Genomic DNA, 144,179 nt, shown 5'->3' with positions numbered 1-144,179 from the left:
CAGCCGCATAGCACAGAGAGATCAGCTCGGTGCTTTGTGACCGCCTGGATGGGTGGGATAGGGAGGGTGGGAGGGAGACACAAAAGGGAGGGGATATGGGAACATATGTATATGTATAACTGATTAAATTTGTTATAAAGCAAAATAAAAAAAATTAATCCCTGTGATGATGGCAACATTGGAATAAAGTTGTGAATATGAAGAGAAAAAAAAAAAGAAGATACAACACATAGAGAAAGGAGAACAAAATGAATAGAAGAGATAAACGAAAAGAACGCCCAAATGGCAGTTAATTGACAAGTAGGCAAAAGCTTGCCATTCACATTACCCATAGGTGGGAGGACTTATGCTGGGGCTGGCTCTGCATGTCTGCCCTGGTGCATGAGAGAGTGGCATCTATAGAAGGAATAAGGGAATGGGCTGTTTCCTCTGCTCAGAGACCAGGTGCAGGGAAGAGGAGGTGACAGAGATGACTCACACTGTCACTTATTGGGGCACACAGTTTCCTGGCCATTAAATAGGGTTCTAGGCAAACCTGTTCAGGGGTAGCTGCCCCCAACCAAAGGATATGATGCCAAAGAAAACAAAGGTTATGAAAACCACCAGAGGGCTTGCCCACACAAATTGCAGTCTGTGCAACCACCCCCAGAAGCCTCTTCAACCTCTACCTGAACCTGGACCCTGCTTTTCCCCTTGGGCAGAGTTATGCATTCCTCTGGGGGCTTGCAGAATAGGTCCTCCTCAGCTCAGCTCTGTGGTGCTGCCTCCCCCATCAAGACTTTAGGAACTGGAGTGAGGGATGTGTTCATTAACTAGATGGGGGGAAGTCCTTTCACAATATATGTGTAATTCATCACAATGTACATTGTAAGAATCTTACAGTTTTGTATTTCAATTACACTTCAATAAAGCTAACATAAAATCAGCAACAACAACTTTAGAAACTGGAGGCAACCTTTCAACACCTGAAATAAATAACCTAAAGTGCGTAGCATGTTCCACTGATCTGCATTCTGAGTGCCAAAACCAGAAAAACAAGTCTCATTTCTACAGTGCATGGGATTTCAGTGATTAAACCACACGTGCTGAGATGCATATCATTTATTTAGTTTTACTGTATATTGCAGTTACTCATATTATTTCCCAACTGATATAAAAATATTTCCATATTTTAATAACTAGTGCAGTCAAACCAGTGAACCTACAGATGATCAGTCTCAACTGCAGACTTTTATCTCCATTCCAGGATAGGCCTGCGTAGCCCAGAGGATAAGCCAGAAGATCACCTGTCCATTCCTAAGGCTTTGTCAAGTCCCATCTAAACATCAACACGTGGAATTCACCCACCTCACCCCTTCCAATGTCCCTTCAGAAATAAAGGTCAGGGCGTTGTTTCTGCTGCTGTGTAACAAGTCATCCCCAAACTTATGACTTAAAACAAATTTATTATTGCCTCCAATGGTTCTCAGGGTTGATGGGTCTCAGCAGGATAGTTCTCATTTGGGGTCCTTCATGGGGTTGCAGTAGAATGTCAGCTGGGGATGATCATCGAAGACTTGACTGGGTGGGACATCAAAAATGGCTTCTTCACCCACATGTCTATTTCCTGGCTGGGGATGCCTGGACCACTGGAGGTTGTCCAGGCATTTCTCTCCCCACATGGCCTCTACACATGGCTAGCTCAGGCTTCCTACAGAATGATGGACTCAGGTCAATGGCTGGTTTACCTCAGAATGAGCCTTCCAAGAGACAAGGCGTAAGGCTTCTTCGGACCTAGTTTAGAAGCCACATCGTGTAACTTCTGCCATATCCTCCTGGTTACAGGCAAGTTGCAGGTTAGCCAGGTTTAAGGTGAGAGGATGATACAAGACTCTGAATCCTGGGAAGCACAATTCATTGGGGGCCATCTTTTGGAGACTATGTACCATGGGCCTTGATATTCAAGGAGTGAATGGTAGTGAGGAAAAGTACCTGGGTAAGACCAGACATTAGCAAAACCTACCCACTTTGCTTAAATATGTATTTACTTGTGTGATCATGTGTTTGATTAATTCTCTCCAGACCAGGGGTTGGCAAACTTTTTGTGTAATGGTAAATATTTTGCACCAGATAGTAAATATTTTAGGCTTTGGGATCCAAGCAGTCTCTACTGAGTTCTGCCCTTCTAGAGTGAAAGCAGCCAGAAACAATATGTAAATGAATGGGTATGACTGTCAAAATAAAACTTTATTTATGAACACTAAAATTAGAATTTCTTGTAATTTCCGTGTATCACAAATTACTGCATTTCTTTTGAATTTTTTTTTTAACCATTGAGAAATGCAAAAAACATTCTTAGCTTGCAAGCAGAACAGAAACGAGCAGCAGGCCAGATTTGGCCCATGGGCTATATTTTGCCAACCTTTGATCTAGACTAAGGTAGGGACCGTGTCTGCCTTAACCACCCTTATAAACCCTGCATTTAGTATGTCATAGCAGTGCTCAGTAAATATGTATTGAATGAATGAATAGTTGATTTATAAACAAATTCAAAAACCCTGAAATAAGAATTTCTCTGAAAAGCCTTTAGTGTTCACCTCGACATCAATCTCCTCCACTTAAAACCTAGGTCAAAAATTACATTTGAGGCTTTACTGACATTTTTCTGGAAATATAGCAGTATCAGTACACCCAAGTCTCATTTACCCATGCTGAATGTGTCCAGAGTACCTGGAATAATTGCAGATTTCAATACTAAAGAGTGATGGAGGTTTATTGCCTTCTTAGTTTCCCAGAGTGATGCAAGAACAGGCTATGAATCAGTGGCATTATAACTCCTCGGCCACACTTGGCTATTTAAGTGCTGGCGATGTGACACCATAGAATCCTAGAACCACCAAGAGTTGTCCTGGAGACTTTCGGCCACATCTTTTCATTTTCCAACTATCCCACTGGACAACCCTGAATGGATGCCCTAACCACAGGACATGGTGCCAAACCAATGGTCTTCCCCTTTTGCATTCCAACCAGCTCTTCCTCCTGACTTTCTTATTTCTATTAAGGACACCATCAGTCTTCAATCCCTGAGGCTCAAAACTTTGGAATTGCCTTTTTCCTCTCCCTCTCCCTCTGTTATCCCCTCTTCTCATTGCTGCAGGCCCAATTCTGATGCTATTAATTTTTTTTAATAAATTTATTTTTTTAATTTTTATTTATTTTTGGCTGTGTTGGGTCTTCGTTGCTGTTCGCAGGCTTTCTCTAGTTGTGGCTTGCAGGCTCTAGGTGCGTGGGCTTCAGTAGTTGTGGCACATGGGCTTAGTTGCTCTGCAGCATGTGGGATCTTCCCAGACCAGGGTTCAAACCCATGTCCCCTGCGTTGCCAGGTGGATTGTTAACCACTTCACTACCAGGGAAGCCCTGATGCTATTAATTCTTGTCTAGACTCTAGACTGATGTAATCTCCTAACCATTCTCTCTCCATACCCAATCCCCCACCTTTTGCCTCTCCCACTTCCAACGCAGCCTATAGATCCTAAACCAGGAGTAACTCTCAAATGGCACTTAATAGTTCCTGCCTTGTTTTATAATCAGTTGAGTAGGCATTTTCTTAAAGTATAAATCTGATCATGTCACTTGCCTGTTCTAAAATCTTTAATGGTTGCCCACTGCCAACAAAATTAGACAACTTCCTTGGCCTAACATTCAAGGACTTCTAACCTAACTTTCTAACCTCATCCCTCATATAAAGCCTACAGTTTTGGCAAAGTAAGAGTGGAAGAGGCTGCTTATCTCCCAATATTTATTCTTACCTTTTGCCTTAGAAACAGCCCTCTTATTTTTTTTATATGGGCACAGGGCTACTACATTTGCCAGCTTGCTTGCCATTAGACATATCCATTTGACAAAGTTCTGGCAAGTGGGATGTAAGCAGAAATGTTGTGTGCATCATATGGGAAGTACCCTTAAATGGTAGGGAGTTTGCCCTTTTTCATTTCTTCCATACAGTTAGGCAGAATGTAGATATGATGGCTGGAACTTGGGTTACCCTCTTGGACTGTAAGATAGGAACCACATACTAAGGATGGCAGCACAACACGGTAGAAAGAGCTCGGGTCTTTGGTGCTCAGAGTCATCCAAACAACCCTGAACTCTCAACATTTGGACTCCTTTACATGAGAGAAAAATAAACTTCTATCTTGCTTAAGCCACAGTTATTTTGTTGTCTGTTCTTTTGCTTTGTTTTATCATTTGCAGGCACACCTAACCATGAGGATTACCAGGGGTTACCTCTCGTTCTCTCAGAACATGGCACTCCTACCTCCAGGCCTCTCTGTTCCCAGTGTTCCCTCTGCTCACTGTACCCACCTCTTTTTGTTCCCATCCCCCTCTGCTACACATATCTCTGCCTTTGCAGTCTACCCATGTCCAGGTCCATCTCCATCTCTAGGAGCACTCTTCTAAACCTCCAGTCATTAGATTCTCCCACTCCTTAGATTCCTCCAGCACTTTTAATTCCCTTCTGCAGTGTCTTCCCTCACAGTGGTCATCTCTAAACTAATCTTACCCCAGCACCCTCCTCTTCTACGTGAGGGCAGATAGCCACATTCGCAGGCTAGGTGTTTGTCGAGACACATTTTGGGTGTTGCTCCATCTCACAGAGACTCTCCCTCCTTTGAGAACTGCCACTGCCCCACACCCACTCCCATGGCCACCACCATCTTGTCTTACTCTGTGACTGCCCATGGCTCTGACTGATGGACACCTTTCTCCTAGCTGACCTAGTCAGAGTCTCTCTTCTGAGAAATGGAAGTAGAATTCCAAGGCAGCATGTAACCTTGAGAGCTGTGGGCAGCCATATTTTACCACAGAGCCTGGAGAAGTGGTAAATGTCAGTCTGCAGTATGATAAAAAGATGGATGAGAGACAGAGAGAGGTTGTGATGACCTTCCAGTTGCTTGGCCCAACCCTTCCAGAGGTCAGGATGCATTCTGGCACTTGAATTCTATGAGATACCTTTGATTTTTATAACTTGTCCACATTTTTTTTTTTTTTTTTTGCGGTATGCGGGCCTCTCACTGTTGTGGCCTCTCCCGTTGCGGAGCACAGGCTCCGGATGCGCAGGCCCAGCGGCCATGGCTCACGGGCCCAGCCGCTCCGTGGCATGTGGGATCCTCCCGGACCGGGGCACGAACCCTTGTCCCCTGCATCGGCAGGTGGACTCCCAACCACCGCGCCACCAGGGAAGCCTTCCACTTTTAATTTAAGCTAATTCTAGCTAGATTTTGTTCCTTAAAATAAAAAGGTCAATATGTATCTGTGGAATTTTATTTCACTGACCTGATAGATGGTCACAGATTGTTTAGTGACAAAGTGAGGGAGCTCTTCAGCTATAGCAATTTGGTGGAACAATGACATGGGTTAAGAATTTCACACACTTCTTTTTCTTTTGCCCTTGTCCCAAATTGTGTCCTCTTTTGGCTTTCTGTGATATTTGTTGTCTGTGGCACTCACTTGACATTTATCATTTTCTGCCATATTTGGTCAGTCTCCACGTATAAATCTAGCTCATAAACCATAGTGGAGCATGGCTCTACCTTACTTATCCTCCTTCCCAAAAAGTTGAATGAATCCATTGGTATGTTAGCTTTTCTGCATTTGCATTGGGAATAGCCTGAACTATCACAGACCAGTTTTTGTTGTGCTAATTAGGTTAATACCATGATTGAGTTTATTTATAATTCAATGTAGTAGAAAACTGAAGTCCACAGATGGCAAAGAAAGAGAGAAAATGTTATACTTTCTTTACCACCTAAAAATCCTGACCTGAGAAAGAAGGAAAAACTAGAAGTGAGAATGTTGAAGAAAAATAAATTTCAATAACTGATTAACTTTAAGCTTTAATGTGAAATTCTCTCTCAAGTGTGCTGTGCAGTGGAACACGTATTCTTCTGTTTTCTGTGTTCAGCAGACAGCTGGAAACCCACACAGGATGCCAAAACTATGTGACCTACATTTGCAGCTAGACGGCCTTTGCTAAAATGAAATCTAAGATTTAGAATCTTTTAGTTTAAATTTCTTTGGGAGTATTATGTGTCCTGGATAATGGGGTAACGGATGCATTCCTTTTTTTTTTTTTTTTTTTTTTTTTGCTTCCAGGTTTTTAAAACCATGCTAATCTGTCTCTGCATTATTTAAAAACAAAAATAAAAACAAAACACAAAAACTCTCACAGCGGCTTTTTCAGGTACCAAATATTAATCTATTAAAACTTTAACCGTATTTCTGCATTTTTGGAATTAAGGTAAAATCTGAAATAAACCAAACTTTTGGCATTCTGATTTACATTTGCTTCTTGTTAGTGTGGATGAAATAAATAAAGCTAAATCATTAACACTGCAGTCAGATTCATTTTCTGCTCATGCAAAAGGTTTGTGAGTACACTTTCGGAAGTTAAAAGCAAATGTTTTAAGGAATACACTACATTCCCATGGGATTCCCTAAATGAACCAACACAGATCTGGCAACTAACTCCTCAAAGTGGGCATAGAGTTCGTTTTGATAATTGTGGTCATGTTGGAGGTTGACAGAAGGTATTTTTCTCTGAGGTTTGGTCCTTGAGAGATTTCTCTTAAAAGTCAAGATCTGTTCTGAACCAAAGTGTTTACATCCTCTGACTCTCAATCCACAAATTGAACAAATTTAGCCTAAACCTGAAGTGACCACATAACCTTGCAGCCTTTGGTGTCAGCTCACTGTAAAATTTTTATTTTCTCAAAGATTTAGATGAAATTAACGAGCCATTTCCACATTTCCATGGCGTCACTTCTGTCTGGAATGTCTTTTCCACTCTTCTTTATTATTCCTTCCCTGCTCCCCCCATTCAACTGATCTGCTGAAATCTGTCTCAAAGGTCATTTATTTGGGAAGTCTTCACCAAGCCACCCAAATTAATTATTCTCCCCTTCGTGACACCCACCGCTCTGCTTTCATGTCTGCAGCTCTTACAAATCACACTGGTAAATGATTCTGTTCCCTTTCCCAATGGGCTGCCCCTCCCTAACTCCCTCTTCCAATATATGACCTCCTTTTGGGATGTGGCCCTATTTTACTCACCTTTGCATCATTAGTACCCAGCCTAGTCTAACAGAGTTGCAGAATAAAAGTGAATTAGTTGCTTTGCTATATCAATCACGCACTCTCTCTCCTATATCTCCCCTGGCTCTTTTTCCTATGCCTATAAACATGCTCATGTGTCTTTAAAAACAAACCGTAGTAAATTATTTTAATTCTTTGAATGAATAAGAATCCATGGGTCCACAGTGACAAGAATGAATAAGAAATTTAAAAAATGGAGAAGGGAAAGTTCTTACTTAGACTATGAAGCCAGTTAATGAATGTAGAAGGAATGATGAATTTAGAAAATTAGCATCTTGCAACCAATATAACAATAATTGAGTCAGGAAATCACCAACAGATGCTATAGCTGGGGTAAAAAAATTGAAGAAAAACGAGACATTGGGCTTTCCTGGTGACACAGTGGTTGAGAATCTGCCTCCTAATGCAGGGGATACGGGTTCGAGCCCTGGTCTGGGAAGACCCCACATGCCGCGGAGCAGCTAGGCCCGTGAGCCACAACTACTGAGCCTGCGCATTTGGAGCCTGTGCTCTACAACAAGAGATGCTGCGATGGTGAGAGGCCCGCGCACCGCGATGAAGAGTGGCCCCCGCTTGCCACAACTAGAGAAAGCCCTCGCACAGAAATGAAGGCCCAACACAGCCAAAAAAGAAAAAGAAAAACGAGACATTTGCATAGTCTCAAAATATCGCCCAGAAGATTCTTATTAGTTACAAGAATTACAAGAGAAAAACAGTAAGTTTACAGTGAAGAAATCTAGCAAATACCATCACATTGACCAAATGATTGAATCGGCCAAATGATTGAAAAGTACTAGGACCAATCAACAACATACACCTCCAGATATAATGCACTGAGAAAGACACAGCATCATTTCTACAGAATTCCTGCCATAAAAGCATTACCAGAATATATTCAGGAGGAAACATAGACTGAGCCAAATCAAGAGACATCCTACAAAATAACTGGCCTATTCTCTCCAAAAATGCAAATTCTTCATGAAGTATGAAGAAAGACTGATGAACTATTCCAGATTAAAGGAGGCTAAGAGACATGACAACTAAATGCAACACATGAGCTGTGATTTTCTTTTGCAGTAGAGGACATTATTAGAACAATTGTCGAAATCTAAATAAGGCCTATAGATTAAGCAATAATACTGCATCCACATTAATTTCCTGATTTTGATCGTTGTGTTGTAGTTAGGTAAAAGAATATCCTTGTTTTTTAGTAAATACACTGAAGAATGAGATGTAAAGTAGCACCATGTCTGTGATTCACTCCCAATCAGTTCAATAAAAAATATAATGAGAGGGAGGAAGAGAGAGAGAGAGAGAGAGAGAGAGAGCAAATGTGTAAAATGTGATAAAATATTAACATTTAGGAAACATAGGTGAGGAGGATACAGGAATTATTTGCACTATTGGAAATTCTCTGAAGCCTAAAATTCTGTCCAATATAAAGTTAAAAAAAAAAAAAAGCAACAAACTAACAACCACAGCAAGCCAGCCAAACTTTGCTTCATTTCTGGTCCTCCGATCAATGTTCTAGAAGGAGGTATCTGGCAGTGTCTGCACTTCTCATTGATTCTTGCCCATGGCAATCCGTTAACCTTATCCATTATCCAACTGAAATGACCTTGATTTACTCTACAATGATCTCAGTGCTACCAAATCCAATAACATTTTTGTCTTCTTCCACTTTTCTTCTTCTCTGCAGCGTTTTATTCTCTACACTTTATTTCCAGAAGTTTAAGTCCTTAAGCTTAAACACAGCTTATGATCTCTTCCTCACCTAACGTTGTAGCTTCCTTCCTACCGTTCTCCACAAGGATTCTTCTTTATCATTATTTGAAGTGTAATACCATTTATGTGTGGCTCTTTTTGTATATTTTAGTTTTAGTTTACTCTCGTCTTCAATTAGCAAAATCAAACTCATCTACCAATTGTCAGTGCACATAACACCTCCTTTGAGAAGTCTTCTCTGAATGCCATGTTGAATTTTGATGGTACTTATACCCTGTGATTCCTCTCCATAACACTTTGCATCATGTAATATTGTTGTCAGTTTACTTATCTTTCTCCCCACTGTAAAATCCTGAAGGACAGAAACCATAGCTCCTTCATCTTAATAATCTCAATACCTAGTACAGTTCCTGACACAAAGTAAGTGCTCAATGTGCAGAGGATGAATAACTGATTGACAGAAGTGACATGCTGAATCTGAAAAGAGAATCTGCGTTTTTATTCCTAGACCTCAAAGAACAAAATTCATTCTAAATCAGAATGTTGTAGTAAGAAGAAAGCATTAGTTGTGTGTGTGTGTGTTTTTTTAAGTAGGCATATTTCATAGTTATGGCTATTTAGTACACTGAGACTGTAATGCCATTTGTGGAACTACTGTCAGGCTCCTATAATAACAGACCAAAATGAGAGAGTAAAAGCTTTCTAAACAGACTTTGCTTGATTTACAGGCCTTCTCAAGCTTAATGCCAATTATATTTCTTTTTACACTCTCGTTTCCTAGAGTTTTCCATTTTGTAGAGAAAATGAAGTTTGGCAGAGGACATAAAATTTGTCCATTAATCTTATAGCAGTTTCAAAATGATGCTTAAATAGTGTCTTTATTCTTCTGATATAATATTTGGTCAAATTGTTGAAACAAAATGAAACTCTGGAAGAGTTTCACAGAGAAACTACTTATTTTTGTCCCTCATAAGGATTCATCCCAGAGACCAGCATTCATAATATCTTCTCCCAAGTATAAAATAATTTTTAAAAACCCTAAAATATAGCTTAAATCTAAAACCATGAAGTCGAAGTAAAGATAACACTTTAAGCCTTGATGAAGCTTATACCAGGTGATATCTTACAGAATAACAAATTTGATGTTCCCGTTCTTTTTTAACAGTAACAAAATCGTTACTTTTTTTTTTTTTATGGTCATGAGGAAAGGCACATTCAGAGCTAAAATCGGCCTGGAGCCTAGTTTCATTGGGTTGGAGTTAGTTTCCTTCTGTACTTTTGCTTCCTCAGTTACCTTAAGGAAAACATGGCTTCAGCTCAGTGTGGTTTTGTGTTGTTTGGATTTGGATAGGCATTCTGGATGAACAATAAACTATAAAAGCACATAAAAATCTCGGCACACTGGGAGGGAAGAGAATTGCTAAAAATGCAAGGGTTTTTCTCAAAGAAGAGAAAAATTTAAACTCACACCCCAAGTTTAAAGTCAAATGTCACTCTTGTGCAACACTCTACACATAGAGATTCAATATTTAGTGATGGTGTTGATTTAGAATACACACAGATTCCAAGCTTATAAAACTGGAAGTGTAATAGAGCCATCTTTCTTGCACCACAAGAGTACAAGAAGGAGAAAAGATGACAACAGGACCAGTGTGGAAAATTAAGTATTTGAAAACTAACTTTAAAAGGAGAGTACAAAAAACATAGGAGAACACTTTGTGTCCTTGGAGTAGGCAAAATTTCTTAAACAGGACAGAAAAATTGTGCTGAGCATAAAAGAAAGATGGATAAATTAGACTTTATTAAAATATAGAACTTCTGTTTATAGAACAAGATATAGAACTTCTGGAAGTATCATTAACATAAAGAACTTGAATCTAGAACATTTAAAAAGACAAAGAAAAAACAACCTCCTACAAATCAAGAAGAAAGAAAACAGAAAACTCAGTATAAACACTGGTTATTGACTTCACAAAGATATCCAAATGGCCAATAAACATATGAAATGGTGTTCAACCTCACAAGTCATCAGGAAATTAAAATTGTTAGTTCAACTTCAAAGATAAGTATTTCTGTGTTTGCTCATGTGTATAACTAAGCCTCTGAAGATGTGGTAGTAGATCTTTTTACTGTTTCTATTTTACTTCATTCTTAACTTCATAGAGAAGAATAAAATGGATTCCAAGGTACTAAGGCTCTATCCCGAGTAACAATGAATGAGTCTTGAGAACAGATCTAAGATGGTCATCAACGGACATGGATTTCACTGAGGAAATAGTCCTCTGGTCTCTCTTTTACATGCATTAGTTTCAAAATAACCATATCTCAATCACATCAAACATCTAGATGAATATACTATCTCAAACCATTCTCTTTAAAGTGAAAAGCAAAAAAATAAACAAATAAAAGCAAATCTTTAAAGTCTAAAAAGACAAATGATTAATCCAAATTCCAATAACAAATAAGAAACTTTAGAATTTAATTATTCAATTATAATTTGATCTTTCATTCAAATAAATAATCATTCCTTGAGCATCTACTACCTACCAGGCACCATGCCAAGGATATAAACAGGTGTGATATTTTCAAGTAACTAACTTGGATGAGAACAAATGCAATTTATTTTTGGCTAACTGGATTCAGCTTCTGTCTGTCTGATGGCATGTTCCTTAATTTAGTCATCTCCAGATAAAATCAGTTGTTTCAAGCTCTACTTCCAGATTTTCCCTTTCCCTCTTTTTCTTCTCCAGGTCATGAGGTTCTGATTTCTCATGAACTAACATAGCTGGTATAGTGGGAGGAGGAAGAGGGATCTGATTGGCAGCCACTCTCTACTCTGTGCTAGCATCTGCCAAGATGACTAATCAATTGCTTGGTTTCTCAGGCATGGCCACACTTCCATCTGGCATTAATAAGACAAGTTATGTCTTCAGTGAACACTCTGTTGGGTCCTCCTCATCCGGGTGTTACAAGCCTGTCAATCACTTGCATGATCCTCTTGGAGCAGAAGAACTTTCAGAAGCTCTCTTATGCCTTTGGAGGCAGTCTTAAGCCTCTCAGTGAACACATACTATGATGAACATTTCTACTTTATTGGTACCACACTGTGGTAAATTGGATTATTTTTCCCAATTGCTCTTTCCCACCCCTTGGGTGTGGTGGGGCCATGTTTGGTGACTCGTCCAGAGGAAGATCAGTGTTCAGAAGAAGAAATTCAGTGAAGTCCATGGTAGGGGTGGAAACCCCTTTATTAGTAAAGCAAAACAATACCCCAGTGAGTTCTCTCAGAGAACTGTATTAGGTACATGTATGTAAGGAATTCATTGGAATCCAAAGGAAAATGGTAAAGTCTATCAGGAGAGAGGAGTAATTGAAAAGTTTCATGGAAAATATGATTCCAAAATAAAATTTTAAAGGTGAGCATCAATCCCTCGGTGATGAGTTAGGATAAAGACATTCTGGATAGAAGAAGAAATATGAGCAAAATCTGAGGGCTTTGTCCTAGATACATCCAATTTTGAAAGAAATGTATTAAAATCTCCTATTATAATTTTTATTGTTTTCATTGAATTCCCAATGGATTTTCCTTTATTTATTTTTTAGGTTGTTTGGTGCATATGAGTTTATAAGTATTTTAAATTCTTCATAGATTGTGACTTTTATCATGGTATAATTTGCATCTTTGTCCTATTTAGCACTTTTAACCTTAAATTCCAGCTTGTCTGATTTTAATATTATCCTTGTACTTTCTTGCTTTCCTTTTTATCTTTTCTGGGTTTTTTTCTTTTCTTTCCTTTTCTTTCGCAATTGCCTGGTACTTCTTCCCCTAGTCCTTTATTTTCATCCTTCATTGTAAGTGATTCTCTTATAATCAGTACATCACTGAGTTTTGTTTTAGCCCTAATTTAATAGTCTCTGTATTTTATGGGAGAATTAGGTTTATTGCCCATGTACTGTCATCACTAATGTAATTGATTTTATTCCTTCTATCTTATATTTATTTTATATTATCTCCTTTCCTTTTTCTCCTGTTTTTCTGATTTGATCACATTGTTTTTCATTACGTTTTTTCCCTGGGGAGTTCACAATATTTTTCTACTCCATTTAATTCCTACTTCTTTTATCCTTTTCTCATCATTACTCACCTAATTCTTTTATTATTTGAAAACAAAATACGCTTTTCACCAACACGATACACTGTTTCCTCATTGATAAATTCTCTTTCCCTTCTGTTTCTCTTCTGCTTCAGTAGAATATGACTTTTAGAATATTTTTACTTCCCTCTTATGCCCTCCTATTCCCAGTTCCTAGGTTTTTATCAGACACCTTAGCACATTAAATCTTGGAATGCATTTGAATTTCACCTGAAGTGTGTCATTGAAGAGTTTTAATCATGGGACTGAAATGGTCAAATTTGTATTTTTAAAAGAGCACTGTGGGGCTTCCCTGGTGGTGCAGTGGTTGAGAGTCTGCCTGCTGATGCAGGGGACACGGGTTCGTGCCCCCGCCCCGGAAGATCCCACATGCCGCGGAGAGGCTGGGCCCGTGAGCCATGGCTGCTGAGCCTGCACGTCTGGAGCCTGTGCTTCACAACGGGAGAGGCCACAACAGTGAGAGGCCCACGTACCACACACACAAAAAAAAAGACCACTGTGGCTTCAGTGGAGAAGCTGAGATAAGAGAGATATATTTTATAGCTCACATTGTCAGATCATCCATATGCAGAGTATGCACTCAATAATAAATGATGCAAGCATGAATGAGTTATGTGCAAAAATACGGATATTGTTTCCAGTGGCAGGCATGTTTTTATATTTTGTGCTTTACAAATATTCTCTCATAAACTTCATAAAGAAGTAGTAGATAACACAGAAGGAACTGGTAGAAATTCAGATGATGGTGTGATCATGAACTGAGGAACTTAATTTTCTGATCCTTATCTTTAACTCTAGAATGCCATCAGCTTAGCTCTAGAGCAAAGAGAAATTAGAGTAGTCAGGGGGAAAAGCACTAGCCTAGAAGTCTAAGGATACCAAAGAGATTTAAATGAAATGTCTGATTTTACTTCTATTTCCTGCAATTTTTGCTCTGTGTTCATGGGATATGTGCATATATATCCTATGCTATATTTAAGGGAACCATGAGTTATATTTTCTTCATAAAAAGAGTCACAACGTCTCAAGATAATTCTAATTATCTCAAAGGATAGTAATGATAGTAATAGTATCTAATGTGTATTGGGTGATTACCATACACCCAACGTTATTCTAAGTGCTTTATATGAATGTTGTCAAATTGATTGAGGAGCCTCAAAACACAAGCATTTCAATTCAAGCTAAGTAAAAAATACACTGTGCCTAATCTTTGTTGGAATCTAGCCTAATACATGTTTCAGAATATGGAAAATACTATTTACATTATTATGACATTGCTCAGAAAATGAAACAATAGGGAAATAATTAAGTAAAATATGGCCTATCCACTTGATAAAATATTAGTTATACATGTTAAATGATCATACAACTCATCATACTTTTTTGTGATTATCTCTTTAATGCCTAACTGCCCTTATAGAATGTAACCAACCTATAATGTCTGTTTTCTCCCCTACCATATTCTTGGTGGCTGCACAGTGTCTTTACATGATTGGTACTCAATTAAGGATTGTTAAATTATTACATGAGCCATATAGGTATATGAAAAGTGCTTGTAACAAAAAGGTAATAAAACCTAGGGAAAAGGTCACAATATTGAGTTTACAACTACATAAAATAGGCCTGGAGTAGGAAAAAGAGTAGGAATAGAATACTTAAGATGATAATGTCCCTGTAGGGGCGGGATTATGGAATTTACTTTCTCCTATTTACACAATACTAAGATGGTAACAGGAATCTAAATTCAGCTTTTCTAGTGTATAAATTGAGGCTGAGAGCAATACCTGTTAAGTGCTCATATATCCTCATGAAGGTTCCAAACCATGTGTGTACGACTTCTAGGCTCTTCTGCCTCAGTCTCAAAGGTAAGAGTGAGGAGAAGGTTAGTAAAGAAGTATTTTAGGAGAGATTTGTCAGAGGGCTGTGCTTTCCCCAGCCACCTTCAAAGGAGAAGGGGATTTAAGAATACCTCTCAGGGGGCTTGATGTGGGTCCATGAGGTTTGAAGGGCATAGACCCACAACCCCTTTTCACTTAAATTTAAGTCTGAAGTGAGGACTGTGAGCACAGAGGGCTACAGTAGAAGTAGTCTACACTTCCAGAGTGTGTCAAGGCAAAAATTCCTGGAGCTTCACATGGAGAAGAGTGGCCACCACAACAGGTAGCCCAGTATGGTCTGTCCTGGGATGACCTCATCTCCGAACCTGTGAGAAGTGTACTGCCAGAAGCAGAAACTGTGAGTCACTGTACTGTGCCCCTCCATGTAAGATACGGTGGTTCTGGAGGGTAAGCCATAGGCAACCAGGAAGGGTATAGTGGAAGGCTCTGAGAGACGAAGGTCACCAAAGGACCCCAACACAGAAAACCATCACTTAGACCTCTGCCACACAGAGCCAGATAACTCAGAGCAAAAAGAGAAAAGAGGACCCCTGTGTCCTCCATTCCTCGGCAGGGATTCAACCATGGATCAGGTGAAGGTATTGGCAGCAGAGGCAAAGCTTTAGATTGCATGAGACATGGGAGATTTTGATCTAGATGAAGCTGGACTTTTTAATACCTGAGAATAGCACTGTTTATTAACATGTGGAAGTGACTGGAAAAATTGACGGTGTCTGCCTTAGGTATCTTTGAGTGATGGAAAAAGAAGAGCAAGTAGAGCAGTTTTAGAATATTGTGGTGTAAGAAAATAAAGCTGTTTCACAGGCCATTCCACAGACCCCACTCATTCATTAAATTGGCTCTACTGAGCAAAAGAGAAAACTATGCTTTATGCCTTTTAATTGTGTGTGCGTGCACGCACGTGTACATGTATATGTATACATTGTGCGGAGTTGTGTTTCCTACAGAAAAACACAAAAGTAAGTAACAGGCATCTTGATTGTAAGGAAAAGAAGGAGGAAGGAGGTTTATGGTAAATTATGGTATAAAAGTGAAGGGAATAAAGAAAACATTCCAGTTGCCAAGTATTTATTTATCTTCCTGTGCTAGGACTCTTTGTTTGCCTCTCCAGACCCACTGTCTACTATCTCTTCCCCGTTCTGTGTCCCAGGAGGCTGACTTCTTGGACAGTTTCACTCAGCCCCTGGTCTTGGTAGATTCATCCAGTTAGAGGCAATAATAGTAGGTCAATGTGTGGGAGGAGACAGATACTGGAGTATTTATTTCCTGCCCCACACTCCCAAGCCTCTGCCAGTCCAAGGATGTAGGCAGTGATTGCATTCCCCTAGGTTCCTCCAGGCTCCTTCCTTTACGTCCTCAGCTTCTCTTAGATGGTTCCTTCTCAAGGACTCGGTTTGCACTCTGTTCCAGTGATAGCACGCCCCTTCCCCTTCAGGCTTAGGGAGGATGTGGATTCCTGCTAATTCCTGGGTGCCTCACCATCCCCTGCTGGAGTTGTTTTACCCAGCCCACATCTCTGTAAAGAGAATTTTGTTAAAATCTATCCTTAAGCCTCTTGAGTGGACCTTCTTGTTCTTTCTGGGAATCTAAATAAAATAGTACCTATCCTCAAGATCTCTTACTATTATTCAAGAGAAGAAACAAGATAATTTCCTTTAAAGAACTAACTTGAAATAAGCGAACAAGTTTACTGATGTGCCTGACATGATAGTACGCACTAGGGTGGAGGGGTGCATGAGCAGCAGAGGTCCCTGTTAGTATAACAATGAGCTTGGAATCAGAAGACCTGGGTTTGGGTCTCAGCTCCAACATTTACTGACAAAGTAATTACCAAGGAAAAATAATTCCTACCCTAATTGTTTCATAGGATTGCTAGAGGAAGAAAAGAACATGTTGTACATGAGAGTTCTTTGCACATCAGGCATCAGGCATCAGCATCTTGTCAGGGCTTTACAAGGATATGACCACAGTTCATTGGCTTCCGTTGTTCCCTAGCAGAGAGGGAAGCTAATTCTTAGTGGAGAGCACTCGAAATGTGGGTGAAATAATGGTCACGGGAAAATGTTCACATCACGGACGTTTGTCTAGGAAGGGTCAGGAAGGGATTAAAAAGAGCGGGAGAAAGAATTGTGACTTGGATTTCCTGAGGCTCCAGCCTTTAAACAGACACTGCTACAACCTCACCCTGTAGAGACACTCACCCTCATTTCTAAAACCAACAGACTCTGCAGTAGCTCTGCCGTTGCCATCTTTCTTCCAGCATTTGAATGATTTCTTGCTTTTCCAGATTGCCCACCATTTCCAGACCTCATGTAAGCCACAAGATACAAAATTATCTGATGTAGATACCACGCATGTATGCATTTTGTGGACTGTAGGAAACCACTTAGACAGATGGTTCAGACAGAGAGACCTTCAGAAGCACGCTGCCTGCTGGGGCTGTGCCACTGCCATTCACATGCTGTCCGCTATTCTAAAGTTCCAAAGACACTGTCACCTGCCTCCTTCAACCATGAGGGATGGCAGAGACCAGATGGGGTGATGGTCTCTGAACATATTTACTATGAGAAGTTTTAAACATGTACATCATTTTAAACCACTCAGAAAATTTTAAATGCTTGTGGTTGAGCGGCTATTAATTTTCCATTGTGATAAACTCAACTGGTTTTATCGCATGCCTCAATATTTAAGGATCTCGAGGATTAATACATGCCAGCAAGGAGTGGGCTTTTTTTTTTAAATAGATCTTTATTGGAGTATAACTGCGTCACAATACCGTGTTAGTTTCTGTTGCACAACAAAATGAATCAGCCATATTCATACACATGTCCCCATATCCCCTCCCTCTTGAGCCTCCCTCCCACTCTCCCTATCCCACCCCTCTAGGTGGTCACAATGCACCGAGCCTCTAGGTGGTCACAAAGCACCGAGCCGATCTCCCTGTGCTATGCGGCTGCTTACCACCAGCCAACTATTTTACATTCGGTAGTGTATATATGTTGCTGCTACTCTCACTTCGCCCCAGCTTCCCCCTCCCGCCCCGTGTCATCAAGTCCATTCTCTACGTCTACCTCTTTTTTTTTTTTTTCTTAGATTCCATATATATGCGTTAGCATACGGTATTTGTTTTTCTCTTTCTGACTTACTTCACTCTCTATGACAGACTCTAGGTCCATCCACCTCACTACAAATAACTCAATTTCTTTTCTTTTTTATGGCTAATATTCCATTGTATATATGTGCCACATCTTCTTTATCCATTCATCTGTCGATGGACATTTAGGTTGGTTCCATGTCCTGGCTATTGTAAATAGTGCTGCAATGAACATTGTGGTGCATGTCTCCTTTTGAATTATGGTTTTCTCAGGGTATACATCCAGTAGTGGGATTATAGTTTTGATTTGCATTTCTCTAATAATTAGTGATGTTGAGCATCTTTTCATGTGCCTCTTGGCCATCTGTATGTCTTCCTTACTGAAATGTCTATTTACGTCTTCTGCCCATTTTTTAACTGGATTGTTTGTTTTTTTGATATTGAGCTCCATGAACTGTTTGTATATTTTGGAGATTAATCCTTTGTCTGTTGTTTCACTTGCAAATATTTTCTCCCATTCTCAGGGTTGTCTTTTTGTCTCATTTATGATTTCCTTTGCTGTGCAAAAGCTTTTAAGTTTAATTAAATTCCATTTGTTTATTTTTGTTTTTATTTCTGTTACTCTAGGAGGTGGGTCAAAAGAGATCATTAATTTGCCCTTTAATTTTTAATCCATGTGGTTCTTAAGAAAGAAATTTAATATATTGATTTGAAATTTTGTTTCAATGAAAAATTAGCTCTCTCCGGGCTAAAATTAAACATCAGTGAATTTATTGAGTCACAGCGAAGGACCGAAATTTCCGTTATATGGGTGGTGGTGTGTCATTAAGAAGCCTCCTGCAAAGTGGAAAAAGATGCTCTTGCAATGCAGGGTGAGTGAAATGCTTCTAGAATGGAGTGAACTTTATTGAAGGGCTGCATTGAGCATGCATACTTAAATAATGAGGAAAATAAATAATAAGGTTATTTTGTAAAATAAGAGTGACTGAAGAAGACAGGTAAAATACCACCACCACCCATTTCTTTTCATTTGGTACTTCTTTCTCTTCTCAGATCTCTCTAAGAGCTCCAATTTTTAGGTCATAAGTCAAACCCAATTAAACTTTAGATAACTTATCCAAATTATATGCCATTTCTTTAAGTGAAATCTGTTCATTTATTTAACAAACATGTATCCACCACCTTCAACATAGTATTCAATGAGGTACCACATAAGAAAAATTGAGAAAGTAATTTTTACAGGATTGACTCTTGTGTACAGGTTTGAATCAATGAGTCTGGGGTTGCTTCCTTTGTTAAAATACCCTGCCTTTTAAAAAAAAGTGTCACTTGAAACTGAATCTTCTAAGACATTTGTTTACACCTCTTAAGAATGTCAGATAATTTACCCCTCTCTTCTTTCACTTGGGCTGCATATGCTTAGATCTGTGTTTGTTATCTTTATCAGGAACAGAATGTAATCTTTAGAATTATCTTCTGAGAGGGAGGGACACAACAGTCACCCTCCCCCAGCAAAGAAACTGATATTAGAAATAACAAATACTGAATCAAATCTGTCACTCCAATTCCTTCCTAAGATTAGTCATTGGATTCATTTCCCCCCCCCCCCTTTTTTTTTTTTCTGAGCATAATCCAATTACTAAATGGTTTAGGGAAAAAAATCCTAATGAAGTAAGAGGAAGTTAAAGGGGAAGGAAAATTAGACTTTGAAGTACAACCCTAAAGACTGATTTTATGTTTTCTGTTTCTTTGCAAGCCTGATGTTTTTGCGTAATTTAATTGGCTCATTTCTCATTTTTTGTCATCTCTTTCTTGTTGCCTAGCCGAGGGGCAGAACGCTGTGCCTTACATCATTGTTTTAGCCTCTATCAAAGGCCTTATTATGCACACCCCATCGTAAGTAATATCAAAATCCATAATCCTTACCTTCAACTGAGTTAAATATAATTGGACTTAAAACAACCAATTATGTCCTCAATTCGGCTGGTGTGTAAGGTGCAGAATGTAATTTCCCTGGAGGCAGTGGCAACACCCTGACTCTATAAAGTACTTTTAAAGGAATTTTATCATTGTTCCTGTTCCCTGCCACGCCTGTCTCCCACTGCACCTCCCCAGGCACAGATTCCATTCATGATGTTACCCACCCGGTCCCCAGAACACCCCACCTCCTCCCCTACAGTGCTTTTGTTCCTTTCTTGCTCTGTAGACAGAATGTCTTTCTGCCCTCCCTGTAATTCTCCAGCTGAAATCCCACTCATCCTTCCAAGCCCAGCTCAGCTGTTACATCCGTCTTAAAATCTCCCCCATCCCCAGAATTATTCCTCCCTCTTTTTTTGCTCCTATAACACAAAGCATCTCACATTGGGCCTGATTTTAGAGATGTTCGTGGTCTCTTCTGTTTCATTTTTTAAATTGTAAATTCTTGAAGGGCAGGAATTTAGAAATTTGTGTTTAGATCTCTTTAGCCCCTCTCATGTTGCCTTTGGCCTGGGACGCATTCCATAATTGTTTTTAGTGAACGAACAATCAACCCGTCTGCATACTACAGATCCATCATGGTTCTCTTAAGTTCAGAATCCTTGCTGAATAGAATATGTTTTTCCTTCTCCCCTCAAAATTACGGATAAGACTTTTTTTTCCTGCTCACGTTAATAGGAAAATATAAAGGCTGGTGCAGAGGGAGAAGCTAATGTTGGCTTTTTTTTTTTCTTGTAGCAAATGCATGTCTAGAAAACCATTTTCCTCTAATCATTGCAATGATCATGTAATGTACTCTGGTAAACACTGCTGTCTGATGTGAGCCTTTCCTGATGTAGTCAGCTCCAGCCGAGGTGTTCATTAAACTGTGCACCATGCTGGGAGCTGTACTTTGCATGTGCTATGACCAGGAGTCTGAATCTTTATCGGCACGTATAGGATGGTTTCAGAGTAGTGGTATTTTCCACCTCCTTAATTATTGAATGTGAAGGTAATTAACATATGTTTATTGGATTGGTAATTTCTTTTCATTCGGTATTCAAGAAGGAGTCTCTTAGAGGATGCCCAGACCACGTGTGAACTCAGGCTCCAAAATGGAAATGTTGTAGACATCAAGGCATTAAATCAAAGAATGTGCCTCTCCCATCCTGATCTTTGGAAGAAACTATTAACGTGCACAGACATGCATACACGCAGACACACACACACAAAATAACTGATTTTTAGAATGCTTTATCAGTTGAGCTAATCTAAAAACAGAGCAGAACATTTGGTTTTTACATGTATTGCCCTGATCACCAAACTAGATTGCTCTACAATGAAAGGCACGTTTCCCTCTGAACCAGTTTGAGAGATGTCCCAGTTATAAAACATTTGCAATAAGCGCCAAGCTCCCAGCCACTCTTTTCAGACGCCTCAGACTCTCCTGTGGCAGTGGGCTGAGTTACCTCCAACTCTAGCTGTTAAATTTTCAGATGAACTTCGGATCACACTCTCAAGAATGGATCCAGTGACTTTTTTGGTTCTTCCCCAACAAGATGTGCCCCACGTGGAAGCCAGCTTGTGCTGCTCCCCATTCCCCAGAAGATGGTCTGTGGGTTGTGCTACAGCCACCCTGTGACACAGCAGAACACTGCAGACGTTTCCCTGCAAGCTTGAGACTCCACTGTGTCCAAAAATAACTAGACAGGCCAGGTTTGGATCTAGGAAACTTTTTAGCTCATAGACATATTTAATAATGGAAACACTGGTCTGAAATTTCCTACAGAGACCTCTGCTTTGGAAATGGTTTTATTTATACATAGCTACAAAAATACCATTTCTGAAATAGTTATGTGGGGCTGAGTATTTAATATTTTTGTGATTTCTGGAGAAGTTCTTTCAACTGGTAAAATCAAAAGCTCTTCTGTTTTTCCTCAACAGCTACCTCAGTAAGTGTAAACAAGGCTACAGAAAGCAAGTAAAACAGAGCCCATTCGTCTGCTTACGACTTGGCGCTTCATTGATAAGAACTTTTTTTCCCCAGAAAATCCGGGCACATTTTGTTCTGTTTTACACCATCCTATATTTAAACATGCAAAAATAGTTGTGGACATTTTTGATCAGTTAATGCTTAACAATGCTGTGTATATTGTCATTATGCGGCTTAAAATAAATTTTGTAATTCCCAAGGAGTTTTGAATTCCCTGGAAAACCGTGCAAAATTGTTTAAATATCATTAAATCCAAAAACTACTCTTTTTAATCAGCCAAATGTGCATCACTCCACCTTTTTTTTTTTCGCTTTCTAACACGACTTTAATTGACTCAGCTCTCAGGTCTGCTGTCAATGTCCCTTGTTGGATGCAAAAAAAAAAAGAGGTTTCTTCCTACTGCAAAGACAGGAGGTATTTGAGACCAAACCAGGGGAAGCAGTATGAGATCTTTATTACGTTCCAGGCTGGCGCTGAAAACAAACAAGACCCAGCCCTTTATGACCTCAGAGGAGAAAAGGATTTGGACTTTAAAGTTGTGGCATTGAGGTGCTGGCTCCGCTACTCTTGGTACAAACCTTAAATCACTTAATTTCACAAAGTCTTTATTTTCTCATCTGTAAAATGGGGCAATTCATTCTTGCTTTCCTACCACCAAGATCGTTGACAGAATCAAGTGATGTATCTTATACATACAAGTGCTTTGTAAACTATGAAGGATCAAAGAAACAGAAAACATTACTTGAAAAAAAGACAAATGAAATGTTTTCAACTAAACCTATTATGATTTTCTTTAGATGATGGAATATATTATCTTTTATTTTCCTAATTATTTTTGTAATTGCTATTAAGAGGCTGTCTCAGCAGAAGAAGGCTATTCTGTCTACCCTCTAACTTTCTGATAGTTAGACAGAGGAAACTACTCTGTGTCCAGAAAGTTTTGGTCAAAAGGGTTATGAAAACACAAAATGACTGAACACATATTCTATTAGGCCTTTGACATGCAGCATAAGGAAGTTATACCAGTAATTCAGTACTTCCAGCCGTTGGATGTCTCTGGATTAGTGAGAGTAACATTCTCCTGACAAGCAGATGCTCAACATGTATAACGGCCCTCAAATCAATAGAATTTTATTTCTTGCTCATGCGAAGACTGAAACAGGTGTCCCTAGGTAAGGGCTGTTCTCCAAGCAGTGTTTGAAGCACCAGGCTCCTTCCATCTTCTGGCTCCACCATCTTCATTCAACACAGCGTTCCCAAGGTTGATATGTTTGTGTTGAGCCAAAGCAGAAAGGGAAGAAAAGCGTGAGAAAACTCACGGGCTCCTTCGCCTTCAACCTGGAAGTGATGTATCACTCTGTTTACACTTCACTGGCAAGAACAAGTCCTGCGGTCTCACCTGGTTGGAACAGGAGCTAGGAATTATAGTCCCTGGGTGCACAGACACAACTTTGTGATATGGAAGGGAGCGTTAATTAGGGGTGACAATTTGTTTGCAATCTCTGCCACCCTATCACTTACACAACAAGCCTAAAGAATGTCAAGAATCTCAGAACTAGAGGGCACCCTGGAAGCTATCTCCCTCAGCATTTCTCAAACTTTTTTGACGGTGACATACAGAATAAAATAAATTTTACATCATAACCCAGTACACCACACGTGTGTGTGTATCTGAAACAAAAGTTACATAAAATAATACTTTTTCCTCCTATGCATGATGCAGATACTTTCTACTCTTTGATTTTAATGTTTTTTTATCACTACTTTTGACACATAACTTGATTTCTCAGCCTAATAGTGGATTGTGACCCACTAGATCTAGCTCATCACTTTAGAAATGACACACATGAAGCTCTGAGGAATTAAGTGATATAGTGGAGGTCATAGGTAGTTGGCAGCCACTTTGTGCTCACACTTGTGAGCATTAGTCATTAGCCCAGGGATTATTTTTTTAAAACAGTATACACTTACTGGTTTAAATTTTAGATACAAGCGTCTTTGCTGGAAAATTTGAATGTATTTGAAGTAGACAAGTGCTTACCTGCAAGTTATTATTGAATAATATATTATTCTCTAAATCTACATATTTTTAAAATTTGAAGATGACTGCCTATAGAAATATCAGCTGTAGTTTATAAATATTTAGGTATTTTGAATCTTGAGTGAGTTGAAAAACAAGGATTCAATTTTGCTTTCTCTTTTATGCATCTGTCTAAATACTGAACTCAATTTTCTCTCAAAAATATTTAAATTCTAGGGCTTCCCTGGTGGCGCAGTGGTTGAGAGTCCACCTGCCGATGCAGAGGACACGGGTTCGTGCCCCGGTCTGGGAGGATCCCACATGCCGCGGAGCGGCTGGGCCCGTGAGCCATGGCCGTTTATCCTGTGCGTCCGGAGCCTGTGCGTCCGGAGCCTGTGCTCCGCAACGGGAGAGGCCACAACAGTGAGAGGCCCACATACCGCAAAAAAAAAAAAATTTAAATTCTAAAAACGTCTTGCCTCAGAAATTCTAAGTTTACTTCTGAAACTCCACTCTTCAAAGAAAAAAAATCCTTCTGAGCACACAGGTATGCAAAACTTTAAAATGATATGTGCATTTCTTTCTTGTTTCACAATGTTATTTTCTAATTATAGGGTCACCTGGAAAGTTGAACTGAAGAGTAACCTTTGGAGACAGAATAGGACTATCCTCATCAGACACACAGCCTCTTGATCTTGAAGGAAGAATGATCATTAAGAAGCAAAAACAATCTCTGAAATGAACACACCCTCTTTAAATTCACTTGTATTTTTATTTTTCTTACATTCTATGCAAGGTTTATGATGTTCTTATGATCTCTTGCCAACTCTTTTGATTAACAAGATTGTGTGGGGGAAAAGTGCTTTTTTGAACACACATCATACATTTTCCTCAAAGAATTGTACTGCACAGGGTAATTAATGTTATAAATAGCGAATGTTTATCATACGAGGAAGCTGCTAGGTGTGGGATCCAGCTGGCTAGGTGAGTGTTTACTCAACTGAGAAATTCACACTGTAGGTACAATAGCATTGTAATGCTACATGGGTGGGATGGAAGGGGGAAATGAAACAACTCTAGGAGAAGAGATTCCCATCACTTTCTCCAAGTTACCAGGAATTGGCTTATGATCCTGGAATTTGACATCATTTTCTGGTAGCATCAGTGTGGTATCAAGTGGACGTGTTCCAATCCTGACTCTTCTCCTTACTATCTAGGTGACTTTGGGCAATTTGTTTAACCTCTCCGAATCCTCCATTAATTCTGTAAAACAGGAGTACCTACGTTATAGGATTTTATGGAGATTAAATGAGATAATGCATGTAAAGTACTTGGGGAAATGTCTGGTATATGGAAAATGTACAGCGAATACTATTGTTAAATTAAATTTTAGGACCCAAGAAGGAATTTAACAAATAACTGAGAGGCTTTTTTTTTTAATCACTCATGAGCAGATCCCTTTAGGTTAGAGAAGCATTATTATTCTTATAAAACTTCATATTTATTTAGAAAGGCCTCTATAGACTGAATTTGGCCCTCTTCAAAATTTAATGGAAAGACCCTTTACTGGCATCATGTGGCAAAATAATACAACAGATTAATAGATATTTAGAGAGGAAAAAGAGGCATCATCAGTGTGATGTAGGAAGCTATAGATCATATTCCAGATTGTCATTCATTGAAAGGAGCCTGCCTGTTCTCTCTTGATCACTTGTCCACCCAGAATCCTTGACAAGGAATTCTTTGGGGATTTTGTAGATTTCAGCATGACATACTTCAACAGATTCACAACCCCTGGTCTGGTGACTTGATGCAGTTAACGGTAAATCTCCTTACATTGTTAACAAATCCAGAGAACTAAAGGACACTAAATAAGTTTCACGTGATCTAGCTTATCTCTCAGGTCATCTTTCAAGGTTGAGAATTAAGACAATTATCTAGATAATCCACAAGTCACCTTGGTCTCCGGGAAGGAAATCAGGGCTTTTCTCAACATGATTTCCCTGTCCTCATCTGGCTGATGAAATCCAGGTTTTTTCCTGACTCCTAAGCTATTTAAATCTTAAAGACGCGGGAATTTCTGAACTTCAAAAATTATTTTCTATTTAAATGCATTACTTATTTTGAGAGAAGATTTCACCTGTATTAAAATGTGATCTTTTCTGCCTTGGGGGGAACTTTCTTTTTTACTCTAAGGACAAAATAATAGCAATTCTATATTTGTTGGTAACTTTTAATTCCTGCATTATATAACATTGGATTGCCCCCATGAAAATACTTTATTTCAAAGGCAATTTCACAGGAAATGCCAGCTTAACTCTTTGGCAATTACTACACTACGGCTTTAACGGTTTTGTTCACTGCTGCATCCCAGCACCTAGAACTGTGCCCAGCACATGCTTGGTACAAATAAATATTAGTTGAATATAATAATAATTCATTAAATCAACCTTAGACATATAATTATATCCCAAACCATAGTTTTAAAATAAGTCTTTTATAAGATCATATGGAATCAAAATAGAAATATTGATTATTACTCATTAAAATGAGACAATTAGAATACCTTTATTGAATGTCACGCATTTTTCAAGAGTCAGTAGTATATTATTGAACTGAAAAATCAGCCAAACTCTTTTACAAAAATAAATCTTTGATTCTTAAAGTTCAAAGTAAAAAGCATCAGACACTATAAATTCTTTTGATCAACTGAAACTATTCCTCTGTTCCAGGAACTGCTCCAAAGAACAGAATTTTCTTGTTTGCAATTTTCAGCTGGCAGATGAGAAACGCATGAAGCTTTATCCAAATGGAAAACTCAGTGATTCTTGGTAAAGTAGAGGGAAAGAAAAAAAACCTTTCAGCTCTTAGAATTTGTCACTGGGAAGAATATTAGGTGATGCAACTTATTTCTTTGAGCAGGAACAGGCACAGACCGACTGACTCCTAATTTTCACATTTAACTGCACTCTGATCACAATTATCCTTCCTCGCCATTCTCCGGGTCTCCTACAGCGCATAGCTACCCACACCCACACACTCACATCTGGGGATTTTCTAGGGATTTCTTGATGAGATTGCAGGATTCTCTCCCACCTATGACCTCAGCCAGACTTGTTCAGCCTAGGATTCATGGAGAGGTGAGGCAAAGGTAGCTTTTGTGACACTCCTTCTGGGTCAGCTTTCCCCTCACCCCCCTGCCTTCAAGTTACATGGGAAAGCGCATATTGCTGATGATTGCAGAGGCCCTCCTGGGAGGAAAAGCAGTGTTTACACAATTATTACTGAGCTGGATTCCAAACTCTTTATTGTTTTAGTTGCCTGTTTTAAATCACACAGAGATGATTAGGAAGTACTCTGGAAACCAACTGAAAAAGAAAAGTGACATGGACTGTTGCAGTGGTTCCCAGACTCTGGGGTCTCATGGACCAGTAATATGTCAAAAATAAGTTGGGAAACCAAGAGACAGTGGCCAACTTTTATTGCCCATGTAAGACATTAAAACAATAATACAGTGTCTTATTATCCACAACCACTAGGTTTTCCTAAAAGGAGCAACACTAATAACAAAAAAGCAGGAAGAATGTAACCTTGGAATAAAGGACTATTCTTCCTAAGAAAGGATGGCTGGTAGCCTTAAACAACAAAGAGAGAGGGAGAGAGAGAGAACACTGTCAGGGGCTCCCATGGTCTCCTCAGCCGCCTCTTATTTGTTCTTTATCAACACCACCCCTTCTGTGCTTGGCTTCTGACCACATCCATCAGCAGCCTTCTTCAGAGGACTGCCCTTGGGCTTCTGGAATTTCTTTGGGTTCATGTACAGAAAACCAGAAGTGCCTGGGCATGCCTGACTGCTTCTTGAGTGTGAAAGCCTAGATCCCTTCCTTAGAGGTGGACAACATCTGAGGGGTAATTTCCATATGATCAGGCTGAGGCTGGGCTTGCCTCTGAGGTCATGGCCCTGCTTGGCTTCCCTCCCCTCCCATCCTGCTTCCTGTGCTCCGTTCCTGCTTTCTCCTGGGAGCCATTCCTTAATATTTCACTTGCATGTAAACCCTCAGGGTAGCTTCTGAGGAACTTGACACTTGGGTAAACATTTCTTCCCAGATCAGCGTCAGCATGTTCATGGCCTCTGAGGGAACCTCCAGAGACTAGACTTGGATGAGAGGAACTGGGTTCAAGTCCAAGCTTCACCACCAACCAGATGTTTGCTCTCGGCCAAGTCCCCCAACCCTCAGCTTTTCCAGTTTCCACTCATGCTACATGATGGCTAGAGGGAGGATATGGAATGAGGGTGAAGTTGGGACCAATTCCACAAACGCAAGTAAGGAAAAAATGTGTTTTTTTTAATCTCCTAGAGCTGATTCAGTCTCTCTTATAAGCCCCTGTCCCACTGTATAAGGAGGACGATATGAAATTCCAACCTAGTCAACACTGTCTCATCCAATCATTTAAATATTTAGGCTCTTTAGATAAATCAGTCTTTATTAGGCAACTGCTATTCTTTCAGATGTCCTACTCCTGGTCCGGTAGAACAGAAGGAGGGTGTGTTACCTCCGAGTGGCAGGAGAAAGGAGGACCTCAGAGCTGGGCGTCAAGGGCTCAGACCTGTCTGCCTGCTGCCTGGTCTCTTAGCCCTTGTCCACTGACTGCGGGGCACCCAGCTGGCATTGGGTGTTGATCTAGGACTCGGGAGTAGGCAGTGGCTGCCTTGGCTCAATCAGGGGATAACCCACTCCTCTGCTGTCTACACACCCCAAGTATCTCCCTGGCATTAAGACATCCTGAAGTTTGGCTGTGACTTCCATTTGATGGCCACCCTGGATGGCACTCTGTATAGGTCACCATGTCCCTGCTGTGGTGACTCCCTCTGGCAGGTTGCCCAGCCAAACTCTCAGTCCCCAGGTGCTCTGACAGACCATGCAGACGATTCAGGGCTCTGCAACGCCGCACAAAGGCAGAGCAATGTTAGCACAGTCTTCCTCTCTGCCCAGCCACACTGTGCCATCACTTTACAGTGAGTACAAGGTACGTGCTGCAAGGGGGTATCCTCCTAGAGTCCCAAATAGGAACGGGGGTAAATATCCCCTTCTTTGGGCTTTCCCCTGAACTTATCCAAAATGCCTCACCCTCTGGGATTTCTCTCTGCAAAGGAATGATCAGGACTCATGGTAGATGCTTCTTTTACTTCTGTTTTTCTCCTCCCCCCAACCCCCTAAAGACCAGAAGGATGAGCTATTTTTTTCCTTCTTCCAGTTTAGCAGAGTTTAGCCCTATGTTCCATCAGGGGCCACCATGGGCAGTCACACAGAATGTGGCCTGTGCAAGAATGAGACAACGAGTAGGATTCGAAATCCAGGCTGTCCTCTGCTCACCCAGCAGAAGCCCTGGCACCGGGCTGTGTCTAGAGCAAGAAGGTCCTTTTTTTACTTTTCACAAAAGCACTGTAAGTGCTATCAGCAGCTCTGGTCAGATCCATCTTTTCTGAAGGCATTACCCATCCCTTCCCTGGAGCTTACCATGGCTGTCCGAGGACACAGTTTACAAGGGAGAAAAATGACATGCACGTTGCTTAATACTTTCAAATATGATCCGCATTCCAGATGCTGAAGCACTTTGCTGTGGATCAACACTGTGCAAAGACTGGGAGATGCAGGGGGGTGGACCCCTCAAGAAAGGAAACTGGCATGAGCTTTAGGGAACAATGCAAGAAAGCAAGCAATTAGGCAGCAGCCATGCAACATGGGCTTCTGTCCTGGGGGGCTTCAGGATGGACACAGGCCCATGAGGTCAGAAGAGTCCAGGGAAGGCCAACACCCATGACTGGAACACTGGCAGGGATGACCCTGCTGGTGTCTTAAACACAGCACAATCTGAGTTCTCTTTTCAGAAATCGTTATCAGCCTTGGGCTTTTCTCTGTCATATATATCTTTATTCAGTCCCTTAAAAAATGGAAACAGGGCTTCCCTGGTGGCGCAGTGGTTGAGAGTCCGCCTGCCGATTCAGGGGACGCAGGTTCGTGCCCCGGTCTGGGAAGATCCCACATGCCACGGAGCGGCTGGGCCCGTGAGCCATGGCCGCTGAGCCTGTGCGTCCGGAGCCTGTGCCCCACAACGGGAGAGGCCACAACAGTGAGAGGCCCGTGTACCACACACACACAAAAAAAGTGGAGACAAACACAGCTCCCTGAGGCAGCTGCTCTTCATAAAAAACGTACGTAGAACAGGAAGGTTGCTGGGCTTCCGTCATGAGGAAAGCAAACACTTCCACAGATTTCAAGCTTGATTTGTTTTTCCTGGTCAGAAAAAGAAACTCAGACCTGATTATTAAATTAAAACTTTAAGTGGAGAAAACAATGCCAAGCAACTGGGTGTTAAATCCCACCTCCTCAGTGTGACGCAGACCTGCCATTTAGTTTGTCCTTCCCCTACCCCCGCCCCGCCACCATCTCATAAGACATGGGGTGTCTCTAGAAACCTTGTTTGGCCAATGTTCATAGTATGGACATCTGAGCTGTTATGGCCAGGTCTCTTCCTTTTTCATCTCAGGTCTATTCCTTGGGCTGTCAAGGGTCATACCTTTAAGCACCCCCCTTATACATGTATTGTTGCCCAAAGATAATTTGTGTCAATCAGAGCAATCAGTTGACCAAGAGGTGAGTTCGTAATCTGCATAATGGTCCCCCAAAACCTCACAGACCAAGGAAACGTCAGGTCATGTATCTGAACAGGCTGCAAATTTAGGAGAGTCACAGAAATGTATGAATGACTTGTTCTTTAGTGTATTAAGGTCCATATCTACTTTATTTCTATAAATAAATCTATTTATAAGTCTATGTAATGTATATAAATATTACGGATTGTTTCTAATGAGGCGAGAGAGAGAAGAGAGAATAAAGAATGTATTGCTAATAAGGATGATAAAAATGTATATTTATGGCTCTTCTCAGAATATGTTTTTGGGTGCTTTTCCTTTTTCTGTATCTATCAGAATACATTCACTATGGAAAAATAATGCACTACATAAATTCCAGTTATGTTAGCATAAAAATGAAAAGTAATCACAGGAAATGATTACAGTATAAGTATGCTTATAAATTCAATATTTTTCTTTGTAAAAGATGCAGTGTGTGATTTCTAGTGGGAAAAAAAGAGATGTTTACTTCATATCTGAATACAGACTTTTTTTAGTATAGAAATGGAAAAACTATCCAGGATGCTTAATGTGAGTTAATAAAATTACAGTTAGTCTGAACAACTCTCCCTACTGCTTTGAAGCACTCACCAACATTTAACAGAAATGCCAAGCTTGGTGGGCTATTAAATGAGAATAGTAATATTCATACTTGCCCCTGCCCATCCCACAGGGTTGTCCTGGGAGATAAAATGAGCCGGGCTTCCCTGGTGGCGCAGTGGTTGAGAGTCCGCCTGCCGATGCAGGGGACACGGGTTCGTGCCCCAGTCTGAGAAGATCCCACATGCCGCAGAGCGGCTGGGTCCATGAGCCATGGCCGCTGAGCCTGCGTGTCCAGAGCCTGTGCTTCGCAACGGGAGAGGCCACAACAGTGAGAGGCCCGTGTACCGGGAAAAAAAAAAAAGTGATCCAGTAGTATGTACAACAGTGGTCCAAACCTGCACCAGCACAGAGGCTTTTTTTCCATTCTATCACACAGCCTCTGGTTGTTAATGCCTGACACAATCTGTATATAGGAGGAGGGGTCCAAGTGTCTTGGATCATTGAAAAGGATGAGCAAACACAAAAGTGAGTTTGGATGGAGCTTGGCAAAGTCTCAGAGATGTGCCAGCTTTCTTCTGATGGGCAATCCAGGGCTACTGTGAAGGCAACTATGGATAAAAGAAACATACCTCACACCTCAATGTTCAGAGCAGCATTATTTAAAATAGCCAAGATATAGAAGCAACCTAAGTGTCCATCAAAAGATGAATGGATAAAGAGGATGTGGGGACACACACACACACACACACACACACACACATATACAGTGGACTATTACTCACCCATAAAAAAGAATGAAATTCTGCCATTTGCAGCAACATGTACCATAGAGGGTTATTGTACTTAGTGAAATAAGTCAGACAGAGAAACACAAATACTCTATGTTATTATTTACATGTGAAATCTAAAAAGTAAAACAAATGAGTGAATATAACAAAACAGAAACAAACTCACAAATATAGAGAACAAACTAGTGGTTACCAGTGGGGAGAGGGAAGGGGGAGGAGTAAGATAGTGGTAGGGGATTAGCAGATACAAACTACTATGTATAAGATAGATAAGCAATAAGGATATATTGTATAATAGGGAAATGTAGCCATTATTTTGTAATAACTTTAAATGGAGTATAATCTATCAAAATATTGAATCACTATGTTGTACACCTGAAACTAATATAACATTGTAAGTCAACTATACTTCAATTAAAGAAGAAAAAGATAAAAAGAAACATACCCAGGATCTTGAAGCGACAGCTAATATGGCTCTTATCCCTGACTAACGTGAAGTGCTACCTCTAAGTGTGACAATGAGAGAAAATAAGGATGAGCATTTTAAGATTTCATCTTGAAAAAGACTTACATTTTTGTCCTCTCAACTTCTTCTTCTCCCCTACTTTACAAATAGTCTTCTTTATTGGCCAGCCCAGGTTCCAGGTTCTAAGAGTCAGAATGAGGTAAATGAACAAGAGAAAAATAAGACCAGAAATGTACAAGGAAGTGGGGAGGAGACCAGGGCCATGGGGGCTGAGACACAGACAGAGAAGAGAGCTGGTGAGAAGGTGAAGAGTAAGTTAAAAGAATGAGAACTTCCTCATTTCTTGGTGTTTGAGAAAACTGGAGAGGAAGAAAGACCCTCAGGAAGGTTTCTAAAGGTTGTGAACTAGATCATAAAGTAAAACCATTCAATAACTGGATGATAAAAGTTCTTTGAAAAACACAATTAAAGAGGTGAATGGCTCTTTAATTACCTTTGGATGCTAGGCTGTGGGGTTTTTTGGATAATACACTAAGTAACATTGGGCCACGGGGTGCTGTAGTTTTTCTTAAGTCACTCTAGCCATAGTATTTTAATTTTTTAATTTATTTTTGCCAGCATTGGGTCTTCGTTGCTGTGTGCAGGCTTTCTCTCATTGCGGCGAGGGGGGGCCGCTCTTCACTGCGGTGCGTGGGCTTATCACTGTGGTGGCTTCTCTTTTTGCGGAGCACAGGCTCTAGGCACGCGGGCTTCAGTAGTTGTGGTGCCCGGGGCTTAGTTCCTACGCGGCATGTGGGATCTTCCTGGACCAGGGCTCGAACCCGTGTCCCCTGCATTGGCAGGTGGATTCTCAACCACTGTGCCACCAGGGACGCCCCATAGCATCTTTTGATGGCATATATATTGTCTGAATGATAACATATCACTGACAAAACTCAAATGAGAAATCTAGTGAGATTTTAGTAATGAGACCTACCTCACGGGCCTCAAAAATTCTCGAAATGACAACTAGAAACTCTTTCAGATCTCCACAAAGATACAGAAAGCAAAAGATTCTGTTTTACATGAAAGTGAGTGTTTCTCAGGATGCAATATGGTTTAGTAGAAATAAACATGAGTCATGTGTCTTATCATCTATTTCCAGTTACAACCACAGATTTTTTTTGCTTTGGCGAAGTCATCCTCTCTGACTCTTTATAATACTCCCAAGGATGTAGTAAGAGAACAAATCAGATTATCATTTGTGTCTGTACCATTTGTATCATACTGAACACTTCAACAAAATGAGCAATACTATCACAAGGCTGGTACGTTAGTCAGGGTTCTAGGCACCCCATGGCCCAGTCAAGATGACACATAAAATTAACCACAGCTGGGTTTATAAAATTTTAAATAAAATGATATTTTTATTCAAAAGAGTGTAGTATGAGATGTGTCTCTGCCTGTTTGCCTGACCACCATCCAGGAATTCATCTTCTGGGGCAAGGGCATGCCCAACATTGAGGGATTCCCCTCACAGCTGTTCTCCTTCTTTCGGCATCTCTTCTGAAGGGCCCACCTTCCCACCAGTTGAAGTGAATGGATGGCAAATGCAGAATCAGCAGCAGGCTGAGAGCAGGGTGGGTAGGGGGCATGGTAAGAGCCTCTAGGGGCTCAGTAGGATGCCCGAAGAGGCTTCTACCTGGCTGCCTCACTAGAGCACGTCCACAGAGACCACTTCTTCCTGCATGAAACGTCCCAGACCTCACACCTCCACACCAGAGGTTCAAGAGCTGGACAACCTTTGCTGGACACAAGGTTAAGGGAACAATGAGGTTGTTCAAAGACAAAGCAAAAGGGAGCTTATGGCTGGGCTCACGGGTCAGCCCTAGAGAGCCGATTTCTCTGCTTCGCTTGGTCCTTCACAGCTCATTTCATTTTGTTTTGCAGTCAGAAATACATTGCAGTCTAAAGCCATATCCGAGCCGCACCCTCCCTCTTACATCAGGGTGCACTAACTCTTCCCAGGGCTTAATCAGGCAATGGTGTGCCTTGCATCCAGATGAGGAATCCTTCCTGAATATGATTCTGGAGTAATAGCTTCTTTATAATAATGACTTACAAGTAACTCATTACCTTCTCACCAGCCAAAAATATGCACTTCTCTGGGGCATATCTACAGGACAGTAAGTAAATATGGAAGGAAAAAATTGACTGCTTAACATGGAAACGTGTATTAATTTCTCCTCATGCAAACCATTTAGACAAACTGATAGTTCTACCCTGATTCCCCAATAGGTAAGAGTTCTTAGTTGGTTAATTCTCATAACAAACAAGACTCTGGCATACTAACTTGTTGCTCAGTCCTCCAGCTGGAACTAATTTCTTTTCTTTTTCCATAGCATTCGTCTACACATCTCTTCTGGGTTATGGGCCTTGTGGGATAATTACTGAAGGTAAACTCTTCAATCTCATCTCATCTTTATGCCTTGCACAGTGCTCAGCACCCTACTTTGCTTCTGGTAAGTTCTTTATAAATATAAGCAATATAATGAGAATGTGTATTTGCCATGCAAAAGCCAACTAACATTTACTAAGCAGCTACTAAGTAACCAGCACTGTGCTATCCCTCTGAAAGGACATGATCTCCAACAAGGAGGGATTTATTTAAACGTTAGAGAAATGAGAGTTACTTATACCTCGGGCAACCAGATATTTTGCATAGAGGCCATTAGTGAGCTACCTTCAGCTTCTGTTAGTATCTTCTCCAGCTTAGTGCAAAGACAAATACTAGAAATTGTTCAAAATAAGGGATACAATATTATGTAATACATGGTTTTTATAAATATCACTGCAGTGTATTGAGAAATATTGATTTACGTATAGGCAAGTAAGATAGTAAATATAACTTAACTAGCAAAATACTTGTGTTTTAGTAAAAACCATGTCTATTAAGTATGAGGGCTTTAAGCTGATTTTAAAGTTCATTTGTAAAAAAACAAGCAAGAATAGCAGGGGAAAATCTTTTAAAAAGGATCAATTGTAGGGGAGCTGTAGTTGAATCAGTTATTAAAGTATGTTACCAAGCCTCTATAATTAAAATTGCGTGGTATTGGCACATGAAAAGAGGGAAAGACCCATGGAAAGGGAAAGAAAATGCAGAAATAGACTCAATTGAATATGAGATTATAATGTATGATAAACTTGACATCTTAAATCAGTGAGGGGAAAAGGTATGTTTTAGTCAATGGTTAGGAATAATTGGAGAATTACAAGGAATAATGTAAAATTGGATCCATTCCTCATGCCAAACACCAGGATAAATGTCAGATGGATAGGAGACTTAAATGTAAAAAAGTAAACAGAGTTCCCTGACAGTCCAGTGGTTAGGACTCGGCACTTTCACTGCCATGGCCCGGGTTCAGTCCCTAGTCGGGGAACTAAGATCCCTGCAAGCCGTGCCACACAGCCAAAATAAATAAATTTTTTTAAATGGTAAAAATTTTTTTACAAAGTAAAGCCATATAATAACTAGAAAAAAACAACATGAGTGAATTTAAAATCTGGGAATGGGGAAAACTTTCTCAACTAGAACTCAAATACCCAGAGCAGTAGGGGAAAGATTGATGTATTTGACTATATAAAACAAAAATAACTTTTAAATGGCAAAAATACACTATAAGCAAAGTATGAAGACAAATGACAAAGTTGGAAAAAAATTTGATATCACAAAGGGTTAATATCCCTACTACATTTGATGACATAAAGGAATCATTGTCACATCTCTAGGTGGTTATGTTTTTGAAAAATAGTCTTTATTGTTTAGAGATACTTATTCAAATATCTATGGATAAATTATAGGCTGTCTTGGATTTGCTTCAGAATAATCAAGAGGAAAGAGGAGAGGATAAATGAAATTAGCCTGGCCATGAATTGAAAATTGTTGAAGTTGGATGAAAAAGTACATGAAGGCTTATTCTACCATGATCTCTCCTTTTGTAGACATTTCAAATTTTCCATACTTAAAAGATAAGATATTTTCCAAAAAATATTTATCTAAAGCACACAGTTAGCTTCAAAAAACTCTTATCAGAGTCATGCTCTATTACATGTGTGTAAACATGTATAGAGTAAAAGAACAGGGTCTCGCACATTTGGCCTAATAAATCCTTGTCTATTGTATTTTTAAAACAAAGGTCATCACTTCCAACACTATGGCTAACTAGATGCTCTGAGGGACTCTCTTGCTGCTAAATCCTCTTGAAGGTACACTGAGACATGACTGGCTTCACAAGGGACAGGGGATATGTTCAGAGATCTTTACCCCCCCAAATCACCTGAGAGTAGAAGTAGCAGGAGCTGGGGCAGCTGGAAGGGACAGGGTTACCGAGGCTGGTTGGACAATAGCATGGCCCACTGTGGCAAGAGTAAAAGGAACTTGAGTCTCCTTGGGCTAGCCAAGACCCCCAGGGAGGCTGAAATGGTGTCCTGCACAGAGCCCGAGGCCACCAGCAGAAGCGAACCGTATCTGAGGAAACACAGCCAGGCCCTTTTGTTTATATATTGCCTGTGGCTACTTTTTGCTACAAGAGCAACTTTCAATAGTTACAACAGAGAACATTAAGCCCACAAAACCTTAAACATTTGTCATCTGGCCCTTCAAGAGAAAGTTTCCCAAGCTGCTTTAGATCCTTAAAAGTGACATCAATCTCTACTCCCACCCCCAGAGAAGCAGTTTCAGAGGCCTCCACTTTGCCTTCCCCACAGGCAAAAGATCCAATATGGGAAGTATTGTAATTGCCATGCATAGGAATTCTAACTATACATTCCGAGACCAAAGAAATGACTATGGACCAGGTGAGTCCATGAACCCAGGGGACCTGCTGTAAGTCGACTTTGGCTAGGGCTTCATTCATTACCTGGCCTTACTGTTCTCCATGGTAATAGGCCATGATGACACCTATCCAATAGTCCTAGGACTATTTGGGTACTGCCCTTTCCCAAATATACAGTTACCAGAGTAAATGGCCATTGGTCCCTGTGGGGAAGCTCTGGGCTAGTCATTACCATGTATATTCGCCATGGCATACTTAGTTCTTCCTCCCGGGGACCTGGTCTTCACTTCACTTTCTAGGTTCTAAGTTTGAAAGCTGGTGCACGTACAGAAATTAAGCAAAAGATGACTTTTTACTGGGGCTACTACCCTTAGTCTTTTGTTCCTTTATCTTTGTTTTTTTTCTGACAGTAAAACTGAGTAGTAAACTTGTCAGCTGCCCATCTATTTCGTGTCTAAGAATGCCATGTTCTATTACCCTTCTCTGTAAGTCTTTGTAGGGTAGTCTCCTTTGGCTGTCCCTCCAATCTAGCCAGTCATTACAATAATTGTGTCCACCTGGCTTCTTTTATGAGAGTGCTTCGTCAGCTACCAGGGAAGCCCTCTGTTTTCATACCAAGCTTTTCAAATTACTTGTTCATCACTTACAGCGTTTCATCATTTTTTTCTAGGGCATCAACAGTAGCAATAGCCATCCAATCTCATTGCCTTTAAAGTTACCATTTCCCCACATACTTCTCAGCTGCCTGTTATGTCACACCAGCTAATGTTCTACACTCCACCAGTACAGCATCCCAATTCACCTCTGGTGAGAATGTTAACCATGGCTCACCACCTTGGGCCAGGTACTGTATTTACTCCTCCTACCTCAGTTTTGGGGGCCTCATTGCCAGTAAGTAGGTTATGATCCAGCTTCAAAATCTCATCTTATCACCCATTTTCTCCAACCACTCCTGGTACCGCAGCTGTCTCAGATTGGGTTACCTTTGCAGGAGAAATGGGGGCTATATAGGAAAGGAACAAACATATATGGAAATTATAGCTAGTGTTCCTGTTCTTGGGTGGGTGGCAGATTTCTGTTGTTTATTGTATTATCTGGTAATTTACATATATTTACATACAACCTTTTGGGTATATCTAACAACATTTTTTAAGGGTAAGAAGGCAAAAAATACATTGTTTATTAATTGTTTATATTGCATAACATGTCACGCTACCATAATTAGAAAATTATGAAAAAATATTACTGTATTTAAAATTTTTCTTTTAGGCTTCCAAACACTTTAAAACAGTATATGTGTTATTCTCTTGTTGTTCAAAGTATATATGGTCTGTTGGAATTAACTAAGAATAGTGGTAGTTCATTATCTTTGTCACTTTTTAATGTAATTTTGGTAATTAATTTGAATAGAAAAATGACTCAACTTTTAATAATATAGACCGCTTAGCTTTTAACTTATTAATGTTTTAAGTCTCCATTTTGAGGTACAGATAGAGATTGATATATCTCTTTAAGAAGTCATGATCTTAACAGGATTCTGATATAACTCTCAATGTAATAAACATTGGCTAAGTTCTAATAAATTGTGCTGATCTTGCTTCACTAAGTTTCACCTATCTATAAACTTTGTTGCAATATTAATGTAATGATTCTCAATTCTTTCTTAAATATTGAAAAGATTTTGCATGGACCAAAGTTATCAACAAAAATCTTGGATGACTGTCTTGTTTTTTAGGCAAGGGGGTAAATGATTATATCTATATTTTGTAAAAATAACCTTTCCGTTCCATGGATAATAAATGGGAAAGAAAAGTGTAGGGAAGGAAGGAGAGAAGCCACGGAGAACTCTTACCAAAGTCAAAGTGAAAAACAGTTGTGTCTAAATCAGACAGTGACAGTGATAATGGAACCAAGAAACCATTTGGATATATCCTGGGGAAGTACTTGGTGATCAATTTGATATAGAGATAAAGGACAAGGACTAGTCAAAGGTGACTCAAGCTTCTAGTCAGGTGGACTGGGTGGAAATAGTACCATCAGCACAGTTTGGTAATCAATGATGAATTGATAGATTTGGCAAGGAAAAGATTAACTCGAGTTTTAGCCATATTGATTGTGAGAACTCTATCAGGCATAGAGGAAGAACCAACAGGAATTATCAAGCAAGGACATTTGCCAAAGGAATGTAAGATTTTTTAACCCTTTAAAAATTTTTTCTCTGCCATTACCTGAGTTATGCCTTTCTTATTTCCCTAGAGGAAACGAGACAGATCTCTTAGACCTGTAGGAAGGAAGAATAGACAGCCATACAGATAGCCTGAGCTAGAAGCAGCCCTAGGCCAATCCTAATACCATGTGCAGGTCCATGGAGGTCTAATATGGGACTGAATTTTTTCCATACTATTTTAGACTTTATTCTTTTTAAAATCATAGTACAAAACACTTTCAGAATTATGAAAATCCCAAATTTTTATAAGTTTTTATCACAAAGGTCATACTAATAACAAATGATTATGTACTGAAAACCTCACAACCCATAATTTCCAGTTGGGCTGATACAGAAATAACATATAACAACAGGCCTACCAGTTATCAATATACAACTTCACACCAACCAGTCCTTTTATAAATGGGATGTATAAAGCATTAGCAGCAGGCCTACAATGGGATTTTTTTTTTTTTAAGTTGAGCTTAGCTTACCTTTAAATAGATTTTCATTGGGAGAAAGGTAAAACTTTCCCAAGTATAACACTACTTAATTCAACACAAGTCAATAGTAGTGGGAGGTTTCTCTGGAGAGACTTTTTATATTCCAGTAACACATTAAAAAAAAAAAAAAGTTTAATACTAAGCTACTTCTCTGAAATTTTCATATTCTAGTAAAATTTTAAATGTGTCTTTGGGTTTAATAAAAATGTCACTGAATGGTGTTGCCTCCTCAGAGCTGTTCTCACCTCTGGGATTAGTTTTTTCGTCATCTACTCTCAGGTGATGGTGTTTCACTTTGATAGCTATCCCTGCAATTTTGTTATGATACCATCAGATGGTGATAAAAATAATATTGTGACCAAAGGTAGGGGCTGCACCCCAAGGATGCAAGATGGGCAGGAAATTAATTGATTAAGAGACACATCCTCTCCACCAGTGATTTTAGCTTTTGTAGTCACCACAACACAAATACATTGTTGTGGGCAAGTCTTAAGTGAATTAATTTTTTCTTCTGGACCTTCAACTTTCCATCCAACCTTTTACCACCCTAAGTACTTCTTCCATCTCCTGGCCCATCTATCAGTACCTGTCTCTGTTCCCTCAACAGCAACCACAATATCTGTCCATTTGTTAGGTACCAGATTTCTCAAATATTATTTCCATTTTTCCACATATCAATCTGTGAGGTAGGTATTGTTGTTACCCTTTCACTGAGGGTAATAATGAGGGGAAACTGAGGATCCAAGAGATTAAATAACTTGCTCAAGGTAGTCCAACTTACTGGAAATTTTATTAAAATTGGAAATATTTTATTGAGGTATAATTAACATATTATATCAGTTTCAGGTATATAACATAATTTGATTTGATATTTGTATATATTGCAAAATGATCACCATAATAAATCTAATTAACATCCATCACCATACATACTTAGAAAAATTTTTTCTTGTGATGAAAACTTTTAAGATCTATTCTCTCTTGGGCTTCCCTGGTGGCGCAGTGGTTGGGAGTCCACCTGCTGATGCAGGGGACACGGGTTCGTGCCCCAGTCCGGGAAGATCCCACATGCTGCGGAGTGGCTGGGCCCGTGAGTCATGGCCGCTGAGCCTGAGCATCCGCAGCCTGTGCTCTGCAATGGGAGAGGCCACAACAGTGAGAGGCCCACGTACTGCAAAAAAAAAAAAAAAAAAAAAAAAGATCTGTTCTCTCAGCAACTTCAAATATGCAGTACAGTGTTATTAACTATAGTTTCCATGCTGTACATTACATTCTCAGGATTTATTTTACTTTATAACTGGAAATTTGTATGTTTTGACCCCCTTTATCCATTTTGCCCACCTCCCCACTCCCTATGTCTAACAACCACCAGCCTGTTCTCAGAATATATCTATGAGCTCAGTGCCTTTTATATTTTTTATTTTGTTTTAGATTCCACATATAAGTGCAATCATACAGTATTTGTCTCTCTCTCTGTCTGACTTATTTCACTTAGCATAATGCCCTCAAGGTCCATCCATGCTGTCACAAATGACAGGATTTCATTCTTTTTACAGCTGAATATATTCCATTGTGTGTACATACCACATTTTCTTTATCCATTCATCCATCGATGGACATTTAGGTTGTTTCCATGTGTTGGTTATTGGAAATAATGCTTCAATGAACATGGGGGGTGGGTGCATATATCTCTTCAAACAAAATTTCAAATTTTGTTTTCTTCAAATAAATATCCAGAAGTGTAATGCTGAGTCATATGATAGTTCTATTTCTTTTTTCTTTTCTTTTTTTTTTTTTTTGCGGTACGCGGGCCTCTCACCACCACGGCCCATCCCATTGCGGAGCACAGGCTCCAGACACGCAGGCTCAGTGTCCATGGCTCACAGGCCCAGCCGCTGCGCGGCACGTGGGATCCTCCCGGACCAGGGCACGAACCCATGTCCCCTGCATCAGCAGGCGGACTCCCAACCACCGCGCCACCAGGGAAGCCCTCCTATTTATTTTTAAGACCACTAGAGTTTTATGGATCACTTATCTGTTGTCGTAGACATTTAAAAAATGCATCATCATCCCTTCCTTGAAGAATCTATCCCTTCCTTACACAGTGAGATCCCAATGGAGTTATTAATCTCAACACAGCCCTGTCTCCATTCCCCATAGGAATAAGTGCATGACTCCTTAGATCATCCAATCATGTCCCTTAAGGCATTGTGATTGGTCCGGAGATGTGCCTGTGCCCTAAGTAGAGCCTATCAGAATCCATTTTTGGGGATTGATAAATGGACAGCAGGAGAAGCTGTTTTTTCTGCTGTGATTTCTAACCACAGACTGTAATTGCCCACCATATGGAAAGAGTGTACAAGTGGCATAAAACCAGGCAAAGACAAGCAGTGGGAAGACATGGAGAGAGTAACAGGACCCTGATGACATCACTTGAACTCTTGGATATATTTCTTAAACTTTCAGTTATAGGAAACACACACACACAGACATAAGCCAAACATATTGTAGGTACACATTTTCTCAGGGTTTTGTTTGTTTGATGTAACTGCAAGTTTAAGAAGCGGTATGAGAAGTTAGGTTGAAAGTATAAAAAGTTAGATTGAATATCTGTTTCTTGGACCCAAGAGTCCTGACTTTAAAAAGAAAAAAAATCTATAATATCCTTAAGCCCTGCAGTTAGTGATGCTGCAGCCTTAAATCTCTGAGGGTAACGAGATGCAAAAGAGAGGGCCTGGTGCAGATGCCCTGCTCTTCATTTGCTGTGCCCAGAAGAACACCTCTCTTGGGTATAAGTTCACTGTGTTTCCCAGGTCTCTTCCAAAAAGATGTGGAGCAATCCCTGCCACCCTCCTTCAGTATCAAGGATGTTACTGAAAGCAGCATCTTGGAATCCTAAGCAACCAAGGCAGCCTTCACCTCCCCATTAGCAATTTGAGCAGTTTGCCCTCAGGTCTTGGGACTTGACCATTTTTCTTTGCTCTGACTCCCTGCAGATGCTGAGCAATGAATTGAGATCACTGATCTAAGGTTTCTACCTCCACAAAGAGAAATATTTTCTCATTCCTCTCTGTGATGAATAAATAGACTTCCAACTATGAATAATCTGAAAATAAGCATTTTACGGGCCCTCACTGACCATCGTTAAATTGGTAAGTCATTAATCAATTTCAGTTACCTGGCAAGATGGGAGGATGAGGTCTGGAAATCATCGTCATGGCTGATAGGCGGTCTGTGGTGCCCTGGTCTGGAATTCAGCTACTGAAAACGCATGCAAAAAGTAGCTGAGGTTTCAGCCTCACAAGCTCTGATAATTTACCGCTAAAAATAAACATGTGCTCAAGAGACAAATACTATGTCAACACTCCCAGAAAGATTTTTCAGCATCTGCATACAGAAGCTGCCATCCAATACCCAGGGAAGCTGAGGGCACAGCACACAAAGAATGCTTTATCTTTGGGGGGAGCCAGCATCTGCTGAGGTTGAAGGAAAGGCAGGACAAAGAGTTGCTTCTCTTGTTCAGGCAGGGAAATGAAACGTGATTCATTGTTCTGTCTTAAGCAGTCGCACGTTTACTGTTCCATAACCGTGCTAAATATTGTAGTTTGCCTTTCATTAGAAACATGTCCATCCTCAGCATTGGTGTCAGGCTGCAAAATACTTCTTGGAAGCAGAGGCATCAACACACCTTGTTCTCACTGAGTGTGCCATGTCCAGCATATTACCTGGCACTTAGTGTGTGCTTAATAATTTGTATTCCCCCCCCCCCAGTTTTCCATTAATACTGTCTACTTTATGTAAATACGATTTGTGAAAATCAGAACCTCATAGGCTGCTAAATTAGGACACGAATACTGTAAAATCAAAGGACTCTTTACTGCAGGATGATTTTAAACTGAAAGTTGTCTCTTTTGGGGTGCATTTAAAATGCACAGTTCATATACAACTCTTCAGTGATACTTTGAGGATGTAAGAAACAGGGCACACATTTGTGTGGGCCATTTTGCTTCCATTTGGATTTGTGAAGCAAGGGCTAGAAGGAAGAACTGACCAAAAGAACAGCCGTTTCTTGAAATAGGAAGTTGAAAACTTAAAAAGCTTTTAACTTAAAATTAGGTTTGGGGATTATCTGAGGTCTTCAAATATTCATACGAATTGTATTCTTCATTATCACAGGTCATAGGAGAGAATGTGCAGTGCATAAGAATTTACTGCCCAGCGTTGTGACAGGAAAACCTCCAGAATCATCAATTCATAGATGTATGGGGTTTGAATATGAATTTTTGCCACAGATTACACACTCATCGTGATGGGGAGTTCCTCTAGCTGAGCTGTGTGAGACACAGAGACCCCTGCCAGCATGAGGAGGGCTGGGGAGTCATATGTGGAAGGGAAAGAGCTGTGTGCTACTTGATATCCTGCTTTCTTCACTTGTCTGGTAGTCTGGAAGCCTAAACTTGACCCCCAATGTAGATCAGCCTTCCCAGAATAGACTAGCCTCCCAGTTGAGCCCAGTTCCTTGCCAGCCCACCCCTGCCCTAGGCCGTGGTTATTCACATCTGTACTAGACATCATCATAATGAAATCCTCACTCCAGACCTAGACTTGTGTCTCTATGGGTGTCTTTCTAAATTTAGCAGATGGTTTAGTTTCTTTTCTCTTGCTTTGAGTTTGTTTATGATTCTGTGATTTTATACTGTTACACGTAACATTATTTAAGGAAGACTGAGGTTTTTCATGGTTTCTGACGACCTGAGGTCCGATTCTTACTTTCAGCAGTTACTGAGTAACTAATATTTCTGACTACAAGCTAGTTCCTTCCCATTCTTGCTTCCCACATCAGAATTAATGAAAAACCATCACCTAATTCTAGTGTTCAGTAAATCTCTCATGGGGACTAAATGTCAGAAGCCCAGAATTTTAGAAACCATCCTGACTAATTAAATCCATAGGCTTGAGCAAGTCCTGGAGTCTAGGACTCTTGTGATGGTTAATTTTATGTATCAACTTGACTGGGCCACAATGTCCAGATAGGTGGTCAAATGTTACTCTGGATGCTTCTGTGAAAGTGCTTTTGCACTTGTGGACTTTGTACTTGTGGACTTGTGGACTTTGTATAAAGCAGATTGCCCTCTGTAGTGTAGGTGGGCCTCATCCAATCAGTTGAAGGCCTGAACAGAACAAAAAGACTTGCTCCCTGGAGCAAAAAAGAGTTCTGCATCAGACAGACAGCCTTTAGACTTGAAATACAGCATCAGCTCATATCTGGGTCTCCAGTCTGCTGGGACTTGCCAGTCTCTATACTGATGTCCTTAATCTCTCTCGTCCTCTCTCTCTCTCTCTCTCTCTCTCTTTTTAAGTTTATGGGTTCTGTTTCTCTGGAGAACACTGACTAATACAACCCTCTTTTTTTCCATTTTACATTATGGAAAAAATTGAATCCATTCTACAGACATCATGGCTGCTATGATGAGCTAAAGAAATAATATGTGCAAAAGAGATTTGAAATAAAGCACTGAACAAACACAGGATTTTTTTCAGTACACCTTGAACTCAAGAATTTATAGTAAATCAGCAATTTACTTAAAGATGAGCACCAGAAATTTCTTCTGCAAACAGCCCTTGCATGAATTTCTAACCTTGGATCAGGTCTCCACCAGTGGGCTCAGACAAGTCTGACCCAAGTATGGCCTCAAGGGCCTCAGAAAAAGTGGTGCTGTTTTAAGGTGAATGTCAAGGTTGTTCTCCCTGTGTCATTAACCCAGTTCTTAGTGGGAGGGTGGTCCTAACTTGTCTCTAACAGGTCCCCACTCACTTTACCAGGGTACACAGAAGTTTGCCATGTGACCTCTGATTTCATGTACACTTTACTCACTAAGACCAGACTGATGACACAGTGACCTCTTTGTTCATTCATTTTTTAAAAAACCTATTCCTCCAACAAGGCTTTATAGAAAATCCATCATGTGCCACACACTGAGCGTCCAAAGATGATGAAGACAAGATCCCTGTCTAAAACAATGTTGGAGGGAGATGACCTGAGACATTCTCATATTCCTAAAATCGAGAAAATGGAAATGCCTTTATAGCTTCATATATATAGATATATTTTTGATCAGGGTCACATAGAACCTCCTAATATTTTCACACCACAAGTAAACCACTTTTTCAACTTCAAGCTTAATACCTTTTATAAGGCGGTCATTTTTTTCCTTATGCATGGAAACAATTGCTGTGTTTGTTATATGTTTGCTCCTTTTACCAGAGACATAACATAATCAGTGATGAGCAGAGGACTAGTATAATTAATGGGTCAGCAGTTTCATCCATTTACCTGATAACCAGCCTTGGACCTGAAATCCAATCTCATAATTCAAACAACTGAGCTGATGCCTCAAGTCTACATATTGACATTTTTCTGTCCCATAGTTGACAAAGTATGTGTTAAACGCTTGCATGCCATGAGTAGACCACAAAATACATCTTTGTTCTCCCGCCCAACTTGGCTCTCTGGGTGCTGATGCCTTTCTGTCCTCTGGGATCCCACACCTTGCCTCGTCACTCTTCGTGGCGACCTTTGCCCTCACCCACCACCACTGGTCTCCATTTATAGGTCCCTCTTCCCACCCACCCTGCCTCTGCCCCCAACTGAGAAGCTTTACAGATTTGCCAGATTCTGCCGGCTTGTTCCCTGTCCTAGTCCACACTGTTCCATTTTAATTCAATTTCAAGCCCTGACAAGAAGCTAGGTCAACTGTTTTATTTTTATTATGTTTGAAGTAAGTATTTGATTTTCCAGCAAATTCTTTGTTATTTTCTACTGTATTAAAATCTTCAATATTATTTTTCTTTTCAGCTAAGCGAGCAATCTTTTTATTTCATCCTTTGATGTTAATATTACACAATACAGAAAAATACCCAATCATAAGTGTTACCTCAATGAATTTTCAGAAAGTGAACATATCTGGTGTGTAGCCAGCACCCAGATTAAAAGAAAAAACATTATCAGCACCCCAGAAGAAGTCCCCCTTGTATCCCATTCCAGTCACTACCTCTCCCTAAAAGTAACCACTATCTGGGCTTGTCTGTTTTTTAAATTGTATATAAACAGACTCAAATAATATTATAATGGCCATGGATATGTGCCACTCAGATCTCCCTTTAGGAGAGAACCTGCAGGGAGGAGTGCAGTCAGCCAAATTTACATCAAGACCATGCTTTCCCTAGGCTGAACCCAGCCAATGACTTAGCAGGGTGGGAGTACCAGAGCCAAGCTATTTCTGCTCAAAGCAGAACCCTCTCATGGCAAGCTGTGATCTGGGAGCCCTATTGGCCTGGCAGTCCTACAGTCTGAGTCTCTTCTTACCAATCCTCCTTCCTTCCGCTCTCCTTTCACAGGTGTCACAGGTGTCATTGTACCATGACAGCTCACCCTGCCTATATTTCCACCCCCTCTTCCCTTTATTTCACACATTGTGCCTCTTGGACTTTGATTCCATTTTGGCATCTGCTTCCTAGAGGACCTGAACTGACACGTTTTTGTGTCTGGCTTCTTTCACTTAACATTATATATGCTGGTTCACCCATGAGCAACCTTTTTTAAAAAACCTAATTATATACCAACAAGGCTATTAAAATTACATATATATATATATATATATATATCATATAACTCGCTGTAGTCTCTTTCTCATCTTTGTGATTGAATCTACTCTCCCAACTGCCAGCCTCCTTGAAACTCAGTCAAATCTCACTGAAGCTCTAACACAGCCTGAAGTGCATCTCTGATAAAACATGTCCCAGAATCAGCTCACAGATTACTAACGACTCATTCATTCATATAACAAATATACATTAATACCTACACTGTGTTAGACACCAGGAGAGGTACTCCTTGGCAGGTCAAATAAATTTCAAGTTCAGTAGCCTGGCAGTTGAGGGCCCTACAGTGTGGTTCCAGCCTTCTTTTCAGGTGTATCTTCATATACCACACACTCACCCTCAAAGACGTTATTTTCCACGTTCCAAGGATTCCTTAAGACTTTTCACATGTACCAGTCTCAACCCCCAGGCGGGTATGGTCAGGACTGGAATCCCTCCCTGTTTGCAACACCAAAGGGAGAGCCAAGCTTTGACTTCAGCCCTCAGGCAGCACTTGTGATGCTGATAATATTGGAAAAGGGTCTTGGGAAAGAATGGGGAAAGCTCTGGGCTGAGAACAGAGAGAGCAGAGTTCAAGACCCTATTCTTCCTATTATTGCCTTTGTGATTTGAACTAGTCACTTAATCTTTCTGAGCCTCATTTGTATAATAAAGGGATCAAACTAGATTGATCTAAAATCCCTTATGGCCCTAGTGAAGACTCCAACCTAAATGATTAAAGAGAGAAGATGACGAGACAGTACTGGTACGTTAGACTGCATAATGAACTACAGCATTTACTGAATGGTTCAGTTACTTTCATTTTGTCACTTACTTGGATATAATTTTCTGCGCTGCCTTGCCCCAAATACTTGGTAACCCTGATCTCCATCTGGTACCTATTCTGTGGGCATTTCAGGAACTTTCATTTCCTGTATTCAAGTCTGGAATCTTTGAGAGCCCTAATTTCACTTTGGAAGGGAGTAAAACTGGCCCAACATTTCTGAACTTAGAAAAGCTGAACAATCTATGATCCATTTGTGTCATAAACATGTTCACACACAAACACCCATAAATTCCAATTTCATTAATAGGTAACAGCTGTTCTGCATAGTAATAACTGATTTTTTTTAACTTGTAGGTTTATGCACTTGAATCTTTATACCATTTTGTATGAGTCTAACATTTTTAATTGGAAGAAGCAAATATTCATAATTCCAAGACTGCAAGATTAATCATTTTAATAACATTCTTTTGGTTAGAATTTCTGCCAATGATCTAAAAATAGTTAAAGAAGTTCTTTTACTTTTATTTTAAATATGAAGTCCTTTTGACTTAATCATCTGTCATCTGAGGCTCCTAGCTTCCCTCTGAATTGAATTCTGTGCGTGGATTTGCAATGCCTGAAAATAGTTGTAGTTAAAAATGTGAATATCAACAACATACACACAACTATGCTCAAGTTAAAATGCCTACCATTAATGCATATGATTATGTAATATTTTAAGCACTTCAAAGATTTTGTCTTCCTATAGCTCTAATTTTCCCTTGAGTTTTAATTCCGTTTTCCAAGCATATTTACTTGCTCTTTTAAAAATGGCTAGAGAAAGCCGATAAATATGCGACCAGAAATTTAATAAGTTTCTTTAAGTTTATTATACAACAGGGAAAGAAAGGAAACAAACATTTATTACGTGTATATATGCTAACTTTTATGCTAGGTACTTTCATACATTTTCTCTCTTTTAATTATAGATAAAAAGCTTATAGTAAAACACAGGAAAAGTAATGAACTTTGAGGATATAACAGAAGTCTGATGATTCTTCATGAATTCATGAAGATTTTTTAATGGCTTATTCACTTATTTATTTATAATTGAAGTATAGTTGTACAATATTGTGTTAGTTTCAGGTGTATAACATAATGATTTGACACTTACATATATTACAAAATGATCACCATAAGTCTAGTAACCATTGGTCACCATACAAAGTTATTACAGTATTATCGACTGTATTCCTCATGCTCTATACTACATCCCTGTGACTCATTTTGTAACTGGAAGTTAGCACCTCTTAATCTTTCTCATCTATTTCTCCCCTCTCAAGTTCTCTCTGGCAAACATCAAATTACTCTCTTTATCTATGAGTCTGTTTCTGTTTTGTTTTGTTTGTTCATTTGTTTTGTTTTTTAGATACCACATATAAGGGAAATCATATGGTATTTGTCTTTTTCTGATTCTTTTCACTTAGCATAATACACTCTAGATCCATCCATGTTGTTGCAAATGACAAGATTTCATTCCTTTTTATGACTGAGTAATATTCCATTGTGTGTGTGTATACATACTATATATATATACACACACACACTATATATATATATATATATATATATATATATATACACTATATATATTATATATATCAGATCTTCTTTATCCATTCATCTGTCAATAGACACGATGCTTCCATATCTTGGCTATGATAAACAATATTGCAATGAACATAGGAATGCATAAATCTTTTCAAATTAGTGTTTTTGTTTTCTCTGAGTAAATACCCAGAAGTGGAATTGCTAGATGGTATGGTGGTTCTACTTTTAATTTTTTGAGGAATCTCCATACTACTTTCCACAGTGGCTGCACCAATTTACATTCCCACCAACAGTGCACAGGGGTTCCTTTTCTCCACATCCTTGCCAACACTTGTTATTTGTTGTCTTTTTTAAAATTTTTATTTATTTATTTATTTTTGTCTGCATTGGGTCTTTGTTGCGGTGTGTGGGCTTCTCATTGTCGTGGCTTCTCTTGTTGCGGAGCACGGGCTCTAGGCACACGGACTTCAGTAGTTGTGGCACATGGGCTCAGTAGTTGTGGCTTGCAGGCTCTAGAGCACAGGCTCAGTAGTTGTGGCGCACGGGCTTAGTTGCTCTGCGGCATGTGGGATCTTCGCAGACCAGGGCTCGAACTCGTGTCCCCTGCATTGGCAGGCAGATTCTTAACCACTGTGCCACCAGGGAAGCCCTGTTGCCTTTTTGATAATAGCAATTCTGACAGGTGTGAGGTGATATCTCACTGTGGTTTTGATTTGCATTTCCTTGATGATTAGTGAAGTTGAACATCTTCTCAAGTGTCTGTTAGCTATCTTTATGTCTTCTTTGGAAAAAGTCTATTCAGGTCGTCTACCCACTTTCTAATTGGAATTGTTTGGTTTTTTGATTCTATTGAGTTCTATGAGTTCCTTACTTATTTTAGATATTAACCCTGTATGGAATATATAATTTGCAAATATCTTTTCCCATTCAGTAGGCTACCTTTTCATTTTGTTGGATGGTTTCCTTCCCTTTGCAGAAGGTTTTCAATGCCTACTTAAAGGTCAAGTTGAATGAAGAGTATTTATTTGAACTCCCTAAAAACATTACCTCTAGTGTATAATTAAAATAAAACCTCCTGGGCTACCCTGGATAACTAAAAATGTGTTCAGCATTTTGACTCTATTTCTCCTGTTCTGTCATGTTAATTCAATATTAAAATTACATTTTATTTAGTCCTCCCTTTGTTCAGCTTATTTTCTAGGAAATCTGAGAACAGATTTGCATTAGGTGTGATATGTTCTTCTTTGAGGGTTGCAAAAGTGGATTTCATTTCATTGATATCTAATAGACTCCATTGACATAAAGTAAGATATTTTTAGGTTCCTTCCAATTCAAGTTTTGAATTCTTAACGAGTCTGTAGCAAAAATAGCAATTAAAAAAGTAATAGCACTTTGAAAATAAAAACAAAAATAAACAAATGGGACCTAATTAAACTTAAAAGCTTTTGCACAGCAAAGGAAACCGTAAATGAGACGAAAAGACAACCCTCAGAATGAGAGAAAATATTTGCAAATGAAGCAATGGACAAAGTATTAATCTCCATAATATACGAACAGCTCATGGAGCTCCATATCAAAAAAAAAAAACCCAATTAAAAAATGGGTGGAAGACCTAAATAGACATTTCACCAAAGAAGACATATGGATGGCCAAGAGGCACATGAAAAGATGCTCAACATCACTAATTATTAGAGAAATATAAATCAAAATTACAATGAGGTATCACCTCACACTGGTCAGAATGGCCATTATCAAAAAATCTACAAACAATAAATGCTGGAGAGGGTGTGGAGAAAAGGGAACCCTCTTGCACTGTTGGTGGGAATGTAAATTGATACAGACACTATGGAGAACACTATGGAGGTTCCTTAAAAAACTAAAAATAGAACTACCATACGACCCAGCAATCCCACTACTGGGCATATACCCTGAGAAAACCATAATTCAAAAGGACACATGCACCACAATGTTCACTGCAGCACTATTTACAATAGCCAGGACATGGAAACAACCTAAATGTCCAATGACAGACAAATGGATAAAGAAGATGTGGTACATATATACAATGGAATATTACTCAGCCATAAAAAGGAATGAAATTGGGTCATTTGTAGAGACGTGGATGGACCTAGAGTCTGTCATAGAGAGTGAAGTAAGCCAGAAATAGAAAAACAAATATCATATATTAATACATATATATGGAATCTAGAAAAATGGTATGATGAACCTATTTTCAGGGCAGGAATAGAGACATAGATGTAGAGAATGGACATGTGCACACAGCAAGGGGAGAAGGGGAGGATGGGATGAATTGGGAGATTAGGTTTGACATAAATATACTACCATGTGTAAAATAGATAGCTAGTGAGAACCTGTTGTATAGTACAGGGAGCTCAGCTCCGTGCTCTGTGATGACCTAGATGAGGGGGATGGGAGGGTAGGAGGGGGGTCCAAGAGGGAGGAGATATAGGTATACATATAGCTGATTCACTTCATTGTACAGCAGAAACTAACACAACATTGTAAAGCAATTATACTCCAATTAAAAAAATGATCATCAGAATTTGAAACTCAAAAAAATAAAATAAAATAATCTGTGTAACTGATGTTTCTAAAAAAATAATAAAAAACACAGATAAGCCAAGAGGAGAAAACAAAAATCATCTGTTAACCTCTTGGCAAATATCTTTTTTCTATGATTAGATACATAAATAATACTTTTGTTTTATTAATAAAATGTTCACTTACTGTAAAAACAAAAAAGTAATAGCACTTAAGTAGATCCATTTGTACCTTAAAATTGTACTGAAATTGACCAAGCATGTCACCATAAAATAGAAATTATTAGTGGGGTAAAAGCTCTTTTATCCTGATTGACAATGAATAGTTACCAAGATAAAAGACTTTTAAAAATCCTTCCTTGTAAGGAAAAAACAAAACAAACCCTACCCCTTCTAGGAGCAATTTGTGGAAGGTATAGTATAAGAAGGTATTCTTTAATTATCCATAAATAGAAAAACATGGATAAAAGATGAATAAATATTTTCAAATATTAAAATTTACAATAGCAATGTCAGTGGCTTTTTTATTGATTGAAAGTTGTCATTATGAGAAATTGATGCATACCATTTAGTTTACTAAAGTGGAAATTTAATAAATGGGATTCAAGTGCCTCAAAAGATTTATGTTATTAATAACAGTTATTGACATTTGGGAGGAAAGAACCATCATATTAGTTTCTCATTTGATTTTCGCAAGAGCCCAGTAAGTTCTCTATCATCATCACCATTCCCTTTTTACAGTTGATACTGATGTTAGAGGCAGGCCAAGATAAGAGTGGCTGGTAACTGATTTTAAACTCCCTGTTGGCCCCATTTTCCAAGAGGTTTAATTGGGGGCATCAGATGGACACGATTATTTACTTTTGTTATATCTGACCTACATTCAACTCCTGTTAGCTTAACCAAACTCAAGAAATTGTGTAGATTATAGGCGAGTGCTTCTCAAACTTTAACCCACATAAAAATCACCTAGAAAGCTTGCTAGAACACAGACTCTCAGGCCCAAACCCCAAAGATTCTGATTCAGTAGGTCTAGGTGAGACCTGAGAACCTACATTTTAACAAGTTCTCAGGTGACGCTCTTGCTGTCAGTCCATGGTCCACTATTTTTTTTTTTTTTTGAAGTATAGTTGATTTACAATGTTGTGTTAGTTTCTGGTGTACAGCAAAGTGATTCAGTTTTATATATATATATATATATGTATATACTTTTTCATATTCTTTTCCATTATGGTTTATTATAGGATATTGAATATAGTTCCCTGTGCTATACAGTAGGACCTTGTTGTTTATCTATTTTATATATAGTAGTTTGTATCTACTAATCCCAAACTCCTAATTTATCCCCCCTGACTCCCTTTCCCCTTTGGTAACCATAAGTTTGTTTTCTACGTCTGTGAGTCTGTTTCTGTTTTGTAAATAAATTAATTTGTGTCATACTTTAGATTCCACATGTAAGTGATATCATTGTATTTGTCTTTCTCTTTCTGACTTACTTCACTTAGTATGACAATCTCTAGGTCCAACCATGTTGCTGCAAATGGCATTATTTCATTCTTTTTTATGGCTGAATAGTATTCCATTGTATATATATACCACATCTTCTTTATTCATTCATCTACTGTTGGACATTTAGGTTGCTTCCATATCTTGGCTATTGTAAATAGTGCTGCTATGAACATTGTGGTGCATGTATCTTTTTGAATTATAGTTTTCTCCAGATATATGCCCAGAAATGGGATTGCTGGATCATATGGCAACTCTATTCTTAGTTTTTTAAGGAATGGCCATACTGTTTTTCATAGAGGCTGTACTAATTTATGTTCCCACCAACAGTGCAGGAGGGTTCCCTTTTCCCATGGTCCACTCTTTGAGTTATACTGTTATATGTTACTGGTTTTATTTAATGTAGTGCCTAATAAAGGAATAGATTGCTAGAGCCATAAGGAGATATCCAACAGGTCAGCAATAATGGCTTTAATGCTAACAGGGCCAGTTGGTGTGAGTGTGAGCTGCACAACTCTAAAGTGTGCTACTTACACAGGCTACAATCTGTACAACTGTCAACCTCATCCTTAAGTACTAAATGTGTGTGTTCTAGAAGGAAGAGTGGGAATGGAAGAGGAAGGAAAGAAACAGTATTGTTTTGACCATTGGGTTTTTGCAATCTCCCAGATCCAGGAATATTATCATAACCTGTCCAATCAGGCTGCTTCAGGGTCAGAAAGTTTATCTAAGGAGAAAACCTTGGATCAGCTTTGGAAGCCAGGTACTAGACATTAAATGTTTGTGTCCCCCCACAAACTCGTATGTTGAAACCTAGTTCCCAGTATGACGGTATTAGGCGGTGGAGATTTTGGGAGATGCTTAGGTCATGAGGGTGGAGCTCTCATGAATGGGATTTGTGCCCTTATAAGAAGTGACCTGTAAGAGCTCCCTAGCCCCTTCTGCCATGTGAAGACATAGCAAAAAGGCAGCCATCTATGAACCAGAAAGCAGGCTCTCATCAGACGTCAAATCTGCTGGCACATTGATCTTAGACTTCTAGCCTCCAGAAACTATAAGAAATAAACTTCTGTTATTTATCAGCCACTCAGTCTATGGTATTTTGTTTAGTGGCCAAAGAATCTGGGGAGTCTTGAAGTTCATGTAGTACTATTTGGAGTCCAGAGGACAAAAGCCATCAAAAAGATGGAAAGAAGATCATTCAACCCATTTTTTCCCCCAGAGCACCTGGTGACTTCGGTGGCACGGGGGTCCTGAAAGCATTGGGAGACAGTATCAAGGCGCCGTCAGCAAGGACACCAGCAGCAGAAGCAGTGAAAACCTGCCTGCTCCAAGTGGCTGGCAAACAAATGCCTCCCTCACCAACCTCACAAAGGCAGGGTCAGAAGAACTGAGCAACCCTGAGATACCACCCAAGGACTCCCAGGAAGGGGCAGGGGGAGCTCAGGGAGATTCCATTGGAGGATGGGGCTGAGAGCTGGGAGCAGTGCAAGTGGGGAATCAAAAGCTTGACAAATATTATTAATAAATGCAATTTATTTCATGCTCACAGGCTAGTGAGTTCCAAGGACATTCAAAGGAAAGAAATTAAAAAATTACAGTAATCGTAAGAATACAGATCGCAAGCATTCCCTCTTGTGATGGGAGTAACTTTATTATTTTACTATTAGTCACACATCATGAGTAATTCGTTTTTCTAATTGATCTCTGCTGCAATGTAAAATGGCAATTCAACTACCACTTCAATTTACTACCAGGTTTTGACACCTGATACATACCCACAACTCTGAGTATGAAAGTATCAGATAAGCAGGTTTTGCTGAACTCAGACTCACTGATTTGTTAAAACCATCCTCTCTTCCTCCTCCCAGCTTTCATTCCTTGGCCCATAAAGTCCACTGCTTTGAAAGTAATGGGAAGAGAGTGTCTGTCTTCATTTCACCTCAAGGAAGGAGGAGTGATGTATCTAACTGATGAATTTGGGGAAAGGAACAGAACTGTTCTTAGCTTAGTTCTTTCTGCTTTTGGTATGGTGAGTCCACAGGAAAAACAAATTATCCTCTTCTGCCAAGAAGGGGCTTGCCTTCCATGGGGGAGAATCTTAAACTTGTGTCGGGGAGCTGAGTGGGTAGTCTAGTTCAAAACCGTTTAGCTGCTGTTTCAAACCACATTCTCCCATTGGGGTCCCAAAACAAAAAAACAGATGGCGCACTCAAATGAGGATAATTTGAAGAGGGTATATTTACAAAGGGACAATGTACAAAGATGGGAGCAGAGTGTAGGAAAGGTGCAAGGGATTGTGCCAGCACAGAGCTCCCCAACATGGGTGGCCATCCTCCAATCTGTTGACGGGCTGAAGAGAACAAGAAGACAAAATGTTGAATTTGCTCTCTGCATGAGCTGAACATTGGTCTTCTCTTGCCCTTGGTGTTCCTGGTTCTCAGGCCTTCAGAGCCAGACTGGAATCTACAATATTGGTTCTCCAGCTTCTCAGGCCTTAAAACGACACCACTGGCTTTCCTGGTTCTCCAGCTTGCAGACAGCAGACTGTGGGATTTCTCAGGCTCCATAATCACATGAGCCCATACCTTATAATAAATCCCACCCTCACCCCCATCTACTGGTTTTGTCTCTTTAGAGAATTACGACTGATACAAATATGCTAGGGGAGTCCCACTCACATTATCCTGCCATTTTGGTGCTGCCCATTTCAATGCATGCTACTCAATGGCATCTAACTGAAAGCAATTGCAACTCTTTGTCTGATGGATTTCTCAGACCAATAGAATCTACTTGACCTGCATACTGAGTCGCTGAAAGTGCAGACAGATAGTGGGTTCTGCTTGAACCCCTCAGTCAATGACTGATAGGAGTTGAAGGACAACTATCTCAGCCCCTTGCTCCTCAGGAATAATTCCAAGGCATCTTCTACACTATCTCCCAGAGTTCCCCAGTAGGATTGAATCCTAGGTGTCCACATTGGCAATATGCTTGATAGTACACTCTTTATTAGGCTCCTTGCCCTTCCTTGTCTCATTTCCCCATTGTCCTACCTGTACTTCTAAGGATTACCTCCCAAATAAACTACTTTACTCAAGTCTTTGATTCAGGTCTGCTCTGGGTGCGCCCAAACTACACCAGTAGTACATACAGGGTGAAAAGAATCAATAAATAACTGACTATGGGAGTCTAAGCATATTATTTAGAAACATAGAGGACAGCACCAGAAGAAAGAAGTAAAACAATTCAAAGTGATTGCTCTGGGGAGGGGTTTTGGGAAAAGCCTTGGGAAACAGGTGGGTAAGAAATAGCTGATGTCTGTTAAAACTCTGTAATATTATTTGACTATTTGATACATGTACATGTATCTCTTTTATGAAGATAAAAGATAATATTAAAACATGCTTTTGACTTACTTTCTGAATGGAGCAGCAGAGGAGTAAAAGAAAAATAAAGAAATATAGGCTGATTAAGCTGGAGGCAGAAAGAAATTTCCTTGGGAAAAATGGGATCTTAGTAGTCAGGCTAGAAAGATATGAAGAAAAAAATAATATACTAGAGGCCAGACAATCTATAAAGTATGGAAAGCCTAACCTGTTATAAATATGGGAGTATAAAACAGGGTGATGTTTTAGTCATGGCTAGCCCTTGAGAGGCTGATGGGGCCCAGAAGAAATGTGAAAGAGAAAGACTCAAGATTTCAGGGAGCAAAGTAGAATGGCATTCCTTGAGAGAATTCAGATGCAAGAAGCACTGAACAGCATTCCCTTAAAGCCATAAATAGGAAGCCCATAAAAGTGCAAACTGGGAAGTACCCCTTGGAGAATGAAATGGCTCTACCAAGTGGTAACAGAAAACTTGGACAACTTGGAGAGAAAATGTGTGAGAAAATCAACATAGAATATACAAAACACTGTTAGGTAGGTGAATTTCACAGTGATCCAGTTATCATAGCATGAATCCAGAAACTGCCTGTTTTATGAGAGAACACATTCCAAAAATTCAAGAAGTAAGAGGTTCTGCTTCTAGAAATAGGTGAGTAAGCTCCTACGAGACCATAGATGATAATTATAAATTCCAGGAAAAATATAATAAATAACAATCTGAAGGTTAGAGAGTGAATAAAAGAAGATAGATTTTGGAAGGGAGAAGATGCTTGGAAGAAGAGAATGGCATACGGTGAATTTTCCATTGTTATGGCTTTTAGCCCAGGGATAGGCTGCAGTTGGCACCAGGCAGAGCAGCTAGAACTCTGATAGGAAACTCAAAGTTATTCTGCCCTAAAGATCCAGAAGACAGAGTGTAGAAAAATACAGCTGCAATAAGAGAATTATCCCAGAAAGTATTTAGATAGATGGAGTTAATACTCTACACACATCTCTGCCAGACCCCTCAAGTCTAGATAACAATAAAAGAACTGAACTGAGATTTGAACTGCCACCTAAGGAACAAAGTTTGAACTTTGAGTCTAGCCAAGTCAATTGCCTGATAAACCAAACACAGATGAGAAAAAACGAAAAAGTCAACACTCTTCAGAAGAATTTATTACAATCTAGTCTCTACAACGTAATACTCACAATGTCTAGGATACAGCCAAATACACCCAACATATAAAAACCAGGAAATTGTGACTCAGTCTCAAGAGAAACAACAATCAATACAGACCAAACCCAAAATGATTCAGAAATTAGAATTAGGAGACAAGAGTTTTAAAGCAGAGATTAAACTATTTACAGATTGAAGAAGTTCAGCCAAGTCAAGCAAAATAAATATAAGGAAAACCATACCCAGATGAGAAAACCCACACCCAGCACATGATAATCAAACTGCTAAAAAGAAGAAACTAAAAGTCTCGAAAGCAGCCTGAGATAATTACCACATTTCATCTAGGTTATTGCTAACTTTGTATCTGAAACAATGCAGGACAGAATACAGTGGAGTGACATATTTAAGGGGCTGAAAAAAAATTTATATCTAGTGGAAATATCCTTTAAGAATAAAGATGAAATCAAGACATTTTCAGATTTAAGAAAAGGAAGCTAAAACGATTCATCATCAGAAGTCCTATACTACAAGAAATACAAAGGACATTCTTCAGGCTGAAGGAAATGATACTAGATGGAAACTTGGATCCTCAGGAAGGAATAAAAAGCATTGGAAATAGCACAGAGCTGGGTAATTATAAAAGCCTCTTTTTTCTTCAAACTTTAAGAATTCATACAGTTTAGAGGAAAAGTTATAACACTGTCTTGTGGGACTTATACTATATGGAGATGCAATAAATAGGGCCATTATAGTATAAGGAAAAAGGGGGTAAATGCAACCTCTATGATTGCAAGCTTTCCTCATTTTACATAAAATAATAAAGAGTAACCTAAGAGGGTCATAAAAAGTTAAGAATGATATTGTAATTGCTAGAGAAATTAGTTAAAACATTTAATGCAAAGAAGTATAGCTAAACAGCCAATAGATAGATTAAAATGGAATTCTAAAATATATGTGATTCGTCCAAAAGAAGGCATAAAAGGAGAAATGGAGGGAAAAGAACAAACATAAAATGAATAACAGCCACAAGAACAAACATAAAATGAATAACAAAATGGTAGCATAAATCCAACCATATCAACATAAGCAATTCAATGGAGAAAGGAGTCTTTTCAATAAAAGACACTGGAATAACTGCATTATCCATATGCAGAAAAAATTGACCCCTAGCTCACACTGTACACAATTATTAATTTGCAATGGATCAGAGATGTAAATATATAAGCTAAAGTCATAATGCTTTAGAAGAGAATCCAGGAAACTGGATCCATGATTTGGGGAGAGGCAACATTTTCTTAGGATGCAAAAGCAATCACTGTTTTGTAAAAATGATAAATTAGACTTCACCAAAAACAAAGACTTCTGCTTATTAGAAGACACAGTTAAGAAAAAGAACAGATAAGCCACAAACTAGGACAAAACTGAGATTTATTTAGCAGAGGACTATTTATAACGGTGTAATACGGATATAGAGAAACCCAGAGAGATAGTGCCAGACCAGAGCTGGTAACAACAGAGGGCAGGGGACAGTTACCAGAAACCACAAAAAGAGACTCATCTAGAAAAGGTCGCCTTGAGAGGAGCTGTGATCTTCAGACTGCAGAGCAGTGACCTTTGGTTGAAGAACACAGCCAGCCTAAGGCAATCCCATAGGATGGGAGCCAGGGGCATAAATAGCCTAATATTACTCTCCCCCATTCTCTCCCACCTTTCACGATGGCTCCTTCTTGACTGAACCCAATCAGAAGACAAGGACAGGAAAGCTGGTTGATAGAATCATATGAGACACTGTCAGGACCCCGCCCACATCACCTTGGCATCTACATTCCCACGTGATTTTTGTCAAAATCATATTTCATCATTTTTATCATATGATTACATAGGAATTGCCAACAAGACCATTCCAGAAGTTCCTACAAACACAGTCAGATCCCTGGCAACTCTCAGCTCCCTGGCTCCTTCAGCTCTCCCACAGTACCCATCACAAGTGTAGGGATTCCAGAAAGCACACTGTCTGGCACAGCCCATGCACGGTGCCTAACAAGACTCCCTCCTGAGAGAAAGCTTGGAGTGACTTCCACACCCACAGCCTACAGCTGAAGATTTCCTTAGCCCTCCTCACCATGCTTTTTAACCCTCCACCTGATTATTCACCAGGGTGGAGTGGACCAAGCAGATATCTATTTTTGCCAGTGATGCTTGAGAGGGGTTCTGGAATTGTAACCAACTGACTGGACTCAAATATGAATGTGAAATAGAGTAGAAGAGAATCAGGTAACTGGTAGTGTTTGGACAGGAAGGCAGCTAAATCACCAACATAGTAGAGCATCAGAATAAGGTTAGATACTGATTTCTGAGGAGATTTTTAAAAATTAGATTTGCTCAAGCTCATCTGTTTCTTGAACCAATTTTTAGTTTTTCAGGAGACCTGCTGAGGCACTGTGCTTTATCCTCATAACCCTGAGGAAACCTGAGCAGATCTCAGTCCCTTGCAGCCTTAAGCTACCCCATTGTATCTTTCTTTCAGTTAAGTGACAGCCATAAAAGAAAAAGGAAACGTATTGCCTCGCACAGTGGAACAATCTTGAAGTAATCAAGTGAAGTTTGGTCCAGCAGCTCAACTACATCACCAAGAACTTTTCTCATTGAATATCCCTTTGGCCATCTACAGTGTTGGCTTCATTTCCAAGTTTCAGATAGAAGTTTTCCTCTCCTGGTGGCAGCAAGTTCAGCCCTTACAATTTTACAATCCAGTGCTTGGAGGAATAGAGAAGAAACTTCTGGTAGTTTCCACACATGTCTTGAGATTCACTCTCACTGAACCAACTCGTGTAATATTCCCATCTATGAACCAATCTCAAGGGCCAGGAGCATTGAAAGAGCTAATTGGTCAATGTTCCACAGCTGAAGTTAGAGGTGGGCTCAGTTTTTATGGAACTTCACGACTTCCCAAAGATACTGGGGGCTATGAAGAATGGGAGAGCGGAAAATGAATGCATGGAAGTAACACAGTATCTACATATGTCCACTACCTAGCCTAAATGGCTACCCAAATATATACCTCTTCTATTGGCTTATTGAGCCCTAGCATTCCAACCTTAGAAAGTCCTTTGGTTAAGGCTTGGTCCTCTGTTAATGTGCAAGTATCCCTGTTAACATAATACATGCAGACATAATCATCAATCATGGGCAGATTTAGATTTGTGGAAGGGAGAGAGCACTCAAAAGCATGAGAGGCTTCAATACCTAAAAAGGAGAAGAAACTACCAGAAGGAGAAGTGAAGAAGGGACTTAGGATGCTAATGACAAATTGTGTCCCATTTTTATTTTTATTTTTATTTATTTTATTTTATTAAGTTTTTCTTTTTTTAAATTTATTTATTTTATTTATGGCTGTGTTGGGTCTTCGTTTCTGTGCGAGGGCTTTCTCTAGTTGTGGCAAGCGGGGGCCACTCTTCATCGCCGTGTGCGGGCCTCTCACTATCACGGCCTCTCTTGTTGCGGGGCACAGGCTCCAGACGCGCAGGCTCAGTAATTGTGGCTCACGGGCCCAGTTGCTCCGCGGCATGTGGGATCCTCCCAGACCAGGGCCCGAACCCGTGTCCCCTGCACTGGCAGGCGGATTCTCAACCACTGCGCCACCAGGGAAGCCCCTGTCTCATTTTTAAAAGTGGATACTTTTTTAATGGTCAAAATTATTTCCCAATACCCACAAGAAGGTTCCTCGCAGCTTCACTGAGCAGGCTGAGGATGCCCATTTGTCATCTCCAGTCTGAGAATGGCTTTAGGAATTCACAGACCACTCTAGATACTTGAGTCTTTTTTTTTTTTTTTTTTTTTTTTTTGCGGTATGCGGGCCTCTCACCGTTGTGGCCTCTCCCGTTGCGGAGCACAGGCTCCGGACGCGCAGGCTCAGCGGCCATGGCTCACGGGCCCAGCCGCTCCACGGCATGTGGGATCTTCCCGGACCGGGGCACAAACCCGTGTCCCCTGCATCGGCAGGCGGACTCTCAACCACTGCGCCACCAGGGAAGCCCGAGTCATTTTTTATTAAACTCTGGTGGGCCATTCCGAAGAGGGAAGATGGGTTTGTCCCAGGACTTTTATCTCTACTAAACTGAAATAAACAAGATCTGTAATCAGCCATCTTCTTCCTGCCTCCTAATAAAATACACAGACATACACATACTGTTAAAAGTATTCCATTCTCTCCTGGGTCAAAATCCATACAGAAAAGATGCTTCATGCAATAATCCTGGAGCCCCCCTAATGTGCCAGTTCAGAGTTATGAGCATTTTAATGAGGCATAAATAAGGTACATTTATCCTTAGTTCATGCCTACCCTGCTTCCCATTACTCTTCTCCCACCCTGAAAGGCCTAGGAACAATCTGGATCAAAGCAAGCTAATAGAACTCAAACTTGATAAGCTGATAAGCCAATAGGACACAAGACATAAATGTTGACTTATTCCTTTACTATAAAAATTTAAAAGTTGGTCCTACTGTATAGCACAGGGGACTCTATTCAATATCCTGTGATAAACCATAATGGAAAAGAATATGAAAAAGAGTATATATATATATATATATATATATATCTGAATCACTTTGCTGTTCAGTAGAAATTAGCACCACATTGTAAATCAACTATACTTCAATAAAGTAAATTTTTAAAAATTTAAAAGTTGAGATACCTTGAAAATAGAATAAGTAAACAGTATGTTTTTAAAAACTAGGCAAACAGTTTGGGCTGTTGGCACATTATTATTATTATTATTATTATCATTTTTTTTTTGGTTGCACCGGGTCTTAATTGCAGCTTGTGGGCTCCTTAGTTGTGGCTTGTGGGCTCCTTAGTCGTGGCATGCGAACTCCTAGTCTCGGCTTGCATGTGGGATCTAGTTCCCTGACCAGGGATCGAACTCCCATCTCCCCCACTGGAAGGCAGATTTCCTAACCACTGCAACACAAGGGGAGTCCCTGGCACATTATTTTTGATTTAAAATTTTTAAAGTATAGGTTTCCACTGATTTACAATAAAGACAGACTCCCTTATAGTTTGTTTAAATGTATATGTGTTTCAACAAATTAAATATCCACATGGAAAACAATGAACTTCAATTCATAGCTCCCACCATATACAAAAATTAACTCAAGATGGATCATAGACCTAATTATAAAATCTAAAATTATAAAATTTCTGGAAGAAAATATAGGATATTTTTGTGACTATTGTTTAGGCAAAGATTTCTTGAATGTGATACCAAAAGCACACTCCATAAAAGAACAAAATGAACTTCACCAAAATTAAAATTTTCTGCTCTTCAAAAGACACAGTTAAAGGAATAAACAGACAAGCCACGGACTGGGAGAAAATATTTGCAAACCATATATATATGATAAAGAACTTATATTCAGAATATATAAAGAACTCACAATAACACATTTTTCAAATGGGCAAAAGAAGTGAACACTTTACCAAAGTAGATATATGGATGGCAAATAAGCTCATGAAAAGATACTCAACATCATTAGTCAATAGGAAAAGGCAAATTAAGACCACAGTGAGATACCACTTCACATTTATCAGAATGGCTAAAATTGAAGCCACTGACCATACCAAATGTTACTGAGGATGTGGAAGAATTAGAACATCACAGACTGCTAGTGGGAAAGTAAAATAGTACAAAACATTAGGAAAAGTTTGGCAGTTTCTTATAAAGTCAAACGTATACCTACTATATAATATAGTTATTCCATTCTTATTTATTTACCCAAAGGAAATGAAAGGATATGCCATACGAAGACTTTCCCACAAATGATTCATAGCAGCTTTATTTGTAATAGCTAAAAATAGAAACAACACAAAGGTCCATCCACAGGTAATAAATAAACAAATGGTGATATACCAACATAACAGAATACTATTTAGCAATAAAAGGGGGTGAACTATTGATACATGAGGCATAAGAACAATTAAAATAATTATGCTGAGCAAAATAAGCCAGGCCAAAAAAACAGCGTATAACGTATGAGATAATTTACATAAAATTATAGAAAATGGAAACTGGTATAGTGACAGAAATTGGATCACTGGTTGTCTGGCAGTGGGAAGGGGTAGGGAGAACAGAAGGAGGGTTCACAGAGGGGCACAAAGAAGAAAATTTTGCGGGTTATGCCTTTGTTCCGCATCTTGACTGTGGTGAAAGGTATACACATGTTAAAACATCCAATTGTACACTTTAAATATGTGTAATTTACTGTATACCAATTGTACCTCAGTAATATATTAAATAAATAAATGAAATTTAAATATACGTTTGTTGAAAATAGCCAGCCATGTTGTCATTTGATAATATTTGCTGAACCCTCCATGCACTGAGGCTATGAAAAAAGGCATGAGTTGTAACTCCTGTACTCTAAAGGCTTTGGAAGTGGTTGGAGAGTTCTAATTTTGGACTTGTGGAATGGAGTTGTTTGTGGGACATAATTACATAGATTTAGGATCTAGAAGTCTAGAGCCAAGGACAGAGCTGTGAGCCAAAGATAAAGATACTGGAGTTATCATTTGTACAGAGCAAATGAAATTACTTATATGGAGGAGGTCATCTAGAAATAGAGACTCAGGAGTGAAAATACTGAGGACAGAACACCGGGAGTACCAACATTTAAGAGGCAGGAGAAGGAAGATGCCCTAGTGTGAGACCAGAAAGAGACCATCCCAGAGCTTGAATGAGCTCAGAGTGATAGCACAGGGGAGTAGAGTGTTCTCACAAGGAGGACAGTGTCAGATCACTCGAGGAGGCCAGGGGAGATAAGGAGTAGACACTGTCAACTGATTCTGGCACATAGGAAGTCTCTAGTGGCCTTGGTGGAGAGAGACACTTCGTGTGTCATTGCAGAGAAGAAGCCAGACACCAGTGCTCTAATATTCTCACCTTGCAGTTTGGTTATTATAAAGGAGGCAGAAAAGAAGCAGTTGGACATTTGAATCGTCCCTTCTCAGGACGTTACAGCACACTGGAGCACTGGAGCACTGAAAAGATGACGCCCGTGTGTCTAGACCTGTAGCTTTTATTTCTCTGCTTTTTCTTTTCCCCAGATAAACACAATCATACTCCTAATTTTGATCAGAATTCATGGCAGTCGTCACTTCATTATTGTTTTTCCCCTTCACTCAAACCCCTAGGTCACTTACTTCTTTGTAGCTCCATCTCTCCACTTCATGCTGCTAGAAACAGTGGTCCATGTCCACCGTTTCCACTTCCTCACACTCCCTCTGCTCGTCACCATCTTCGGGCATCCAGAAATTTGGTCCTGATATGATGGGGAGTGGGCAGGGAAAGGCTTGTACTGTAAGATCGGGGGTAGCCTAGAGAGTTTGGTCGCCAAGCTGTGAGAAGCTAAGTGTGGTTTGATTTTCCAGCCGAGAACTATACTGAAGTGTCTGAACTCTTCACAACCAAAGCTCTTTCCTCTTTAGTATAATGACTTACCTGTTCCCTTGCCCTGAGATGGCCCTTTTCTGCTAACAGCTGCAAGCACTTGATCGCTGTCTGTAGACCATCTGTTCTCCTGCTTGTGGCTTACTGGCAAAAGGGGATCCTTGGTGGAAGCCTTTCAGATTTGGATTTAAGTAGCTTTCTTTCAGAGAAGTTGACTTTGAGTAGGGTTGTTATTTTAGGCTTTATCTTATGTCCTAGTCTCAGTAACTGTGCTTCCTCCTTCTTCCTCACCTTGTACTAGAATTTTTGGAACAAAATCCCCACTCTGCTTCCTATTCCTTAGTACCTGGCTTATTAGCTGGCTGTATCAGACAAGAATTTCAATTGGTACGGAAACACATCTGGTCTGAGGTGAGCGGATCCTCACCCTACTTATACTGCAGCATCTTCCCCCCTTCTCCTCCTTGTCCAATCAGTCATCATCTCTGGGATATGCCCATGCATCCAAGTCTTTCATCCCCAGTTTGGTGACTAGATTGCTACCTTCCAGAATTTCTCCTCTTTGTGGCCTCCTTGGCTCAAAATCATTTCTGGCTATAAGTCTTCAGTCTTGGACTTCATCTCAGAAAATCTGTTTTCTTGACTTTCTCCTTCACCTGCCCTGTCAGACACTCATTCTCATTAGTAGCATCTCCAGGCTCCATCCTGAGACTACTCATAAATAAGTTTGTTTATCTCCAGGGATTTGATGGAGCAAGCTTATGTTGGCTTGATAGAGCCAGCTGTAAAATATAAATATATATTAAGATAAAATAAACATAAATATAAATATATAATGTCGTCAAACTGTTGGTACCTTGAAATTGGCCATGGTAGGAGTATTTGTAATATGGAAATTGGCAAATGCTACCATTGGGGCCTTTTCCCCTTCTTAAAGGTGGTTTACTAGCACACCATTGCTTGTTTCTCCCCATAATTGCCCCTGCAGAATTGCGCACGCAGTGGACAGCTCTAATTCCAGATCCGCCAATTTTCAGTCTACCTTAGCCTCCAGCTGCAGAGAACCCTTTCATACCCACCTACATCCAGGGATTTGACATTTTGTTTCCTACTTTAAAACATTCACTTTTAACATTTAATAACAGAATATATATATATATATATATATATATTTTTTTTTTTTTTTTTTTTTTTTTTTTTGCGGTACGCGGGCCTCTCACTGTTGTGGCCTCTCCCGTTGCGGAGCACAGGCTCCGGACACGCAGGCTCAGCGGCCATGGCTCACGGGCCCAGCCGCTCCGTGGCATGTGTTGTCCTCCCGGACCGGGGCACAAACCCGTGTGCCCCGCATCGTCAGGTGGATTCTCAACCACTGCGCCACCAGGGAAGCCCCTGGAATATGTATTTTGAAAATACCTTTGGGACCTTAACCAGACGTATCCAAAACTACTGACCACACTATTTGAGAATGCTAATGTAGTACATCTGTGTCTTCAGATTGCATTTAATCACATGAAGGGGTCATTCGTTGGGGATTACCTACCTACTATGATGTTTCAGTATAGGGAATTCATATATCAGTATCATGGATGACTCATCACAGAATATTAACTTCTGTGAACTTCATAGTGGAAGAAAGAGGACCAGTTAATTATTACAGTTATTTCAGAAAGGCTGGTACAAATTGTGCGGTGATAAAACTGCATGAGCCAACCAAAACATCAAGTTGTTTGCCTTTGACAAGATTCTTGTAAGATCACGCTGTTACTTCATATTGATCTGGAGTTCTGTTACATATTTCTTCCATTAATAGCAATGAAAAATAAATTATTACTTATCATTGCAGTATTGTAGTAAATAAAACCATTCAAAACACGGAAGGAAAACAATAATAGAAAGGATGTTGAAAGGCTGGGGACCACTAGACTATGAAATTTTAAAGAGCGTGCCAATTTTTTATTTTAAAAGAGCTAATATTTAGTTGCTATAAACACAGAGAGGTTGCCAGTTTAGTGACTAGACACACAGGCTCTGGAGACAGACTGCCTGGACTTGTATTGGAGCTTTGTCACTTACTATATGATTTGGGGCAAGTTACTTAATATCTTTGTGCCTCAAGTTTCTCACCTGTAAAATGGAAATAAAAGCACCTACCTCACATGATCGTTGTGAAACCAAAATGAAATAGCACATAAGGTGCTTAGAATGGTGTCTGACATGTAGAATTAATTAATATTTGCTCCGTGTTCATTATTTATGCTATTTCTGGAGTGCTTACAGTGTGCCAGGAGCTGTACTACATGCTTCATATTCAATCTCCTATAACCCTTTGAGGTAAAAATTAAACCCATTTTATGAGTAAGGAAACAGACTCTCAGCGAAATGATGTAACTTTTCCAAGGTCTCATGGCCCGTAAGTGAAAGAGCTTGGCTTGATGTATTTTAGGAGTTTTCATTTAAATGATAGAAAGATGTAAAACCACAGCTTGTATTGGAATCCAAGCCACCTGGATATTTAGTATTCTGTTGGGAAATCCTTCCTTCATAGTCAACCAAACCCTTGCATACTGTGGCATAAACTTTTCTGGTTCTGTCTTCAGCAGAGACGGGAAAGTTCATCAACATCCCTGTGTTTCCACTTGAAGACTGTTACTAAGTTGCCCTTCTGACTTGGTTCTGTGTTCTCTTGGTTTTAAAAACACACAACTCCCATAGGCCTTCCTCATGAATTCTATTTATTAACCATAGAATAATCTCCACAGAAGTATCCATTTTCTCTAACTGTAATTTTTTTTTTATTTTTATTTTTTTTGCGTTACGCGGGCCTCTCACTGCTGTGGCCTCTCCCGCTGAGGAGCACAGGCTCCGGACGCGCAGGCTCAGCGGCCATAGCTTACGGGCCCAGCCGCTCCGCGGCACGTGGGATCCTCCCGGACCAGGGCACGAACCTGCGTCCCCCGCATTGGCAGGCGGACCCCCATCCACTGCGCCACCAGGGAAGCCCCTCCAACTGTAATTTTTAACTTAGACTTTAAATCTAAAGTTCATTATTAATGTAAGTAGGGCACAGTACCCTTTGGCTGAACTTGCTTCACTCATGAAGTAGCTGCATGTAAGGACTCCCCCATTTTGGACTTCCTTATTCCACCATCCCATCTAGAAGCTTCTATCCACAATGTGCCACAATATACTTAATAAGGATTTTTAAATGTTTCAAGTTTTCATGTCACTTTGTTTCACAGGGCTGAGTCTAGATTCACTTATATTTAGTTGTGCAATCAGGAAGACGAATGGCAGTGTGGACCGGCGCTTTTTACAAGAGAGATGTTGTTATTCATTCAATCACCTTGCCTGGGTCAGGCACGGTGCTAGACACAGGAACAAAAGACACAGTCCCTGCTCACAGCTAGTGCTGAAGTCTCATCAGGGAGATAAATGCCCAATTACCTAATTATTACATTAGAGAAATGCACAGGAATCAACAGGAACCCAGGGAAAAGGGCAGGAAGACAGCATGGAATGCAGAGGTGCGGGGTCTGATAAAAAAATCCTGGGTAACTAGTCAGAGAGCCAGGCTCTGACCCCACTTTTACTATTAACTTCATTATTATGCCATCAATTGTTGTTGAATTGTCCTTGCTGCCCTGCCTTGAAAAAAAAAAAAAGAAAGAAAAGAGATACGTTGGGGTCCTAAGCCCCAGTAGCTCAGAATGTGATCTCATTTGGAGATAGGGTCCTTAACATGAGGTCAGTATGGTGAGCCCTAATCCAATATGGTTGGTGTCCTTATAAAAAGGGGAAATTTGGACATAAAGACAGATGCATATGGAGGGAAGCCAATGTGAAGAGACACAGGGAGAAGTCAGCCATCTATAAGCCAAGGAGAAAGGCCTGGAACAGATCCTTCCCTCACAGCCCTCGGAGGAATCAACGCTGCTGACACCATGATTTCAGACTTTTAGCTTCTGGAGTGTGAGACAATAAATTCCTGTTGTAAGCCACCCACCTCGTCTGTGGTACTTTGTTATGGCAGTCCTAGCAAACTAATGCACCATTTCCTTGTTACCAGCATACCCCCACGTCTCAGGTTCCATGCCAGGCAAGGCCAGTCCCACATGTGTGAAGATCTGGGCAAAAGTGCTCAGAGTACAACCAAAAAGAAAAATGCCTGAATCTGCCTTTGGCTCATTCCTATGCTGTGACCCAGAGGAATCGCGAGATTTCTTTAAATAGTGGGTTTGGGTTTACAAAAAGTTTCCTTTGGTGTGGTATCCAAAAGCCGCACCAGTGGGTTTTTGTTTATAAGGTAAGTAATATACAATAATGTGGGGAATTTTAGAGTACAAGCTATATCCAAGAGATAAAATAAAACTTTCTTTTAAGTAACACATCAACAAGGCATTACTTAAAATAAATGGTTAATAAACATACAAGATGTTCCATCTCACTACTAATCAGACTTGTGACAAAACTACTATTGGTCAACAGAAAATGCTAATACACATCAGAGAACGAATGAATGAAGGCATCCTGAATTAGTGAGAGCATGTACACCTATAACACACACTGGGGCCATTTGTCTTCCTGCTGGCACAACTAAGGTTGAATGAACCTCAAATTATCTTCCTAGAATACACAGTGACATGTAACCTTTAAAACCAAAAAAAAAAAAAAAAAAAAAAAAAAAGAACCCCTTCTATTAGGTATATATTCATTTCAACTTCTGAGAAGAGAAGGTATTTAACCTAAAAAAAAATCTGAAGAAGTGAAAAGATAACCTAATATTTAGCACCTGTATAGACTAAGAAAGTTCAGCCAAGGGACATTATTTGTTTTTTGTGTTTCCAACATGTTCTGCCCTCAGGCCGGCAAGGGTATCCTTTCTCTTCTCACCCCAAGTTTTCCTCTTTCCTGGAAAATTTCCAAGCAGAACCCTGGTTCCAGATCATAACCACTCAATCTGCTGCCATCGGAACTCCACGGGAGTGACTCATGCCTTTGGATTTGCCTCAGCAAGTCTTCAACAAGTCTTTGTTCCTCTGCCCATCCATCTCTCAACCTCTCGGCATTGGCCAGGGTCCACAATGGGCTTTTCTTTCCGTCTCTCTTGACTTCTGTCCCTGTACTTTTTAAAGAAATTATAATTATAAAAATGATATACAAAGGGAAAAAGAGAAGTGTACAAAGTTAAAAATGGAAGAGCCCTACCCCCGCGGTTACCAGTGTCAACAGTGTGCATATCCTTTAAGATACGTAGATTTCCACCCTCCTTCCCCTCTTTTTAGAGCACGTACTGTACATATTGTTCTGACTTGCTCTTATCACACAAAAATATATCATGAACACTATTCAATGTCAACACATGCATAGCTCCCTGGTTTTTAACAGTTATTTACTATTCCACAGTGTACATACACTCCATTTTTTAAACAATTCCTCTATTCATAAATGTTGAGGTGGAGTCTAACTTTTTTTCCTCCTGCAAATAATACTATGATATTTGTATTATAGTATTTACATGTATATAGACATACATGTAAATATATTTCTGCACACTTAGTATTTCTGTAGGATAGACTACTTGTAGTGGAAATGCATGGTCAAAATATATATGCATTTTTAATATTTACAGATACTGCAAATTGCTTTCCAGAAATGTTTATCAATTCATACTATAGTCAGTTGAGTATGAAAGTTGTTATGTTTTTATACACACTCACAAACACCTTATATTAAAACACTTCTTTGACAATCTAATAAGTAAAAAATGCTGCCTTGTTCTTATTTACACTCTGATCATTGATGAGGTTGAATATGTTTCCATAGGCTTATTGGCACATATTCCTTCTTTTGAAAAATAACCTCTTCATATCCTGTGTTCGTTTTCTTATTTTGCTGGTTCTCTTTTTTGTATTGATTTCTAGAAGCTATTTGTTATTTTGCATATTAACTCTTTCCTATTGTGTATATATGTTGCATATAGTTTCTCCCCTTAGTTAATGTTGTTTATGGTACCCGTCACTGTATAGAAATGTTTGGGTAGTTTATTTGTTTTGTAGTCAAATCTGTTTAATCTTTTCTGTTATAGTTTCTGGGTTTTTTTTTTTTTTTTTTTTTTTGCGGTACGCGGGCCTCTCACTGTTGTGGCCTCTCCCGTCGCGGAGCACAGGCTCCGGACGTGCAGGCTCAGTGGCCATGGCTCACGGGCCCAGCTGCTCCGCGGCATGTGGGATCTTCCCGGACCGGGGCACGAACCCGTGTCCCCTGCATCGGCAGGCGGACTCTCAACCACTGCGCCACCAGGGAAGCCCTAGTTTCTGGGGTTTTCATCATGATATTTCTAACTAGTTTTATTAAGATAACCAATACTGTAAAAGAGTTTCCTACATTTTCTTTTAGTATTTTATAGTTTTCTTTGTTTAGATTATTAATCCATCCGGAATTTTTTCTGGAATCTGGAATAAGATAGCATATTAGTTATGCTTAACTCATCAGAAGGCTGCTTTTTTCACTCAGATAACATTTCAATGTGTGTGTTCAGCAAGTAAATACCATAGAGTGACTCAGAGATTCAGGCTCCCTCCATCCTGTGTTTCTACCCTCCTCTAGGTAAGGAGTCAGCAAATTACCACCCCCAGGACACGTAGACCCACTGCCTGTTTTTGTAAATAAAGCGTTATTGGAACACAACCATGTCCATTTGTTTACAAAGTGCTTATGACTACTTTAAAACAGCAGATAGTTATGACAGAGACCTCATGATCCACAAAACCTAAAATATTCACCATATGGCCCTTTATAGAAAAAGTTTGCTGACTCCTGCTCTGGAGTCTCAGAACCCTTCGTTTCCATATGGCAGATGGAGACTGAGAGATCATGCAGGAGGTTTTCCACTGTTCGGGACTGGAGGTGGAGCACAAAACTTTCACCTACATTACACTGGGCGCAGTTCAGTCGCATGGCCTCACCTCACTACATAGGAGGTTGAGAAATGTGAATTAGTTGTGCACCAGGGAGAAAAGAGAAACAGAGCTGTGGAATTATTAGCCATTCTCTGCCACAGTATGCCCTGAAATTATTTGTTTCTTTTTTCCTCCCTACTTGTAATCAGAATAGGCTAGATTATACTGCAGAAACAAACAACCTCTACATCTCAGTGGTTTAAAACAACAAGGTTTATTTCTCACTCATACTCCTGTCCCGGAAGGGAAGTTCAGCAGGGGTGGCATTGCTCATTATCATCATGCACTGCAGTCCAATGGAGCAGCCACCACCAGACACCTTGCTGATTGTAGTGCTACAGGGGAAAATAGAACGTGTTGATACACACACTAGCTGTTAACTTCTGCCCAGAGCTGATTTCATTGGCTGAAGCAAGTTGCAGAGCTACCCTGTACTTCAGTATGCTGGGGACACACAATCCTACCATATGCTTTGAAGAAAGCAGAGCTGGAATATTTGTAAACAGCTCTGATGAACACCACACTCACACACACAGAACACATTCAACTCCTCCCAAGGGAGATCCCCTAGATTGTACCCAGTCCCTGCACCAAGTCAAAGTCAAGGATCTCTAGATGAAAGGCCTTCCAGTAGGTCTGGATAGCGGCCTGGAGCCCAGCGGTCAGTGGTCTGGAGCCTAGCAACTAAAAATCACTCTCTGTCTCCATACTTATTCAGATGCCAAAATTCTGATAAAGACAATTGACCATGGCCTAAAACTGGCTTCTGGGATCTGAGCTGCTTCCATGAATGTGAACCCTGCTCTGAATGGCCATGGCTAGAGAATCAGGACAATCTAGGAGATGGAAAATAGGAAATATGGCATTTTGCTGAAATCTTTCAAGGAAAAGGTCAGCCTCATTGCAGGATATGCATTGTTCCCCCATGCTTACAATTAAGCACATCAGATAAAGGGTGTAAGTGACAATATGGAGGAAAGCAGTAGACACAGATTAAAAATACCTATATGGAAATATTATAATATACAAACTAACATACTTTGTTCTTCTCTCAGAAAATGTCTACTCTTACAATTCTTGTTTGTTTGCTGAAGAAAAGACTCTCAGTTTTCCATTTAGCTTAGAAAATAGTAAAATGAGATTCACAGATTATAATCATAGAGAATCATTTTGAAAAAGAGTCATGTTAGCATTTTACAGATAACCTTCTGATCAAAATTTCAAATAACGTAATTTTTCAAATAAATTCTCAATATCTGGTACTAGCACCAATACATATCTTTTTCATATTTTATTTCTTTGGATTTTTATATCTCCACATAATTATAGGAATGTAATTCATATATTTAAAAAATCACTTATGCTTGACTCATCAAAATACTGCTTTGTTAGTTATTTGATGTCCAAGAAATTTTTACATGCTTATTGAATAAACCCTCTCTCCGAGAAAGTTTTCGCTTTTTTTTTCTAAGAGTAAATTAATTTGAACAGCAAAAGGTTTAAGTTTTATTTGAAACTCACTGTGTATAAACTTTTAAAAGTCTGATTTCTTTTGCTGGGTCCCTTAATAACCCTTGAAAGTTGTAATTATTTTCTTTAGTTACTTTTTAATTGTCTTTTCATGGACTAGGCCTCCACTCCATTCCCAGTAGAAAATTAGTTTTAGTCTAGTTTGTGGTACAGTGGCTACTAATATACACCAATTCTCCATTTATTTATTTTTCATCAAATTCAATGCTTTAATATTTTCACTCTCAGTATACACACCAGTTATTCTTGTGGTTACTACCTACTTACTGGAAAATAGCCCTTAAAGGTAAAAGGCCATGTATGGGCTTCTGAAAACCCTTTCTTCCTTCTGGTCATATTCAGGTCTTGAAAGCTTTCTTCTTTCAGACTTTACTAAACAAATTAGATTTGGAGTCCTAGGAAGTAATGAAATGGTAGAAGAAAGGAATGAAGACTGAGTTCAATGTTCTTTCCAAAGCCCTTCCTAGGAAAACAATAATTTATTACTCATTTTGGAATTCTAATTATGAGGAGAAACTCCCCAAAACTTAAGTGAATCATTTTGCCAGAGGACCTAAAAAGTACATCAAATTCCAAGTCAAATTGTTACATGTTACCTTTCCATCTAAATTCAATAAGCAATATGATGTTTATCCTTTATATTTACATGTAATACGGCTTCTAGAAGCAGGTTTTCCTTTCTGTAGCATAGGAGGCCAGATTGTGTAGGTTCAAACCCTCCCTCTAACATTTCTCCTCTCCGTGCCTCAGTTTCTTTATCTATAAAAAAAAGTTCAAAAATACTACCTACCTGATCGGACTGTTTGAAGGATTAAATAAATTAATACTTATAAAGCACTTACAAATATTTTAAAATAAATTATATGATCCATACACCCATCCAGTGCAACAAGAACCGCCACCACAAGTCACAAAAGAAAATAGGTTCCTTGGCTTTCGGCTCCTTTATCCCTTATTAGGGCTGTGCTTTGTCCACAGGGGTACACTATATTAGAACATTTGAACTTTACCAGAAAGGTGTTTGTATCTAATTTCAAATTATGAATTCCTAAACATCAGATGATATACCATTCTGCTATACACTCAGGGGCCCCTTAGAGTTTGGAGCGTGAGAGGCGTTAAGTAACTCCGGCCTGCGTATTTGCAGGGGGCTTTGACATCCAAGGAGCCGCTGAGAAACGGTTATTGGTATTGAGAAAAAGGGAGGTTAAGTCACCCTGAAAAAAACAAAACAAAACAAAACTGGAGAGCTGCCTGCATTTCACTCTACTGCCTCTGGAAGAGGTGTGTTATCTAAAGTGCTTCCATCATGAATAATGATTGAGAAACTGCCTTCACTCTCCCGACTACTGTACTCCCAGGCAGAAATCCATGGGCTGGTGCCCACGGTGTCTATCTGGAACTTGGTTATCACACACGTTTAGAGCAACCCGTCCTCCAGCCTGAAAGGCAGCGAAAGGGAGGAGCCGGGATACTCCCGGTTAGCCGCGTTTCTAAGGTCAGACCCAACCAAACCCAGTACTTTTTCCGCGTCTGGTTCTTCAGGTCATTTCGGAATCGGCTACCTTTGTTTACATTTTAAGCTTGGCTCAGCACCAGAAAGCATCAGTGCTTTCTAAAAATAGAAGCATCTTGCATTTGTAGACGGTGCTGGGGGGCGGGGAGCAAAGTTCATTCTCCTGGGTATGGGAGGATGCCTCTCCTGCAACACGTGCGGGGTGTGGCCAAACCTTTGAATAACAGGGGCAGTTTAAGTGAGGCGGAGGTTCGGGGAAAGGCGAGGAGGTTGGTGTGGGGCAAGCAAAGCGCGGAAGCTGTACGGGGATTCTTCTAGAAAGTGGGGTGGGAAAGGAGCTAGGGAGGGCGTGTGGAGGGAAGGGATCTGTGTCAGAACGTGCGTGTGAGCGGATACAAAACCCGAGAGAGGCGTGAGCAGCGCTGTGTATGCGAGCGGGAGCGAGGGGCGCCGGCTCGGGGTGTGTGCGCCTGGGTGAGTGACACCGAGGGGCGGGCTGGCCGGCCGGCCGGCGGGCGGGGGCAGCCTACGAGGGGCGGGAGTGTTCCTGCGTGGAGCGGGCCGACCCGGAGTTGTGTCAGTGAAGGAATCTAGCCCGGGGGCCGAACCGGCTGCGCCCTCCGCCGCGAGCGCCGGCTGCGCGGGGCGAGCTCCGGACGGCGCGCGGCCCAGGCAGCGGCTCCTGCTCCGCCCGCCCTCCGCGCCGCAGGGGCCGCCACCGCCGCCGCGCCTCCATCGGCGACCGCGCCCCCGATCCCTGTTCCCTGGCCCGGGACGGAGCGGACGGCGCTCGGCACAGAGGTAAGCCCGGGATCCCCGGCCGCCTCCGCCGCCCGGGACCCCCTCCCCGCCAGCCCGCCAGCCCGCCGGGCCCGGGCCGGGACGCGGGGCTCGGGCGGACGCGGCGGGGCCTGCGCGGCCGGGACGGTGGCTGAGCCTGGGCCGCGCGATCCGCAGCCTGGGCCGCCCAGCCCCAGCCGCCTCTCGGGGCGCTGGGTGTGGCCCCCCGCTCGGCGCCGACGCGGGCTGGCCGCGCGGACCGGACGCGGAGGTCGCCGTCCTTCCTTTCTCGGGCCGGCGCGGGCGAGATAGCTGGCTGGCGGGAGGAGGCGCCGGGTGCGGCGCACATTCGCGCGCCCGGGGCGAGCGTGTGGCCGCCGCGCTCCGACGTGGACCCGCCCGCCCCGGATCTGAATCGGCCGCGGTCCCTCGCCTGCCCTCCCCCGCGCGAGAGTCCCCTTCCACCCGCCCGGCGGACGGAGACCCACCCCCTCCCGCTCCAAGCCGCCTCCGCCGGCAGCGTCTCGCCCTCGATCGCCGCCCGGCCCGGGAGCCGCGGGTCCGGGGAAACCCGCGCCCCTTGGGCGCCAGGCGGGAGCAGGATGCGGCGACCCCCGGTGCCGGCAGAGTCGCCGCAGTTGCCCGCGGCGTGACAGGAGTAGATGCCGAGCGACCCGGCCGCGGGACGAAGCGGTCGCGCTGCCGCGTCTGGGCGGGCGGACCCGGAGTCGGCCGACAGCGGCCCGAGCCCAAGACAACGGTGGCTCCGGAGATGCGATAGGGTCTTCCCGCTCTCTCCACACGCTCGACTCTTCCGAGTCTTGGAAGATCGGCCCCGCTCTCTCCCACTCTGTTCGGCGATTAATACTTACTGCAGACGTAGGAGGTGAAGGGCTGAGACTTTACCTGGACGGGGATGCGACTGAAACCTCCCATCTTCTCAACTGGAGGTTTCCACCTCTTGGGGGTTTGGTTTGTGTGTTTGTGAACTTCCTGAGCCTTCAATTCCCAGCAGTCCGGGTTTTAGCAGATGCCAAGGTTTTGGAGACCTGACATGTAAAGATTCTTTCTGTGCAGCATTTTCCTTTGAGTGTATTACAGAATCTGTAGGTTGAGAGCTAGTGAAAAACCTTGAACTTCAAACACAGTCTCTTTCTTTACATAAAATATTATGTGTAATATTTTTCACTTATTTACATTTAAAGAAATGTTATATTGAAAACTTTTCCCAATCGTCTTGCAAGTAAGAAAAAAAACGACTCTGAAATTTTAGAACCTACGCAGAGGAAGAGGCTTTATGCCAGTATTTAAAAGCGTAAGGTCGTGTAACCTTTATGACCGGTTTAGCTTGTCTTCAAGGAACGATTCATTGCCATTATGATTGATTTTGTTTTCTAGAGATAAAGCAGATGTGCAATATGGCAGGGAAAAGAAGGGACAGGAAGTCAGAAATTGCTTCATTCTGGAAAAGAAAAAAAAGAATATTCAAGTAACAAATACAGTGACTTTGAAAGATACTCTGAAAGTGAAGTCTACAGTGGCCTTCTGGATAAAGTATTTGATTGGCCTTATAAAATTGTATCAACCAGAAAGCAGTGTGTTGTATGGGTGGGAGCAGTTTTTATCAAGTAATTGTAGTGGTTTTTTTTTAATTGTAGTGTTTTAAAAAAAATCTGTGTATGAAAATATTTGTTGGAGCTCTAAGTGGGGAAAAATCAACTTTGGGAATGATTTTCTATTTGGACAGGGCAAATACTGCTCCAGTCTCTAATTAGAGTTTTGGATTAAACTCAGGCTTTGTTAAAATCTATTTTACGGGGCAGCAGAACAAAAAATACGTCCGATTCTTTGTGTGGCTTTAAAAATACACACACAGAACACACACACACACACACACACACACACACACACACACGACTAGCTCCAAAGGATAATTTGCATAAAAATACAATCACTTGAATGCAAGGAATATTTAAGAGGATAGTAAAAAAACCTCAACATCTGGGGAAGGAGTATATTAATTGGAAATTTTCTTTCTTTCTTTAATCCTTGCCTCTGAAAATATTAAATAATTTTCTAGGAATCAACTTAGTTTAAAGTACTTAGGCAAAATGATCAAGACTCCTTTTGTATTCATTTTGTTTTAGGGAGCCCCCTAATGAAAGCCTTCAATTGACTGTTTCTGTGCTTGCACTGATTTTCAAGTGGGCTTTGTGGGGATAGGTGTCTGTGGGCTTGTGAGGCTGCTTGGCCAACCTCTGTAATGATCAGGAAAAGAAAATGCTTAGGCCACACCATTTCAGCCTTTGATGCGCTGCCAATAGGAAACATCTCAAAGACCTGCTTTGCTGTGCAAATGGAAATACTTTCCATCAGAAGTTAAGCTTTAGAAATGTTTCATTTTTGGTTCTAAGTTTTATCAGTTTCTCAGCCTCTGATCATAGAGTTGTGCTGTTGTTATCAGTGAACATTTATGGCTTTTGTGTTGAAGGCACCTAGGTGGTCTTCATCCTGTTTACCTTTACACAGCTTTAATCAGTGTCTCACGAGGCAGGACAAGAACTTTTGGTTACAGTTTGATAAATGGAAGAGGTTGAGGTTGCTCATGGTAAGATCTAAGCTGCTACCACCTGTCTCGCCATATGATTAGAGTGGAGTGGGTTTTGTATTAGACAGATACTGCTTACTCACTGCTCCCTTGTGCTTCTTTCCCCGTCATCTTCTGTAGACCCTTTACTGTTATTTGACTGTGATAATTGAATCAGATGGCTGTTATAATTTTTGTACACAGAACAGTTGCTTTCACAAGCATTACATAGGACATGAGGGCAGATACATAATATGGGCAGATTTAAGTGATGGAGTCTGTTTATTGATCTCTGAATGATCGTGCATAATTCAGCCAATCAATTCATTCCATCACTGTTCTGTCTTAGAGTGTAATCACACAATTAAAATGTGATTTTCACGATACAAACAGTTAAAAACCCAGTACACATAATTATAGAAGAAAAACAAACCTTTCTTTTTTCTTCCATTTTTTTGAAGTAGTCTGCTATGAAGGTGTTATTTCCTTGACACATCAAAATGGCTAATTTGGAGTTGTGATGCTTGTTATGTAAATAGGCCATATGTTGAATTCCTATAGAAGTTTATTCGTTCAGTGTTGTGATAATGGATAGGATCCCCTAAGGACCATAGCTAAGAAAAATAGTCTGTGAGGATTCATTTCTCTCTACTATTTATATCCTTCCCATTATTTTTGTTTAACAGCTAGAGTTTTTATTTTCTAATAAAAATATTCTTAAATGGGATGGTGTTATTTACCCTTATACATACAAATCTTTCTCTCTAGTCCTGACACAAACTCTATTCTCATTTATGCACCTGTTTAATAGTTTTCATGGTTGATGTCCTGTTGTTAGGCCAACGGCTGCATGCCTATCAACTTTTAATATCCTCTGCTAAACCTCTTCCTTTCGCACTGAAAAGACTTTTCTTTTCTTCATACTGTTAGCGTTCTCTTCATCACCCAGACTGGAGACCCAGGAACCATCCCTGACTCTTCTCTCTCTCTCTCTCTCTCTCTCTCTCTCTCTCTCTCTCTCTCTCTCGTTCATTCCATTAGTAAAATCGGGCACCAAGTCCTGTTAACTCTTCCTTTGTAAGAGTTTTTCCGAGCCAGCTCCCACATTTCCTTGGCATTCCTCACTCCCCACACCCCGATAGCCCAGGCCCTTGGCCATCCCTATTCTAGGATGATTATAATCTGCTACATCCCGTCTCTCTGTAATTGAGTTCTCCCCATGCTTCGCACTTCATCATATCAACCTTCCTAAAGCCTCTTCTCCTTAGAATTCTTATCCAAGGATTGTCTCACAGGAAGTCTGAGTTGAACTCAGATTTGTCTGATTCCAAAGCTAGTGCTCTTTCCACTAGTTCAAATTCTTTTTATGCCCCCTCCCCCATTCCCCTCCCCCTCCCCCTCCCCTCCCCTCCCCTCCCCCATTCCCCTCCCCCTCCCCCTCCCCTCCCCCTCCCCCTCTCCCCCCCACCTTTGGTCCAAGGTCTCAACTTGGTTTTATTATTTTTTTAAATTTATTTATTTATTTATTTATTTTTGGTTGTGTTGGGTCTTCTTTGCTGCGCGTGGGCTTTCTCTAGTTGCCATGAGCGGGGGCTACTCTTCATTGCAGTGCACGGGCTTCTCATTGTCGTGGCTTCTCTTGTTGCAGAGCACGGGCTCTAGGCACGCAGGCTTCAGTAGTTGTGGCACATGGGCTCAGTAGTTGTGGCTCGCGGCCTCTAGAGCACAGGCTCAGTAGTTGTGGCACATGGGCTTAGTTGCTCTGCGGCATGTGGGATCTTCCCGGGCCAGGGCTCGAACCCGTGTCCCCTGCATTGGCAGGCGGATTCTTAACCACTGCGCCACCAGGGAAGCCCCTCAACCTGGTTTGGATATACCTCACTCTTGCCCAAATTTTACTTACCAACCTTATTTTCTACTTTTCTAACATGAACCTTCTATTCCTACTAATTGGATCTCACTGTCCTTCTAAGATGACTTTGTACCCTTTTGTTCATGCTCTCCCTTTTAGAATGTCTTTTCCGTTTTCCTCTGACCTAAGCACAATCTCCAAGTTAAGTCTGCTCGCCCGAATCATGTTACTCTCATTGGATTCTTCCTCTTCTGCCCTTTTGTCTACATCATTCTTTAGACCAAGAGATACTCTCTTATACTATTGTGTTCACAATTCTTGCTTTTCCAACAAGATTGCAAGACCCTGGAGGGCACTGATGTACCTGTATGCTATCTTTGAACCATCTACAAGCTTTGGGCATAGCAAGCCCTTGATAAGTAGACCTATAGAATCAATAAACTAGAAAGGTGAATTTTTTTTTAAAGATGGGCTTTGATATTGCCTGTGTACTGCTCATCATCATGTCCTCAGAGCCTAGCTTGCAGCTTGACACCTAGTCATGACCTCAATAAATATTTGTTAACAGAGAAATTAATGTTGACATTGGATAAAAGGGACAAGCGTTTGAAGGAGGCGTCTGTCAAGGAGTTTTTTCCCCATTTTTCTTCAGTGGTTCTAATCAGCCTCTCCATTCATCAGCTGTGAGAATTCTGAGGCCTTGGCATTTTCCAGAGTTGAGGTACTGATGGAGGCTGGCAGTTGTGAGTTAGAATTAAGGAGGCTGTCATTATTTTAAGGTGGAGTGATGGGTCCCATTAGTTGGCAAAAATGAAAGGATTGAGGCCTTATGCCAGTATTTTATACATAAAACAATTAGAGTTATCAGTTTTACAAATATTCAGCTAATCGGCTCCAAACTCCAAGACTGTATTGCAGAGCTACCCAACTTTTTCATTTAAAAGCTTCTCGTACATTAAAAAAATAAATCATCTGGGTATCCATCTAGGGATGAAAAGTGAGGTAGGAAAAATTGCCACACCCATCATATTGTATTCAGGACAAAATTCAGTTCTTTTAACTTTAATAAGACTCACTTTGTACAAGGCACTGTTTCTGCCGGGAAGGAGTTTATAGTCCAGCAGGAGAAATAACACATGTATCTCAGAAACAAAGGTCTAAGAGAGCTCAGAAGGGAAAATTTCCTTCAGATTGGAGGGCGGTGGGGACCCTCCTAGAGTGACAGTTATTTGAGCTGATTATTGAAAGGCTTTGGGTCAGATTTCAATAGCTATTATTGGGAATATAGAGATGAGGAAAGGACAGCAGGGTTGGGAGGAACACAGGCCAGGCATTCCAGGGTGTTTTGACTCTAACATGAATCCTCTAATATACTACCACTGCTTCAGAAGCTGAAATGCCACTAGGACTCTCCTGGGTACTGGTGGTCTGCAATGTTCCGTAATGAAACTTAAAGGAGATACGGAGACCTGAAATAGGTACTTTGGTGCCAAGTGCTGAACTGACCATGACATAAAGCGCAAAATAAGTCTTGTAAGCAGTATAACTGGTGCGTTTCTGGGTAGCATCCAACTGGCTTAGAATGCTTGAAGAGGTCTCCTGCAGTATGGAAACACCACTGAAGATGGAAACTTTCATAGTAATGTAAATAGGAAGAGGTCAGCACTGAATGTGGTCCCAAGTAGCCAGCCATCTGTGGGACACTGCCCAGTGATCCTAGCAGAGCTCAGTAAATGAGTAAACATACTGTTTGTTATAGTTCCCAGATTCTGATTCTGTATAACTACTCCATGGATTGTAAAACTAGGACCGATGGGTGTGAGTTTCAGGGAGACAGATTTGGGGTCAGTATAAGGAAGGTGGTCCTGTTATGGATTGTGCTAGTTCATGAGGTGGTAAGACCCCATGGTTAAATGTATTTAAGCATGAGCTATACCATATACCAAGCAATGTCTCAATACGTGCATCATCTCTGTTTTTCCTCAAAGCAGTGCTACTGCCCCCCCCTCATTTTACCGACAGGCAATACTGAAGCCTAGGAAGGTTGAGTAGTGAGCACATTGTAGAGCAGGTGTCAGCCCAGGCAGTTTGAGGGCAGTGACTGAATATGTACTGGATGAAGAAAGGCTGCAAACGTCAGATGGCCATTAGGATTTTTAGGGGCCCTTCCTAACGCTAGGATTGAGTCTTTAATTCTCCTTGGGGGATCAAGATGCTAATTGTTGCCAAGCACTAATTCATTAACAGCAGCACCCAATTCCTAGAAATTCAGAACAAAGTGAATTACAATCATCGTCATCATCCTGATGGCCACCACTTAGTGACCATCTCATTTAAACCTAACAGCTATCTTGCAAGGTAGGGATTATGTATCCTTTTAAGGAGGGGGCTCTAGGAAGTTACGTAGCTTGATCAATCCGCAGAGTTGATCAGTGGCTTTTTTCTTACACCGCCCTTTAAGGTAATTCGTGGTGATACGGGAAATATTTACCTATCAGTTCGGCACACACACCGACCAATCAGAGAGGCCACCAGCTATAAACCACGCTGTGGCCCTTCCCAGTGATGAACGTCCCCTGAGGTGATGTTGAGGCCAAGTCCAAAGGGATGTGAAAGATTTGGTAATACACCAAGACCACACATCTGGAGCTCCAGAAAACTAGTGACTTTTATCCGATTTTATACATGATGTGTAGTACTATTAAAGAAAAAAAGCCTTCACCTGTAATTATATTTCACATATATTTCTAAATAAAAGTAGCTTTGCAATGGTCACGTTGTATCTTCCTTATAAATGGCAGGGCCTTCTTCCTCATTCCTTTTCTTTTTTTTTTCTTTTTTTTTGCGGTACGCGGGCCTCTCACTGTTGCGGCCTCTCCCATTGCGGAGCACAGGCTCCGGACGCGCAGGCTCAGCGGCCATGGCTCACGGGCCCAGCCGCTCCGCGGCATGTGGGACCCTCCCGGGCCGGGGCACGAACCCGCGCCCCCTGCATCGGCAGGCGGACCCCCAACCACTGCGCCACCAGGGAAGCCCTCCTCATTCCTTTTCTACCTTTTACTTTCCTCCAGGCAGAGGCTCATCTGTCTGGACACCATCCCCTCTTGCTTCCTCAGGGATCTTGCTCCATTATCTCGCTTTCCTTCAGGGTCTCAACCAGCCTTCCCTCTCGTCGCATAAGCATTCATAAGCCTTTTCGTTCTTTAATAACAAGAGAAGTCAAAACAAACAAAATCCCTGCGGCCCCTTCCCTGTTGGTCTGGTCACGTTGCCTCTCCCTCCTGGGCTCAGAAGGCAGCTCCTTGAAGAACAGGTCCTCACACAACACCCACACCTCCCCAACCCTCTACAGCCCTGTCCTCTCGTAATGGCCACCTCTGCCCTGCAGACCGCCAGCTTCATTGTCCAGGAGTCTCTGGTGTTACTGATCACTACTCCTTGAAACCTTGCCCACCTGTTTTCTGAGTCATTCCTTTCCTGATGTCTTTCCTGTTGCCCAACCGCTCTATTAGGCTTCTCTGCTGGTTCCTCTCCTCCTCCCGGACCTCGGTACCCTCTAGGGTTCCCCCTTCAACCCTCTCTCACCTACTCTTTCCTTCTGCTACCACCTATACGCCATCGATTCCTGAATCTGCAACTCTGAACTCTTCTGACATCTGCTCCAGGTGTCTTAAACTCAGGGGGTTCAGAACTCTACTTCTTCTTTTTTTTTTTTTTTAATGTTGAGCCTTCTTTTAATTAATTAATTTATTTATTTATTTTTGGCTGTGTTGGGCCTTTGTTTCTGTGCAAGGGCTTTCTCTAGTTGTGGCGAGCGGGGGCCACTCTTCATTGCGGTGCGCGGGCCTCTCACTATCGCGGCCTCTCTTGTTGCGGAGCGCAGGCTCCAGACGCGCAGGCTCAGTAGTTGTGGCTCACGGGCCTAGTTGCTCCGCGGCATGTGGGATCTTCCCAGACCAGGGCTCGAACCCGTGTGCCCTGAATTAGCAGGCAGATTCTCAACCACTGCGCCACCAGGGAAGCCCCAGAACTCTACTTCTGCAGCCAGCATATTCCTTCTGTGTTCTCTACCTCAATTAATGAAACCTATCTGACCAAGTTTAAAATCCGGGAGCTGTTCTAGGATCCTCACTCTTCCTCAACCCGTACTTTTCATTGATGACTAAGCTGTGTAAAAACTGTCTTCTCAAACCCTTGAGTCCGCGCTCACCTCTCTAGGCCATTACCACCACGACTGCCTAGGTTCAGGCCCTCATCACTCTCTTGAGGGTTACTGCAGTAGCCTTGTAACTGGTCTCCCTGCCTTCTGCCTGGCCTGCTTCCAATCCCTTCCCCACACTGCCGCCTTTCTAAAAGGCAAATTTGATCATGGACTCTCTGCTGCTTAAACTCCTTCAGCGGAGTCACTGTTTCTCCAGGATAAAATCTAAGATCCCTAGCCTGGCACAAAAGCTCCTTTGTGATCTGGGCTCTCCCTTCGGGTGTGTACCAAAGTCTTCTCTAATGACCCTGGTCCCCACTGACTACCCGTCCCCGCAGCATCCCTACTAAAGGAAATGAGTTGTTACAGGAGAGAAACGGGAGGAGGGATGGGAACAGGGAAGAGATTGAAGAACTTTGCTGTCCAGTACCGTGGCCACTAGCTGCCTGTGGCTGCCGAGCACTTGAAATGCACCTAGTCCAAACTGAGATGTGTTATGAGTGTGAAATACGCCACGGGTTCAGACTTGGTATGCAAAAAGGAATGTAAAATAGCTCATGAACAAATTTTATTGGTTACATGTTGAAACCGTAACATTTTGGATATAATGGGTTAAATAAAATATATTATTACAATTAATTTCATGTTTCTCTTTATCTTATTTTTTTTTAACATGGCTACTAGGAAATTTTAAACTACCTGTGTGGCTGGCATAATAGTCGTATTGGACCACATCGTTAGAGAACATCTCCTTGTTCCTGGGAGATGCATCCTGTACGAGCCAAGCCCAGGAGCTTTTTGAGTGATTAAGTCAGCCCTACAGGTATAGAGAAGCAGCAGTTGCTCAGTTTCTTAAATCCACAGATATTAGAGTGCTTTAGATACGATTCAGAATCAGAGAGACAGTTTGTGAAAACTACAGCCAGGAGTCCTTCCTACAGTGTGCACGGGGCTAAAATCATGAGTCCGGCACATCTGTCTCGCCAGGCCCACCCAGGCACCATCAGGAGAGGGAAACAGGGATACTGTGTGCTAGAGGGAGGATTTGAGGTAGACAGGAGGAGCAAGGACAGGGCCAGTGGAGTCCCAGGAAGCCTCCTGCTTGTGAGGTACAGACAAAACACCAAGAGCCACGCCTAGGTCTCTGAGATTCCCCCATGCTGCCATGGACCCTTTCCCAGTGGGAGAAGTCCCAGGTCCTCCACTGTCATGAGCCTCAATAATATGTACATGATAAAGCCATTGTGCATCAAACAAAATGGCGTGCCCAACAACTAGTCCTCCTCAGTTATGCCTTAAGATACTGAGGGCAGCAGTCTGTGGATCATTTGGCCCAGAAGGCTTGAGGAAGGTATACGGACCTTTCTCAAGGTCCCAAGGACCTTGTCACAAGGACCCAGAAGATAATATGTCCTAAGAGATATGCAGAGCTTTGTTTTCAAGTGGAAAAGCCAAACCAGTGATGGGAAACCAGAGCTTACCAGGATGGAGCTGGAGGGAGAAACCTGGAGGTGAGGGGAAGAAACCATGACTCTCACGGGAAAAAGTCAATGGAATCAGGTGCCAGTGAGTCTGATAGGCAGTGGGGCTCAGCGCCTCTCCTGGTGGTTTGTGTGCTGTGTTCTGTTGAGCCCTTTGGTTCTGAGAAGAATGCCCCTGGGCAGTTGCTTTGATTTGCTTTTACATATTAGGCATTAGTATAAGATTCTGGTAGGGGGAAAGGTTCTTAGGCTAAAAATAAAAGTTTGAAAGTCATACCTGTACAGAGACTGGCCTGAGAAAGTGGTGACCACCGTGGTGTGGTGATTGCTCCCCCAGTTGCAGGATCTGGGACCAGTTTGGGCGCTTGGCAGAAGCTACAACTCCTTTCCACCTGTACCCGAGTGACTCTCCATTGGGTTGACCATGCAGTCTGTCTGGCCTTACCTGGGAAGCCAGAACTGTCTCATTCTTGCGTACCACATTTTCACTTTGTGCCCCAGGTTCTCTCTCACATTTCCAAGTCCCTGATTTGAGGTCTTGTGTAGGAATCTCAAATTGCCTTGGGTAAGGATCCCATCACATATCTCCAAGCCTTCTTAAGCCAGTAGTCTTGACTCTGAGATACAAGCCCTAGAGTGAATGCCTGCTGCCCCCTTTCAAGCTTCTACTAACACCTGCCAGCAATGGGCAGGAAACTCAGCTAGTTTAATAGGTATTTGTGGAATTGAAGAGCTTGCCTGGATACTGGCTGTTCCCTGATTCCAGACCCCTGACACCAAACACTCTTTGGCTGCCCCACTGGTCTCTGGGTCCCATTTGTACCACATGTGCAACTTGGGAGGGGAAGGGGAAGGCAAGTATAGGGCTGATTTTCCTAAATTATGGTACATCTGTTTCTCTGTTCCCTGTGAGAAGGCTGGTCTTAAGTGTGGGCAAGAAAGGTGGCTGCCTTTATGGTGTGATTTCAGAATTCATTCTACTCAAAAGGGCTTTTCAAATATCAACACTTTCTCTTTCCTGCTCTCTAATATGCAAAAGCCTACATGATAAAAACTCTATTCTCTTTCCTAAGACCAGTATGGTTTAGACAGAAGGAAAACAGATTTGATTTGATGGTTGAAAAGCCTGGTTTTGACGCATGTAATTGGCTGGCTGTAATGAACTTGAGCCAATTATTTAATCTTCCTGAACCTCAGTTTTCTCATTTATGGAGTGAAATTAATAATACCTACTTGCTTTGTTATGATTTTCTACGACTAAATAAAACAAGGTATAAAGTGCCCAGCATCAGGGCCTAAAATGCAATGCTATGAAAGTGGTAACTTAAACTGGTCAGACATGTGCTCCTTAGACTGAATGATTTTATAGACCCTTCCCTGAGACTGATAAGAAGGAGATAAGAAACCTGGGCCAGGAGGGCCAGAATTCAGCCATCCCTGGGTGAAAAAGGACCAGAAGGAAGTTGCCTTCACATTCTGCTTAAGGCCCATCCTGCCTAATGGTTTGCATTTGTGAAAATATTCATCTGGGATTATGAATACAACATGAAGCCATGGAAAAAAAGGAATGTTTACATCCTCTGCCAGGGTAATATAAGAATAAACAAAGCAAGTTTTTGAGTCTCTGAATAGTTAGGTGCACTGCCATCAAAATAAATTTTTATTTCTATTCTTTGCTGATAAATTATAGCTGAAGGAAGCCACTAAAATACCCTGAAAAGGAAGATTCATATACAAATGAGATACCAGGGACAGATTTCACACTTACTTTGTAGGAGCCATTCTTTCCTTAACTGTGGGTGTTTGGGAAGTTCTTTTATTGTAGCCTTTGTTGCTTCCAAGAAGGGGGGAAAAGCTTTAGTATACTCAGGAGAGAATGGTTTTGATTGGAGGCAGTGTTGTTCTCAGTGAGGGCTCACTTTCCTGTATTGTAGTGCTTGCTAATACAAAACCGAGAAAACCCATAAACGGCAGTAAGATAGTCTGATCTGACATACTGCCACTTATGATCGACCTGTGTTTATTACAGGAACGTGGGCAGTCCTATCATTTTTAAAGGGGAAAGTGGAAGATGTTATGCTGGCTACCGTGACTGCTAACGTCCTGATCTAGAAGGTCTTTGTCCTTTCTCATTCATTTCTCCTGTGAAGTCTGAATGGTGGACTGGATTCAGTACACGCAGGGGGCTGCCAGTGACTTCCTGGGCTCTTGATGTAATCTCGATCGCCCCACTGCAATACCACAGCCTCAGTATAGTGTCATATTCAACCTGAGAATACTCAAGGAGAGAGTATAAACCTACTACCTCTAAAATTAAAAATAAAAGCATTAAAAATAGTATTTAGTGCTGGTTTGTGGCACTGAATATATAAACTCATTTATTGTTCTGGTAGTCCCAGAGCAAGAACTGTTGCAGTTGCAATGGGTGATATCAACTAAGGTTGTCATGACAACATTAATTTATCATTTCCAAACTTTGGTAGGATTTTACCTTCTGAATCTCCTGGATTGTCTTTGAATTTATAGTTATTTCTCATTTATTAAGGCGAGGCACATTTAGCTATTGCTTACATAAATGCACTGAATATCTTCATGAAATTTACTGATGTGAAATTAGAAGCATAGAAGGTGGGCACTGGAAAGAGATAGTGGATGCTGTGGCCTAACGGTCCCCCCAGAAGAAGGAATCCCTTCCACAGTATCCCAGTCAGCCGGCTGCCGTTTGAACCCTGCCAGGAATGAGGTGGTCACAGTTTTGTGACACTGAGGACTGCTGCCCACGGTAGCCTGCAGTGCTCCTAGATCTTGAGCCCCTTTAGATTTGGACCTTGTCTCCTTTGTGGTTGGACCAATACTCATTATCACGCACATCAGATACTGAAATCTGCCTCCCTGTAGCTTCCCTGTTCATCTCCTATCACCCTTTGGAGTGCCACAGAATAGTCATGCACCTGAGTGTGGTAGGTCTTCAAATATTTGACCATTGCTATTGTATCTCCTGTTCGAAGTCTTCTCTTTTTAGGCTTACGTGGTTCCAGTTCTTTTGGCTGAGATTCGCCATCCTGTTAACACTCTGGTCGCCCGCCACTCCGCCTGTGCCACTTTAAAAGCGAGGCATCTTGAACTCAACACCCTGCTCCTGAGTTCTCTGAGTGGCGGAGGACACACGGCTGCAGCTAACTCCCCATCCAGGGCACCTTCTTTTGCTGATCTAGTCAGATCCTGTGTTGGCCTCCATTTTAAATGAGGGGCAGCACGTTGTTAGTTTATATCCAAAGTCAAATAAAACTTCCCAGTCTCTTTCTGGACAACCCCTACAAAGCCAGCTCTCCCGTATTCTGTATCTGTGCAGTTAACCTTGGGAACACACGTAGAGGACTTTACCTTTATTCTCGTTACATTTTGTCCCATTTCGGCAAATCATTTTTCCTCTCCATCAAGACATTTTTGAATTATAATTTCTAAAAGTTCAATCTCTCAGTGGTACATTTTTCACTTATTTGTCAATTACACTTTTTGAGAAAGGTACTTCCTCTGTCATTGATAAAATGTGGACCAAGACAGGCCAAAGAGAGAGCCCTGTGACTTTCTACAAGAGACTTCTTGACATCCATACATGAATTTTGTTAGCTGTTTTTTGTTTCTTTGTTGGAACTAGTTTGATCATCTCGCAGTCGTGTTTACTTTCTTGCCCCCAAGCTCTCTAAGAGGATACAGTTAGGAAGGACTTAGATGCCTTAGTGACACTATCGTGATTGACCCACTTATTGCCAATCATAGAACTATATTACGAAATGAAGCGAGATGAATTGGAGTAACTTTTAGATTGCATTCATTTTTCTTTTGAAAAGTTTACTAAAAAACATGTGTAAATAGTTTTAATTTATTAAAAAATAATTTCGTAAAATAAATTCATTCTTCACCCATAATTTCAATTCACGTGAACTTGTTTGGTTCAAAGACATCGCTTTTTTGTATATCATTCAGTTCTCTGTATGGAATCATTGCTTTGGAAACTAATTGGTGGTGGGACAGGAAATCACTCCTTAGGTGTCCCTCCAGCACATCATTATACTCACATCTCCTGGGACAGACAGTAATCAGGCTGAATCATGTCCAAATAGCATGCTGGAGTCTATGTAAATGGCTCCATGACAGTTTCACTAACTGTGACCATGACAGAGAATGCACTGATGGCATCATGTCACTAATGGATGTGTTTTCTCTAAATGGAAAATCCTGTATTATTCAGAGGGTTTTTTTCCTTCTCACACAAACTCTTTGACTTTTATATTAATATCAAATGTCTGTCACTTATACATATGGTGTTTGTGTACTATGTTTTGTTTTACTTGTGTACAAAATGGTCTTTTCCATGCTTTTTACCTTGGACTGGATGGAAAGAAAAAATAATTTGAAAGAGTAGTAGCACGAAGAACTCAAATCTGTAATAAGTCAAGGAATAAACTCTTGCTTCATAAAAATACTTCTCTTTGGTGGTGCTTTAGATTTTACAAAATACTCTCACAAGTTTTTTTTTGAAAAAAGTTTTTGCTTACTGTAAAAATAATTGCATACTCTTTGAATTTGGAAAAAATACTGAAATGGATAAAAGAGAATTAAAAGTCAGCTAAAATTTCACCACCCAGAGATTGTCGTATCTGGTGTGTTTTCCTTCCAGACATGGATGTATGTGTAGTTGTGAGTATGTGCATGTGTGTGTGTGTGTGTGTGTGTGTGTGTGTTAAACTAGCTTCATGGTAGACCTAGGCAGTTTGTACTGAGCAATCAGTGTGACATAGTAGTTAAAAGTGCTTTGGAATCAGACACTTGGAGATTTCAGTCCTGGCTATGCTACTCATGTAGTGACTGTAAATTGCTTAAACGATCAAAACTTCAATTTCTACTTCTATAAAATAGGGATAATAATAGCATGTATCTAGTAGGTTTATTGTAAGAATTAATAAAATAATGAATGTAAAGTACATAGCATGGTGTATGCCTCAGAGTAAATGCTCAGTAAATGTGAGCTATTATTGTTATTATACAGGTTTTCTTGTCTGTTTTCCTCACTTAAATTCTAGGGTAGCAATTTCTCTTGTCAAAAAACATTATTTGAGAAATATTTGGAATGACTATATACATTTCAATATATGAATGTACCTTAATGTAATCATTTCGCTATGCTTAGACCATTTCCAGTTCTTTGCTGTCATAAAGAGCACCACAGTTAATATCCTTTACATTTTTTTTGTGCGTAGACAACAAAATGAATTTCTAATGGCATTTTACAGAGAGGCAGAAAAAAATGATCAATTCTTTAGTATCTCCTTAATATGCCAGGTTATATGCTTGGTTTTTTAATGTCAAAATTCTCATTTAACTCTTCCACAACCCCGTTGAGGTACATCTGTTACCCCTATTTTTGGATGAAAAAGCTCTGAGGGGAGACAAGTAGTTTGCCCAAGGTCACAGAGATAGTGGTGGTAGAGATGGTATTTGAAGCCAGCTGTCTGATTTCAAAGCTTAAGCTTTTCCATTCTGGCAGGCAGTTCATGCCTATCTTTTTAAGGCTGGCGGAATGAATAGTTACCATTGTGCTTTTCACAAAATGTCACTTGGTGCCACATAAAAGATAGGACACTTGGCTGGAACTCTTGGCTTACTCAATATATAGTACCTCTTGTCTGCGTATGTTCTTATATGTTTTGGAATCAAGCCTCATTAAAATAAGGTGCTAACTAAAGGAAATCAAACATTGGTGTGATTATTTGATGAAAGCAAACGTCAGGGAAGAAAACATTTATTTAGTCAAAAACACAAAAGTCATCTTTGTTTTAGTTGGATGGACTAGGCCAGAATTACTTACCTCCCTAGGAATCAGAGTATTTCACACAAATCAGTATAGGAATGAAACAATAACAGCCAAAGTAAATTGATGCTGTCAAAAGGGGTTATAAGTTTCATTACTTGTATATTAGGGGTTGAAAGGGAAAATCTTTAGCCTTAGTTGTAAGATGCTACACCAGGAAAGAGCTGTAACAATTGCTGTAGGTATAAGTATAGGTATAGGGGAGACATAACGTTTACTGGGACAAACCCCCAAAGAATTATTTGGTGAACTGACAGGTTGTCTTTAAAAAGTCAGCCATTCGGAACATTTATCTTGGCAGCTCTCAAATCTGACTCACAGCGTGTAGTGTGGCAGTCAATTTTTGAAGGAAAAACGCATAATTAATATGAAAATCAAGGTATAAGGTGTTGCCAGTCAGTACCCAACACACAGTTTCTTAGAACAAAGGAGCAATTGAAGTTGTCTTTTAATAGGGTAATCCTGGTTTGTCATTCTGTAGGTTTCAGTTCTTAGTAAAAATGAAAGAAAAAAACCCCTAGTTGTAATATTTCATATCCAAGAGCTACTTTGTTGCAGAGCTTATGCCCAACTCTTGTCTAGTCAAGAAAGTTATCTTTGGTTTTTGAGTTCTTGAATTTTCATAGCCCTTGAACTTACACATTTGCCTTAGCAGTGTCCCTGTGTTCCTGCAGTCATTTTAGTTCTTACAAGGGAGAAACAGTGTCCGTCGTAGCCCAATGACTAAGAAGGTTTAAAGACACAGACCTACTTGAGAATGGACTTGAGGATATGGGGAGGGGGAAGGGTAAGCTGTGACAAAGCGAGAGAGAGGCATGGACGTATATACACTACCAAACGTAAGGTAGATAGCTAGTGGGAAGCAGCTGCATAGCACAGGGAGATCGGTGCTTTGTGACCGCCTGGAGGGGTGGGATAGGGAGGGTGGGAGGGAGGGTGACGCAACAGGGAAGGGATATGGGAACAGATGTATATGTATAACTAATTCACTTTGTTATAAAGCAGAAACTAATAAAAAAAAAAAAAAAGAAGGTTTGTATCGACACAGCACGCCCACCAGCTTGGTCTGTGGAGAGTCTGTGCCCCGTCGTGGTTTGCAGGTGGGAAAGGCCCAGCGAGTTCAGTTTGGGCTTGCTGCACAGCTAGTGAGTAGGTAGAACTGTGCACAAGACGATGGGTGTGAATCTGTGGATGGGATCCGAGATGCGGCTCCATCCAGCGCTCGCTCCGTAGCTGTCTATCTCTAGGCAAAGTGCTTTACTGTCTCTGAGCCTCAGCTCCCTCTGCTCTCACAGAGATAATGACTCCTGCACAAAGGTCATAGGGAGGATTAAACGCATTGAGCAAACCAGTGGGTGAACTCAAAAGTGCTTTCATGGTTAGCTCCCAAGTTATTAATTAATGGCCACAGGTCATGCCTCCCAAGGAGAAGCCGATTTACCATTGAAAATATTTTCAAATGAATAATGGGAATATTTGTAAAATATATGTAAAAATACACCACTCCTGGGGCTAACGTCACCAGACCCCCCTAACTCTTTGCTTATACTCTATCCAATAATAAAGGGACAGGCCCTTTCTCTGCCCAGGAAGCCCCCAGTGCCCAGCGAGCTTGGCATCTCTCAGAGCTTAACTACTCACTCCCGTGGCACATCCCTCGATGAGGGAAGGAAGCCCTTGGCATCAGTACGTGGTTCCTTTGAATACAGTACAGACCTTTATAAAAATAGCCATTTAGGTCTATTAAGTTGTTCCAAGACAGAAGCAAAACTTGTATATTTGATGCATTATTTTAGCTTTCAACTAAAAAAGGGCTCACAATAAAAGACTATCAGATAGAAAAGCATATTCCAACAGGGTTGCATTATAAACAATTATAGGAAACTCTGATTATTAAAGCAATCATTTTGCCAAAGGGGAGGATGAAAGAGAAGAAGTTAGGAATTTTGACACTGGACATCACGCATACTTTTCTGAAGTCTCCTGTGGTTTCCCCCCAGCCCTGGTAATGTAGGCAAGGGCTCAGCAACTGCTTTTGAGTCTGGCTGCCAGAGAGTCAATCCCACCCCAGGGGCTGCGCTCACTCCCTTTCCCCTGGGGCTGCTGCCGGCTAACCCGCCTTCCCTTTCTTGCTTCCCAGGTGGTCGTGGTGGCCCTTTCTCTCTGTCCTTTAAAAGGACAGGATTTGTTCATTGGCCACCCCAGCCTGGGCTCACTGCAGGACCCTTATGAAGGTGCTTCAGGTACTTAATGACTGAAATGTCTCCGTGGCATTCCTTGGAGATTGGCGGGGTGTGGGTCAACCAAGTGCTGGATGTTTCATACAAACCCCCATGAACACTTAGCGGTAGGGAAGCCAACAGAGGGCCCACGGAGCCCCGGACTCCTTGAGCCCGCTAGCTGGGAATGCTAACCCTGCTTGCTATACTCATCTTGAATCAATTTCTAAATTTTGTTTCTGCTTCTATGCAGGAAACTATTCTGAATTTCACTTATTTGCTTTGGTACCGCATTTCATTCAGCTCATTTCTTCATCAGCTATTTTTTGAGCGTCTGCTGTGTACTAGGCAAAGTGAGAGGAACAAAAAGCCATCAAACATTGAAAAGGAGAGAGCAGTTCACACCTCAGGCAGAAAGCAAGATAAGCCTCCAGGGTTGAGAGAGAGGGAGAGGTTAAGTATGTAATGATTTTTCTTTTTTTTGAGCTGTACTTTCCACAATAAATTGTACTGCCTGAAAATCTATACCAGTATTCATTTACGTAGCAAATCCCATTGTAATGAGAAGTCCTGTTATCTATGACTGGGACAAGCATCATTTAGAACACAATTTTAGGGCAGCAGAAGACTTTGGACAGTCCCTTGGAATGAGTTGAAATGGGATTTGACCTATATATCAAGCTTTTCCTTGATATTTTTCATTTCCATGTGTCAACAAATACTTGACTTGATATTAAAGCCAGTTAAATCAATATTTCTTGCTGTAGTCAAGTACAGCAACATATAACCAAGGGCAACATACCCCCACCAGCCATATTTTGTTAAGTACATGTATTTTATCATAAACCTACTTGACTGAACTACTTTCACATGAATAGGGTGAAAATATCAACGTAACTACCATTAAAAAAAAAGAAAAGCCGGAGAATCTCTGATCTAGTCCCTCACCCTTCATTTAAGCAATCTCATAGTTTATTTTGCTCACTTTCATCATAAGGAATGACAATATGGAAAAGATCTTGATTGTGGTAGCTGTGGTTTCTTTCTCTTTTCTCTAAAGGGTTCGCTGTAACCCATTCTCCCAACTCCCATCCCAACCAGAGGATTTCTTAACACAGCCACAAAGTGGCAAATACCAGTAAACTCAAGAGTCTCAGACTGTAGGAATCTAATCAATGTGATGAAAGGGAGAGTGAGGTGGAAGCCTCTTACTTACTCTTTTTCTGAACTTTTAATTGTTAGAAAATTTCTGAAAATTATGTAGTAAAAACTCAGTGTTTCCATAAACAAATGGCCTGAAGCATCAATTTATAAACGCCAACAAATTTATTTACTGTTATTAGAAGAGCCTAACTTCTCTTGCCTGTGTACTATAAATGGAAGAGTGACTGTCATTTATTGGGCTCCTACTCTGTGCTAAGCATTTACAATATCTCACCTCTAACAGTCAAAATGATGCTTTAAGCATGTATTATTATTTCCATTTCATGTTCAACTTCGACTGCTGAGTAACTTATCTGAGGGCACCAAGCTAGAAAGGGTATAAGCAGGGATTTGAACCCAAGTTTGTCTGGTTCCAAAGTCTTTTCACTTTTTACATCAGGAATCTTGAGAGTGTAAAAAGATTTCTTTTTCAAATTGTTAAAGTTACACGTGCTCATTATAGGAAGTTTGGAAAGCAGACAAAATTATAAAGAAGAAAAAATCACTCATAATTCTTCATCCCAGGGATGATCACTACTAAAATTTTATTTTATTTTTCTTTCTAGGCTTAAGAAAGCTATAATTTTATATCCAAGAGGGTATTGTTCCTCAGAGTTGTCATCCTTGAAGTTTATTCATGTTCTCTAACAATGTTGCCATTGCTTAAAACATTTTTGGAGCCAATTTAGGAACTAAATTCTCTGTAGACTCCCATGCACTGGGTACTTTGGTAGAGACATAGCAAAGAGGGTGTATCCGTTACCTAAATACCTGTCAAAATAATACATTTTTATGTTCTACCTTTTTGTGCCTTCTAAAGTTATATGCTGCAAATATTTGACCATCCTGTAAAGAATACCGTCATTGCCCTCTCTAAGAACCATAAACATCTTCTGCGACTTCAATTGTGGTAGGAGATGGAATTTACCAAAATGCTACTTCCTCCCATGTCAAAGATTGATGGACATTTTGGGTTATGTTTAAAAGTCTTTATTAAAAATTAAATCAATAAATGTTTAATGTCTCATTTGACAACTCATGTTATGTGTTACATTGTCCACACAACAATGTTTGCCTTTTGTGGTACATAAAGAAAATCAAAGAATTGTTTTTGTCAAAGTTTGAAAAGCACATTTTAAAATCAATTTCTTTTTAATGGAAGTATTATACTCACTGAATTATTTCCCTCCAAGGAGTTTCTGTAAAAGCAAATATATCTTAAGTGTGATGAACTGATCTTTAAATAAAGTTGGTAGCATCTTTTGTCAAAGTGTTTCGCAAAGAAGCAGGCACGCATGCGCACTCACACACACATACATAAAAGATCGCTATCAAAATGGCCACGGGTATACTTTATCAAAGTGAAGAAAGTCAAGTAATTAAGTGCCAGCTGAGTTCTCATCTCTTTGGTTTATTGCACACAACACTATTACTTTCAGAAAACAAACCTAACCCTCAGCTCAAGCATCTCCCTGGTTGTCTGGCTTCTGCCTTATTTTTCAGACATTCTTATCTGCCCCATAAGGTTAGCATGGCACCCCCTTCCCAGATTGCTGGGCACCTGGGACACCGGGACCCTGGGTCCTAAGATTGGCGCAGAGTCCTTCGGGGCCACACCCAGAGCTCCGATGGGGGCCCACCGGGCATGCGCAGGTGTCCTAAGGGCTGCCCTCTTCCCTGGTCTTCCGATTGCCGAGATTTCCCGTGGTAAGACTTCATCGTGCTCTCAGAGCTCATTACAAAGTGTAGGCTTTGTCTTGTGTTTTAATCCTGGGCACTATTCACAGTGCCTGGCATTGTGTTCAGTCAGTGTGTTAGAGAAATGAAGGGTTACAATATATTCTCGCAGAAATGGACTGTTCGGAGGAAAGGTAGTCTGATTACAAGAGAGTCCGAATAGAATGGTGACTTCGCATCTCAGGACTTAAGGGCCTCTAGGTCCGTCCTCTCACTTAAAGATGAGAACCGGAGAGGTCAGCTGACTTGGAAAAGGTCACCTAGAGAGATGGCGCCAAGCCAGGCACAGCATCCAGCGTCCTGAGGTCTTGTCCCGTCCTTCCCAGTGCTCCCTCCTGTCCTCGTTCCCTGGTTGTTTCATGGAGGTTGAGCTGACTTTGCAGGATCAGTGACCAGAGCATTTGAAGCCCCACGTGGTGCTTAACAGAGCAACGGATGCAGAGGGATTCTCAGGGAACACTTGAAGAGATTGTTGACTTAGTGAGTGATTGCCTGGTTGACTTAGGAGCCCAGCACCTGTCTCTGTGCCTAAATGGTTACTAGCTGAATGGTGAGTTCCCTGGGCTTGTGTGGATATTACAGGCTATGTTTTGGAAAGGAGATCATTACAGAAATAATAATAATAATAACAGTCACTAACATTTATTTGTGATCAATTAGGCAGGATATCCCTGTGGTTTAAAGTCTAGGCCCTGTGGTCAGATGGTCACAGAATCCCAGCTCCATCACTTGTCTTGTATATATGTGTGTATATATATATATATATATATATATATTTTTTTTTTTTTTAAGATATTGGGGGTAGGAGTTTATTAATTAATTTATTTATTTTTGCTGTGTTGGGTCCTCGTTTCTGTGCGAGGGCTTTCTCTAGCTGTGGCAAGCGGGGGCCACTCTTCATCGCGGTGCACGGGCCTCTCACTATCACGGCCTCTCTTGTTGCGGAGCACAGGCTCCAGACGCGCAGGCTCAGTAGTTGTGGCTCACGGGCCTAGTTGCTCCGCGGCATGTGGGATCCTCCCAGACCGGGGCTCGAACCCGTGTACCCTGCATTAGCAGGCAGATTCTCAACCACTGTGCCACCAGGGAAGCCCCTTGTATATTTTTATGAGAGGTGCTTTCACCTTTTGGTGCCTCATTTTCTGTATCTGCAAAATGCCAGTGGTAATAGTGCCTACTTCAGAGTATCGAAGAGTTAACCCACTGAAGCCCTAGAACAACGCCAAGCACCTTGTAAGAAAGTAATAAATGTTAGCTGTTGTTATTAAAATATCACTACTGTGTGTGCCAAATTCATTGCACAAATTATATACTATCCAGTCTTCCCAACATCTCTGTGAGGAAGCTACTATTATTGATATTGTTCCCCATTTTACAGTTGAGTAAACTGAGGCTTTAAGTCACAGGTAAGACCCAATTCCTTGTCTGCCTGACTCCAGAGCCTGTGCTTGGGTGTGGGTGTGAGGGAGATGAGTGGTGTGGCTTTGAAATGTGAGATCTGACTTCCCAAATTTCTTTTTTTTCCTAGAGCACTCCAGACTCTGACCACTGTCAGGAATATCTCCGTGGATTCCCAGGTAAGTAAAGGCTGATCCCTCCCTTCTCTGTATCCTCCTGCTGCCCACATGGCTGGCTGCCCCTGCACCTGCAGCTGACTCCCACAGGTCTTGTCACAGTCTGTCAGCCTTTCAGGATTTTAGCACCAGAGTGCTCTTGTATAGGTGTACAGACCGAAGAGACAAGTTGCTCATGATGGGGTGGGGGGGGGGGATGGGGGATGGAGACAAGGAGCAGAGGACTGGAAGCAATCCTCCCCCACCCACCTGTGCCTTCTCCACCTACATCACCTACATCGACGTTTCTATGGATTTCTGTAGTTGCATGCATGTGAAATACCTCAAAGTACCAGGGGAAAAGAGTCTTTATTTATAGAGGTCGTTGTGTTGTAGAAAGGAATTATGGTTAAGAGTGGTGGGCTCTGGGGCCAGACTACTTGGCTTTCCCTCCTTGAAGGGATAACCGTTTTTGCTGTTGTCGAAGAACTTGGTCCAGTGAATCTGGAAGTCTGGCTTGCAGTCGTCAGTGCTCACTCAGCGTTGAGTGGGGAGTGGAAGGACACAGACTTTTGAGCCAGACAGCCTGGCTTTGCATCTTGCTTCTGCTGCCTAGTAATTGTACGGTCTCTGCATGTCACCTGCCTCTCTGAGCCTCAGTTTCCTTCTCTTTAATATGGGGATGATTATACCCATCTTGCAGAGTTGTTGGGATATTTCTAGCTCATGTATGTAAAGTGGACTATATAAGATTGACATTCAGTGAAATGGTAATTATTATTGTTATCAGTTATTGGTATTTGACTGGGTTCATCACAAGTATTTGTTGGAGGGGAAACATGTTGTTATTTTTCGTTCCTCATACTTTACAAAAATATTTTTATTTTTATTTTTTCCCCCCAGCAGTCTTGCTTGTTTAAAGTAATTTGCTTAGCAAGCCATTTTTCACTGTGAAAAGATCACCTCTGGTCTAGATCCTGTCAAATGATTGTAAATTCCAAATAGAAGTAGTCCAAAATAATGAGGTCTTACTGCACCTGGATGTTTCCATGAATGTTTAAACTTGATTCTTTTTACATAACCCTGAAACTTCAGTAGTAAGATGACTGTAACTTTTTGAAAAGAGCCATTAACGTTCGTTGTTTTCCGTGAATGGAATAGAATACTTTACTTCCTCATATCTGAAATCTGAATCACCACGAAAACATTTTCTTTATTGTTGTTCAAAGAGAATTATTATAGAAACTACTGGTTGATTCTTCCTCTCTCTCTCTCTCTCTCTCTCTCTCTCTCACACACACACACACACACCCCTTAGTTTTTCTTTCACACACACACACACACACACACACACAGCTTAGTTTTGCTTTCCATTAGGCAACTGAAGAGTTACTATGTAAATTCTGGCAGCCTTCTCCCCATCAGACAAGCAAGGGCACAATCAATTCCTGTTTTCTTGGAACGTACCAGATAATCAGAAACTCTGATTATTCTGCTGGAAGGCAACAAACAGCTTGATGGAAAGATGTACCAACTGAAAACAATTCTGATCATATTTTTGTCAGGAGAATGAGATACCTCCAGCTGTCTGTCACTAATTATATTAGAGGTAGAAAGCAGGAATGTTTTGGCCTGTGAAAGATTACGGCTGTCTCATGCTGGAGCACCAGTTTTACTGGCTGCTTATCCCAGAACAGTGACATCGGACGTCCATTCTGTAACTCATCTTGACAGTTAGTCATAGTCTCAAACCCATGTCACATGAGCACACTTAAGGAATTTTCTAATTATAGTTCAAAGTCTTTACTTTTATCTTTTTACGCTCATTTTGCAGACATCACTGATTGAAATGATTTCTCCCTCAGCATAATCCTATTGCCGGCAGTCACAAAAGAACAGGGAGATGGCGAATGAAACCCACAGTAGCTGAAGAGGTGTCCGAATTCAATTAGGAAGCGACCTCTCCCATGTGGACGCATAAGCCATATAAATCCATTTTAATTGTGAGCTATGGTACTTATCTGGTCATGTTTATTTTGGATGCAAGTGCCAAAGCTGGATTTAGACCAGAACTCCAGATCTTCAAGCTCTAATGACTAATTTGGGTATCCATCGAATCCCTTAATTCATTTCTTAATTAGTTCTCCCAGAATTAGAGTTGCTTGGTTACAGTCATTTCTACAGTATTTTCCAATAAAAACAAACGTACATAGATTTTTTTTTCCCTTTGGTTCACACATTTGCCCTGGTCGTAAAGAATTATTCTTCTTGTTATCAAAATTATAACAACAATGATAACAACAAAACTAACATGTTGCCAGGCAGTAGAGTGTGAACTGAGGCACCAGGAACCGGTTTGATTCCCAACTCAACTACTTACAGCCATGGGACCTGGGTCAAGTTACTTTCCCTCTCTGGGCTTCAGTTTCCTTTTGTAAAATGGGAAGGATAATAGTACCTATCTCACAGGGTTGTTTTAAGGATTAAAAAGGCATTGTGGGCTTCCCTGGTGGCGCATTGGTTGAGAGTCCGCCTGCCGATGCAGGGGACACGGGTTCGTGCCCCGGTCCGGGAAGATCCCACATGCCACAGAGCGGCTGGACCCTTGAGCCATGGCCACTGAGCCTGTGCGTCCGGAGCCTGTGCTCCACAACGGGAGAGGCCACAACAGTGAGAGGCCTGCGTACCACAAAAAAAAAAAGAAAGAAAAAAGAATAAAAAATGCATTGCATGTAAGAACTAATATGCAGACAGTGCCTGGCATTATCATAGATGCTAGTTATTATGTTTTTTGTCAATAAGACAGTGGGAGACGGAGGAGCAGATTTGCTGGTGCCACAATATTGTCATCCAAGTATGTCCCATTCCTGTAGTCCATTTGGAGATCATTCATGATGGTAATGAAACATTGGAGACTCTGAGGTTGGAATTAATCTCTATTGTTTGTATTTTGTACTCCTCAGTTTAGCTCAGGATTAACATTTTTGGCTTTCCATGCTTGATCAATATGAGTGCTAACTTGAAACCTTTTGGTGCAATATTGCTTTAAAATTTGAATGAACATTTTTTTCTCTCAGTAGACACAATATTGGCCCTCATTAAAAGGAAAAATGCAATTACAGTATGTAAAAAATATATATGTGGCGGGGAGAGGAGATTTGGGGGTATTGGCTTCAGTAAATTCACTGGAAAATTTCAAACTATTTTTTTTTAATTTATTTATTTATGTCTGTGCTGGGTCTTTGTTTCTGTGCGTGGGCTTTCTCCAGTTGTGGCAAGTGGGGGCCGCTCTTCATTGCGGTGCACGGGCCTCTCACTATCGCGGCCTCTGTTGTTGCAGAGCACAGGCTCCAGACGCGCAGGCTCAGTAATTGTGGCTCACGGGCCCAGTTGCTCCGCGGCATGTGGGATCTTCCCAGACCAGGGCTCGAACCCGTGTCCCCTGCATTGGCAGGCAGACTCTCAACCACTGCACCACCAGGGAAGCCCTCAAACTATTTTTTAACAGAGTTAAGTGCATTTAATGTCTTGGTTCAAATTTAGTCAGTGTGCAGGAGTGAAAGTCTAGGGAGAGATAAATCTAGTAATTTAATGAGCTTTCCTCATGGCTACGTAAGAGTTAGTTTATATTAAAGTTTATTTCCAAGTGATTCTTAGGTTTTGTTTTGTTTTTTTTTTTTTAGAAACTAAGGTCCGATCCAGCAATTCCACGCTCATGCATGCACAGGTGTGCACTTGTCTGTGTGTTCTAGAGAAATGTACACTTGTGTACATCCAAAGATGTGTAAATTGTTCTTAGCAGCATTATTTGTATTCATCTCAAATTAGAAACACAGAATATCCATCAATAGTAGAATGGCTGAATAAACTGTGGTGTAATCATAAGGAATTATGATGTCTATAACTATATAGTGGAATATTATACAGCAATGAAAAAAGAATAAATTAGTGCTACACACAAGAAGAGGGATACATCTTAAGACGGTAATGTTAAAAGAAAGAAGATACAAAGTATACATAGCAATCTTATTTCATTTATGTGAAGTGTGAAAACAGACAAAACTAAACTCTGTTGCTAAGGGTTACAGACATAAGTGGCCAGGAATTTATTACTGAAAGAATCAGGATAGTGGTTCCCTCTGAAGGGCATGCTGGGGGAGAGAGAGGAGTTGCGGGGCTCGTGCGAGTGCTGGCGATGTTCTGGTTTTTGACAGGGGCTGGCAGTTGCATGGGTAATACACAGTGTGTATACATCAAACATTAATGTTTCATGTGCTTTTCTGGTTGTGGTTTAGAGTTCATAATTTTAAAAGTTTTTAAAAAGGCAAAATAAACTTTTTCCCACCCAGGTTGGTTTATCCTTGTCCTGCATAGTTTTAGGCCAAGAGATTCCTGTGATTATAAGTGACTCTAGAAGTAACCTACTGCCTCACTGCCTGGCAAAGTGGCCTCCAAAATAGGATATATACCCACAGGGAGCTCTTGAGAAGATTCATTTGGTTGAGAAAGACATTGATTAGAATTTTCATTTACATTCATTTTATTATCATGAAACATTATGATAACAGATGGTGACTATATTGGCACTGGCATCATTCCTGGGTCCACGTGTCAAATGGTCGAGTATCACCTGGAGGGAGGGAGGTGAGGCCTCCTCTTCACAGTGGCTTCCCCTCTGGCTCATCTGCTTTGGTTATTTTGCGGAATATATCACGCCTGGTCAACTGTATTTACAAATTCTATGTTTTAGTTTTAACAAACCCTCACAGAGTCTTAAAAAGATTCTACAAAGAATTCCCATAAATTGAAGATAATTTTAATATTTCAAGCAACAAGAAAATGTCAAAGTTTAACATGAACTCTGTCAGCCCTGTTATGAGGTAATGACAGTGCTCATCTAATCCGATCTTGCAAGAAGCTGGCCACCAAAATTCTAAATTATCTAGAAGACGTACAGATTTATATCCACTGTGGTTAATTAGTCATGAATCTCGTCCTGGGTGTATTAGATTTGAGACATCATGGTTAGCAAAATAGTACATCAATTCTGTCATTCCTTTCTATTTTTTTATGTTTTATAATGTATATACAATAATACATGTATATGAATCGTAACAAACCATTATATATAGTTAGTACAATAGTACATATATATGAATCGTAAACAAATAGCCAAACCTTTTTTTGTTCAAACATGTAAGATGAAAATACCTTGGATACCACTTCCTTGTAGTTCAAAGGCTACTCCCTGCTAACAGTTAAAATGTGTAGGAGAAGGTAAACTTACTATCCGTGTCAAAAAGAGGCATTCTTGGTCTTAATGTTTTTATTGACAAATATCATCATAAGGCAATAGTTTGTATTTTTTACTTTATTAAGACTTTCCCCAAGCCCTTGGTTTGGAGTTGGGTAGGAAAAAATGAAACGATGTATATACTCAGAATAGCTCTGTTTTTCTGTTTTGCTTATATTCCCTGTAAGATTCCTTTATGATTACATATATACATACACACCGAGGGGTAGTGGGAAGGGTGCTTGACTGGCGGTCAGGAGACCTGGTTCTAAGCCTAGTTCTGCCACTTGCCAGCAATCAGGCCACAGCACAGAGGCAGTGCCCTCGCTGAGCTGTCCTTGCCTTTTCTCTCTCCTGAGGGGATAATAGCAACCCTTCCCTGGCCCTGACAGTGATCACATGTGAGGGCATCTGTGAAATGGAGTTTCCTACAAACAGAAGGAATTATGGTCCTGTCCCTTCTACTTCACCTTTAACAAAACGTAGCTTCTTATTAAAGTACTAACGTCCTTAACCTACAAGGCTCTTTTGATTGGAAGCTACAGAAACTGACTGGCTAGCTTAAACCAAAACAGAATTATTTTTGAATTGTTTTATTGGCAGGATCCTGGGGCATCTATAGCATTGAAGGGATGGTAGAACCTTCAAACTGCACGAGGGGCCACCACCAGGGAAGGCCTTGCAGACTCGACACGGGGCTTTGTGGTCTCTTCTCTAAGGCATTGCTGTCAGTGTGATGGAGTGCTGATGACGTCTACCTGCTGGGGTTCATAGTTCAAAGTCTGAGGCTCCACAAAGAGGGAACCTAATTTATCCAACTTAGGTTGATGACCGCCTTTTGACCAGTCAGCCTTAGGTGGGAACAGGTCACATAGGATAGACAAGGTTCCTGGGAGCTCTAGCCCTGCATGTCTGGGCCATCTCAGGAAATCAGGCATCCCTGTGAGCTTCTGCCTACCACCGGTATTAATGTTTCTGTAGTTGCTAATGACTCAATTCTCTTTAAGGGGTTTGAATAAAAGGAATCAAAGAAATTTAAATAAGGAAGTGTATATGAGCATTTTCTTCAATAAATGTCAATGCACCTAACTGAGTCTGGGCTTCTCATATTTTTCTTAAGGTGAACACTGAAGTTGAAATCACTTTCATTAGATGTTGAAAATTCTCTGTAGGTACCAAGGGGTCCTTCTGCCCAGGCTGCTTCTCTAAGGTTTGACTCCACTTCTACTTTTAGCTCCTGCTCTGCCTCTGGTTAGAAAGAAGGCATCAAATGAATTTTAGGATTCCTAATGCCGATGCTCTCTTCACTGACAGCCTGACTTGACCTAAAATTTTATGCCAGTGTGGAAAGAAGTTAAGAGAGGTACACAGAGACTGTGTACCACAGGCAAGTCATCATACCACTAAAGGACCTTAATTTTTTTCTCTTGTGAACCTATTAAAATATATTTGAATATATCACAGCCATTTCTAGACAGACGTATCCAGCTGTTCCTCACACCAGTGGGTATTTGATACATAGCATTTGTTCTACCAGGGCTCAAGCAATTACTTATAATATTTTAATAATGGAAATGATGAAAATGTTTATATCCCTGAAAAATCGATGCATATCTTCCAAAACAAGTTAAATATTGCTATCAAGGGCTTCCCTGGTGGCGCAGTGGTTGAGAGTCCGCCTGCCGGTGCAGGGGACACGGGTTCGTGCCCCGGTCTGGGAGGATCCCACGTGCCACAGAGCGGCTGGGCCCATGAGCCATGGCCGCTGGGCCTGCGCGTCCGGAGCCTGTGCTCCGCAACAGGCGAGGCCACAACAGTGAGAGGCCCGCATACCGCAAAAAAAAAAAAAAAAAAAAAAAAAATGCTATCAAATATTGCCCTGGCAAGTCCTAAATAGAGTATTGTCCTCTTTGGAACATTCACTATTAGCTATAAAGAGTGCAGAAATTCTTTGTTTTTAAAGCACATACACATAATGTAAGAACCAAATTTTATGTTGTTAACAGACAGTGAAGTATCTTTATGTAAAAAGAGAAGTTCTTTCTTAGAGAAAGAGTACCACCGAAGAAAGAGAAGTGGTAGCAACAATCATTATTTTACCCGGTCTCCATTTTCCCAAGTGCTGAGTTATAATGTAATCTGTGGTTTATACTTTTTAAACCAACTCTCAATAGATTACCAACCCAGTGCCTCACACTGGTTAGGTTATAAGGATGATTTATTATTTGTCAGATTTTAAGTGCTGACCCATGAAATGTTCAACTTGTATTGACAGCTGTTGTCCAAAGGTTTGCAGGTGTCCTGACTAATGCTTTGAAAGACCAGCATTAGCAATAAATCACAGCATACATAATTTTTCGATAAAGTAGTGGAAAGGATTTTGCCTTCTAGGTCCTCTAAGCTTTGGTATTTGGAAGTTACTTAAACGGGAAATTAAAGTAAAGGGGTAAAACATTCTCAGGCTTTAACTCTTGAATTTTGGGCCAGCCATAGTCAATAGCTAAAGCATCTTGGTAGCTTTGTTCTCCTAACCCTGAGATCTCTTGGCTCTGGGAACTAACAAAGTGCCAAGCATAGGCCTAATTGCATTCCTGGTTACCGAGACAAAAATCTCAAAGGAATTTTCCTTTTTTTTCAAAGGAGTACCTTGAGCATTAACATTTTCTGGAATAGCAAAATTGTTTATAAGACTTCTGCAAAGCTTTCTGAAAAGAGAGCTCGAAGGAGGCTCTGGCAGCCAGTTAAGAGGCATGCGGTTCCTCACCTAGAGTGACAAAGAGTTAGGGAGAGGAAATCAGCAAGTAGGAGAGATGTGGCTTTGTCCTCTAAGCTTGCTCTCTGCTAATGAGTTGATGTTCTCTTTTCTTCTTCTTTCTCTATGGTCTGCTCAAAGATTTAGCAAAATGGTGCATGATATATTCAGCTAGCCCCACGGTAGACCACTGGCTGACTGTAAATTCTGTTCACTAGTATTTCCAGTGCTGTGACTACTGCTTGATACATAAGAAATGTTCCATTAGTATTTGTTGAATGAAGGAATATATTCAGGTAGGTCTTTCTGTAATCTGTATATTGGTGATTTATATATTGGGCCAGATATACTCTGGGCCACATTACTTCTGATTAAGGAATCAGTATCCAAATTTAGTAGACTGGGACCTTCCAGTATGATGGAGAATAAGGGCTTGGAGAAACCAAAACTTGGAACAACCTGAATACTCAGCAATATACAAGGAACTGATACAACCTTCCAGGAGGCTTAATTTACTCCAGAAGTTAGCATATCCAGTGAAAAGTTTTAGCTTATCACAGTTTTTCTTAACATAAATAGGTTTGCAGAGTTCTTACCATACTGACAGTATCAGTTTCAACTTTATAGAATTTTGCTTTTAATACATCAGTTGGCAAGCACCCAGTGCCAAGACCAAGGGTTAGCTCACTGCTTCACTTCCTTCCTCCAAGCTGCAACTTCTCTCGCAGCACCAGGCAGCTGTCTCCCAAATGTATGCTGTCAGTAACGTAGGAAACCAGATGACCAAAAGAGGGTAAATCAGCACAAATTTATCGTCAGAGCTGAGAGAAAGAACCTCAAAATGAATGCTCTGCTAACTGTGGGTCAGAAATATTATCTTTGTATCTCAAGGACAGGACGTTTTTGTTTTCTTGGCAGTGTTGGGTCTTTGCTGCGCGCGGGCTTTCTCTAGCTGCGGCGAGCGGGGGCTACTCTTCGTTGTGGTGGCTTCTCTTGTTGCGGAGCACGGGCTCTAGGCACACGGGCTTCAATAGTTGTGGCACGTGGGCTCAGTAGTTGTGGCTCGCAGGCTCTAGAGCGCAGGCTCAGTAGTTGTAGCGCATGGACTTAGTTGTTTCGTGGCATGCGGGATCTTCCTGGACCAGGGCTCAAACCCATGTCCCCTGCATTGGCAGGCGGAGCCTTAACCACTGCGCCACCATGGAAGTCTCTCAAGGATAGAACATTTAATATAGATTTGGGTACAAAGTACACATCACCCTCCAGGCATGCTCAACTGTGTCAGCCAGAAAAATTTCTTTAGTGTTTACAATTTCCCCTTTTTCCTAAATTAAAAAATGCTAATGTGAACCCTTGACTCTCAACAACACGTTATTATTGTATATAGGGCAAAGAGTGAATATGACACTTGCCTAATGACAAAACAGTTCATTTTAACTCAGCAGACTGGGAGTAATATTAGCTTGTTTTCTTTTTTCCATGCTTCTTTGTGGAAATAGGCCACAATCATTTTTATTCAATCATTCTTCATTACCTTATAGCAGGCTTCCTGTTTACGCTATGAAGAGCTGTTTTAAAGGCCCTTGAGGGGTCTTTCACCTATAGTACCCCTTTAGAATATCTGAGGGTTTGGAAATATAGAAACTTCTCTTAATGAAATATGTTTAATGGTCTGTGCAGAGTATTGCAATATTTACACCTAGTTCAGGTAATGTAAATTTTATTTAATTAGTCATTCTGGGAAAGTAGTAGATATTTTAGAATAGATTCAGTACCTAGAACCCACTGTTTGCCTATTATGTATAGTACTTTAGATAAAATTCTATGAGGAGTATTTATAGATTAAAAAAAGTGTTTTTATGCAGTAGCATAAAGCCAATTCTTAGGGACTCATAATAATACGAAGAACATGTCATGTTGGGGCATGAAAAGCATCCATGTGGGACAGACTTTTATAAAAATTCTTTGTAAACTTTAAAGTGCTGTACAAATGTAATCATTATTTTTACATCTGTGACATGCAGAACTTTTGGGCTGAATGACAGTCCATAACTTCGTGTATTAATGCTGAATATGTTCCTGTTTCAAGGGAGATTTCCTTTTTCACATGTAACCCTTGTGTCAGAGACTCCCTGAGTTCCTTAATTGGATTCCTTCACACTGTACTTGACTTTTGAACCCTCCAGACCATGCTTGTGCCAGGAGAAGCACACTTCACATGATGCTTTGGAAGGTGGTATGATTTCTAGGAAGGAACCTCAACCTGCATCACAACTGCAATCTATAGATGACGGCTAAGAGCCCCACCGTGGTCATCTCCCAGTCCCTCCTGAACACTGGAATACGACTGAGAAATCACTCATTCCTGGCCTTATGTGGCCCCCCTTTATGGGGCTCTGACATGCCTACTTTTCCAGAACTTCTCTGCCATGACACTCTGCTGCTTTGGTATCTTCTGCAGGCTGGTCCTTTTTCGGTAGTTATTCCAGGCACCTGCGTTTTTTTCTGCCATCACCGTGTCTCGGTCGGTCTCTCTGTTCCTCTCTGTCCTCCCAACACCACCTTCTCTGCTCCTTTTTTACCCCCATGGCTGCAGGAAACTAGAAAATGTGTCCTGGTAGTATTCCTCTGCCCGTTTCCCACTGCCCTCTCTCTTCCCTGGGTGCAATTGCTCTTTTCTCCAGCACTCCAGCGTTGCCAGCTGCATCTTTGTTCTCCTCTCTTGCCCGAGAGCTCGCGTGGAGTGGGCGCAGGGGTGGGGGGAGGACTGGCGGTGGGGCACAGCCCCTTTCTCCGCGGCTCTAGAAGTGCTTCATTGTCCGCACCCAGGACCAGGCCATGGGAAACAGACTCCTGGACAGTCACCATGGGCTATACAAATATTACTTCCACTTAGCTTGACCTTTCATTGTGCTCTAAAATGACTGAAAATACTTAAATGGTATGCAGTATGTTTCCGGAAACAAAAATAAATGGGGTTCTTTTAAGAAGCCACACTTGAACTTTTGCCCTTTCCTTCCTTTTTGAGTCATTGTATCCAGTTCAAGGTTTCCTTTTAGCATGTCTTTTTCTTTGGTGAGAAATTGCTAATTTCTCTACTGATAAAATTATGAATCATAGAAGCAATGTAAAGATGAGGATACCTCATCTGGCCTTAAAACACTTAGCTCTGGGAATTGAGTCTTGTGAACATTTCTTAAGTGGCGACTGTGTGGCAGGCACCCGCAGACAGACTGACTAGTTCTGTAACCGCGTCAGGGTACTAATTCAGCTAATCCTCACAGCGGCCTTGTGAGACGGGTAGTATTGTTATTTGTCTGTGTTTTAGGATGTAGACACTGAGGCATAGTGAAAACAAGTTAGTTGCCCAAGTTCACACAGTTAGCATGGGCAGAGCCTGGACTTGAACCTCGGGGGTCTGCCTCAGTGCCCACGTTCTCAACTACTGAACTAGCTGCCTAAATGCCTTGAGTGCATCATGTAACCCCTGGGAGCCTGATTCGTCATCTCTGAGGTGGTACTAGTAACACCTACCTTACTAAATTGTGGGGAGGATCAAATGAAACGATTATTTGAAAGGGCCCACTGTAGATTGTGAAATGCTAAAACATCCGGGTTAATTTGGGGCTAACTGTAGATAAGATATTTTCTGTTAGGTGGGTCTTATTGTCGAATCTGGCCCTTGCTCCTTGGATATACTGCTGGTTCAGATGAAATACTGCATGTTTGTCTTGAGGTTTTTTTTGAAATTTCAGAAAACCCCAGGTTTCACAATGAAAATGATCCTTTTATTCCTAAATGGTAGCATCTGGGAGTATTTAGAGCATAGGCAAAACTCAGTGTAACACTTTTAACATGCCAAGTAAGTTCAATGACATTCGTTCCCTTTAACCCCTTTAACATTAATGTAGCACTTAACACCCCTCCCTTTTCTTCTAAATCACGCAAAATTAATTTTCTTCCCAGTCTTCTGTTTACTACATACCGAGTACTTGTCATGAAGGGTCCTTCAGTGTATAACATGGGGTCTGGGACCATGCTTCTCAACACACAGCCCTGAAATGGGAGGTATCAGGCAAGATTTAGGCCAATGGAAGAGAGGTGGAAATCGAGTCTAAAGATGAGGATTTAGAAAGACCATGGGCTGGGACTTCCCTGGTGGCTCAGTGGTTAAGAATCCGCCTGCCAATGCAGGGGACACGGGTCTGAGCCCTGGTCTGGGAAGATCCCACATGCAACGGAGCAACTAAGCCCATGCGCCACCACTACTGAGCCTGCGCTCTAGAGCCTGCAAGCCACAACTACTGAGCCTGCACGCCACAACTACTGAAGCCGCACCTAGAGCCCATGCTCTGCAACAAGAGAAGCCACCGCAATGAGAAGCCCGCGCACCGCAACGAAGAGTAGCCCCCGCTCACCACAACTAGAGAAAGCCCACGTGCAGCAATGAAGACCCAACACAGCCAAAAATAAATAAATAAACTAAATAAATTTATTTAAAAAAAATGGATCTCCATTTCCTTATTAAAAAAAAATAGAAAGACCACGGGCTGAAAAACCCCATGTTTCAAAATGTGGGACAGGACACCAGAGCCAGACCCCCGAGAGGTCTGATGGGTGGTGCTGGAAGAGAGGAGGACTTGGGAAGAAGCAGAAAGAGGAGACTCAGAAGGACAAGCCAAGCAGGAGATGGGTGTTTCCTGCAGCTGGTCCAGGGGAGATGGAAGCTTCCCTCTTCCCCGTGATGCCCGGCCTGGCTTTCCCTGCTCTCAGGCCCCCCTATGTGTTTTTGGGTCTCACAAGTCAAGATGCTGGAGATCTGTGTATTTACAGTCCCTTGGGAGAAGTGAATACCCAAAGGCCTGAATTTTTGTGATTTGTTGGAGCTCTCATACGTCCTAGAAATGGAGTTCTTCCTGGTTTCTTATGAGACTTGCATTTCATACCTAGGGCATGCTGTTTGGAGGGTCTTCCAGGCAGGAGTCATGATCATAATGAGTTATTTTTTCCTCTTTTCTGGATAAGAACAATATCCTTGCCATTCAGTTTTCAAATATAGCAAGCAGTCATGGTAGAAGAATATCCTTATGTTAGGAAAGAAGTTGGCAGCCTCAGTGATGTGAAAATGTCCAATTTAGAAGATACTTTTAAAAAGAAAAGCTGCTTTCAGTCCTTTTTGGAACCAGGTAGAATAAAAATGAATAAATAAAAAATTTGAAGTACAGTGTGCAGCCTGACAACACGTTCTACCTCCTCTCTTTAGTCTTGTAGGTACTTGTCAATTTTGCCTGAACTTCAGGTGTTGTTTTTATCATTTCCTTAAAATGTCCAACTGCAAACTGGTTCTGCCATCTAATGGGGAGCATAACTTGGAAGATAGATTTTCTAGCTGATGCATGTAATCAGTGCACTACAAGAATGTTGCCAGGAACTAAACATCTAGAATCTCTTTAAGAATATTGGTAAGTGTGTAAAAAGAGTACTTACACAGGAGGGGAAAAAAGGCATCAAATTCCAAAGAAAGAGTCAAAATGGAGTGTATAAGTCAGCCATGACTGGAAGTAGATAAAGAGAGAGCTTCTAGTAAAAACAATTATCTAATTGATTAAAGTGTTTGCAGTTAACACTCATCAGAATTATAGATAATAGCACATCTATTACACTTCACCAACCCAAGCCTATATGGTTTCTCTTCATGAAGTGCTGAACTGATCAGAGCACTTGATATGCATGTAACTCAAGTCAATTAAACTATTGACTCAATCTGTGGAGGCAATATGTATTTCTAAAAAACCTTTTAAAATGTGTTCACTGTTTTGTCACAGAAGTTTTATTTCTAGGAGTTTATGCTAAGGAAATAATTAAAGATATGTGCAAAGGTTTTGGCCACAAAGGTGTTAATCACACCATTGCCCATAATAGGGTAAATAAGAAATTGCTTACATGTACAACAATAACAGATTAGTTAAATATATTATGTTACAAATAGTGAAATACTGTTCAGCTACTATAGATGATATAGATCAATATTGATAATGAAAAGGTGTTCATCATATATTGTTAAGTGATAAAATCCCATTATTAAAAAAAACAAGTATGCACAGAATGATCACATTTTGGTAATATATGGATATATTCTTAGAAAATGACCTGGAAATATATTTAAGGGTTTTTAAAGTGGTTCTCTGGGTAGTAAGATCCATGAGCATTTCAAATGTTCTTCATTTTTGTGTGTTTTTAATTTCCTACTCTAAACATATACTGCTTTTTTTTTTTTTTTTTTTTTTTTTTGCGGTACGTGGGCCTCTCACTGTTGTGGCCTCTCCCGTTGCGGAGCACAGGCTCCGGATGCGCAGGCTCAGCGGCCATGGCTCACGGGCCCAGCCGCTCCGCGGCATGTGGGATCTTCCCGGACTGGGGCACGAACCCGTGTCCCCTGCATCGGCAGGCGGACTCTCAACCACTGCACCACCAGGGAAGCCCTCCCTATACTGCCTTTTCTAATAAGAAAGAACCAACAAAGTTTATTTTTAATTGAAAAAAGGAAAATATGAGTCAAGCCATCTGAAAATGATGGGTTCTAGAGACCTCATGTGATGCTCTTTAGGAGAATATATTTGTAAACATACTTCAGCTGAATATGCCGTGATTTGAGAACAGTAACTGCTCTTTCCTATAAAATTCCCTGATTTAGCAGAGATTATTAGCTTTCTTCCTGATCTCTGCAAAACGAAGGAACTCAACTTATTAGACCATCTCTGGGGTTTCTTCCTACTCCCAAATGCCAGGTCTATACCTTCTTGGTTTATTCAGAAAAACTGCTGAGTGGGGACTTCCTGCATTTCTCATAATTACAAGCTGCCATGTGATGAAAGTGTATTAATAAGAAGGATTCATCTTATTATTTGTAATACATTCAAACCAACCCACTCTGAAAGATTTTTCTTGGTTCTGTCTTCTGATGCTTTGGAGAGAGACCTTCAAATGATCTAGTTTTTCCATCACTTGTTGATTACCCTCGTTTTGAATGTTTGGGAAGAGCTTACCGTGAGGGTCACATTGCAGGGAACTGCTCAGTGTTTCAGGGGAACTTCAGCAGTAGGTGGGAAGCAGTTGAAGGAAGGAGTGACAGAGAATTAACCTCCACTAGAAAATAAAAGTCCCGCCAGCTGTTAACCCTTACAGCCCCTCAGCTTCTTCCTTTGGTATCAAGGAAGGCCTCTGTATGTGCATACACCCTGGGCCAGGTTTAGCTCAGTGAGGCGAGATGTCATATATTTTTCTCATTAATCACCCTTGGCAGATGTCATGGTATTACCATCAGTTCCTCCTACCTGTAAAAATACAATTTCAGAAGGAGTTCACAGTCAACATAGAGGTAAATGACAGGGCACATCTGGCAGGTTGACTTGTTAATTCTGTAACTTCTGAATGGAAGTTGGTGGAAAGGATATTGGGCCACGAGTTAGGAATGAAAACTGTATTTTGATCCTGGCTCTTCCATGAACTTGTAGAACCTTAGAGTTTTTTTAGGTCCAAGTTTTTCTCCTCTGTAGAGTGAGAGGGTTGAATTCAGTGATTTTCAAGCTTCCTTCCAGTTCTGAAATTATACGAAAATGATTTACAGAGGCCATTTGTTGTTGCCTGCATGACTCTAGACCAAAGGCAGGGTGTCTGTTAACAATCCAGCCTTATGAGTCCTCAGTCTCTTATCTCCCTTGGTGCAATAAACGCTGTTTTCTTGTTTATCTTGCTTTTCTTGTGCCACACTAAATAATTTCAGAGAGCATCTCATTTTGGTATGCTGTATATCCTCTAATGTATGATGTGTCTTTGTGACTAGTGAAAAAAAATTCTTAATAGCAGCTGCTTCTCTAGTTTTTAAAGCTATCGCCTGAGAACTAAATGTCAATTCAAAGATTCCCATATTTGTTATCATTTCTAACCTAACCTATAGAATTCTAAGGCATAATCTGAAACAGAAAAATTCCTGCCTTGAGACAGTGAACTCATAAATATGTAGTATGATTTATCCCTATAATTTAAGAAGAAATTAGGATATTTAACATTTTTAGCAACATTTTTTTTCAGTAACTACACTGAATACGCAAAATTGGGCTGCTGCACATGCTTGCTGATCCTGCACTTTTAATTGTAGATACCATATTTTAAGATTGAGTAATGATTTCAAATGAATCTACTATAAAAGGAGAATCAGGTTACCCTAATGAAAGATTTTATAAATCAAACACTTGTGTGTTTTTACTTTATCTCTAATTTGTAGACTCCTTTACACATATAGGATCTCTGTTTTCTATAGTGAGCACAGAAAACCCAACCGAAACAGGCCACAGAGGAGACTACCAATTGTCTCTTCGACACCCTTTCTTTCCTTCTTCCTTAGCAGCACACCCTGGTTTTATTCAAGGGCATAACGTGCCCAGCCAAAAGGCTGCATTTCCTAGCCTCCCTTGCAGTTAGGGGTAGCCAGTGGAGAGGTCGTTAGATGGGACTTTCAGGAAACCTCTTTGGCAGGGGTTGACTGGGCTGTGTATTCTTGACTCTTGCTTCCTCTGTGTTCTTTTGTGTACTCTCCTCTCTGAGCTCGTGTTCACAAGATGGCTGAGGCAGCTTCAGTTCCATCATCCTCTTCCATTCAAGCCTAGCAGAAAGAAAGTCCAGTTTCCTAATAGCCTTAAGCAAAGCCCTGGATTGGCTTCTCTTTGGTCTGAGTGCCCATTTGGGTTTTTGTCGAACCCATAACTGAGACATATGGAATGATGTGCTGATGGGTTCATCCTGGGTCATATACCTCACTCCCCACCCTTTCGGGAGGTAGCAAAATGGAGCTTTCGTGGCCAGGAGAAGTGGGAGTGAGTAGATACTGGATGATGACCAAACCACAAATATCCACCCCACCAAATTTGCCAGTTTCTTCTCTGAGTTCTAGTCTCTAGTAATGAGGTAGATGATCATTTGGTTTGCAAAGTTACACTGAATAATGATTTGGTCTTTGGGTTCACTTATGGTAAATGAAATTGAAGTCTCAAGGCCATACCATAAATCCAGATTAAATATCAAAATATGTATCTTTTAGTTTTCCAGATTAACGTCTTGCAAAAAGCCATATAACTTCCCTTTTTCATTACCATCCTATTTATGGCCTTCTAAAAGGGTAGAATCAAAGTTTGCCAAAAAAATGTTTAGACCCCAAATAATTGTATTTTCCAACACAGTTTGTTGATGCAGCAGAGGACATTGTCTCTAAACATAAAGTTACATAACAAGTTAGAGCTAAATGAAATTTTAAATGACTTGTGATAATCCCTGAAAAAGTGGTACTTTAAAATAGTAATGTCAGCAAGCTGCCTATTATGTAAACCATAATACCAGTGCTCTGAGTTTAGGTGGAGGAGTTACTGGGCAATGACAAAAAATATCGTGGTCTGCTGTTTTGTATGAGTGAACATGTAGATGTGATTTGGAAGTGACTTACTGCATGATGGGACAGGGTATGCCACAAGACAGATGACTATGGCCACAGTTCTGAAAATGTTGAGATGGCTTTCAATTAGCTTTGGGCAAGGCTGCTTCTTGCAGAAGCCAGTATTGATTTTTCAGAATGCCTCCTAGCTTTTCAGCAGAAGGGCCAATCATGTCAATCCTATGAAGCTACTGGAAACATCACTGGAGGCTGGATTGCAGGATGCTCTCTTGCAGTGTCCAGGGGACTGCCTACCTGGGCTGAAGACAGTAGGAACAAGAGTGTGGCCCCTGTAGTTTAGAGACCTTGGTTTGACACTGGCCCCTCCACGTGTACCAGTAGATGACTTAAGCTCTTGGAGCCTCAATTTCCTCATCTGTAAAATGGGGGTATTTGAGAATCTAGTGAGAAAAGACATGTAAAGCTTCTAGCCCAGTACCTCAGACCTGTCCTAAGTGTTCAATAAATGTTAACTATTTTTCTGTTTTCAGAGTTGCCCCTTGAAAAGAGGGAGGAGTGTTGAGTTTTTCACTCTTTTCTTTTCTCCTGAGTTTCATTAAGAAAAAAAGAAAAGTGTGAGAGTAAAGCAGTTGAGTTTGGGTTAGCTGCGCCTGACAATGCTTTTACTTTGTTATATGGAAAAATGGAGAGTGGATACGGGCATATCGTAAGTGCCTTAGAGTCCTGTCCTGTACGTTTTTTTTTTTTTTTTTTAAGATGTTGGGGGTAGGAGTTTATTAATTTTTTTAAAATTTATTTTTGCTGTGTTGGGTCTTTGTTTCTGTGCAAGGGCTTTCTCTAGTTGTGGCAAGCGGGGGCCACTCTTCATCGCGGTGCGCGGGCCTCTCACTATCACGGCCTCTCTTGCTGTGGAGCACAGCTCCAGACGCGCAGGCTCAGTAGTTGTGGCTCACGGGCCTAGTTGCTCCGCGGCATGTGGGGTCCTCCCAGACCGGGGCTCGAACCCGTGTCCCCTGCATTAGCAGGCAGATTCTCAACCACTGCGCCACCAGGGAAGCCCCTGTCCTGTACTTCTGATGCAAGTTTGTTGAAAACAGCCTTTTTGGAAGGATGATGTCATTGCATCACATCCAGGAATGGCAACCACCTGCTGTGGGAGCTGCAAGGACCCCGAGAAGTCAGTGAAGCCTTGGGCTGCATGGCACCATGTCAGAGACCCCTGAGACTCTGTCTGTCATTTTGGATCTGCTGGGAAGAGTGAGCATCTCAGAATAACAGGACCCTAGGACTGTTAACCCTTCATTTTACAATGAGGGAACTGCAGCCTGGAAAGGAAAAGTAACTCAAAGGCTACATGAAGAGTCAGGGACACAGGCACGATCTTAAACCCAAGGTTCCTGATGTCCAGGTCAAGGAAATGATGACAGTAGTCCCTAGACTTTCCTGGGATCCTCAAAACCTCTCCTTCTGGTCTTTTGCTAATTGCTAGTCTCATCCAACCACTGAAGGACAGGAATTCATTTCTTTCAGCCAGTTCAGTTTGTTAGAAGCCATCTTACTCTCTCCCCAAATGATCTTCCTATTGTGGCCACCTAATCTGCCACTGATGGAACCCACAACTGCTGCCTAGGGGTCTAAGAGTAGCCCCCATCCTCAGCTTTGAATGGGAACAGGGCTGGAGGCCTCATGGTTACTGTCCAGGCTTCCTCCTCAGCCCCTTGTTTTCAGCCCGGTGCCTCACACTGTCCTCTGTAATGTCTGGTCTCCAGCCTTCCTGGGGGTTCTTTGGGGCCCAACTAGCTGGCTTCTCCTCTGTATTTTTCTCACTCGCCTCTGCTGAGTCAGGTACCACTCCTCTGTTCGCTTTCTATCTTTCAGAATTGTTGTGTCTCAGCCATTTTGTCTCCTTTGAGGCTTATACCTTGTTTATTTCTTTCTCTCTCTCTCTCTCTTTTTTTTTTTTTTTTTTTTTTTTTTTTTTAGCGGTACGCGGGCCTCTCACTGCTGTGGCCTCTCCCGTTGCGGAGCACAGGCTCCGGACGCGCAGGCTCAGCGGCCATGGCTCACGGGCCCAGCCGCTCCGTGGCATGTGGGATCTTCCCAGACCGGGGCACGAACCCGTGTCCCCTGCATCGGCAGGCAGACTCTCAACCACTGTGCCACCAGGGAAGCCCTATTTCTTTCTCTCTTAATACAAGGTTTTAATGTGGACCCGAAGCCGAGTGGATAGTGACCGACCAGGACTGAGTACAGTTAATTTTTTTGGGGGGGTGTTGAGGACCTTGGCCTTCAGCAATACAGAGAATGAGTTAAGGAAATCTCAGTTCTCGGGTGTAAGGAGTTATGCTCAGCAAAGAGTGCACCATATGTTCCTTCACTGCCAAGAACCTTCCGAAAAACAAATCTTATCAGGTTTTGTGTTATCACCAAAAGTTAATCTCCCAGCATGGTTCCCAATCACGTTTATGAAAGTGTTTTGAAAATGAAATGCGCCACTATGAAATCAATGGCTGGAAATCAATGAGAACTGCTGAGGGAGAGGCGTGTTTGTGTATTTCTTCTGTAGCTGAACACTTGTTGGGAGGAAGTGCAGAACATCTCTTGGTGTTTGTGTTTTTAGATGCACCAACCAGCAATGGGAAGCTTTCCTCCGACTGTGTACATACCTGCAATGCAGAGGAAGAAGTGTTTGTTAAGTGAATAAACTTAATGTATGGTAGACGATTTTGTGACTACAGCAACGTGTTTGCAATAAAAACAGTGAAGGCAAGATGCTTTTCAAGATCCTGAGAAAATTAAATGAATGGCACGTATTTTATTTTACCAGGGACTAAAATTTTCCATTAAAAAATAAATATATTAGCCTGTCAGAACTTTTATCCAAAACCTGATGTATTTTAGTTAGTATTCCATTATTCCTGGTGTTCTGACATGCATAATTGTTACCAAAGGGATTCTCTAATATTGTATTCAGAATCCATGATGGATTTACATAGCCTTAAACTGAAGGAGTTTGTATTCACTCCTCCCGCACCATACCTGTAGTGAGGGATTATAAATTGAGTTTTATTTTGATACAAGACATTTCAGCCTTGTGAAAACACAGCTAACAAGAATGTAGACCTTCAGAATGGCCATCATCAAAAAATCTACAAACAATAAATGCTGGAGGGGGTGTGGAGAAAAGGGAACCCTCCTGCACTGTTGGTGGGAATGTGAATTGATACAGCCACTATGGAGAACAGTATGGAGGCTCCTTAGAAATCTAAAAATAGAACTACCATATGACCCAGCAATCCCACTACTGGGCGTATACCCTGAGAAAACCATAATTCAAAAAGGCACATGCACCCCAACGTTCATTGCAGCACTATTTACAATAGCCAGGACGTGGAAGCAACCTAAGTGTCCATCGACAGATGAATGGATAAAGAAGATGTGGCACATATATACAATGGAATATTACTCAGCCATAAAAGAAACGAAATTGAGTTATTTGTAGTGAGGTGGATGGATCTAGAGTCTGTCATACAGAGTGAAGTTAAGTCAGAAAGAGAAAAACAAATACCATATGCTAACACATATATATGGAATCTAAAAAAAAAAAAAGGGTTCTGAAGAACCTAGGGACAGGACAGGGTTAAAGACGCAGATGTATAGAATGGACTTGAGGACGCGGGGAGGGGGAAGGGTAAGCTGGGACAAAGTGAGAGAGTAGCACTGACATATATACACTACCAAATGTAAAATAGCTAGTGGGAAGCAGCCACATAGCACAGGGAGATCAGCTCTGTGCTTTGTGACCACCTAGAGGGGTGGGATAGAGAGGGTGGGAGGGAGACACAAGAGGGAGGGGATCTGGGGATATATGTATACGTATAGCTGATTCACTTTGTTGTACAGCAGAAACTAACACAACATTGTAAAGCACTTATACTCCAATAAAGATGTAAAAAAAAGCGCAATAAATGGCTGTAAGAATTCAAAAAAAAAAAAAAAAAAAGAATGTAGACCTTAGTGTAAAGTGGTCCTGTGGACTTTATTCAGGGAGTACTGGATTCTAGAAATATCTGAGGAGTTTGGTTAGAAATCCCTGCCCTCTGACAGAGTTCTTTAAGAGGGGGGATCTAGTTCAGTACTATTCAATTAATGGTTGCTTTCTTTTACCTTTTAATGGATTAAGAATGCTCATATCTCTTCTCCAGTCTATTTGGCCACCTTTTTGGTTTGGGTCATTGCCCGTTCCAGTGTACATCTCAGTTTCATGTTTATGTGCTTGAAGGAAGAACCAGAGACGGATGCACTCCTGTGTCTGCACCTCTTGCCTAGATGACATTACAATGCCTTATGGTTTACAACCCTAAGAGGTGCACGCTGCATCTGTATTCCGAGTTTGTTTTCTTGTGTGAGCAAAACTCATGATTTAAAGATGATAGAGAAGGACATACAGTTAAAGACGTAAAATAAGTTTTGCAAGCTCTGTATAAAGTACAGAACATTTTGGTTTTGATGCCATTGTATAACCAGCAGAAGTTTAAGAAAAATAAAGACAAGCAAGCAATGTTTCCCTCTCTCTCTCTTAAACATCCTCCCAGATAACAGGTTTAACTAGTATTTTCCCCCACTATATTGATCAGTTGCTCTGGCCTTGTGCAGATACAGCTACAGAATGCTCTTGTGAGCCTGCTGCCTTTTTAAAAAAAAAACCTTTAGCTTTAGAATAGCTGGATTTAATGGCAGGGGGCCTCAGCCTCTGTTCCTGAAGGTTCTTTTCCTCCCACTCCCTTGGAGAGGGAAGCATGATTAATTTCTCCCCTTCCCTTTTGATTATAGGAAAAATCGGGTGCAGGGTAACCGAGTGCCAGCACACCTGAATTCAGGGGGAAGCTCCCGAGACAATTGCTCTCTTGTTCCCAAGTCTCCGGGGCCTGGGGAGCATTGAGGGCAAAAGGGTAATGAATTCATCTAGGTGGTGATAAGAGCTACATTCCAAGAGGATTAACAGCACAAAACCCCCTATTCTAGGAGGGAAAAAAAAAACACGGAAAAAGCGGGGTTGCGGGGGGAACACCCACATTGACACACAAACATAGCTGCACAGGGAGCTTTTTAGTGAGTGCTCAAAGCCGCATTCCACTTTTAGCTGTCAAAAACCTGAGCTACACTGACAAGAGCATCTACATGTTGTACATGACAGGGACAGTCTTTAAAAGGCTGGGAGCATTCTTGTTCAAAGGAAGGGGATTGTTTGGTCATAGTCTTCACTTTGCCCTAAGAATTACATCTGGCCTCCTATCAACCACCTCCTTGATCAAATCTCAGAAACATTTTCAAAATACCTTGATTTCAGACTTTTCAACCTAGAGGAGTGAGCAGCGGGGGCGGTGGCGGGGGGAGGGAGGAAATGTCCGTGTAATTTGCTAACCACATCTGAGAACGGTTCTGCTAATGGAAATTTGGCCATGTAAACTTTCCTAAAACAGCACCAGCACTGCATTGAAATTTAGGATCTTGAATGTGCAACTCAAGTGGAGGCCCCTCATATATGTTTGGATGGATATATTTGGTGAGACATAAAGGCAGCATCATTTCTGTCTGCTCATCAAGGGCCAGAACCAGCCCACACACATCTGCCTAGCTTTTCCTCACTGCCTGTTAGGAAAATAAACCTCTCATTTTTCAAAAGAAGTCACTGCCCCTAAAGAGGAAAACCAGAGCACATGGCTGTGGTCCCTGGATCTTCTTATCCTCTTCCAAGAGGCCTTCACCATCCCCCACCCCCAATAGCTGCCAGACCCTAAATTTTCAGACAGTAAATCTCAACACCCTTTGTCTTACTGCATCCCTTCTTTCACAAAGAAATCTGACTTAGTTTAGCTTATCCCTAAAAAAATAATTCCGAAGGTGTTTGCCACTCAGACACATTGTTCTTGAGAAAATAAACACGTAATCAACTCTTATGGAAGCAGTGCTAGAGTCTAAAACAGAAATGTACCACACTATTGTAGGAAACCACAGCTTTTACCTTTTCTTGGCCACGCTCTAGTTTTGTCTCCATTTGAGAACATTCCACAAATATCAAAATGGGCCTTTGGTAAAGATGCCCGATCCACATTTCGCATGTCTGAATCCATTGGAAATGTACCCTCTTGATGTCATTCAGACTTAATGAAGTTAAACATTTGCCAAGTGAGTTTGTTTTTGAGAGGAGTCGCTTCAGGAAGGCATGTTGGAGCAGACCGAAGCTTAGCTGACCGTGAATAAGTGTTTGCCTACGTCTGTCATTTTATAAACACTGTGAATCATTAGCTCAGACCCCCTCTTTTATCCCAAAGAGGAAAAGATGCATTGGCCAACACCGTGCATTTTAGTGAAGGCTCTTCGTTCTCAGTAGAAATGGATATTGACGCCCCTCACCTTCATGCAATGAGATGACTTCAGCTTTAGCTCGAGACGCTGGCAATGGAGCTGTAGGGCTGGTGCAGTTAACCAGCCCCAGTAGAGTTGCATGTGGCCATCTCTTACCTGCTTCACTGTCGTGCCTCTGAGATCCTCACCAAAGTGGGAGGCTATTTAGTGCCAAGGATTCTTTTTTTTTTTTTAACATCTTTATTGGAGTATAATTGCTTTACATTGTTGTGTTAGTTGTTGCTGTATAACAAAGTGAATCAGCTATACGTATACATATATCCCCATATCTCCTCCCTCTAAGTGGACACAAAGCACCCATCTCCCTGTGCTATGCGGCTGCTTCCCACTAGCTTCTATTTTACATTTGGTAGTGTATATATGTCCATGCCACTCTCTCACTTTGTCCCAGCTTAGCCTTCCCCCTCCCCGCACCCTCAAGTCCATTCTCTACATCTGTGTCTTTATTCCTGTCCTGCCCCTAGGTTCTTCAGAACCTTTTTTTTTTTTTTTTTAGATTCCATATATATGTGTTAGCGTACGGTATTTGTTTTTCTCTTTCTGACTTAACTTCACTCTGTATGACAGACTCTAGGTCCATCCACCTCAAATGACCCAATTTCGTTCCTTTTTATGGCTGAGTAATATTCCATTGTATATATGTGCCACATCTTCTTTATCCATTCACCTGTCAGTGGACACTGAGGTTGCTTCCACGTCCTGGCTATTGTAAGTAGTGCTGCAATGAACATTGTAGTGCCAAGGATTCTTGTTAATGTCCTTTCTTCCCATCTTGGGGGGTAGTTTGTAGAAAATACAAATAGCTTTTAACTGTCTGTACATGTATTTTAATGCACTTTTTGGTATATACAAGAAGATGCTTTTGTGTTTAAGAGAAAATAGCCATAAGTTTGTTAGTTATTTGCTGTGACTGAAGAAACCAGATTTCAGCAACAAAGGCAGCACCTTTGATGTCTTGCCAGGGTTGTGTTTTGTAGCTAAACATGACATTTAGGAAATGTCAGCCGTGAATGGCTTTTTAAAAAACTGTAGTAAAGTATGGTTGGATATACGTACAACCCCTGATTTACAAGAACTTGACAAACAAGTTTCCAGCAGACATAAAAGGCTGCCCCTCCTCCACCTCTCCCCTCTCAGGATCCCTTTCATTTCTCCTCTTTGCCCTTCCACTCCCTCCCTCCCGTCCCCTCAATGCCAGAGCCATTTCAGCACTGCCATGGAAACTGCCCGTGGAAAAGCTTGGCTACTCTGGAAAAACTGTCGTTTCTAACGTGGAAGAAGAAGCTGAACACAATGGACACAGTTGGGCTTGACCCCAGAGACAACTCCTGGGCAGGACCAGGTGGACACCCCAATATTTTTTCTAATGTGGTAGGAGTCTTTTAAATACCATTTACTTTTATTCATTTGGACTTACAAGTATCCTTTAAAAAAAAAAAAATGTCCAGATGTCTGTGAGAGAAACGAAGAAAACAACCTTCGTTCATTTGTATGTTTGTGTGAACTGGGTCAAGCTACAGTGGCCACACACACAAACACACAGCTCTCACGTATGCTTAGTGTTTTATATCTCACTGTTTACAAAGGGTTTCCCCACATGCATCTCTTCTTCACAGCTGCTTTGCAAATGGTGAGACTGGGACTCAGAGAGCTTGAAATATTTGAGGTGCTGCAAGCAGGACTTTAGAAACTGCAAATTTAAATTCAGATTTGAGTTCTCCTTGCCTTCCATATCCCGTTGTGTGTGTGAGTATTTCTATACATGTCTGGGTTTTGTATGTACACACACATGATCACATCTCTGCCTTTTTAAATAGTGAAGCAGACACATGTGCAGGTGATCAGCAAACAATCCAGAGAAGCTCAAACCATCTCTTACCTCGATATTCTGCTATTTTATAAGATCCTTATACCTGGAGGGTGAAAATTAGATGACAGGGTTTCATTTCATAAGCGTTAGAGATAGAGAGTACTGCATGTACCTATAAAACACACTTAAAGTTGAGTGTTAAGATTTTACAACTTGACGTAGAAATATCTATGTAGTGGTTGATTAAATAATAAAACTCATGAATTATATCTCTGTTTACAGGCCTAATTCCAACACTGATAGTATATTTACATCTGTGGTTTTGAATTACTTATAGTAAGTCAGTCTACTCTTAGTAAATGGGTATTATTTGTAGCTACAAAGTATATTTGAATTCCATACCCTAAAGCCAGGTTCATTAGATATTTTCATGTGATAACCTTTCTGATCAGGGCCTAAGTAACACAATTCTGAAACTGAAAATGATAAACATGCATAAAAGTACACTATACAGGTCAATTTATAGTAATAATAATGGTGGCTCTAAACAAATTATCTCACTAGCAGTGAACATACAATGGGAGCGTCATAAGAGATGAACTAATGCCACTTCCTGAGATAGAAAATTCTCACATTTTACATAAAGCCAGAAGTAAAAATGGTTCCAAGAAAAAAGAATGTGTTAAGAATTCTAAGAGTTTAGCTTAGAAGGAGGAAAAAAAATTGGTTTATCACAAACATTGCTATTTTTCCTCCCAAAGTATAGAAACAGTTTCCATTCTCTGACTCCATGATGTCATGCTCTGAATAAGAAATGATGAAGGAAATGGAATTATACAAATAAAAGATAAACTTACCAATTAGATTTAATAGGAAATGAAAATCTGAAAACAAACTTGGTAAATATCTAATAAAACCTTAAGGATCATGGAATTATTATTTGCTAGAATCTTGTTCTTGATTAGAATTGTGTAAAGTTCTACCTGAATATTTCTTGAAAACTATAGTATATCATCTTCTAACATTCTTAACAGATGTAAGTTTTTCCATTCACTTTTATTGTATGGCCACGTTTTGTTTTTGGGTTTTTTGGGGTTTTTTTTTTTTGTTTTTTTTTCCATTTTGACCAGATTACCTATGTTGACCCTGGTAATCTGCCTCACTGGGATGGATTACTACTCTTCCTGATGGCGATTTCATTGGCAGAATCTATAGAATTATGCTTTGGGCTCTGCCGCAGTCTTTAGCGCTGCTACTTAAGTGAGACCACTGAAAAATGAAACCAAGCCTAGAGTGTGTTGAAAAGACTTTCCCTATCTGAACAGGGCAGGAGTTTTCAGGCTGTGAGTCCCTCACCCTCTCACTTTCTTTGGAGGCAGGGAGGCAGTTACAGACACCAGCAGTTTCTGCCTAAAAACCTGGCAAGGAGAAAAAGCAACTATGTAACTGATGTGAGTTAGTTTATTAAATGCCTCTTTTCTTCATTTAAACAGGATTTGAAAATCCAACCCAGACCAAATTACTTTTTCCATACTTTAATACACCCTGGATAAATTTTAAAGCACAGGTTGTATTTTATATAATAAGAATAGGGAAACTTTATTCCTATTTCGCGTGAAATGACAAGTACGGTGACTTGGTTTAGATACGTTTACATTCAGGTAGACCATCGTCACGTTAACCGTGAACTAGCACTGGGTTTTAAAGTCTTTGTAGTTAATTTGAAGGCATCAATATATGTACAGGAGCAGTACCTGTCTCAAAGTGCACTGCAGACATCATCTTTGAGAAATGACAAGGGTAATCAGTTTGGCTTCATAGCTGAAGGCACCTGAGCACACAGAGCCTGGGAGAGACTTGCTTAACCACTGAGACAAGGAAACTGCCCTCGTGTCAAGCAGTTAATGTTCTGTCACTTGCCAGACATTCCTGCTAAAGATTCATGTTCTGAAATGTTCATGAACCAACTAGACGCACAAACTATGTGGTCTGGATTAAATAATATCTGCCTGAAAGGAAAGAAGTGAAGTTAGCCAGAAGGCCAGATGGCAGCTGTATTTTCTGCAGAACTCTATTTGGAAAGTGAGCTTTATGTAATTTTTGGTCATTTCTTACCATCTTAGGAGACCATTTTCAGAATGAGTCATTGAGGGATAAAGCACACAGGTTTCGAAAAAATGAGCTGCACAGACATAGGCATGTCATACAACCTGTCCACAGAATTATAGCTATTTGGTGAAAATGCTTGGATTTCTTTCTCTTCCAGCACTGTTATGACCTCCTCCTCTATCCTATCTTTTTTACTATTCAGCAGGCTAAAGTACTCCAGAGCTAAACTCTGTAGCTTACAATACTGTGGAGTTCACATAAAGGAAAAATGTGGCTGAAAAGGTCATGGACTTATTACTAGTGTTGTCTTTGACTAGATTGTTCACCCAAGTGCAGAAAGCCAGCAGTTCTCAACTGCATACACTCAAACATGATGTTTCCTTTCTTTTTGAGGCAGAGTGCTATTTCTAAGTTGCATCTTCCAGCAAACTAGGTACCTTGGACTCATGAAGATTTAGTTCATGTTCTGTGTTTAAGAACACATCATTTACTTTGAGGTTGTAGGGTGAGCCCCAAGCTTTTAAATAGGAGCAAAGAAACATCAACTCACACTGGGATTACTGAGACCATAACAATTCAGGTTAGAGAAAAATTTCCAGAAATCAATTAAGGTCATTCATTTTCCAAAGGGTGGGATCATCTCTAGGCATATCTGGTTTCTTCTGTTTCTTCCTCCACATCTCATTGGTTACCAATGCTTGATTCCTATTCCTTCTAATGGACTTTTTTTTTTTTTTTTTTTTTTTGCGGTACGCAGGCCTCTCACCGTTGTGGCCCCTCCCATTGTGGAGCACAGGCGCCGGACGCGCAGGCTCAGCGGCCATGGCTCACGGGCCCAGCCGCTCCGTGGCATGTGGGATCTTCCCAGACCGGGGCATGAACCCGTGTCCCCTGCATCGGCAGGCGGACTCTCAACCAATGCGCCACCAGGGAAGCCCTCTAATGGACTTTTAGTTTCATACTTTTTTTCCATTACTACCTTCATTCCTCTAGTCAGACTCTCACGGTCTCTCATTCTAGACTCTTCAGAGCTGCTCAGACCAAATCCAAATTTTGTTCCATCGAATAGCATCCTAATTCCAGTGTAATCTTCATAAAACATTGAAACCATGATGATGTTCAAAATCATTCAATAGTATCCTGTTTTGTTCTACAGCACTTAGATCCGGATGATCTCTGCCTAGATTTCATGGTTCAGGATAACCTGCTACCTTCTCTCTTCTCTCTCTCATCTAATAACTGACTTTATTTCCTGCTCCTCTACAGTGTACTGGTGCTCAAGCTTCTCTCCCATTTCTGTGATGTCTGTTCTTGGAATAAGGCATTCCAAGATAAGTCTTACTTGGGACACCCCTCCCTTTCTCCTTCTAGCTTGATAAACACCCACTCACTATCTCCCCTCCCCATTCATTTTGACACATACTGACTGAGCACCTGCCATCAAATTGAAAATCACCTTACAGTGAGTACATGGTGAGGACTACAGGGCTGTGTGAAACAGGGTCATACTGTACTGCTTGAGTCTGTCTGGACTGCTCCAGACCTCCACATCCTTCTCTTCTGAACTTCTAAGTACTTAAAGTCTAGACCAGAAGGCAATGGAGTGGAGTGCTCAAAATAACCCCATGGTGCAGGAAGAATCTCTTGGAACTTATATTTACATTTTTTCATATCTCTAAAAATGCCTATTTTAGAGTGTTTTTATAAAGTGTATTTAGTACAAAGATACATGTGTAACATTTACAAATAAATAATATACATATGTTGGGGTCCATTTTACTAATAGAGTGAATGGTCAAAAAATATATAAAGCCTCAAATTCAGGACAATTTCATCGGGGTTTTAGGAGGTCAGCAAACTGGCCCACCCAGGTCCATTCATTCTCTCGTTCAAAAATTGTTTACTCATCCCCTACAGCGTGCCAGGCAGTTGGAGAGAGAGATCAGGCAAGATCAAAATGTCAGCTTTACTTCTGAAAAAAGCTCACTGGAAAATGTGGCTTTAGATCAGGGCCAGGATTGTTTGCTAATATTTCACCCCTGCGGTTAGCAGACAAGTCACAGGTAAAGTGGGTGGGCAATTATAGCTCCTTTTCTACCTCCCTCCTCCCCAGCCAGGGGCTGCACCTAAAGCTTCCTTCGTGACCAAGAGCAGGTGAGAAGGCCAGAGGCTCCTAACAGAGGAGAGGGGGAGGAATGGAGTGGGGCAGGCTCCGTTTATTCTTTCAAATATGCCTATGAGAGAGGCCACTCCTTCTTGGGGGAAGGAAGGGAGGGAGCAGGTGGAGAGAGGTCTCTCCTCATAAATAGGCCACTGTTGCTTCAGCTTGTATCATCTCCTAATAAGTAAGGTTTCCTGTTCTTTCAAATGTATCTGCCTAAAAAAGAGCACTCCTCTCTTTTACCAAAAGAACAAGCAAAACACGTAAACCTGTTGACCAGATTTTGAATTGTGTACTTGAAGGCCTAAGATATGCCATTATGTGGCCCTGCCCCAGAGTTCATTACACAGAAAAGAGTGCTGTGTGTGTGTGTGTGTTTCTTTGAAAAGAATGGTCTGGCTGTCAATCTCATCTAGATACAACATATAACTCCTTTCCAAGCTCCGCTCGCCCATTCCCCACCATGCACAGCATGCCGCCCCGACCCAAGCTGTTCCTACTATTAAATTTTGCAGTCTCTGGCACATTGTGGAAGGGAAGACGTAGGTCAAGGCATGTGGTCACGAGAAACAAAGCAAAGAGAAACAAAAGCTTTGTTGCTTCTCATTGTTCATAAGCAGAAAACAATTTTGTGTCATTCTCGAGAGAGAGAGGGATGCATTGGAAGCATATCTGGTCCCTGGCCAAGGGACTTTGTTGAGGTCATTGAGTCCATCTGCACTCCTTCTTTTTTTTTTTTAATAGTGTTTATTTTTATTTTTACTTGTTGACAGTTTGCTTTATTTATTTATTTATTTATGGCTGTGTTGGGTCTTCGTTTCTGTGCGAGGGCTTTCTCTAGTTGTGGCAAGCGGGGGCCACTCTTCATCGCGGTGCGCGGGCCTCTCACTATCGCGGCCTGTCTTGTTGTGGAGCACAGGCTCCAGACGCACAGGCTCAGTAATTGTGGCTCACGGGCCCAGCCGCTCCGCGGCATGTGGGATCTTCCCAGACCCGGGCACGAACCCATGTCCCCTGCATTGGCAGGCAGACTCTCAACCACTGCGCCACCAGGGAGGCCTGAGAAATGTGTTTTGACCATGATCTCAACTAGGGAAATTGTAAGCAACGTAGAAGATACCTAAGGATATAAAGAAGGAAAGAATCTTGCTCTGCAGTAGAAGCCCAAACTCTTGGATAAGCCTGGTGTTGCAACCTCGTGGATTTCAGGCCTGGGGATAACAATAAGGCATACCTCTCCTGCTACTAGGAAAGAAATTGAAGCTAAATTCCAGAAATGTCTTTTACTACTGTATAACTGAATTAAAATAGATTATCTAGGTGAAGTTTCCAGACTAAATAGGTTCAATATAAAACCCAGATCACACATTGCTTCATTACTGTGATTTCAGGCTCCCAAAGCCATGCTGCCCTATCGCCCTTCGATCCAAATCATCCCGTTAGTCTAAGAAAGTGCTACACTTCTCCGAAAGGGGCAGTAACATATATTTGAGCCCTGTCATGGTAAAAATAAAACTTTTAAAATCCTAGTAAATGAAAATTTTAAGTTTAAAAAATTGTACTACTGCTACCACCCCATTGTAAGATCTGCATTATTTTAAGAATGTTCTAGGAAAATAATGGTGAAAATACACTTTGCTGATTACAGTGCTATACATATTCCATCTGGGACTCGCATGTCATATTTGCTTACTTGATTAGCCAGGCGCTTTTTCCTGTTAGTGTCCACATTCATCTTTTTCAAATGTAACCCTGGTTTTCATCTCAACCTGACAAGACCAACCTGGATTTTGACAGTCACACGGATTTTTATCTACTTAAACTGCTAGAAGCAAAATCAGATTTTGTCCCTGGCTTTTGTTATTAAGAAAAGTAATAAAAACCGAAGCAGAATTAGATCAGGGACATCCATTATTTTAACCAGGAACAAAAAAGAAATATATGGCTCTACCTAAGTATTGGATTAATTTAAGTGTACACGGGATGTTAAAAATTGCATTTAAAATGTGTTTCTCAGCTGATCATGTATTCGGTATACAAATTTTAACATTTTCATTGCTCATTGTAGAAATAATAATATAGTAATAATAAAAACTCTCATTTGTTGAGTGTTTAGTGTGTATCTTCCCTGTGCCAATTTCTGTGGTCAAAGCTTAAGCCTTGAATCGGTCCCACCCAAACTGCATGGCCGCTACACAGCAGAGGAAGGGGTACTGGGGAGCTTTGGGTGGAAGATAAACAATAGGTTCTACTTCAGTATTATTATTCCTGTTTGTATAGATTGTGCATTCTCAACAGGGGCTGTATTTCCCTCATGAGTGTGAAAATTGGTTCTTGGGGCTTAAAAAAATCAGATATTATGGCTGAAGTCGGAGTGTGAGGGAGATGTGACTATGGGATAGTCAGAGAGATGCTACATGCTGGCTTCGAAGATGGAGGGAGGGGACATGAGCTCTCGAATGTGGAGAGACTACAGAATCTGGAAAAGGCAGGGAAACAGATCCTCCTCTGCAGCTACAGAACTGTAGGATAATAAATGTGTGTTGTTTGAAGCCACTGAGTTTGTGCTAATTTGTTCCAGCTGCAGTAGAAAACGAATACACTCAGTTTCCTCTCCTGTTCACTGAGAAGAATAGAATGATTTTTGTCACAGGTTTGTTGTAAGCACTAAATAAAATAATTTGTGAGTGGTACTTAGCATAGGGAACATAGTGATATATGCTGGCTTTGACAGTACTCAGACAGGCAAGGTTTGCACCCTCAGTGTACTTTCCCATGTTGAGGTTGCTGAGAGACTTCTTTGATTATTTCAGTGACAACAGTCAAGCCTCAAACTGGCCCTGTTATTTTAAGGAGACTTTGTAGATTTCTCAGATTCTTCATGTATTGATTTTATTTTATGTTTTTAACTTTTATTCAAGTATAGTTGATTTACAATGTTGTGGTGATGTCTGCTGTACAGTAAAGTAACTCAGTTTTAAATATATATATATATATATATATATATATATATATATATATATATATATATATATATATATATATTTGGTTGGCCAAAAAGTTCGTTTGGGTTTTCTGTACAATCGTATGGAAAAACCGAACGAACTTTTTGGCCAACCCAATATATATATATTTTTTCATATTCCTTTCCATTTTGGTTTATCACAGCATATTGAATATAGCTCCCTGTGCTATACAGTAGGACCTTGTTGTTTATCCATCCTATATACACTAGTTTGCATCTGCTAATCCCAAACTCCCAAACCTTCCTTCCTCCACCCCGCTTCCCCTCAGCAACCGTAAATCTGTACTCTATGTCTGTGAGTCTGTTTCTGTTTCGTAGATAGGTTCACTTGTGTCGTATTTTAGATTCCACATATAAGTGATATCATGTGGTATTTGTCTTTCTCTTTCTGACTTACTTCACTTAGTAGGATAACCTCTAGTTCTATCCGTGCTGCTGCAAATGGCATTATTTCATTCTTTTTTATGGCTGAGTAATATTCCATTGTATATATGTATGACATCTTCTTTATCCATTCATCTGTCAGTGGACATTTTGGTTGTTCCCAAGTCTTTGCTTTTGAAAATAGTGCTGCTATGAACATAGGGGTGCATTATCTTTTCAAATTATAGTTTTGTCTGGGTATATGCCCAGGAGTGGGATTGCTGGAGCATATGGCAACTCAATTTTTCGGTTTTTGAGGAATCTCCATATTGTTTTCCATAATGGCTGCACCAATTTACGTTCCCACCAACAGTATCAGAGGGTGCCCTTTTCTCCACACCTTCTCCAACATTTATTATTTGTAGACTTTTTAATGATGGCCATTCTGACCGGTGTGAATGGTATCTCGTTGCAGTTTTGATTTGCATTTCTCTAGTAATTAGCAGTGATGAGCATCCTTCCATGTGCCTATTGGCCGTCTGTATGTCTTCTTTGGAGAAATACCTATTTAGGTCTTCTGCCCATTTTTCTTTTTTTTTTTTTTTTTTTTTTTTTTTTTTGCGTTATGTGGGCCTCTCACTGTTGTGGCCTCTCCCGTTGCGGAGCACAGGCTCCGGACGCACAGGCCCAGCGGCCATGGCTCACGGGCCCAGCCGCTCCACGGCACGTGGGATCTTCCCAGACCGGGGCACGAACCCGTGTCCCCTGCATCGGCAGGCGGACTCCCAACCACTGCGCCACCAGGGAAGCCCTTCTGCCCATTTTTCGATTGGGTTGTTTATTTTTTTGTTATTGAGTTGTATGAGCTGTTTGTATATTTTGGAAATTAAGCCCTTGTCAGTCTCATAATTTTCAAATATTTTCTCCCAGTCCACAGGTTATTTTTTTGTTTTGTCTATGACTTCCTTTGCTGTACAGAAGCTTGTAAGTTTGATTAGGTCCCATTTGTTTATTTTTACTTTTATTTCTATTGCCCTGGGAGACTGACCTCAGAAAACCATCATGTATTTATTTTATATTTCAACTGTGGGATGTTTCTTTCAGTGCCTTCCAGGTACCACCAACTCTTAGATCCCTCCTCTAAGCAAATTCTCACCCCATTCTCTTCCCCTCTTCTGCTCTGTCTGAAACCTTGGTGGAGTGTATGGAGAAGGAAATTTCCAGCAATAGCAGAGAGGAGAAACGGGCCAGCTGCCAAGCACCCCAGTGAGGGAGGGGGAGCCCCAAGTGGGCTGCCATTCCTGAGAGGCACTCCAAGTTAGAGCCTGCCTGGGCTGAGAAGAATGAACTCAGATGCATTGTTTTCTTTTTTTAACTTAAGGACAGTGTGTGTGTGTGTGTGTGTGTGTGTGTTCATTCTTGTTTTTTTTAATGACAGAAAATTCTGAAAATGAGAATCTTCACAATGTAGCATTCAATGACTTGCTTCGTTAAGTCAGTTGGGTTGAGCCTGGTGTAAATGAAGTGAAGGCCACAGGTTTTTCTCTCTTTGTTGAGTCAGTTATTTTCACAGAGAACAGCTTTTGCGTTATCACAGGAAAAGAAACCAATGGAATGGTATTCCTACTACTTAAAGTGCTAAAACTATGTGTGTTTACATATGTTGTCTTTTTTTTTTTTTTTTTTTTTTTTTGTGGTACGCGGGCCTCTCACTGTTGTGGCCTCTCCTGTTGCGGAGCACAGGCTCCAGATGTGCAGGCTCAGCGGCCATGGCTCAGGGGCCCAGCTGCTCCGTGGCATGTGGGATCTTCCCGGACTGGGGCACGAACTCGCGATCCCTGAATCGGCAGGTGGACTCTCAACCACTGCGCCACCAGGGAAGCCCCATATGTTGTCTTTTAATCCTCATAGCATCACTGTGAAATAGATATTATTACTCTCACTTCCCGCTGAGGAAGGGCGAGTATCCTCACAATATCACTATGAAATAGATAAATAGATATCATGACCCCCAATTCCAGCTGAGGCCCCAGGGGCTCAGGGAGGGTGGCAGCTCTACTGGTTTGGCTAGGACAGCGATTTGACTGCTGTGTGGGGCTGCTGCGAGCTGGTTGCCTAGGCAGGACCTTTCCATTGAGGCCTTGTTTCAAAGCCCAGTTTTTAGCCTTGGAGGTCCATACATTGGACTTTTTTTCTGTGAGCTCAGAGGTGCTCAGACTCTATAGTGATATACTCAGGCTAACAGAGTTTTTCTATGGATGATGGATCAACCAGAAAGATTATGTCTTTATTATTAGGGCATTTGTTCTTTCTAAGGACCAGGACTTCCTCTTTCCAAAATCAAGAGCTCACAGACTTCTCTTGCCCTTAACGCCAATCTGATCCCCCCAGTGCCCCCGAGTTCTTTCTGAAATATGCATCCGGCCATTTCACTCCCTTGCTGTAACCCTTCAGGGACTCCTTGCTCCCCTCAGGATAAAGTTGAGGCTCCATTACTTAAGTCACAGGCCTCTCTCTCTTTGGATTCATCTTTCCTCCCTTCACTCAGTGTTAAGGATACTGAACACCCCCGTCAGCCCTGAATCTTTTTTGCATCTGTGCTTTGGTGTATTTTGGTCCCTCTGCTGAGATCATGTTCTTCCCCTTTTTTTCCTCTTCACTGTACCCCATTCATCTGGCTAATTCAGGGGTCAGCTTAGCTCTAATGGAAGCTTCCCTTGATCCTCCTAATCTCGGTCTTTGCTCCCACCCTGTACCCCCAAGTCAAAGTGATCTAATAAAACCTTGTACTTCCTCTGTAATAGCTTGTGTTGACTTGTGTCCTGTTTATTTGTCTGGTAACCCTCACCAGAATCTGCGTGACCACATCTACTCAGTTCTCTGAGGCCAGGGTCCATATTTCATTCACTATTACTCTGCTACCTACTACTTGGCACAAGCCTATGTATACAGGAAGTGCTCAATAAAATTTTCTTGAATGAATAGAGAATGGAAGACCTATGTTGAAGTCTTGGCCTTGCCACTTTCTAGTGTGCGACTTTTGACAAGTTCTTTACATGCTTAGGGCCTCAGTTGCCTCATTTTTAAAAAGAGAAATTTCATTGAGATGATATGAAGTTCTTTCCAAACATGAACATATTGGGATTCTAATGCAACTCATCAGCCATCCAGAAAACATAAATCAACAGTCAGTCGTATCTTGCAAATGATAAGTTGGGAGCATTGCCATGGAATTCATTTCTTTAACGTGGATTGATTATTTCACTTCATCTACTTATATACATTAATGGTCAATAGATTCATACCTGTACTTGTGTTGATATTTACGTCCTTAACTCAAGGGTTTATTTTCTGCCGGATAGTCTTCATTTATGCCGTTAAGCACATCCAAAAGGAGCCTCTTAAGCCTGAGAAAATGATAAATTTTGTTTATGTCTACTTTTTTGTTCTTATGTCCATCTGTTTTTACCTAGAGAGGGACTTAATGAAATCTTCTGCTGTACTAATAATTTCAATTGAAGGTAATTAAATAAACCATTATATGAGAGCAGCGGTATCAAATAAGAAAAAAACTGCAAATTTTGATGATTATTCATGAATGTGAGTTCGTAATGGACATAATACCATATATTAACAGTGTGGAATATTTGATATGAAAATAAAAGGAAAAAAGAGAACTACTAACATGCCAGTAGTAAGAGTACGAATGTGAAATATAAATCATTGTAATAGCTCACACATGATGTCTGCTAGGTTATCCCTGAAGAGGGAATCCACACCAAACTACAAGATTGCATCTGAGATTACAGATTTTGGAGGTTGCTTCCTTCTACATTCCTAACGCTTATTATCATACGTATCAGAATCTTACCATGTCTCAAGTACTTCTTGCTACTAAATTAAACATGCTTAGATATTTTGTTAATATATTACATGTAATAATCTGAAGTAGTAATTTACTAAGAGTTTCTATAGGTGCAATTAATTTTTCCTAAAATTTGCTCTGTTTCCTGGTAATTATGACTAATTCAAGACTTAAAAATAAACTGAATTTTTTTCAAAAATTACCTCTTAACCTTACTACGAAGTCTTTCACAATTCAGTATTTTTGAAATGATATACCTGATGGGTTAAAACAGCAGTATCATCAGTATTCTAAGTAAACTCACTACAAATGGATTTTATTTTCTGTTTTTAACTGAAAGTTATCTTGCCCAATGCAGAATTTCTTTTATCTTTGGACAAAACTGTATTTGGCTTAGGTTATAGGCTAATTACCATTAGGGTTCTTTTCCTCTCTCTCCATTACTTTTATGTATTGTTGCTTATTTAGCAATCCATGATGATCTTTGACCTCCTGACTCAGCAAAGCCTGCTTCCAGGTCAGGTGGCCATGACCTTGTGTGGACAGAGCATGGTCTGTTAGCAGCACATCAAGAAAATACCAAAGACAAATGGATTTGTTGTTTCTCTACTGACAAGTTAACTCTGAGCTCAAATCATAACTGGTAAAAATGATTTAAAGACTCAAATATTTGGTACAGAAACCTTGATGAAAATCTATACTTTTCAAGCAAATAAGAGTATATCTTTATTTCATATGGAAGATAAATTGTGGTGGTTTATTTGGGACAGCTTTTGCATTTTATTATAGACTACTTAAATTACTTTGCAAAAAGTAGGTTAAAGAAATTAAGAAAGTAATGCTCATATTTACATGTCCTAGTGTTGGAAGTGAATTCCAATTTTTATGCTAAACATGGGGTATACGGATAAGTAAATTAAAGTTCAAATCCTGAAAGTTACTCATTATGTTGATAATCAACTGAATATTGTAAATTTGGCCATATTCTTTAAAAATGTTAATTATTTCCATCATTAAGGTCAGTGATTCTTAATGGTGGGTGGTAAGGGTCTATTTTGTAAACAATGTAGTACTTTCTCTCGTAGCTCTGATTTTTTAAATTACTATCCTTAATTTGATATTTCCAATAGCATTATAGGAAAATAAGAAAGGTTTTCATTATCAAAAGACTGAGAAACCCATTTTAACTAATGTGCAGTTAAAGGTTGGTCCATGGCATAATTTTTGACGGGCAAGAAACAGAAGGAAAATGAGTTGTTCTCATTGAGCAGAAATCCAGACATTCTTGGGGAGGCAGAAGGGTACATATCTAAAGACCCAAGAAAGGACACACACTTGGAGAAGTTAAAAGGAAGGAAGAAGGAATACAGTGCCCAGAAGAGTCCTTTGTAAATAGTAAACACTCAATAAGTAGTTTTGAGTGAATAAATGAACTTAGACCACCCAACCATATGAAGCATTGATCTAATTTACTTCTGATATAGCATACAAAAGTGACACAAAGGTAGTTAGTAGGAGTGAGGAGAGACTTAAGCTCTTTGGGCATCGCTAGAAGTCTTATTCATGTTTAAATGAAGACAAATCTCAGATACCAATTTACCTGACATTTTCATTTTTAAAAAGGTAAAGAAAATGAAGGAAACTTCTATTTAGGGATCAAATTTTAACTAAGAAGAGATTGCTTGCTGAAATAGAAGTGGAAGGAATGTGTATCCATTTATTCAACCAATATTTACTGGACGTCTGCTATGTGCCAAGCACTTGGAAGACTATAGCCGTGATGTCCTCTTAACTTTTGTGATAACCAAGGAGCAGGTTACTTACATACAGCAGACTTTAGGAGGGAAATTTCAAATAGTCAAAGAAGTAGATGTGATTCCATAGTCTGAGACCGTAAAAGAGGAGATGACAAAGGACATGAGAAACCCAGTCCTTAAGTTCAAATTAGGGCCCTTTCTATGTGTTCCCGAGACTCCTCAAAACTCTCTTCTCAAATCCAGTATCATGCTGGGTCATAATTCCCCTGCGCTCATCTCTATTTACTCTGAAGCTTTAAGCTTCAAGACAGCGGGGCTGCATCTATCATGTTATCTTTGTATCCCAGCAAATAGGACAGTCCCTGACACATAGCTTATATATGCCCAATAAATTATGTATACATACACACCCACAATTCATTATATATATAATGAATTAAGCAATAAATAGTGATGAAATTTTGATAATATAATCATGAATATTTTTCCAAATTATCAAAGATAATGTATACACCCACACACACGTTCCAAGTCTAACAATTCAGTTTTTTGAACGATTCGAATTAAAGGTTTGAAAATTCTAAATAATGAGGAAAAGAAATGGCTGTGGCTGCAAAGGGCATGTTTAAATTAACTCAAAATATAAAAGACCATTTCAAGAAGAACACAAGGAGAGGCAAATAACTGAGAATACCAAAGAGAGAGATAATCCCATTAGAATAGTGTCAGGAAGCCTAAAGTCCAGAGTGAGCTGAAGTATGTAAAAAATTCTAAAAACAACAAAAGAGACTTAAAAAGCTGGCAAGGAACAATTCTACAGAAAATGATGGTGACAAAATAAGCCAGACATAGAAAACTGGAATGCTTGTGATGTTCAGTATTGTACCCATTTTTGCTAATGACATAGTTATAATTTCTGTCAAGACTAGAATATTATTTTTATTGTAAACTTTTTGTTTTACTTTTGTAGAAAAAAGAACAAGAAAGTGACAGGACCTCTGATGAGAAAAACAAAAGCCTATTCATCTCTTCTTATTTTTGCCTTTTAATTGAGGATCATGATTTCCCACCTGGTAAGGTAGAACAAAATGTGAACAAGAGGGAATTGAGGCACACAGCAGCATAACACTAGATCCTTAGCTGTTTGGCATGGATTGGGGTCTCCTGGCCCAGACTGTATCCACAAGCCTGAGAACACTCATGCCTGTGACTGTCCCACTCCAGCCAGCCACATTGGAGACATTTCAGCGAATGGAAAAGTCCCCAAAAGCCTGGAGATTGACAAAAAGAGAAAATATAAAATCCCAGCAAAATTCTAAAATTTATTCTGAAACTTTTTGAGAACACTCAGAAAAGAAAGAGGTAATCATTAGGCACCAAAAGGAAGTCAAGCAGGACTAAATGATTTTCCTCTTCAGTAGAGTAACTAGAATGCAGGATGAAGAAAATGTGGTAGATTCAGTATGTATGAATTTCATCAAGGCAGTTTTCACAGTATCTTATGATCCTATTAGGATTTAATGGAGAAATATGAACTGAATGACAGAATAGTCAAGTGGATTCACAGCTAGGTTTGCATAACCAAACCCAAGGAGTGCTAAAGAATGGGCCCATGTGATTGCAGGGGTGATCTATAGACATCTACTTCTGTTTTTCTCTAGATCTCTCTGTATCAGCAATGTGAATGATGATTAATCTGTTAGAGATAATACAAATAAGTGACATCTTTTGAACTCTTAAGTGTCAAACACTTTTCTATTACTCTATGTGTATTCGTTTATTTAATCCTTACAGCAAGGAAGCTGCACAGACTCTTAGATAGCCTCATCCACCAGCAAGAAGAACTACAGGTCTGCAGCCTGTGGAAGGAAAACCACATTCACAGAAAGATAGACAAAATGAAAAGGCAGAGGACTTTGTCCCAGATGAAGGAACAAGATAAAACCCCAGAAGAACAACGAAATAAAGTGGATATAGGCAACCTTCCAGAAAAAGAATTCAGAATAATGATACTGAAGATGATCCAGGACCTCAGAAAAAGAATGGAGGCAAAGATCAAGAAGATGCAAGAAATGTTTAACAAAGACCTAGAAGAATTAAAGAACAAACACCTAGAAGAATTAAGGAACAAACAAACAGAGATGAACAATAACTGAAATGAAAAATACACTAGAAGGAATCAATAGCAGAATAACTGAGGCAGGAGAATGGATAAGTGACCTGGAAGACAGAATGGTGGAATTCACTGCCACGGAACAGAATAAAGAAAAAAGAATGAAAAGAAATGAAGATAGCCTAAGAGACCTCTGGGACAACATTAAACACAACAATACTCGCATTATAGGGGTCCCAGAGGAGAAGAGAGAAAGGACCCAAGAAAATATTTGAAGAGATTATAGTTGAAAACTTCCCTAACATGGGAAAGGAAATAGCCACCCAAGTCCAGGAAGCACAGAGAGTCCCAGGCAGGATAAACCCAAGGAGAAACATGCCGAGACACATAGTAGTCAAATTGGCAAAAATTAAAGACAAAGAAAAATTATTGAAAACAGCAAGGGAAAAATGACAAACAACACAGAGGGAATGCCCATAAGGTTAACAGCTGATTTCTCAGCAGAAACTCTACAAGCCAGACGGGAGTGGCACGACATATTTAAAGTGATGAAAGGGAAGAACCTACAACCAAGATTACTCTACCTGGCAAGGATCTCATTCAGATTCGATGGAGAAATCAAAAGCTTTACAGACAAGCAAAAGCTAAGAGAATTCAGCACCACCAAACCAGCTCTACAACAAATGCTAAAGGAACTTCTCTAAGTGGGAAACACAAGAGAAGAAAAGGAACTACAAAAACAAACCCATAACAATTAAGAAAATGGTAATAGGAACATACATATCGATAATTACGTTAAACGTGAATGGATTAAATGCTCCAACCAAAAGACACAGGCTTGCTGAATGGATACAAAAACAAGACCCATATATATGCTGTCTACAGGAGACCCACTTCAGACCTAGGGACACATACAGACTGAAAGTGAGGGGATGGAAAAAGATATTCCATGCAAATGGAAGTCACAAGAAAGCTGGAGTAGCAATACTCATATCAGATAAAATGGACTTTAAAATAAAGAATGTTACAAGAGACAAGGAAAGACACTACATAATGATCAAGGGATCAATCCAAGAAGAAGTAATAACAATTATAAATATATATGCACCCAACATAGGAGCACCTCAATACATAAGGCAACCGCTAACAGCTATAAAAGATGAAATCGACAGTAGCACAATAATATTTGGGGACTTTAACACCTCACTAACACCAATGGACAGATCATCCAGACAGAAAATTATAAGGAAACAGAAGCTTTAAATGACACAATAGACCAGATAGATTTAATTGATATTTATGGGACATTCCATCCAAAAACAGCAGCCTATACTTTCTTCTCAAGTGCACATGGAACATTCTCCATGATAGATCACATCTTGGGTCACAAATCAAGCCTCAGTAAATTTAAGAAAATTGAAATCATATGAAGCATCTTTTCCGACCACAACGCTCTGAGATTAGAAATCAATTACAGGGAAAAAAATGTAAAAAACACAAACACATGGAGACTAAGCAATACATTACTAAATAACCAAGAGATCACTGAAGAAGTCAAAGAGGAAATCAAAAAATACCTAGAGACAAATGACAACAAAAACACGATGATCCAAAACCTATGGGATGAAGCAAAAGCAGTTCTAAGAGGAAAGTTTATAGCAATACATGCCTACCTCAAGAAACAAGAAAAATATCAAATAAACAATCTAACCTTACACCTCAAGGAACTAGAGAAAGAAGAACAAACAAAACCCAAAGTTAGTAGAAGGAAAGAAATCATAAAGATCAGAGAAGAAATAAATGAAATAGAAACAAAGAAAACAATAGCAAAGATCAATGAAACAAAGAAAACAATAGCAAAGATCAATAAAACAAAGCTGGATCTTTGAGAAGATAAAAAAAGTTGACGAACCTTTAGCTAGACTCATCAAGAAAGAGAGGGGGAGGAATCAAATCAATAAAACTACAAATGAAAAAGGAGAAGTTACAACAGACACCACAGAAATACAAAGCATCCTAAGAGACTACTACAAGCAACTCTATGCCAATAAAATGGACAACCTGGAAGAAATGGACAATTTCTTAGAAAGGTATAACCTTCCAAGACTGAACCAGGAAGAAAGAGAAAATATGAACAGACCAATCACAAGTAATGAAGTTGAAACTGTGATTAAAAATCTTCCAACAAACAAAAGCCCAGGACCAGATGGCTTCACAGGTGAACTCTATCAAACATTTAGAGATGAGCTAACACCCATCCTTCTCAAACTCTTCCAAAAAATTGCAGAGGAAGGAACTCTCCCAAACTCATTGTATGAGACCACTATCACCCTAATATCAAAACCAGACAAAGATACTATTAAAAAAGAAAATTACAGACCAGTATCACTGATGAATATAGATGCAAAAATCCTCAACAAAATACTAGCAAACAGAATCCAACAACACATTAAAAGGATCATACACCATGATCAAGTGGGATTGATCCCAGGGATGCAGGGTTTCTTCAATATATGCAAATCAATCAATGTGATACACCATATTAACAAACTGAAGAAGAAAAACCATATGATCCTCTCAATAAATGCAGAAAAAGCTTTTGACAAAATTCAACACTCATTTATGGTAAAAACTCTCCAGAAAGTGGGCATAGAGGGAAGCTACCTCAACATAATAAATGCCATATACGACAGACCCACAGCAAACATCATTCTCAATGGTGAAAAACTGAAAGCATTTCCTCTAAGATCAGGAACAAGACAAGTATGTGCACTCTCGCCACTGTTACTCAACATAGTTTTGGAAGTCCTAGCCACGGCAATCACAGAAGAAAAAGAAATAAAAGGAATCCAAATTGGAAAAGAAGAAGTAAAACTGTCACTGTTTGCAGATGACATGATACTATACATAGAGAATCCTAAGGATGCCACCAGAAAACTACTAGAGCTAATCAATGAATTTGGTAAAGTTGCAGGATACAAAATCAATGCACAGAAATCTCTTGCATTCCTATACACTAACAACGAAAGATCTGAAAGAGAAATTAAGGAAACAATCCCATTCACCACTGCAACAAAAAGAATAAAATACCTAGGAATAAACCTACCTAGGGAGAAAAAAGACCTGTATACAGAAAACTATAAGACACTGATGAAAGAAATCAAAGATGACACAAGCAGATGGAGAGATACACCATCCATCGTCCTTGGATTGGAAGAATCAATATTGTAAAAATGACTGTACTACCCAAAATAATCTACAGATTCAATCAATGTCTATCAAATTGCCAGTGGCATTTTTTACAGAACTAGAACAAAAAAATCTTAAAATTTGTATGGAGACACAAAAGACCCCGAATAGCCAAAGCAATTTTGAGGGAAAAAAACGGAGCTTGAGGAATCAGACTCCCTGATTTCAGACTATACTATAAAGCTACAGTCATCAAGACAATATGGTACTGGCACAAAAACAGAAATACAGATCAATGGAACAGGATAAGAA

At 40.7% G+C, this 144,179-nt stretch overlaps 1 protein-coding gene across 1 annotated transcript; it reads left to right on the top strand.

Moving 5' to 3' along the window:
* Positions 1 to 76,248: 76,248 nt before the first annotated feature.
* Positions 76,249 to 140,722, top strand: LOC307057484 (uncharacterized protein; the record flags this gene model as incomplete). Its single annotated transcript, XM_079710682.1, has 5 exons — positions 76,249 to 76,340; positions 76,561 to 76,872; positions 99,532 to 99,580; positions 139,536 to 139,638; positions 140,360 to 140,722. 5 exons carry the CDS (start codon positions 76,249 to 76,251, stop codon positions 140,719 to 140,721), a joined length of 918 nt encoding a protein of 305 aa, XP_079566808.1. The 3' UTR covers position 140,722.
* Positions 140,723 to 144,179: the final 3,457 nt, after the last annotated feature.

Source organism: Hyperoodon ampullatus (genome assembly GCF_949752795.1).
Source record: "Hyperoodon ampullatus genome assembly, chromosome: 8".
Taxonomy (NCBI): Eukaryota; Metazoa; Chordata; class Mammalia; order Artiodactyla; family Ziphiidae; genus Hyperoodon; species Hyperoodon ampullatus.
The sequence above is the reverse complement of the archived record's forward strand: the minus strand, read 5'-3'. Positions and strand labels throughout refer to the sequence as shown.